This window comes from Melospiza georgiana, chromosome 1, assembly GCF_028018845.1.
Source record: "Melospiza georgiana isolate bMelGeo1 chromosome 1, bMelGeo1.pri, whole genome shotgun sequence".
NCBI lineage: Eukaryota > Metazoa > Chordata > Aves > Passeriformes > Passerellidae > Melospiza > Melospiza georgiana.
In genome coordinates this window covers 4031244-4175422 of record NC_080430.1, presented here as the reverse complement: position 1 = coordinate 4175422, position 144179 = coordinate 4031244, and the positions used below count along the sequence as shown (strand labels likewise).

Genomic DNA, 144179 nt, shown 5'->3' with positions numbered 1-144179 from the left:
ACAATAATAATTATCTGATTGCTGCTCCTGTGTTTGCTGCTTTAGAATGTGCTCTGGACATTGTTTAACAACAGGTGAATGTTTGATTGGTTGCATGTGAATTGTTCTTAATTAATGACCAATCACCATCAGCTGTGTCTGACTCTGAGGAGTCAATCAGGAGTTTTTATTATTCATTCTTGTGAAGCCTTCTGATGTATCCTTTCTCTATCTTTAGTGTAGTTTTAGTATAGATATAATGTAATATAATATAATATAACATAACGTAACATAACATAACATAACATAACATAACATAACATAACATAACATAACATAACATAACATAACATGTATTGTAATATAATATAATATCAGCCTTCTGAGAACATGGAGTAAAATTCTCATCTCTTCCCTCATCCTGGGGACCCTCACAAGCACCACATTCACATCTCAGGATTTGACAGGTACAGGGACAGCAAATGATGCTCAGGTAAAATGCTGCCTGCTTTGGGAAGGCTGTGCAAAGTTATTCCTTTTCACGTGGCACACAGCTTCTGGAACATTCCTCCTGCACGAAGAAGATATTGAGAAATTTGAGTGAAGGACATGAAAGTGGTTTGGGGTTTACCAGCCTGAGGGATGTGATGGATGAGGAGAGCCTGGAAGATTTTTTTCAGCTTGGAGAAGGCCAAGGGGGATGTAAATGACTTCCTTTAGCTCTCACATTGGAGAAAATAGAGATGAGGAGCCAGACTGCTGAGCAGGGCACAGCAGATGGACACAAAACAGCAGCTACAGGGTGAAGGGAGGCAAACTCCCAGCTGAAAAATGAAAACTGGTTTTGCCATGACAGTGGTGGAGCACGGGAACAGAGCCTCTGAGAGGCTGTGAAACCCCACAGAATCATGGATTGGCTGGGATCAGCAAGGATTTCTCAAGACCTTCTAGCCCAACCCCTTTTTTTTTAACAGGTTGCCCAGGACCATGTCCAAATGAGTTTTGAATATTTCCAAAGAAAGGGGCTCCACAATCTCCTGAGCCAATGTATTCCAATGTTCAACCACAATGTGCAACCAGCAATCCATCACTGGAGACTTTCATGACTGCACTGAAACCTTGAGCAGCCTGGTCTCGGGTAGAAGCCAGCATTGCTCTGGGCAAGATTTTGGGAACAGACACTCTAAGGGTCACTTCCAACCCAAAGGGTTTCATGATTTTCCAAATGATGACCGCAGATGTGTCAAGGCTCCAGCTTTATCAACTGAGAAATCCATTAGATAAGACAGACTCCAGCTAAAATAAAATAAGGCTATTTTTATTGCGATGAAAAACCACAAAATGCAGAGTTAGGGGTTCCTCTACACTCATTCCTGGCAGCAACAGATCAAGAATTAGCTCAGTTTCCCAAATTTCACTCCAGCAACTTCCCCATCATCACCTTGATTCTCAAGTTTCCATCCCACTTTTAGTATCAGCTTAAGTTCATGAACTCCAACTTCCCATGTGCCGTTCAGCCATAAGTACACAGTATTATTTTTTTTAAAACCAGAAATGGATGAGAAACATGTGCAAAGTAAAAGAATAATGCAGAGCAGACAGCTGGAGTCCTGCATCTGACGCGTGTCCCACCGTGAGGAACCACCTGGAGGGGAACATGACCTTGAATTTGTGCATCTAACCAGGGTAAGGCTGGGTGAACATCTGGATTGGGACTCACCATGACCCAAAACCACTGTAAAATGGGATTGCTGGGAAAGATTGTTGCCACAGATATATTTTATGAAAAATCCTTTCGTTAGGATTTTTTCTCCTAAGAAGCTGAGAGGCCTCAGAGGAAAAGAAAAACAATGATTATCTGCTGCTGTGGAATGCAACAGGTGCATCTGGGATTGGTCTCATGTGGTTGTTTTTAATTAATGGCCAATCACAGTCAGCTGGCTTGGACTCTCTGGTTTTATTCCATTCCTTTCTACTCCTTTCAAGCCTTCTGATGAAATCCTTTCTTCTATTCTTTTAGTTAGCTTTAATATATAATTTTCTTTTAATATAATATATATCATAAAATAATAAATCAGCCTTCTGAAACATGGAGTCAAGATTCTCATCTCTTCCCTCGTCCTGGGACCCCTGTGAACACCACCACAGATTATGGTGAGTCTGAACCATGAAAAAGCTTAACTGCTACTTAAAAGCTGTTAATTTTGTCCCTGCTGCCAGCTGCTCTTGAAGAGTGGCTCAGGTGGCCCAGGGCTGTCTTGTTTGTGTCAGTACCAGGGCATTTCCCTGGAAACACTGACAGAGCCAGTCCTTGAGTTATTGACAGCTTCCCCCCAGAACAGTTTGGGTTGGAAGGTTAAAGACTCATTTGTTCCACCTCCTGCCATGGGCAGGGACACCTTCCACTGTCCCACGTTGCTCCAAGCCCCATCCAACCTGGACTTTGACACTTCCAGGGATCCAGGGGCAGCCACAGCTTCTCTGGGCACCTGTGCCAGGGTCCCACCACCTTCACACTGAGGAATTTCTTCCTAACACCTCATCTAAACCTCTCCCCTTAGTGTAAATCCATTCCCCCATCACTCCATGCCCTTGTCCCAAGTCCCTCTCCAGCTCTCCTGTAGCCCCTTGAGTCACTGAAAAGAGCTCCAAGGTCTCCCCGGACCCTTCTCTTCCTCAGGCTGAATCCCCCCAACTCTCTCAGCCTGTCCTTATAGAAAAGTGGAGCCAATATTCCATTTTCCTGAGTAATTTTAAAACAAGGACAAGAAATTAGACTGACCCCACACGTTGTTAGAGCCATGAAAGCACTCACTCCCCAAGAATAAGCAATTTTAAAAAGACATATTTAGGTTGCTACTTAGGAGAGGATAGAAGTGAAATTCAGAGAAGCTCATTATCACAAGTATATTGACACTAAGGCAGAATTATGCACATCTGCTGAAGACAAAGCCATTGCATTGATTCTTTTTCCATTTTCTAGGTATTTAGCAGCTATTTAACCTGCCTTGCTGAGAGGATGATACCTGGAATTTGCATCATTTCTTTGTCCTGTACAATTTGTGGTAGGACTGATTTTTCAGCACCAAAAGGTAACACTGGCCCTTCAATAAGTGCTTCAACAGCTGCTCTTAGAGCTACTTAGAAATTTCTGGGCAATAAATAGCACATTTTCCCTGAAAGCAAAAGCCTCATCTTTTCCATGCTCATTCAGCCTGAAGGTTTTCCACCCATGCTGGTCAGTTTTTCACCCAGCACTGCTGCCCTGAGTTACCTGGCAAAACCTCTTTTGAAGCAAAAAAAAGTTGGTAACAACTGAAATATTTAAAAATATACAAAAAAAATAACAACCACTGCTGGCTGAAGGCCCCTTCCAAAGTGTGCTGCAAAATTAAACACTTCCAGGGAAGGATGAAAATATCCATTAATTATCCATTAATTCTCCTAATTATGTCAGCATCAGGGGTCCTGCTGGGATGGGCTTTGCTGCTGGGGTTGCTGTAGCATCCTTTGGAGATGGTGCCAAAAGAAAAGAGTGAAGGAGAGAAAGACAGGGACACTTATTCTTGTTTTATACTGGGAGACTGAAGGGGCAAAATGATTAAAAGTCTTTAAAAAAAAATCTTTCAGGCTGAGAACAGTCCAGACATCTTTGGTCTCTTCAGAGCACAGCTACAGGCTGTTTGTCCTTGCCACCAACCCGATAAAGCATTTTTTACTCTATTTTTGCTCAAGTCAGACAGAAAATTCCCTCTTTTACAGCCTGAAGCCTCCCTGTAATAGGTGGAAGTGTCTGACAGCAGCCATAACACACAGACTCCTCCCCATCATCACCCCAGTGCTGCTTCCCACTCCAGCCACAGCCTCATCCCAAAGTCCTCTGCAGGAAAAATCAGCTTTGCACCCACCCTGTGGCCCTCTGAGTTTTTAAGAGCCCTGGAATAGCAGAGGAAGGGTTTGTAACTGATTTGGTGCTATTCCCACCCTTAAATGGGAGCTGCAATTGAATTAGTGCTGGTGATTTCCTCTCCTCTTTGCAGTCATTGTTCTCCACAGAGCCTGGAATTTGATCTTCCAAATTCAATCAGAAATTGGCCACCAATTCATACTTGCAAAAACTACTGGGTTCCCCCTTCCTCCTTTTTTTCTTTTTTTTTTTCTTTTAATGCAACCTGAGAGCTATCTCATCTCACAGCAGCAAAATTGTATGCTGAAATTTGAGTTATAACAACCAATTTCCTCAGAACTGTACTAAAAATCTGATTATTTCTCCCTCATCAGAATGGTTTGAGCACCTATATTCAGAAAAATACCTCAATGCAAACCCAGGCATTAATTTTCTATATCTACTCAAAAGTGACACAGCAGCCCTAGAGCAGAATGAGGGCTCATGTGGCATCAAGAAAACCCTGTTTGGCCAAATTAACATCTCACTTGACCACATCCCACCATAAACAGGATTGCTTTAAAGTGATACCACAAGTAGTTCCTATTTATTATGTGGCCATGATAATACTCAAACCAAGATATAAAATATTCAGGAAACACACCTTGCTCAAACAGAAATGTCAGACTTGGGGATGAAACAGTTGAAGGAATTGAAGAAATGAGATATGTTAAGGAGCCTGTGAAAAATGCCAATCACTTGTTTTAAAATTTTAAAAGTGTAACAGTAATGAAATAGTTATAAAAATAGGAATGAAAAATAGAGCAATAAGAATTTGGACAATCAGAGTTAGGATAATAAAGGACAATAAAAGCAAAGAATTAAAGACGTCTGGGTGCTGGACATCCTGCCACAGAAACACATTTTGCTAACGAAGGGTTAACCCTTAAAAGCAGTAGCCTGTTGCATATTCATATATCTCATACATTATGCAAATATTCCTTCCAAACTAGGGATTTTTCTGTTTATTGTCAACTTTCCCCTCATATCTTGTAAATCAACCAACCCACAAAATCTGTGTTTACCCGATAAGAATTATTTTCCCAATAATTCTTCTCTTGAAATCTTGGTGTCTTGTTGCTGTTATCTCTATGTGAAGAATTTCTTGATTTTCTTATCCATTCCTTAATCTAGTTACAAAAGGTATCTTACATCACATAGTTTCTATTTTAATGTTATGCTATAGCCTAAAAACTGTATTTACCACACTACTTAAAAGAGTTTAATACAGCATAATTTTCCAACATAACACATATGGCATTCATTTTAATATTTGTGAAGAGCCAATCATGTAATATGCATTTTTTACAGAGCCTAACACCAAAAAATCCTCAATTTCTTTTTTTAAAAAGTCATTCCTCCCTCTCAAAACAATGTTGAGCATAAATAGCATTGAAAGAAAAACCTATGGCCTAAAAACTATATTCACCACACCACTTAAAAGAGATTAATACAGCATAACTTTCTAACATAACATATATCGTGTTTATTTTAATATTTGTGAAGAGCCAATCATATAATATGCATTTTTCACAGAACCTAACCCCAAAAACCCTCAGTTTTTAAAAAAATAATTCCTCCCTCTCAAAATGCTGAGCATAAATAGCATTGAAAGAAAAACCTATGGCCTAAAAACTATATTCGCCACACTACTTAAAAGAGATTAATACAGCATAACTTTCTAACATAACATATATTGTATTTATTTTAATATTTGTGAAGATCCAATCATATAATATGCATTTTTCACAGAGCTAACCCCAAAAAAGCCCTCAATTTTTAAAAAAAAGTAATTCCTCCCTCTCAAACAATGTTGGGCATAAAAAGCATTGAAAGGAAAACATCGCAGCCAAAGAAAATTGCAGCAAGGGTGATGAAGCCTGATGTTTCAAAACATAAAAAAATCATGATTTCCCTAATTCCTGAGTTCCCAGGTACAAGCTTTTTACGTTGATGACAAAACTGATGGCAGTCATGCCTCACACAAAAGAAATAATCGAGAGGATGGAATGGTTCCACTCCAAGTGGCTGCTGCCAGTGCAGTGCTTGAAAACAAAACGAGATCCATCGAGACAAAGCAGCAAAATTATTGCACAGTGATGGGAGAGCATCCAAGGGGTTGTTTGCTGTTAAAAACTCCATTGCCAATAATGGAATGAAAACATGACATTCTGAGTGAGGCTTTCCACACTCCACAGCAGCATTCCCACTGCTTTCCCTGTGGGTGGGTTGAGGTGCTGCTGTGTGGGATCTTCGGGGTCCCCCGTGGCAGGAAGGAAATGATGAATCTGACTCCATGTTCTTAGAAGGCAAATTTATCATTATATTATAATTATATTATATTATATTATATTATATTATATTATATTATATTATATTATATTATATTATATTATATTATATTATATATTTTATATTTTATATTTTATATTTTATATTTTATATTTTATATTTTATATTTTATATTTTATATTCTATATTATATTTTGTATTATATTTTATATTTCATTATAGAATATATATTATATTATATTACATTACATTACATTACATTACATTACATTATTATGCTATACTAAAACTATACTAAAGAATACAGAAAGGATACTTACAGAAGGCTTAAAAAGATATTAATTAAAAACTTGTGACTTCTTCCAGAGCCTTGACACAGCTGGACTGTGATTGGTCATTAAGTAAAAACAATTCACATGATGGATAAGCAGCCTCCAAACCACATTCCAAAGCAGCAAAACACAAAAACCAAATGAGATAATATTGTTTTCATCTTTCTCTGAGGCTTCTCAGCTTCCCAGGAGATGAAATCCTGGTGAAGGGATTTTTCAGAAAATATGACAGTGACACTGCTGTTCTTTTTGTTGGGAGGCTGGGATGCACAATGGGTTTTTTTGCAGGGGGAACAGCGGGAGGGCACTACAGCTGATGCCTTAGGAATTTTTTGAGTTTTTAAATTTTTTTTTATTGTATTGTATTTTTGGGCTTTTTTTTTTGTATCTTTCAGGTCCTGTACTGCTTTAAGGTATAGCTCTAAAACTCCACAGCCTATCAGCTGCTCTTCTCTTGTTTTATTCAGATAAAACAATTCCTCTCTGGGCCTGAAACTCAAGGACTGTCTCAGGCCCTGAGAGATGTAAACGGCTGTGAATTGTGGAGAGAAAATTTGGAATAAATTATGATGATTTTTGAAATAGTTTTAAATGAATTAGAGACGGGACCTCTGAGTTGGTTTTGATAATGTGATTTATTTTTCCTATCTTCTACATAGACAGGAAGGGTGAATTTGGTCACATCTCTACCCCGTGGTTCAGAAGGGCACAAGACCCTTAGTTACAAGACCTTTAAAGGATTTATTCACCAATAAAACACTGCCAACAAAGATATTTGTGGTTTTGACCCAATCCTTAAAAATTTTGCCTTATGGACTTATGCTATGGTATAAGCTAATCATGTTATAACACACAAACTTACAGTATTGCATTCTAAACTCTTTGTTTACCTTTATAACTACTTTTATTTTTTTCTATATCCTAAACTCTAAAACTCTAAACTTTCCTCTACTTAGCTTAATGTGTCTGTGCTTTAAATGATAAATCCACATTCTCACTTCTAGCACCTGAGTTTGGAAGCCTTTTCCAAGGTCTCAGATCAAATCCTTAGTTCAATTCTAAGCTTTGGCTTACAGGCCCAAAATTCTGAGAGTTCTCTGCATTTCAGATTCCAACAGTAAATGACTTCATTACCTAAACCTGTAATTGGAGGATTAACCCTCCAATTATGTAAATGGACCAAACTTATAATTGTGTGAAAAATTTGTGACCATTTCCATCCTGGGTGTAGCCCCTCTTGGGACTGCCCAAGGTGAACTTATTGAAGGTTCACTTTTATTCACTTTTATTCTCGTAATCTCGTCTAGCCTCTGTTCCAGGTACCCCCTCCAAGGCATCACAGCCCCCCAAACACCTCTGCCAGGGCACTGTGGGGCACAACCACCCACCCCAGAGACCACCCACCCTCCCCAGGGGTGCAGCTCAGCCTTGGCACCACATCCAGCTTGTCACAGCCCGCCCAAGAATTCCCAAAGGACATAAACCACAGGGACAATTCCCTCCTGGCAGGAACATCCCAAAGGGCATAACCCACAGGGACAATTCCCTCATGGCACTGGAAGGTACATCCTAAAGGGCACAACCCAGAGGGACAATTCCCTCCTGGCAGGAACATCCCCAAGGGAATAACCCACAGGGACAATTCCCTCCTGACAGGCACAGCCCAGAGGGCATAACCCACAGGGACAATTCCCTCCTGGAAGATACATCCCAAAGGGCATAACCCAGAGGGACAATTCCCTCCTGGCAGGTATATACCAAAGGACATAACCCAGAGGGACAATTCCCTCCTGGCAGGAACATCCCAAAGGGAATAACCCACAGGAACAATTCCCTCATGGCACTGGCAGGTACATCCTAAAGGGCACAACCCAGAGGGACAATTCCCTCCTGGCAGGCACATCCCAAAGGAAATAACCCAGAGGGACAATTCCCTCCTGACAGGCACATCCCCAAAGAAATAACCCAGAGGGACAATTTCTCCAGGCCCCACAGCCACCAGTGACAAGGGCAGATGGAGATGGATTATTTTGAGCACACAGATGCCAGCTCAGGTGATTAATTCTTGTCCCACACCTGCACATGGGTGCATTCACACTCCTGTTAGTGTGAAAAACAACCTCATGCTGCCACTGGAGGGGATCAGCTCTTTTGTGAAGCCTGCCCAGGCTCCCAGAGACTGGAGAGTGCAGAAAACTGATGGGTTTGGGGAAATGGAGGCACCCACATTTCCCTTCCAAGGTGATGCCTGGATGAGAGCACGGCAGGGTGGAAGAGCTCAAAAATCCCCAAGCTAGGGCAGAATGGCAAACAGAGGGAGAAAGAGGCCAACAGGCTGTGCTGGGGTAGCCTGTGATGCCTGCAGCTCCTCAGCAGGGCTGATCCTCCTGCATCCTGCCCAGGCTCCAGGGAGTGAAATGGTGCAGTGTCCATTCCATTCTGCTCCAGCAAGCTGCAGAAACTTAATTTAATAGATTTCTCTTTCTGCACCTGCCTTTCCCTCTTTGCTCTCACTGAGAAGTTATCACAAGGGCAAGGGAGGGTTATCCACAGAATGGTGTTCTCATGCAGCCTTGAGAGCTGTTCCATCAGGGAACCCAAATCTCACAATTGCTAGTCCACTGTGCCATGCCACAGTTTGAGAGGGTGATAAAGAAGTGAAGATCTCAAGGACATATATTTTGTGTTTCAGTTAGTGCATCAGAGGCTAGTTTATCTTTATTTTTATTTTCAATTGACTCACTTTCCACCTCGTCCAGCTCCCCTTGTACTCTCTGTGCTCAGCTGCATGGGTCAGGCAATCCCAGTCTGGGCAGTTTTACCACCAAATAACCACACATCAAGAATGAGAACACAGTTCCTGAGACTCACACTGGTTTTTGTGTCAGGCAGCTCCTGCAGCTTCTCACCAGGGCACAGATTGGAAATTCTCCATTGTCCCAGTCCCAATTATTATAAAAAAGTAGTAGAGAGAAAGCAAATTCTGATAACAGTCAGGAGAGCAGAAAAATTAGCTGCTCTGAGCAATTCATCATCTCAGACCACTGATGTAATCCTTCCCAAATTCAATTACAGCTAATTAAAAACAATTCTCTCATCTGAGTTGATCACTTGTGGTTCCAAGTTCCAGTTAAATCCTGCTGGAACAGCGACCATCAAATCAAACACTGAAAGCTCTGCTCTGGCTGGAGCAAAGAAAGATGGAATTACAGTCCTGAGCATCGTTTTGCTCTCCCTGTGCCCCCAGCTGAGGTCAGATTGCCTGGGAGAAGCAGCACTCAGGAAACTGCTGCTGCACTTCACACACAACTGTGGTGTTGTGAGGTCCCTAGGATGAGGGGAGAGATGAGAATTTGACTCCATGTTTCTCAGAAGGCTTATATTATATTATATTATATTATATTATATTATATTATATTATATTATATTATATTATATTATATTATATTATATTATATTATATTATATTATATCATATCATATCATATCATATCATGTTATATCATATCATATCATGTTATATCATATCATATTATATCATATTATCTATACTAACGAAAGAGAAAGGATACATCAGAAGGCTAGACAAGAATGATAATAAAACCCATGACAGACCAGAGTTCTGACACAGCTGGCTGTGATTGATCATTAATTAGAAACAATTCACATGGAACCAATCAAAGAGGCACCTGTTGGCAAGCAACCTCCTGACCACATTCCAAAGCAATCAGATAATTATTGTTTGCATTTCTTTTCTGAGGCTTCTCATCTTCTCAGGAGAAAAATCCTGGGCAAAGAAGATTTTTCAGAAAATATCACAGTGACACACAACTTCACACGGAATCACATAATCTCATTTGTAAACGAGTTCTGCTCTGCAAAGGGCTTTAAAAGCCAAGAATTCCTCTCTCCTGCATTCAGTGGGATCATGTTGGAGCCCTGGCTGCTGAGAATTTCAGATTTCTGTGCTGCCAGGCACTGACCTCCAAGAAAACACTGCACTGACCTGAGGCTGTGGAGAAGCTTCCAAAATGGAATGATAGAACTGGGATTGTGGGTGTGGAGTTTGGATAGAAGTGTGTGATATCACAGGGTGGGAAACTCAGAGTTTAAGGGTTTAGAATATAGTAATATATAAAAAACAAGATAAAAGTTTTAGAGCAGAAGCTAGTCGTCCTTCTTCACCTTCTTCTTCATGAGTTTAAGTAGTATTGTGTAATTAAATTAAAAAATCCACATTACGAGTCATGAATAGTTAATTAAAAGAAAAAGTGATTTGTGTTATTTCTTAATTAGTTTATCCTTAAAATGTAAAGAAAGAAATACAACTCCATTTTAAATTTATTAGTGTGAAGTACTGTAGACTCACAGTTTGTGAGACTGTAATATAAAGAAAAACCAATAAACATCTAAATCCAAACAAGAAATACTGTCTCATGTGGCAATCATATATTCTGGAAAAATCCCTTCGCTAGGGATTTTGCTCCGGGGAAGCTGAGAAGCCTCAGAGAAAAAGGAAAACAATAATTATCTGATTTGCTTCTCCTGTGTTTTGCTCCTTTGGAATATTGTTGGATATTGTGTACCAACGGGTGGTTGTTTCATTGGTTTAATGTGAATTGTTTTAACTTAATGACCAGTCACTGTCAAGCTATGTCAGGACTCTAGAAGGAGTTACAAGTTTTCATTATTATCTTTTTAGCTTTCTGTCTGTATCCTTTCTGTATTCTTTAGTATAGTTTAGTATAGCATTCTTTAATACAATATAGTAGCATAAAATAATAAATTAACCTTCTAAGAACATGGAGTCAGATCCATCATTCCTTTCTTCATCTGGGAACCTCACAAATACAACAGTCTCACACATTTAATCCCAACCTTAACAAAAAAGAAATCCACAGGATCAGATCTCACCCAGGAATTAGACATCCATGTTCTGCACAGCAACTCAGGAAGCAGCTACAAGTTATAAAGCACCTTCCTCTGATTCCTGCCTGTGGCCATAAGTGTTTAACTCCTGGGAGTCTCTATTAGCAATTCTTTTATTGTGTTATGTGGGTAATAAACCAACTACTCACTGGCTTTTAGTGACAAGAGCAACTACAGGACTTGCAGCAGCAAAACAAAGCTGCTGTTGGCTTTCAAGCTGCCAAGATCAACACAAGGCAGTGACAGGAAATAAATCATGGAAGGGCACGGTTCAGGAGGGAAAACAAGATTGTGGTGTTTTCACCCGCAAGACAAGCAAGACCTGCTAATGACTGACCTTATTAAAATATTGGAAAATGGATGTTTCATCCCACAGGCTTCAGGACAAATGCCACTGATTGTTTTATGGGTGTATCAGGGCACAGAAATGCTTCCCAAAAATGTGATTTTCCCATTGTTCTCTGACATCCCTTCTTGAAGGGATCAGAATATGCTACTAAGAAGACAATCAGAGTGGATCTCCAATGCAAGGAAATAACACTTCACAGGGGGAATTTCCTCTGGCTCTTGCAGAGAACAATTAAGCCATGTTGCACATGATGTAATTATACACATTTTTACCACCTTTTGTGTCTTAATCACTATTACAGAATGCTTGGCAAGGCATCACTCAGCAGCTCACAATCACAGCCCTTGACTGCATTATTTCATTCATTAAATGATGAAAGCAGCCAAGGCAGGCTGCAAACACAGGCTCTGGTTTCTGGTTTCCAAGCACATCCAGCTGACTGGAGGAGCAGGACTCTTTACTCATTTTAAATGAATTGCCCTCAATTAGGCTGCACAGCATCTTTTTGGCACACTTCTACTACAGCTGAGAAAATGCAAGTATCAGCCCCTGGGTAGATGCTTTCTTCATTTTTATGGTGTGGGTTTTTTTGATGTTTTGAGATGAGAAGAGGAGGTTCCTGCCCACTCTCAACATGCTGTGTTGACTTCATCCGAAGGGAGAAACAGAAATAATTTTTGCAAGATTATTAAAAATTAAAAAAATAAATAAAAATACTCATTGTGATTTTTAAATCTTCCATCCATGTTGTCCTGAGAGGCTCAGCTTTGAGCCTCTTCAGCTCTGGCAGAGCTCTGCTGTCAGGGCCTTTGTGGATTCCTCTCAACATGTTGTGTTGACTTCATCCGAAAGGATAAACAGAAGTAGTTTACAAGGTTATTTAAAAAAAATAAATAAAAATATTGATTGTGATTTTTACACTTTTCATCCATGTTGCCCTGCTCCAAGCAAGGCTCAGCTCTCTCAGCCCTGGCAGAGCTCTGCTGTCAGGGCCTCTGTGGGTTCCTCTCCCACACAGGATCAATCTCCTGAGGCAGGAAATGGAGCTGGTCTTCTGCACCCACACTGGGGACAGAACTTCTCACAGATTTTCACAGAACCTGGAGGAATGCTAAAGATTTCAGGTCTCTTTCCTGCATCATCTTCCAAATCATGTCATTCTAATAAGGATACCATTGATTAACAGATAGGAAATGGAAAAAAAAGCCAACACCACAAAAAACATTAACAAGACAGATGGAGAAGGACTTTTAAAAACAGCATGGAAAAATGGCTTTAAACTGAAGTAGGCAGGTTTAGATTTTGAGAAGAAATTCTTCCCTGTCAGGGTGGGAAGGCCCTGGCACAGAGAAGCTGCGGCTGCCCAATCCCTGGAAGTGTCCAAGGCCAGGATGGAAGGGGCTTGGAGCACCCTGGGATAGTGGAAGGTCCCTGCTATGAGAGGGGGGGTGGAACTAGGTGAATTTAAGGTCTTTTCCAACCCAAGCCATTCTGGGATTAAGAAAACATTACCTTTCTCAAATTATATTAAAGATATTGTTGTATAAATTAGAGTAGAATAGAATAGAACAGAATAGAACAAAACAGAATAGAATAGAACAGAATAGAATAATTTCAGATGAAAGTGATTTACAATTATAATCTAATCCCACTGCCTGACCAAAAACCATGTTAAGGTCATTGGCCAAATGCTTCTTAAACCCTGACAGTCTTGGAGCACCAACAACCTCTCCAGGAAGCCTGATCCAGTGTTTGACAACCCTCTCAGTAAAGAAATTCTTCCTCCTGTTCCATCTAAGCCTCCCCTGGCACAGCTTTCCATGAGAAATTGTTACTTTTTCACTAAAGGAATCATAATTCTCTCAAGCACTTGACAGCCCCTGGCACACAAGGCCAGATCAGCTTTTCTCCTGGATTCAGACTCATTCCTCCATCTTCACTTTGCTGTCAATTTATTGTGGTGATGAAAAGAAGGCAATGGAAAGAAATTCAGTCGATGGCAGTGTGATACATAAAGCATCCTAAAAATTAGTCTGAGCCAGAAATATTTTATTTCTGCAGCACAGTGAAGGAGAAGGTGGCACCTGGCTGCATCTTGCCTACAAACAGGATACAGTCATCTTACCAAGAGCCCAGGCAGTGGTGAGGTTAGAGATACAACCAGAATTTGGCCACACTTGAAGATTCTATGGCTAAACATTTCACCAGCTTGGTGATATTACAAATATCAAAATGACATATTTTCATGTTTTAGGGAGCAACCCCAGCTGACACCTGATTTGTGACCTAGGAAATAGAAATTACAAAAGAGCCCACACATTCTGTAATAGCTTTTTACACCTCTCCACTATTTTGGCTGTTCAGCAGCTTCACCTTTCCCTCTTTTTGCATATTCATCCAGGCAAGTGCAGGCGCTCTTATTTTATATTTTACAGCTGCTTCTCCCACTTTTCACATACTCAAGTACAGCAAATGCTGGTCCACCGACGAGGGGAGAGAATGATGAATCTGACTCTGTGTTATCACAAGGCTAATTTATTACTTTATAATACTGTATTGTATTAAAGAATACTATGCTATACTAAAGAATACAGACAGGATACTTACTGAATGCTAAAAAGATAATAATGAAAACTCCTGACTCTTTCCAGAGTCCTGACACAGCTTGGCCCTGATTGGTCAAAGAGTGAAAACAACTCACAGCAGAATCCAATGGAACAATCACCTGTGGGTGAACAATCTCCAAACACATTCCACATGTGAGCACAGCACAGGAGAAGCAAATGAGATAAGAATTGTTTTCCTTTTCTCTGAGGCTTCTGAGCTTCCCAGGAGAAAAATCCTGAGTGAAGGAATTTTTTCAGAGAATGTGAATGCCATACTCAAGTCTTTATGGAAAGCTTCCTCTGCTCCTCCCAGAAGATATTTTCATAGCAGAAAATTGAGTCACAAAATTATTCCACTCCTGGTTCCAAAGCGTGCTTCAGTATGGTATAAATTCACTTCCCAGTAAACACTGAGGGCACCATCACTGATGTAAACTACAAATGTTTAGACTCAGTTTGATTCTGAGATTGATTGCCAAAACAGAGAGATGCTTGTAAATAAGGAAATTTAACAAATGCTTCTTAATAAATAGTTGGGGGAAAAATATCTGCAGTTACTGGTCTGTTAACACTCTACAAGTGATTGATTATGGACTTATGATAATGGTAGTTCATTTTAAGAGCCTCCACAGGGATGTAAATCAGTTTTAATTAAAATATGATATGAAAAATCACTTGTTGAAATATGAGTTTGTGAATAAAATTCAGTGATAAATTACATGACTGTTTAATTGGAAAGAAAGAGCTCTGCCACACTTAATTCAGCTCTCTTTATTTTCACATAAATGTATGCACTGAAAGCATCTTAAAGGTAACTCTGGTATGATTTAAGGAAGGAGAAGTCTCTGTCTGTGTCTCAGCAGTGGCACTCACACAATATGGGGTGATTTACAGGAAAAGTGGGGCTGGGGAAGGACAACTAACATACAGCAGCGTGTTCTGAAGGATTGTTACTTTAGCAATGGCACAGAATTTCCAAAAGGCAACTCTCTGTTTAAACATTTGGCCTTTAGGAAGTCTGAAAACACCAAGAGGTGTTTTTGGTGGGTTTTTATTGGATCTTTTCCCTTTAATCCTAATCCTCCTTCTGTGCTAAATGCAGGCACACCAGAGAGCAACCCCAGGCTCTCAGAGAAGCTCCTGGTGAATGGGCAGCTCAAAACCCTCTCAGTAGAGAAATGCTTCCTCCTGTTCCATCTAAACCTCCCCTGGCACAGCTTTCCACGAGAAATTGTTACTTTTCCACTAAAATAATCATAATTCTCTCAAGCACTTGACAGCCCTTGGCACATATGTCCAGAGTAGCTTTTCTCCTGGATTCATTCTGAGATGTAAATTGGAGGACACACGATACAGAGACCTGTCTCTAATGATCACAGAAATCCTGGAATGAACCAAACTCAGCCTTCATGCCCAAAGGAGCTGATTTTTGCCTCTGCTGGAGGGCCTGGGAGTTACCCAGCATGGTCAATAACAGATCAGAGAAAGCAGGGAGCCAAGCTGGTTAACAGGGCAGACTTGTCCTTCATTAGTGTGGCAGACTCTGGAGTGATTTTTTTTTTCCACGAAAAAAGTAAATAAGACCATCAGGGATTGAGAGGCCCTGTGGTAACAGGAAGGATTCTTGTTTTATGAAATATCTTCAATACCTATTTTCTGCAAGTCAATCCTCCTGGGATAAGCGGGCATCTAGGACCTGTCATTTTGCCATCCATATATTTCATACAAAACACAATTTTTCAGTTCGTTCTGTTCTGAGTCTGATACCCCAAAAATATTCCTGAGAAAGTATGCAGTCCAATAATGTGGGTAAATAAATCTTTACATGTTTGGGCAGCACTGTTTTTGTGCTTGATTTCTATTGCCATAGCAATTTGCAGTGGGATGGTTGGTACTGAAAAAAACTCTGGCTCAGCAGAGGACCCACCACATGAAATGGCAATAAAAGAGCTGCAATGTCAGTATCTAAAAGTAAAAAAAAAAAATAAAAATCAGCACCTTGTATCAAAGTGGGCACAGCCTGACAGAGTTCAAGGAGTGTTTGGGAAATGCTCTCAGGAACAGGCTGGGATTGTTGGGGTGTCTGTCAGGGACAGGAGTTGGACTCGACTGATCCCTTCCAATTCAGTTTATTTTGTGATCCTTACTTTTTCAACAGGCTTAGGGATTCCTCCTTTAGAGTCTCCAGAGAAGCTGTGGCTGCCCCTGGATCCCTGGAAGTGTCCAAGGCCAGGCTGGATGGGGCTTGGAGCACCTTGGGATAGTGGAAGGTGTCCCTGCCCATGGAAAGAGGTTGGAATCGTGATCTTTCCAATCCCTTGCAACTCAAACCATCCCAGGATTCTTTAATTCATTTTACTTACTGTGGAAATATTTGCATCTGGGCCTTTATGCTCAGAAAGCAGAAAAAGCCATTTGGAGTTCAACTTTTGGAGGTAAATCCATGATTTGGAGGGCCAAGAGGATAAAATCTTGATTTTTTTTTAGACTAGATCCATCCAGGTGTGGTCTAGTGGAAGGTGTCCCTCCCCATGGCAGAGGGAGGAAGGAGATGCTCTTCATGGTCCTTCCAACCCAAACCATTATGGGATTCCTTCACCTTTCACTGGAATATCCTCTATAGTTGTTTAATTATTTGATCTGACCAAAGATGGGTAAGAAAATTCAAATGTGAGCCATGAAGGTTCGATTTCATTGATTTTCACTCCTCTTGAGCAGGACAGTAAGCTCCAGCTGCTCACTTAGCACAGTCCATCTCATTGGATCCCAACTATTCTTCCAGGCTTCCATTTCCAGGAAATGGGGAGACTGGCACCTCCAGGTGGTGCCTCATCCCAAATTTTTGAGGTCCTACCCTGAAAGAGATGGCTCAAATCCCTCACCAGATCCCACCTTCCTCCTGCACTGGCAAGGCAACCTAGCTCAGCCACCCAGAAATTCAGCGCCTTGTTCCAAGGCAGATGATTCCTGCTGCAGGAAGAAACCCACCCAGCTCCCAAAGTCACCTGAGGAATTTTGTGATGCCCTCAACCCACTGGATTCACTTTGCAGGGAGAATGCAGCACTTGCATGTCACAGACGTGTTTTATGAAAATCCTTTCGCTAGGATTTTTCTCCTGAGGAGCTGAGAAGCCTCAGAAAGGAAATGCAAACAATAATTATCTGATGGTTTATAATTATCTAATGGTTTATAATTATCTGATGGTCTGGAGCTGGTTTACCAACAGGTGCATCTTTGATTGGCCTGTGGTTGTTTTTAATTAATGACCAATCACAGGTCCAGCTGTGTTGAGCCTGTGAGCAGTCACAAGATTTTATTATAATTTCTTTCTTTTCTAGTCTTCTGATGTTTCCTTTCTCTTTCTTTAGTATAGTTTTAACACATAATTTTATCTTAATATAATATATATAATAAAATAATAAATCAGCCTTCTGAAACATGGAGTCAAGATTCTCATCTCTCCCCTTGTCCTGGGGACCCACTACAAACCCCACCACACAGCACCAGTTCTTAGATCTTGCCTTCAGGGTCTCTTGGAATAAAAGCCCTCTTGATTTGGTTTTGGTACAGATCTTGTGGACATGCAGAAAATCCCATTATTAGTTCTCCCAGCATGCCCATGGAAAAGGGATTCTGAAGTGATTGAACACAATAAAATTATAGCTCTGATGAACCCACCTGGCTCTGGGATCCCTTTTGGTGTGTTCAAAGAAATACTAAAGACAGTGAGAAATTTAGTTGGGGGCTGATTTCATTGCAAGGGGAACAAAATGCTATGCGTAGGGAGTAACTGGGACCCCTCACTTGCACATCAGGATAGGACAGAGAAGCCAAAACCCTGCTGTTTGATTTACAGCAGCCATTTTGACATTTTACACTTGGGAGGAGAGTCAGAAAAATGCTTGAGCAGAATGTAACAATGGCAAGCAACAATTTCCTATAATTTTGTGTTTTACTATTTTGTTTTCCAATAAATGCACTTATTCTAGAGTGACCTACTGTTTATAGAGCCCAAAAATGCTGCCAGTCAAAATGAAAGAGGACAGAGTGGATCAAATTCAACCCAGGGTTGATACTGCTGGAAGAAGAAGTTGTTTTGAATGACTGGAAGTGGAGAGAAAAATAGAAAAACAACCCAAGAAGTTGATGGGAAATTGAACTCAGCTTGCTGATAAAGGGCTCATCAAGGTCTTTAAATCATTATTGTGGATCTCCTTACTTGTGTCCTCCCACTTGCCCTACACTTCTCTGTATCCTGAGGGGTTTTATGTTCCAAGCATCTCCAGTTCCCTGTGCTGCTTCCCTGGAGCTGGCCTGGCCAGAATCTGAACTGATTCTTCCCCAGTGCCCATCTGAACTTCAGGGAACTGTAGTTCAGCTAAACTGTATTTTTCAGACATTATTCAAACACTTCCAGCAAGACTTTCCTTTTCAAGACCTGATTTAAATCAAGAAATCTTTGGTTTTGGTAGTGTTGCATCATAAAATCAGGCAATTAATCTTGTAAATCTGTCAGGGCTCTAAGTAATTATCTAATTTAGAGCAGTTAAAATAAAAAAGGCAGGAAAATTCTGCTCTCTGGGGTGTGTTGCTTAGAGGAATTAACCTGAGGGACAGGGATGGGCTGATGAAATCTGTTCCATGGGGTGAGTTGGGTCAGCAGGGAAATATCCATGAATATGTGGCCAACTTGAAATGAGTGATCCTTTGGCTGCAGTCACCCTCCTTTCCTGTCCCAATTGCACCAAATTAGAAAGATTATTGCAAGGAATCAAATTCCTGCCTTCAGCTGTCTAGACAAAGGTTGTGGGGAAGACAAAACCAGACTGAAGGACAAGAGGCAGTGGACACAAACTGCACCAAGGGGAATTTGGGGAGGAATAAGCAGCAGCTTTTCTCAATGTGAGGCTGGGGCAGCACAGGGACAGGTGCCTGGAATGGCTGTGGAATCCCTGTCCTTGAGGATTTTCAGTGCTCAGCTAATAAAATCATCAGGCCACATGATCTGACTGGGAAGTGTATCCTGCTGGAAGTCAAGGCTGGACCAGGGAGCTCCAGAGATCCCTTCCAGCCTAAAAGGTTTTGTCATTCTAACAAGTAGAGACACAGCTCTGCAATTCCGTAATTCTGTAATTAATTCTGCAATTCTGTAATTCTGAACTTCTTACAGCCTCGTGAAGCAGAGGCAAGGTTGATCCAAGCAAGACCCTTCGCCGTGTCAAGCTGAAACCACAGGAAGAGGAACTCTCGTGCTGGCACTGTGGAAATCCTTCAGCATCTGAAGTTGACATTGAACCAGAATTTATCAAAGCCATAGGCAGAGCAGATCTTCAGTGACATTTTCAGAGAATCACAGAATGGTTTGGGTTGGAAGGGACTTGAGAGATGATCTTGTTCCATCCCCTGCAATTGGCAGGGACACCTCCCACTATCCCAGGTGCTCCAACCTGCTCTTGGACACGTCCAGGGACGGGGCAGCCACAGCTTCTCTGGGCAACCCATGCCAGGGCTTCACCACCCTGACAGGGAAGAATTTCTTCCTAATAGTTATTCCTAATATCTCTTCCTAATATCTTCCTAATATCTCTTCATAATATCCTCATCTAACCTGCACTCCTTCAGCTTAAAGCCATTCCCCCTTGTACTGTCCCTACATGCCCCTGTGAGATTTTAGGCTTTAGTACCATGCTTTAAAATAACTGGAAAATAAGGAAAAATAGCTACAAACATTTTAGAGCAACTTGCACATGCAATCACCCTTCTCCTTATTCCTCCCCCAACAACTCCTGGGCTCAAATCTTGCTGCGAAACCAGCACCTGACATCACTGAGAGCTTGTCTTTGACAGCAAAGCTGCTGCTGCTGCAGGAATCTGCCTTTTCACCCATCCATCAGGGCAGCACCAGCCCTACAGCTCCACACTGGCAGCCACACGTATTCCAAAGCATCCCTATTTTTCACAAAGCAGATGCACAGATTTCCAGCCAGCTCTACTTGAGAGAGTCCCTATACCTCCCTCCATCTGCTCCCCAAGCCCACACAGGCAACAAACTGTGCAGCCTTGTATGAGGAGCTTGGCCTTCTGCCTCCACCAAAAAAAAAAAAAAAGGAAAAAATAAGAAAAAAAAGGAAAAAACCTCCTCCACTTCAGCTAGTTCGAGTATCTATAATTAGCTTCCCTCAAAAAAAAAACCATGAACATAAGACTGTAGATATTTTTGATAAAGCTTGAGTGATGATCCTAAAGACAGCACAGGAATATCGTAGAGCCACAAATGTTTCGAAGCTTCTTTCTGGACGTTTGTAATTTAGAGCAGGCTCCTAATATGGAAGGCATGCCTTCATTAGGAAGGGAAACAGGATGAGAAATGTTTGCTAGGGCTGCTGGGAAGACAGGACACAATTTCCATTGGAATTTTACCTTTCCATTCCCCCCAGTGAAAAATTTTAATGTTTCTCCAGAAGAGCAAATTCCAATACCTTTGATGGCTGGGCAGACCTTAAGGTCTCCATTCAAATGAGATGAACATGTGAAGTAAGGAACAGCCCTCAGGCACAATACATTTTAAATCCAAATTTTAAATACCTCTGAATTTTGAGAGAGATTCAAAGTCCAGGGACAGTCTGTTACAGAGGGGAAGAACAAAACTGACATTGGAGACAACACAAGTTTGATATCATAAAGGATTAATGCTCTAATCAGCCAATTAACATTTTAATTGTAGGTTAACTGTAGGGGAAACATTTGGCCTTGCTTCTTCTCCAGAATCTCCATTAAAAATAATTTTTACTTTCCCCTGCAATTTCACTGTATCAATTTCAATTGAATGTTCCTGTTGCAATCAAGCCCTGCTCCATTTCCCAACCCAAAACCACTCCCCTGAATGTTTTCACTGAACAATCCTGTACCACAAACGAAACCTCCCCACACATCTGGAAGGGGGAAGCAGAGGCTCTAACAATTAGACATTATCATTAAACAACATCACACTAATGAGAGCAGTTGTTCAAAAAAAAGGAAGAGCATTGTTAGAGGGAAATAAACACCCCGGGAAACAGAGCAATCAAAACAAGTGACACTCATGCTAGCAACAACTGTGACCTTACAGTCATGCTGGAGTAAATAGAAATTTGCTCATGCATAAACATTAGGAGGGAAACGTGCCTCAATAAAGGAATAATCTTTGAGAACACCCACAAACAATAGGAGAAGACAAAGAGGCCACTGGCACCTCTTTGGAAGCTCATGAGCAGCATTGTTCTCCAGCTCCTGGGAAGGCTCTGTCACTGAGAACTTCAGCTCAATGAGGATTTGTCCCACTTAAAATGTGGGGAAAGTGACTGGTGACATGGTAACATCCAAACCAGGTGCCTCTTCTTGAGGCTCACCTGTGCAGCAAAACCTGCCTGACCCAGGCTGGTGCAGGAGAGATGGGGATGAGATGTAAATTCTACTCCAGCTCAAATAATGTGTCCTTCATGGGTCTCATTAAACTAATTTCTTACTAAAATTCTCTGAGTCTTTGTTTTTAAGGCATGGATGGAGGTCCTCACCACCAGAACTGTTGTTAAGAAGAGAGCATCCAATGGAAATGAGGAGTTTTGGGTGCCATTAAAATTTCAGAAGCAATATTTAGCCAGACATGTGCACTGCAGATTTTCCTGCTCCTTCTTTTGAAATATCCAGTACCATAGAAACACAGAATCACAGAATGGTTTAGGTTGGGAGGGACATTAAAAATTACCTAGTTCCAATTCCATTGTCCAGAGCAGGGACACCCACTAGACCAGACCTGGGTAGATCTAGTCTAAACCCCAAGATTTTACCCTCTTGGTACTCCAAAACATGGATTTAAGTCCAAAAGTTGAACTTCAAACCTGCAGTAAGGTCTGGGTCAGTTAATATAATTCTGAGTCAAACACATTTTAGAAGACCCTGTGGGAACTTGCCATTCTCCAGGGTTGGGGTGCAAATATAGAGTAAAATTGCCTTGTTTTTGATGGTAGCAATGCTGAGGGCTGAAAAAATGGCCAGGAAAACAACCACAAAAAGTTTTTCTTAAAAACATCTACGTACACATGATCACATACACAAGGCCTGCACATTTATGTCTGACGTCAGCCTTATTTCTCAATCCAAACATTAACCATCATCAATTATTTTGTAGTTCTGCAGCTCTCAATAAACTGAAATCACACAGCCTGGGTACCAAACCCAGACAAGTTTGTAAATTTGTTTGTAAGCTGCTGGGCTGGAAATCATTCAAATTACTGTGTAACAAAAGGCTGGGATTCCTGCAGGAGCCTGGGACAGAGAGACTTTAGCTTGGCTCTCAGCAAACATCCAGGCATTCCTTTTTTTAGCAGAAGCACTCATAAGAAATTAGTTTGGAGTTCTCAGGGGTGCATATTTGAGGCTCCAGAGAGGATCTGTACACACACAAGAATGTGGTTCATGCCAGAGCTGCTCATCCAATCAAGGAACGGAAATGCTGCTACTGCTTGTGGTTCATTTACCCAAATGCTCCCAAATACCACAAAGGAAATTTAGAATAGTTGGGACCACTGCGACAGAGAAGATATTCCAAAAATGCATGATCAAAATTCTAATATTGCAGTAAAACTCCTATGCTGTCTTCAGAGTGAAATAAAACAAAAAAGTTGTGTTAAGTGGGTTCCCAACACCTGCAACTGTTACTGGTAAGAAAAAAAATAATCGGATAAGCAGCAGATGATCTGTGAAGATCGTAAAATCAGCATTTTGTTAATTCACCAGAAAATTGTTTAATTATTGTATTAAATTACATTTCAACTTTAACTAACCACAAATTTGTTGTGATATGGACTAAAAGGCAATATTCTGTTGAAAGTTTCTCTTTTATTTACAGTTAGGAGAACATGAGGAGTCTCAGCTCTCCAAAAAAGCCTCTGGAAAATGAAACCATGAATCAGGAGCTCTCCCTAGTGTCTTAATATCAGACTGCAGTGAGGAGCTACAAAATCCTTCATATTTTACTTGGTGATTTCATAAGTCATTTTAGCTGTGCACCTTGTCTGTATAAAAGCCAAAAAATTCCTTGCCTAAGCTCTGATTTCTTTCCATTAGTATTTAACAAAAGCTTCCTCATCTGGCTCTCCTATTTTACTAAAAAATGGACATACTGCAGTGTTTTGATGCACATTTTGGTGTCAATTAATTAATATCAAATCAGTGAATTATGGTTTATTTTGTAGGCTCCAAGGACAGCAGTATTTACCGTGGACAATCCTTAGCAAATTGACAGTGAGGATTTTACTCTAAGACACAACACAGAAGAAAGGAGAGGGGGGAAAAGCAACAGCTAAAAATCTGAAGCATTTCATGTGGAATTTATACAAAATTCTCAATTAATTCATGACCTGGTTTTTAGAAATGAGTCCATTTACATAAATACAGCCTACATGCAGCTGTCTTTCTAATTTTTCTTCCTCTCTGTGCCTTTTAAATTTTAATTCCTAATAAAATAGCATATTTTAGGCCGACAGGTCAATGCCAGGGCACGTAGGGAGAAAGTCAATCTCCTTAAAAAGGGGGAATGACTTTAAGCTGAAGGAGGGCAGGGTTAAATGAGATATTAGGGAGAAATTGTTCCCTGTGAGGGCGGGCAGGCCCTGGCACAAGGTGCCCAGAGAAGCTGTGGCTGTCCCTGGATCCCTGGGAGTGTCCAAGGCTGGGTTGGACAGGGCTTGGAGCAGCCTGGGACGGTGGAAGGTGTCCCTGCCATGGCAGGGGTGGGACTGGATGATCTTTAAAGTTTCTTCCAAGCCAAGCCAAGCCAACTGATCCCAACCCAACCCAGCTCATCCCCAACCCAATCACACCCAACTCATCCCAACCCAACCCAACTGAATCCAACCCAACCAACCCAACTCAACCCAATCCAACCCAACCCAACCCAACTCATCCCAACCCAACCAACCCAACTCAACCCAATCCAACCCAACCCAACCCAACTCATCCCAACCCAACCAACCCAACTCAATCCAATCTGACCCAACCCAATTCAACCCAATTGAACTTAACCCAACCTAACCTGACCCAATCCAACCCAACCCAACTTAACCCAACCTAACCCAACCTAACCCAACCCAACCCAACTCATCCCAACCCAATCACACCCAACCCAACCCCATTCAACTAATCCCAGCCCAACCCCAACCCCACCCAACCCACCCAGCCCAATCTGACCCAACCCAACCCAACCCAATCCAAACTAACTCATCCCAACCCAGCCCATTCTGTCATTCTGGGACTCCATGATCACACAGACCAGCCTAGAGGGGAAAAAATTAAAATAAAAAATAAACCCATGGTTTTTACACAGCCTGTCCCCTGTGAACTGGCAAAGTGACATTCTTCAGGGAGAGGACAGAAAGTACCAGGAGAAGTGGGACAGCAAGCACTTCAATTCCAACAGAAGTTTGCACTGGGCTGCAAATTTGGAGAGAAAAGGAAAAGATGGAAGGTCAAGAACTTGAAAACTACAGCTTTTTAGGGGCAGATGTAAAATCTTCTGCAGTTTGCTCATTGCTGAGAGAAAAAAAAAAGGCAATTCACCACAGCAGGTGAATTCCTTAATGGTCAGAAAGTGGTTGGACTATTTTAGGGGAAGAAAAGAATTCTTGCAGCATGCAGAGCACTGAACAGCCACCCTGCAGGGATGGTGGGGGAACATTGGCATTTACCTGAGACAAAACTGCTCCAAAGATGCAGGAAATTTGTTCTTTCCCTTAGAAAAGGGACAACAGGATGGTACCAGGAAGAAAAACACTCAGTGTGCCAACGCCTCGGCGTTACTGTGTACAAACCAAACTGAACAACTTGGCATAATGATAATAATTCCTACCTGAATTCAAAACCCACAGGAGGAGGAAAAGCTTGAGATGGACTCAGAAATTTGAGGGCAAAACTTTGAGAAGTAAAGGTTTTTGGTTCATTCTTAACAGTGCTTTGATGTACATTTTGGTGTCAATTAATTAATATCAAATCAGTAAATTACTGTTTGTTTTGCAGGTTCTGAGGACAGCAGCATTTATCATGGACAATCTTCAGCAAATTTTTAATGAGGATTTTACTCTGTAGCTTAAGACACAAGAGAGAAGAAAGGAAGGGGAAGAAAAGCAACAGCTAAAAGTCTGAAGGATTTATAAGAAAGTCTCAATTCATGCATGACCCGTGACTAAGGTAGGTGGTTGTTTCATCTAAATTTCTTCTTAGAAACCCCTTTGAAAGGCAAAAAAAAAAAAAAAAAAAAAAAAAAGGAATCTAAATCTCAGATCAAAATCTCTTATTTTTATCTCAGTCAGAACAACTGAACCTGTAAGAAGAATAAAGATTTACAGAGGAGATGTAAGAGCAAGGCTAGTCAAAAGTGGGGGCTTGGCAGATCCCATCAAAGCCAACAAAAGCACGATGGGGACAAGGAAACATCTTATTCTGCTGACAATGATAAGCACAGAAAAAGAAAACATCTCCTGTATTCTTCTGATTCACAGTCTTGTATTAAACATATCTTGTATCTTGAGGGAAAAAACCTTAAAAGAGAAAAAGGACATTTGAAATCTGACTTGACAGCCAGAGCGGGTGTTCTGTCCCTCTAATTTATTCTGCATTTTGTTTATTTCTCAGTCTATGTGCCAAAAGATGTTATTGTTCAATGCTGGATTGGAGTTAATTATTTTCCTGACAACAGCACCAGTTCCTTTTTAAATACCAAAATACATTCTTGATTTTCCATGCAGCCACGTTGGCTGGTACTGGGGATAATTCAGGAGCAGTGAAATCTTCCCACAAAGTTTCTGTGGGTCTTTGTGGGGCAGAATGTTATAAAAGAAGAAAATTATGTGAGCCACCAAACTCAGAGTGCTTCTGCTGAGGTCTGTAAGAAGCTGGGGCACTGGGATGAGGTTTAACCAGATGAACAGACCATGAAAAACTATTGGACACAACATTAGAAACTGCTGAATAAAAATAACAGTGGAAAAGTGGATAAATAGCTCTGTGAGGGATGGCTGGATTTCCATGAGTGTCACAGACATCTTTGATGAAAAATCTTTTTTTTAGGATTTTTCTTCTTGGCAAGTTGAGAGGCTTCAAGAACAAAATGTAAACATTGATTATCTGCTGCTGTGGAATGCAACAGGTGGATCTGTGATTGGCTCATGTTAGTTGTTTTTAATTAATGGCCAATCACAGTCAGCTGGCTTGGACAGAGAGTCCAAGCCAGCTGCTTTTGTTATCATTCTTTCCTATTCTATTCTTAGCTAGATTTCTGATGAAATTTTTTCTTCTATTCTTTTAGTATAGCTTTAATGTAATATACATCATAAAATAATAAATTAAGCTTTCTAAAACATTGATTCAAATCCTTGTCTCTTCCCTCAGCCTGAGACCCCTGTGAACACCGTCACACATGAGACCCTCAGCAGACATCAGGACAGTCACCCATAAGATAGGATAGAGTAAAAACAGGGAGAATACAAGAAAATCAGGCTGTCAGCTACCATGGAAGGCTTGCACAAAGAAACAGCAGCAAATCCTGCTGCTAGCAGATGCTGTGGGAATGCTCCAAGCACAGCCCCACTGTGCAGCTGCGTTGATTCCTCATTTCCAACAGAATTGTGGCCAACATTTGTTCATAGCTATTTTCCAGGCATTAAGGTGAGACAATGATCTCTGCTTCCTGCTCTCTAACACCTTGTATTAGCAAATAGTCCCAGAGATTTTGACCAAATTAGCTTTTAACTATTTAAAATGCAATATTCATGGGGATATGACAACCTGGTATTAGGAAACTAATAACAGCATTGTACCCAAAAGACACACTTGTCATTACACACATGCTACATTTAACAATGATTCAGGATTCCAGCAGTTCCTTAACAACAGGGCTCAGGAAGAACAAGGCATCCATCATATTCCTACCTGGAATACTACAACAATATTATAAATTACACAGCTGCTTCCTCTCAAGGCCTTGGATGCAATTATAAAACTCAGTGGTGGGCAAGTACATATTGTTGGCTTTCATTTCTTCTAAGAAATTTAATTTTTAGATGTGTTTCATAACTTTTCTGTAATAGAAAGCTGAAATTTCCATTAAACCAGTCCTCCTTCACCAGAGGAGTGAGACAAAAAGATGGATGAAGTTTCAGATTGAAACAGTGCTACAGCTCACAGTTTATGAGTTATACAAAGGATGGGGATGCTGTGTTTCAAACTGTGGTTGGCACTTCTATGATTACTTGTTTGCTGTTTGTTATTTTGAAATACTCAGAACTGCACAAAGATGCAGCCAAGGCTAGCAGTGTAAAAGTGAAGGGTTTTGAAGGCCTTTGTTCCCAATCCTCCTTAACTGCTGGGGAGGGAAGAATGGTGGGGAAAATAAAAAGCCTGATGCCATGTCTTTTCTTTTTTTACAGAATGAAACAGCTTTTAAATCCAGCATCAAAAAGTTCTTAAGGAAGTATTAGCCAAAGCACACTGGAGGAATCCAAACCAACATGGCAGTTATCAAAACAGGTCTTTTGATTTGTTTTAATAATTGGGTCTAAAATATCAGGGCCATTAACAATAATAAAAATAATAATAAAACATAATAATAATGGCTTGAAACTAAAGTGACTGGGAGAAGGGAACCTCAGTCCATCACATCCAAGAGAAGATGCTCAGTGTCTGGAGACAATTACAGTCAGCAGGGCAATGGAATTCCAGCCACTCCAGACAGTGAGGCTTCATCAGGGGTCCTGTTTTGTTGGGAATGCCCCTGCATCCCTGGAAGTGTCCAAGGCCAGGTTGGACAGGGTTTGGAGCAGCCTGGGACAGTGGAAGGTGTCCCCATGGCAGGGGTGGCACTGGATGGGCTTTAAGGTCCCTTCTACCCAATCCATTCCATGATTCAACACTGACTAAACAATACACAACAAGATAAACTAAATCCATGTCAAACATTTCAAATCCTGCTGGTTTCAGTCAGCACAGCAGCAGCAAATTACCTTGATATTGAAGTGTTCAGAGAGTGGCAGGTATTTTAGTGTTTTTTTGTTTTTTTTTTTTTTTTCCTTAAGAGTGCATTCTTCACATCTCATTGTGGCAGGTTAATTTTTGCAGCACTGATTCACAGCAGCAGTCCTGAGCAGGGAAGCAGTGTAACAGCTTTCAAGCATCTCATCCTTGGAAAGATTTATGAAGTTTTTTGCCATTGTTGTTTTACTCCTCCAGTCATTTCTACCTTTGATTTCCAACGCTTAAATGAAGGTAGCTCTGATAAACACAGGCAACAAGATGACTCTTGGAAAATTTTGGAAATTAAATGACAAATTCTCTGGAGGGAGGTGCCAGAGCAGGCTCCCAGGGCTGGGGCTGCAGCAGCCTCAAACAGGCAAATTGTGCTCTGCTTGAATTCCTGGAGAATTATATATGTTTGCATGAAAATATTACGGGAAAAGTGTGGAAGAACCCTTGAGGCAAGGAATCCCATAATCTAATTTCAGTTTAACACTGGAACTGGATCCCCACTGTCAATGACAGTGATCAGGAAATGCTGAGCACAGAAAAGGCAAAGTTTGGAATGAGAGCAGTTAAATCACCTAAACCCAAATTGGGTCAGCAGCTCTTCAGGATGAGATGCAAACCCAAAACTTCTCAAAGAAACTATACAGGAATCCACAGGAAAGATGCTGCTTTGGATTTAGAACTCAAGTGGTGCTTGGAAAGCAGTTCAAGTGGAATCACTGGAAAAGCAGTTTTCTAGTGGCGCTCACAACAAAATTGGGTTGCTGTAGAAAAGAGCTGGAAAAAAGCACAAGATAAAAAATGTGAAGAAATGTAACAATGTAGAAAGAGGCCTATTAGACAGGAAAATAATGAGAAGAACAGCTCCTGAAGCAGGAACTGTCACACCTACAAACAGGCTAAAGACTACACAGAATACTGGGTTAGAAGGCCAGATAAAACACAGACCAAAGGGGAAAAAAAGAAGAAAGAAAATCCAATTAATTTTTGCTTGGCTCAACAGGGAGTTCAGGAGGCTGAAGGAAAAGGTCAGAATTTAAAGAAGTTTAAAACTTACCCACATGCAGAGAGCAGAAAAACATAAAATATGGCAGGTCAAAGCTAAGCAAGAAATTAAGAGGATGGAAATTAATTTGAACAGCATTTTAAGTGGAGACTCAACTGCATGGTGAGACGTTCTTGAAAAGCATTAAAGCAGGAGGTCAGCTAAGGAATCACCAGGAATGCTTGATGAAGAAATGTATCCAAAACATCCTTTACTGGGCTTTTATGACACAGACTTTGAGGAGATTCCCACATCTCTGACATACTTTAACTAAACATAAATCAAATTAAATTAAAAATATTGGAAAAAATTAAAAATTTGAATTAAATTAAAACTATTGGAGCGAACCAAAGGTGTCAATAAACCCCCAGAACTGATTCTCCTTCTCTGCAATGTGAACCAGACAAGCTGCTGCCAAGGGCAGGTCACCCCCCCTACCCCCAAAAACACCTTCCCTCTTTTAATTCTTTTTTTTTTTTTTCACTGTATCAGCAGCATTCTCTGTATCCCTGCTCACAACCTACTGTACATTTTTAAATAAAATTGCAAAACTGAAATGGAATTTTTTTCCAATCAATACCAGCACTAATGAGCCAAGTTCAAGCTAAATGCATCATTTTGCTCAAACCCAAATTCTATAAAGTGAAGGGGGTGTCACAGCCTTCAGGAGCTTAAGTGCCACTTTAAAAGACTCTGTCAATTATTGAACAAAGATTCTTCACTAGTAAAATGTTGCCAATCTATGTCTCACATCCAAGGTTAATTAAATGCTTGAAATGGAGCATTTCAGGTACTGTTGCATTAAATAATAAAGAACAAGGAGAAAATTCTTCATGGGAATAAAGAACATGAATCACAGAGGAGAGAAATTTGTATCTATAAATGCAAACATGCAAAGATCAATCCTGTATATGAGGTGATATAAAGGAAGGAAATTTAAATTGAGGGTGAAACTATAGCTACATATAGTAATTTATTTTTTTTTTTAAGCAGCAAAGAGTCTGGTTCACCACAGATTCTGGTCCAGTCAGTCAAGGTGCTTCCAAGCCATCCAGAAAACCTCTGTAAATCCAGTCAGGAGTATCTTTACTGTCAATACACTGAGAATCACAGAATCCCTGAGCTGCAGGGTACCCACAAAGGCTATGGAAGCCCAGCTCCCAATTCTTCCTTCCAAAGACCTCAAATGACCAAGAACACACACAAAGAGCACTCACAAGCTCACAAACACTTCCAGGTTCCACAGGAGAACCCACCTCTGTGACAATTAGACAGAGGAAGGTCAGTCCCAATTCCAGAGACCACAGGCATTATAGAATCATGGAATGGTTTGGGTTGGAAGGGACCTTTAAAACTCAGGAGAAAATTCTTCATGTGAATAAAGAACATGAATCATAGAGGAAAGAAAATTGTATCTATAAAATGCAGACATGCAAAGATCAGTCCTGTATAGGAGGTGACACAAAGGAAGGAAATTTAAATGGAGGGTGAAATTATAGCTACATACAGTAATTTTTTTTAAGAAGCAAAGAATCTGGTTCACCACAGATTCTGGTCCAATCAGTCAAGGTGCACCATGAGAACATCAACACAAGAGGCCTGAATGACTGGAGCTCCATGACAGATTGCAGGGTGCAATGGAGGAATTTAGAAACGCTGCCAAGGCAGGTGGAGATGGTGTCAGACAAGCCAGAGAACCCACAGCTCATGTTTGTAGAAGATTTTAAGGGCTCAGAGAAGTGCTGCTTCTCTCACACCCATGACTGGGGTCATGGCAAGGCTGCTGTCCAGTTGTGGGCATCCAAGGAAGTCCTCAGCCACTGATAAAAGATAAATGTTTCAGCTGCTTCAAAAAGAGGCCAAAAGTTCTATCCAGGACCCCACAAAGTGCACAGCTTCCCTTCAGTTTGTGAGGAAATGATGAAATGAGTCCTGCCAGAACAGATTTCTGCATGAAGGAAATGGTGGTGACTGGGAATAGTCTGTGAGAAAGGATGTGGAGGTCTTAGCAGTCAGCAAGTGATGGGTCCTGGCAGCATCCAAAAGGAGCATGGCCTGTGAATGGAGGAGAAATGCTGAGGGGAATCATTCACCCCCTTGGCTCTGAGGGGTTTAGATCACATCAGGTCATATCTCCATGGTCTGTGATGGGGAGATGTCACATTTCTGGTACCCTGCTACAAGGAAAAGAGAAAGGTCAGGAGTTAGAAGGGGCTGGCTCTGTGCAGCCAGGGCTGTTTGTCTTTGTGCCCCAGGTCAGTGCTGTCTGTTCTGTGCTTTATAAAGCTTTATTTCCAACTACTGTCCCAGGTAAATTACTCTCTATTCTGTGCCCCTGTGTATATTCAGAGGTCTGACCCATCTGCTTCTTTCTCATGCCTTTAACTCCTTTCCCCCCCAACTCCTCTGAGCAAGCTAAGGGGTGAAAAAAAGAGACAGGTAATACAAAAAGAAACAAGTGGACAAAAAAAAAAAAAAAGTTTTGGCAACAAGGTTACACAAAAATACCACCCAAACCAATGAAGAAGAAGGTGAAGAAGGACCAGCCTCCACCCCAAAACCTCCATCTTGCTTTATATCTATTACTATAATCTAAACCCTTAAACTCTGAGTTTCCCACCCTGTGATCTCACACACTTCTATCCAAACTCCACACCCACAATCCCAGTTCTGTCATTCCATTTTGGAAGCTTCTCCACGGCCTCAGGTCAGTGCAGTGTTCTCTTGGGGGTCAGTGCCTGGCAGCACAGAAATCTGAAATTCTCAGCAGCCAGGGTTCCAACACAGGATGATCAATTTTCTTGTTCATCACCACAAATACCAGCCAATTTCTTTCCTGTACAAATCAGCCACTCTCCAACCCCACTGTTTACAAAAATGCCTTTTGTTCACAAAAAGTTGCTGGGTTTGACATTTAAATTTCTTCTAATGCATTTCACTTTCTGCTGTTACATACAATGAAATGTTCTGCATTTCAACAAAAACCCACAGGAACATTAACTAGGCAAATAAAGATCACCTTAAACAGAGCATAAAACATCAAGCTTAAGTGCAATTATATTCTCCAAAGCACAGAGCAGAGAACAAAGGAGTGAACAAACTGCAGCACGCATCTAGCTGTGTACAATTACACAAGCTATACATAATTACTTTTGTTCTAATTACTTTGCATTAGTATCAGGCTTTATTGTATTCTAAATTCTCTACCAAAATGTTTTCAGCCAACTACAGGTGCACCTTAAAAGTCAGAGCCATTACACTCATTGAGTGTTACCCATTCTGGAAAATAATGGTATTTACAGATACCACAATGCTCGAAGAAAACTTTAAGGAGTCATTCCAGACCTCCCATTTGCTGGATTGCTGGAACTGTCAAATTTCTGGAAGCACCTCCCTTAGCCCCTAACCAGAAGAATGTTTTAGACTTGTTCCAGATTGCAAGGCAAGATGTTTTCAATTACCATCTCTATGGCAGTTGTCTTTTGTCAAGTGGGCAGTTTGCCTTATCTCTCTCTCTGAGTGATCACAATCACTCCTCCCTCAGGAGGGGACATCTGCTGATAACAGCTATTGAATGTCCCTGCATGGCTGATGAGAACTACAGCATCCCATTGGGAGATGTGAGCCCAGGGGGAGGAGCCAAGCATTCCTACCCAGATATAATCCAGAGGTTTTTGAGACACCAGCACGGCTTCTCCACTGGATTCCCCAGAGGAACAGCAGCTGCCTCTCCTTCCACTGGATCTTCAGAGGAAGAATCCATCCTTCTCTACAGGATCCCTGCTCCAGCAGAACCACCCCTGACACTGCAGGAGGGCTGAGCCACAATTCCAATGGGACTGCCACCAACACCCTCACCCACAGGGTGTCAGGTTGGGTTCTGACTCTGTCAGTGTTGTTCTAGTGTACTGCATTGATTATTTTATCCTTTATTTTTTTTCCCTATTAAAGAACTGTTATTTCCTGCTCCCATATTTTTTGCCTGAGAGCCCCTTAATTGAAAATTTATAGCATTTTGGAGGGGTGGGGAGGGTTTACATTCTCCATTTCAGGGGAGGCTCCTGCCTTCCTTAGCAGACTCCTGTCTTTCCAAACCAAGACAAAACTCATATGATCAGCAGCTGGTGATGCTGAAGCAACTAGATTGTCCTGCAGCTGCAGCTGGTGAGTGATAGGAGGTGCCTGCCATAATGACAGCCACAGGCCAATAATGACTGCCACCACCTTGGAGCAGGGACAGGGACGCTTGTGACCTCCAGGACTGGTTAATACCAGAAACCCACAAGGCAGCCCCAGTTCCTGTTGATTATCAGACCTGCACAGACAGCAGTGCCACGTCCCCAGCGTGTGGCTGCTCAGCCCTTTGCTCAGCCAGAGATCAAGGAAATGTGGGAAATGCCTCAGGAATCCCTCTGCAGCACCTGGGAAAGTGGAGCAGGTGGGATGCAGCTGCTGAGTTAAGAAAAAAAAGATTTTTTTCTCAGTGGAACCATTGTAAGCTGGTTTCTTGTCTGTGAATTACTGAGCTGTAGCCATGATATTTTCTAAAAAATCCTTTCCTTAGGACTTTTTCTCCTGAGAAGCTGAGAGGCCTCAGGAGCAAAATGTAAACAATGATTATCTGGTGCTGTGGGATGCAAAAGGTGCATCTGTGATTGGTCTCATGTGGATCTTTGTAATTACTGGCCAATCACAGCCCAGCTGGCTCGGACTCTCTGTCTGAGACAGAAGCCTTTGTTATCATTCTTTCTTATTCTATTCTTAGCCAGCCTTCTGATTAAATCCTTTCTTCTATTCTTTTAGTATAGTTTTAATATAATATATATAAAATAAAATAATAAATCAAACATTCTGAAACATGGAGTCAGATCCTCATCTCTTCCCTCATCCAAAAACCCCTGTGAACAGCATCACACAGAGCATTGTACTCCCAAATTTGTCTTGCTGTCCCTGACATGGAGGAGAATAATCAAATCTTAGCACCACAGGGATGAGGTGGGCAGGCACCTCTGTGCCTCAAGAGCATCACACCTCGGCAGATGCTGCTACCCAATGCATCCAAAAATCATTCTGAAGGCCTTGGAGGAAAGGGAATGTCAGAGAATGTGAATCTCATCTCCAAAAGGTCATGCAGGTGGTTAACACCAAGCCTATAATCCACCACAGCAGCCCTGCAGAAAACTGAACACCTCAGGCTCAGCTTAATTGGCAGCAGACTAAGTTTTGATGAAACTCTGCACAATTTGGCCTCCAGGAGGTCCTTTCCAGGGCAGGGATGCAGCCTGCAGGGCTGGAGGCTGTAGGAAGTGGGCCACAGCCCTGAGATAAATGAAACAACACTGGGAACACTTACTATATTCCAAAATAGTAACTAAGAAAAGGAATTGAGCTTAACAACACAACTGGAATTATTTGGGGAGCTCTGAAGGGACACAGCAAGCCAGATCAGGTACACTGCAGTGAGAACCTGAGCCTGACATGATGCTGGAGCAGCATCCACTATAAAACCTCAAACCCTGCCTGATCTCCTGTTCATCAAAGAGATTTGGATGGAGTCTGTGCATGATTCATTGAAAAAAAAAAAAGTGAAATAAAAGACTTGGGAAGGCCTTACAGGCTGTGTGCAACTACTGAATGTGGGGGAAGTAAAATCCAGAGTAAAACACTGACATTGGAGGGCTCAGTTCAAGGAGTGCAACAGAACAGCAGGAGCGACAGCAGGGGGAGTTTGGAACAGACAGGGAAAATGACCCACACAAGAGGGGTCAGATTTTGGAAGAGGGTGGCCAGGCTGTGGAACCTAAACCCCCAGGGGCACAGGGTACTTTAATCAGCTCCCCTGGCCCAAAAGTGGCACCACAATCTCAGCCCTGATCACATTATATCACTGCCTGATGCAGGTATAACCTATAAGGAAAGGCTCAGCTGATGAATCTCCCACCCCAGACAGTGCCAGTGTGAGAAATTCAGCTTTACTTAGCAGATGCAATTTTGTTTTTCTTTTCTTTCTCTTTTGTTTTATACAATTTTACTCATAGAGCACCACTTTACTAAAGGCACACACAGGTGTGTGTGCCTTTAGTAAAATGGTGCTCTATAAGTAAAATTGGTTTTACTCATAGAGCAAAGGTTAAAAGTTAACAGAAATGAAAACAGTATAACAAAGTTACTTTAACATTACACATATAAAATCTATTTTAGTATTTACAAAAAGCCAATAATTTAATATGTATCTATAATGAAAAGCAGTAATTACACATTATTATTTGTAATAATTTTTATAATTATATTATTATAATTATATTACAATATTTGCAAAAAGCCAATATTATAATATGTATCTATAATGCATACTTATATCAGCTACTTCAGTACTACGTCCAACTTTAATAAATAAGAGAAATAAAAACTATATCTTCATAAAAAAGTTACTTTAACACTACACATATGAGATCCATTTTAATATTTGCAAAAAAGCCAAAATTATAATATGTATATATAAGGCAAAGCAGTAATTACAAATTATTATTTGTAATAATTATATTATAATTATATTGTAATCATATTATAATATTTGCAAAAAAACATTATAATATATATCTATAACACAAACTTATATCAGCTATTTACCTATGTCTAACTTTAATAAACAAGAGAAATAAAAACTGTATGTTTATAGCAAAGTTACTTTAACACTACACATATGAAATCCATTTTAATATTTGCAAAAAAGCTGATATTATAATATGTAACTATAATGAAAAGCAGTAATTGCAAGTTATTATTTGTAATAATTATTATAAGTATATTATTATAATTATATTATATAATTATAATATATGTTTTTTATATAAATATATATTTCTAGCATTTTATATTTTCTTTTATATTATTTCTATTTATAATAATAATTTAATATAATTTAATAAACTAATATAAAATATTATTATTATTATTATTATTATTATTATTATTATTATTATTATTATTATTATTATTATTATTATTATTATTAGCAGAGGGAGTCTGCCATAAAAAATTCCAATAATAATAATAATAATTTTAATAATGATAACGATTATTATTATTATTGTTGTTGTTGTTGTTGTTAAACTTTTGAAACCCTAAGCAGTGAATTGTTTTCCACAATTAAACCTTGCAGAACAAAAATTACTACATAAAGATGAAAACAAATAACGATATTTGTCATTTACAACATAATTTATCATTTAATTATTTTATTTCAAATTTAAGCTTTGTTTGTTTTTTTGTTGGTTCAGAGGGGGTTTTTGGTATTTTTGATGGGGTTTATTGGAGGTTTTCTCGTGGGTTTTTTTCTGGATGGTTTTTTTGAGGTTTTTTGTTGGGTTTTTGGGGGTTTTTGTGAGTTTTTTATACGCTTTTTGTGTGGATTTCTTTTATTTTCTTTGCTTATTTTCGTTTCTTTTTGCTTTGTTTTGATTTTTGGGTTTGTTTTTGGGGTTTTTTGGTGGTTTTTTTTGGTGTGTTTTTGGGATTTTTTTGTGTTTTGTTTTCGGGGGTTTTGGGGTTTTTTGCGTTTTTGTGGGGGTTTTGTGTGGGTTTTTTGTTTGTTTTATTTGGTTGGATTTTTGTTTTGTTTTTGGGGGGTTTTTGTGCATTTTTTCGTGTGGTTTTTGGTTGGTTTTGTTTTGGTTTTGGGGTGGGTTTTTTTTGGGGAGATTTTTTTGTGTTCTTTTTTTGGGGGGGTGGTGGTGTGTTTATTTTTGTGTCTTTTTGCTTTGTTTTGATTTTTGGCTTTGTTTGTGGGGTTTTTTAGGTGTTTTTTTTTTTGGTGTGCTTTTGGGATTTTTTTGTGGTTTTTTGGGGGGTTTTGGGTTTTTTTGTGTTTTTCTGGGGGTTTTGCGTGGGTTTTTTGTTTGTTTGTTTGGTTGGATTTTTGTTTTGTTTTTGGGCGTTTTTGTGCGTTTTTTTCGTGTGGTTTTTGGTTGGTTTTGTTTTGGTTTTGGGGTGGTTTTTTTTGTGTTTTTTTTTTTGGGGAGATTTTTTGTGGTTTTTTTTGGGGGGGGGTTGGTGGTGTGTTTATTTTTGTTTCTTTTTGCTTTGTTTTGATTTTTGGGTTTGTTTTTGGGGTTTTTTGGTGGTTTTTTTTGTTTGTTTTTTGGCGTGTTTTGGGGATTTTTTTGTGGTTTTTTGGGGGGGTTTTGGGTTTTTTTGTGTTTTTGTGGGGGTTTTGTGTGGATTTTTTCTTTGTTTGTTTGGTTGGATTTTTGTTTAGTTTTGGGGGGGTTTTGTGCGTTTTTTCGTGTGGTTTTTGGTTGCCTTTGTTTTGGTTTTGGGGTGTTTTTTTTGTGTTTTTTTTTGGGGAGATTTTTTTGTGTTCTTTTTTGGGGGGGGTTGGTGGTGTGTTTATTTTTGTTTCTTTTTGCTTTGTTTTGATTTTTGGGTTTGTTTCTGGGGTTTTTTTGGTTTTTTTTTGTGTGTGTTTTTGGGATTTTTTTGTGGGTTTTTTGGGGCGGTTTTGGGTTTTTTGTGTTTTTGGTGGGGTTTTGCGTGGGTTTCTTGTTTGTTTGGTTGGTTGGATTTTTGTTTTGTTTTTGGGGGGTTTTTGTGCGTTCTTTCGTTCTTTTGTGTGGTTTTTGGTTGGTTTTATTTTGGTTTTGGGGTGGTTTTTTTGGGGGGAGCTTTTTTTGGGGGGGTGTTGCTGGTGTGTTTTTTTTTTTTTTGGTGGGTTTTTTTTGTGTGAGTTTCTTTGTTGTTGTCGTTGTTTGTTTGTTTTTTTGGTTTTGTTTTTTTTGTTTTGTTTTTTTGTTTTTTTTTTTTTTTTTTTTTGTTTTGTTTTGGTGGGTTTTTGGCTTGGTTCGGTTTGGGTTTTTTTCCCCCCGTTCTCCCCAACTTCCCCGCATCCCCAATTCCCCCGCCTCCATCCCTCCCCGTGTGCCGTGGGAGGAGCGCTCCGTGTCTCCCATGCCGCGCTCCCCAGCGCCGCCTCCCCGCGGGCTCCGTCCCGCACCCAAAATCCGCCTTTTCCGCCTCAAAACATGGACAACGCCCTGGTGCAAGAAGTGGCCGCATCACTGGTGAGAGAGTTTCTCAGTAGAAAGGTAAACTCGTGTGCTTTTCCTGCCCGCTGAGCCCCGCTGGGGATGGATAAAGGGGAGAAGGAGGATCCGGTGATGCTCCGGGAAAAGGGGGATTCAGGGATGCTCCGGGAAAAGGAGAATTCAGGGATGCTCGGGGGTTTATCCGGACCGAAATCAGCTGGGTGGGAAGGGGGAGGCTCCGGGGTGAGCGGCTGGACTACATCTCCCACAGTGCCCTTTTGTTGCCGGGGATGGAGCTGCTTCCTCCTGCTCGGGGGAAGCCCAGCCTTACCCACGCGCGCCTGCGAGACTGGGAATTAAATCGAGAAACGCACTTTCAGTTTGGTTTTTCGTGTTGTTTGCAGGTTTTTGGGTTTTAAAAAAAAAATTAAATTTTATTTTCTTTTCTTCCTTCATTAATTGACTGTTTTGCTGTTGTCCTTGGGTTTGCAAGAGGCATACAAAGCCTAATTTAAAAAAAATATTTAAAATTATTTTTATATAATTTTATTTAAAAATATAAAATATTTAATACAATTATTAATATAATATGGTATAATATAATATGGTATAAGTATAGAATATATTTTATATAAATAAATAGAATATTTATATTATATTATATTATATTATATTATATTATATTATATTATATTATATTATATTATATTATATTATATTATACCATATTATATTATATTATATTATATTATATTATATTATATTATATTATATTATATTATATTATATTATATTATATTATATTATACCATATTATATTAATTATAATTATTTTGTATAATATATCTATATGTAAATAGATCATATGTATCTATTATAGCCATCATATAAGAATACACATATATTTATAATATATAAATATATATATATTTATAATATAGGAATGTATATATTTATATATATAAAAATAATAATATATTATTTATACATATTTATATATTTATATTTTATATAGTCTTAATAATATTTTATATAAAATATATTTAATATATAAATAATATAAAATCATATTTATATTTTTATATAAATATATATTTATATTTTACATAATCTTACTCGTATTTTAATTTGTTTTTTTAAAGGCAAAAGATCACAGTTTTAGGGAAACTGCTAACATGCATTCCCCCCCAGCCCAGTTTTCAGTAATAACTCAGCAGAAACCCCATTTTTTGGTGGTTGGGAAAGGAATTGAGATAAGGGGAGGGAAGAAGCCATTGTACCTGTCACAGATGTAATACTGTAAAGCAAATTTTGGACTACACAGGCATGTGGGGAGTGTGGGATTGAGCAGACTGGAAACCACCTTCACATTTCCATGTAGCAGCACCTATTACTTTTTATTTATGTTCAATCCTTAGGAAATATTGCTGATGTTGGACCCCCTGTGTCAGGAATGAGTTATATCAGAAATTAAGCAGCCGCTGTCCCATTAAGTGTTACACAAACCTCAGTCTCACGTTTTGCATCCTGTGTCCAAATTCACATTTTCAAAACAAGGGGCACTGATAATCCTTTGTGCTTCTGCTCCCTCCAGATCTTTCATGCACATCAGAGCCTACAGGGATGATGATCCTTTATTTACCACAACTTGCCCTCAATTTCATAAATCCGAGCCAGACGCTCTGTCAGCAGAAAAAGAAATCCTTTGTTGTGACAATAACCCTCCACAGAAGGAATCAGGGCTTTCTTTCTCAAAATAGTAGCCTGGTGTTGTACCACCTAAATTATTTTGGGATCTGACTCACAATAAATCAGTGTCTCTCCCCAGAAAGTGAGATGCCCATGGGTTTTATCTTTGAGGTGCCCATGGGTGCTGACCACAGAGTGAAAGTTGAAGATCCCAAACCAGCTGATGCCATGGAGATCTGACTGATTTCCTCTCGGGATCTTTTGGTCACTGTGACCCCAAGAATGTTAAGTCTCTTTTCCCAGCCCAGCACTTGAAGGAGTCAGAGCTCTTCATTTCTCGGTCTCAAGGTTGTTTATTGTTTCTTATCTATAAAATTCTTTCTCCTGCCCTGCCCAGGTCCATCCAGCAGGACAGTTCCAGGCACTCTGCCTGCCCCAGGGGCAGTGTTATGTCTTTATACTAAAAACTACATATACAATATTTACCATAACTTTCCAATTCCTATCACCTATGTTAGACAGTGAGCTCCTACTCTAAACCAATCTAAAAGTGCCAACATCACAGCAGAAGATGGAGGCCAAGAAGAAGAAGGAGAAAGGCTGGACACACCCAGATTCCTCCATCTTGCCTCCTGAAGCCCCATACCAAAACCCCCAAAATCTACTTTTCCACCCTGTGATAACTTCACTATTATTCTACCTAAACTGTTGTGGCTTGCAGATCTTCATCTAAGGTTGGTAATTTTCTCCATGGGTCATAATCAAACCCACAGGTGTTTTGGGCTCCGTGCCAGGGTCTCTGAGCCCCCTGGCAGGGGTCTTGGCCATTCTGGACAGCCAGAGGGATGTTCTGTGTTCCCACAATTTCCAGCCTGAGGCTGGCTGGAATAACTTCAGCTCAGGGCATTTCATACAGACCATCAGTCTTAGGAGGCTGTTTAGCAGCTGAAGTCACCTGCATAGAGGTTTTTGTTTTTCTCTGTTCAGCAGTTTCCATCTCATGTAGCCACCTCAATTATTCTCACACCCATGGGCTGCTATAATTCAGTTGTGTACCATTACAGCACAGGTTCTGAGGATTTCCTGATTGCTGCCATCCACAAGTTTCATGTCACACCCACCAAAAACCCAGAGCAAAAGCTTTGGCCTCTGACACTTTTCCTCCTCAGGGTTTGAAGAAAACCATCAGCACCATGGACCGGGAGCTTCCCCGCTCTGCACTCAGCATCAACAACAGGAATGAGCTCAAGAATGTCCTGCACCTGCACTCCCTGTACAAACAGAACAAGGTGAGGGAACACCTGGCACCACGTGCAAGTGTCCTTGCATGCCCATTTCCATCTGCATTTCCATTTATATGTGGCACAGCAGATGGAAATTACACTTCTGGTATTTATTATCCTTGGAAATGCAATATGAATACTTCACTCATAACTTGAGGCATCACAGTGCTTTTGGTATCTTCATATAAAGTCTATAAATGCCACTTCAAAAAACCCTCTCCCAGTGTAGAAAAGTTGCATTCTGGCACAGTTTCCACATTTTGGAATATTTAGCTAAAATGAGGGTAAGAAATCACCGTGACAGGTTGTTTTTTTGTGTCCTTCTTCCTTCACTTAACACAGCAGCACCTTTGAGCTCTTGACATTCTCTAGGTGCCATCTTCCATTTCCCTGGATTGTTTGTGCAGTCCCTCCTGGAATGCACCCTCAGGTAACTCTGGGAAACAATTAAAATGTTCAGTAGCTTTACATTGTAAAAGTCAGGCCCTGCAGCCAGACTAACACAGCATTTCAGTAGCCACCAAGAACTTTATTGTTGGATTATTCCCTTTTCCGACCCAGAGCTGGGGCAACTGAGAGATGTTTTAAAAAATTTTATTCCATTTTCAGTCTCATGTGAAGGGTGAGACAATACAGATGTTATCATTTGCACCATCACAATCAGAAGCTAATTATTTCCTAATTGCAATACATTATAAAGTGTTTCTTGGCCTATCAGCTTTAGCCACACCATGCTGAAAATGCCTTAAAGCCAATCATTTAAAATTACCCCTCGTGGGTCTCACTACAATGCATCTTTCATAGCTCATTTCTCTAAAGTATCCAGTCTTATTTGAAGCTTGTTTCTCGTTCCATTTCTCTCTCAGCAATGTCTGTCCATTCCATGGCATTTCCCAGTCAGCATTTCTCCTCTCAAGGTTTGCACACAGATGCACACACTGTGTGAGGCTTCTGTCAGGCCTGGAGAATTCCCTACAAATTAATTTCCCACATTTTATCTCTCTATTTGGCCAGGCAAAGGAGAACCCACTGAAGACACTGCTGGAAATTATTACCAATTATTTCCTGGAGCGCCGTGGCACTTCCAGGAGCTCTGGTTCCAGCTCTGCTCTGGCAGCTCCTCAGAGTAAGAGCTCAGCATCCCACCCCCCTGACCCCCTGGATGAGGACCATGGCAATGCCAATGCTCTGGATGAGGGCAAAACTCAGCCCTCCAGGTACTCTCTGATGTATTTCTCTTATCTCTGTGTATTCACTTGTTTTTTCTTAATGAAGGGAAAGAGTTTTAAATGTTTTATCATTTATATCTTGAGCTCAACTTTGTTTTGTTAGTTATCCTCATAACACAAACTTAATTTTCTAGATTATTAAAATTTCCTGTGCAAGCCACCCTTCAAAAATGATATTTTATGTTCCCTGCCAATTATGAAGACTGATAACCTCAATTGCAGCTCTCAGTCACTGAAGCACATTGAAGTAGGAAATTTCATGCCTTTCACATTGGAAATAGTCAAATTGAAGCAGGTTTGGAGGTAAAACAAACCACCTGTGCTCAAACTATGAATATATTCATGCCTTACATAAGCAAAAGCAAGTTTTAATGTTCTTAAATTCAGTGTTGTTAAAATAGTGCAGGTTCAGACCTTGCAGAATACCTGAAAATAGCATGTAACCAAGTTTTTCATTTATTGGTGCCTCAAAGAGGATTAACAGCCTTGTACTTCCATAGGAAGCTTGTAAAATGGGCACAGAAATGTAATTCGTCTTCCCAGCCTCCACCCTCAGGGAATTAATCAGGTTTTGCTCTTCTTCCTAAATGCAGCATGCTCCAAGCAGCCAAGTCTGAGCATCAGTGCCTGAAAAAAACCCATGAAGTCATTTCTTATAGGGGAAGAAAGCCAAGATGTTTTAAGTTGAACTCAGAAGTAACACTTGAAAAGGACGCAGAGCAAAAGCTTTTTTCCCCTTTTCTTGTTTTTCTTCCTCTTTTTGTTTTTTTAATCCATTTTTCTTTCCTTTTCATGGATCTGTCCCACAGGGGAGTCCCTGACACTGCTCTGGGAGGACACAGCAGTGCTAAGTGGTGTTAATGTTGGAAGGGGCTTTCAAGATCATCTCATTCCATCCTATTCCTCTATCCCAGGCTGCTCCAAGCCCCTTCCAGCCTGGCCTTGGACACTTCAAGGATCCAGAGGCAGCCACAGCTGCTCTGGGACCCCTATGCCAGCCTCACCACCCTCACAATGAAGAATTTCTTCCCAGTGTCCCATCTAACCCTGCCTTCTGCCCTGAGGCTCATTCTCACCCTTGCCATTCCCTTTGGACAAGGGAAAACCAGAGATTGCCAAGGTCAGCCAGGCAGTGCCCGAAATCAATTTTAATTTCAACCACCTGTGTAACTTTTAACCATGCTGTCAGGGGTGGAAAGTTTAATCGGACATGACTCTGCATTGGTTCATTATTAATGAGTCTGATTTGCTTTTAACTTTGCTCTGGGAGGTTGCTGTGAGTGTCTGTAACTTAAAACAGCCTCTGAGCCAGCGCCCCTTGGCAGTGAGGGGTTATGTGGAGCTGGGTTGGGAGTAGCAGTCCTTGCTTTTCCTGATGATTCCAGAGGCACATCAGGCTCCCTTCAGTTTACATACATGATGCCTCAGGTTTTAGCTTTTATATTTTCAGATTCTGTGCTGCTTTTGTCTGTAGTTCTGTTGTTCTTCACATGAGGGCATGGTGAGCTCTGTGCACAGAGCAGGGAGACAAAACAATTCCTGCTCCAGCTGGGCACCAAGGACAAATGAGCCAAATCTCAGCCCCAGAGCACAAACACCGTGGGCTGGAGAGAGAAAAACAAGCAGGGTGGGACTGCCTGGGCTAAAGCTGGAATGGGACAATGAGCTGCAAGGTGCAAATGGAGCAGAACTGATCCCAGGGAGAGACCCCGGGAGCGCTCGTGCATTTTGGGGCCATTTTGGTTCATCTTGGGTGCAGCCCTGGCTGGGCTCTGGTGCTGCCCAAGGTGCAGCCATGGAGGCCTTTGAATAAATCCCTGCTTTATTCTTTAGCTCTGTCCAGCCTCTGCTCTAGGTCAGCCTTCTCAAGACATCATACACATCACACACAGTGTGTCCTCACCACACGAGACACACTTCTGGAAAAATGGGTTAAATAAAAGGAACATGTTTGTGGTACAAGATGTTTCAACTTATGGACTTGCTTTACAGTGAATTAGGATGGAGGAAAACATCCCAGAGGGAATAACAAATTCATGGACTTGTTTCCTTGTGTTAAGAAAGGCTAGTGGTTTTGAGTTACACAGAATTTATAAATTTTTAAATGGACACGGAACTGGGAACTACTCAGTAAAATAATTTCCATCACAAAAGTGTTTTTGTTTTTGGACTAAAGAAAGTGTTCTACAGCTGAACAAAGAGTGAGAAGGGTCAGTAGAGTCAGTCTAAGTTACAGGAGATCAGAGGATGTGAGCAAAAGTGTTACATTTTCAAACATGGAGAAGGAACAGGAACTGCTGAGTGTAGCTTAGGACCTGTCTGATATAACAAATAAGTTTTACTTTCTGCTATGATATACAATCACAGAATGGATTGGGCTGGAAGGGAGCTAAAAGCTCATCTCATTCCACCCCCTGGATGGGCAGGGACACCTCCCACTGTCCCAGGTTGCTCCAAGCCCTGTCCAACCTGGCCTTGGGCACTGCCAGGGATCCAGGGGCAGCCACAGCTGCTCTGGGCACCCTGTGCCAGGGCATCCCCACCCTCACAGGAAAGAACTTCTTCTCAATATCTAATGTAAATTTCCCTTCTCTCAGTTTGAACACTTTTTACAGCAAAATAAGTAATCATGGGATGCTGTTACCCATATTATAACCAATTGTGACACATAATAATGGTGACATAATGTCCTGGAGTCCTACTTCCAAATGTTTAGATGAAAAGTAACTGCGTTTGATTACCATTTCAAGGTAAAATGCAATTTAATTTGACAGCAGTGCTCTAGTTAGCTGGTTTTATTAATTTACTTGTGCATAACTTTGCTGTTTTAAGCTTTTTCCTCTTTCTCCTTCTAGGCATGATGCTGAGAATCCCCTGGATAAAATCCCTGCACCCAGAAAACATCAACACAGAAGTGAAAAATGCCACACGGGGACAACCCACAGCAGTAGCTCACCCTGTGCTTGGGACAAGAAGTTCAAAGACAGTCAAGAGGATTTAAAAGCAGCTGTGATTTCTGAGGAGCTGAAATCCACAGGGAAGGAGAAGTCCAGGCCCAGGGCTGGTCTCATTGCCAGAGGAATGATGGCTGGACCAGTGGCAAGTCCACCAGAGGTGATTCCCAACAATTTACAAAATGTTTGAGTTGCCCATGGATTTTATATCCAGCTTGCTGGGCTTAAAAAGTCACTTGCAAATAATGTTCAAATGGCTTTTGCATGTTAATGCATTATTAAATCTGCAGGCTGAAAAGAAGGGGTAAGTTAGGGAAGTTGTTGTGCTTCATTCAGAATTTCAGATAAAACCACTGCAGGCAATCACCCCCTGCATGTCTGTGATCTCAGGTCACTGAATTCCTCTATAATTCTTGCCCATTCTTGAAATCTCTTGACAGATTTGGTTTTCCATTTTTCCCATGAAAATTGCTTTGTTACCTTCACAGTATCTGTTTTACTCTGGTTTTTCCAAGACCCCACATTTATTCAGCAGCAGTTTGGAACTGAAGATCGCTTCCAGTTGAAAATATGTTTCTGAATTGATCACACCAGACCAAATTCCATTAAGAAGTGCTTTCAAAGCACAGTTAAAAATTTCTTGCCTATTTTTTTTTCTTTATGCTTCTTTTATACAATTACAGGGACTTTTCCAGTGTAAAATTAAGCTTGTGATAATGAGAAATTTAAATATTTAGCTATGACATTTAGGTAGTACTGAAGAGGATGTGGAAATTGAATGAATTAGTTGGATATTTGTAAATATTTTTGATTTAGAAGTAAAGACTAGATACCTATAGGCTAGGTACCAGTAAAATATCCTTTATGTGTTGATTTTCTGAGCTAGATACAATCCTAAAATTAGCTCTTAGGAGATAATTTATTGTTGTTCCTGGTAAAAATATGGAAACATGTTTCAATGGTAGGCAGCATCTTTAATACTGGTCAAATTGTAAGTGAAAGTGTTTGTCTTTATTTTATTACTGATTTTTTTAAAAAATCTGATTTACTCTCTAAGCTGCCTCATAAAAATGAATGAATAGGTCAGGTCAGAAATCAGTGCTAGAGCTTTCCTTTGCTTTTTTGTGTTTATTTAAAGATAAAGGTAAAATTTAAAGATAAAGGTGAAATTTTAATCTGTGGTTTTCATGGCCCTTTCTTCCAGGATCCCCAGAAAAGGAGGATTTCCAAAAGATCCACGAGCACCAGCAGCACAGCCCAGCCCAGGGGCGAGGAGCACGAAGAGCACGACCTGAGGGTCCCAAGCCCTGATCTGCAGGAGAGCAAAGCATCTCCAACAAAATCCCACCTGGAATTTGCATCCAGGACCGTGCTAAGCTCACACACCAGCTCTGCCTCTGAAAAACCAAGGAACAGCCCCAGAGATGCAGAGGACTTTTTGTCCAAGCTGCTGTCTGAGAGAGAGAAGGAAAGGAAATCTCTTGCAAGCTCTGGTGCAGACAGCAGTGAGAAAAGCCTTAAAGTGAGCGTCCCTCACAGGCATTCAGGGGCTGGGAGAGAAAAGAAGGAAAGATCCCTCAGGAAAGCTGAGAGTCGATTGTCAGGCCACAGGTGAGAGTGTTTCTGGGGATATTATGCTAAAACTGAGTTTTTATTATTTTTTCTGTATTATTTCATAGTATAAAAATTTTAGAAATGTCTCCCTCAGAGAACTCCAACTATATATTTTTGGCTTTTCTCTATCTTATGTTCTTAATTTATATTTTTAATTTTTTTTTTCTGGATAAAATGTAAGAGTGGGAGGCGTAGCATTTCTTAAATTTTAACACTAACACTAATTTCTTTAAATTAATTTTGCTACTTTATTTTCTAGTTTAATTGTTTATTGAGATACTGTTATGTGGAGACCCTATGGAGAAGGAAGCAGTTATACATTAGGTATAAGTGCATTTATAAGTTAAGGTTGTAGGAATTATAAAACTGGGGGTATGCTGGAGCTGCAGATGGGCCAGGAGTGGCACTTGCTTCCTGTTTGGAACCAAAAATTTGCTGAAGAGAGCATTCCACAGGGCCAGCATTCCACATTCATTTAGTTTGTAAAAGATTAATGTGTAATAGGCCAAAGTGCCGCAGTCAAAGTCTTAAAACTCTGGTTTCATACAGCTTGGCTGGTCCTATAAGGTAGTGCTGGTCCTATAAGGTAGTGCTGACCCTATAAGGTAGTGCTGCCCCATCCCTTCATCCTTTCCACTCTCAGGATGAATTTTTCCTCACACTCAGCATTGATTGAGGTAGAGAAGAGAATTCAGTGGCCTTTGGCAGCTCCAAAGCTGAGAATATTGAGTGTATTATTCCTGATACTGGCTAATCAATGAATGGACAGTTCATTATGGATGAGGCTCAGAGATGTGGTGGAATTCTCTGTGTGGAATTCCCTGGAAAGACTTGCTGAAAATCAGTGAAAAGTCTGATACAAACCTCCCTTGTTGGCAGCTGGGTCCTACAACGGGGTCACAACAATCCCAGCCAGCACCACAGCTTTGGGAAGAGTGGCTGGAAAAGTTGGAAAAGTGGGAAGGGACCTGGGGGTGCTGGTGACAGTGGCTGAACTGGAGTGCCCAGGTGGCCAAGAAGGCCAAGGGCACCTGGCCTGGGCCAGGGCAGGGATTGTCCCCTCTGCTCAGCACTGCTGAGGCCACACCTCACATCCTGCAGGCACTTTTGGGCCCCTTGTGACAAGAAAGGCTTTGAGGGGCTGGAGTGAGTCCAGAGAAGGGAACAGAGCTGGGGAAGGGTCTGGAGCACCAGGAGGGGCTGAGGGAGCTGGGAAGGGGCTCAGCATGGAGAAAAGGGGGATCAGAGGGGACCTTTAGGATCTGCACAGCTCCTGACAGGAGGGGACAGCTGGGGGGATCAGGCCTTCTCCAAGGGAACAGGGACAGGAGGAGAGGGAATGGGCTCAAGTTGTGTCAGGGGAGTTTTAGTTTGGATATTAGGGAAGATTTCTTCCCTGAAAGGCTGGTCAGGCATTGGAACAGGCTGCCAAGGGCAGTGATGGAATCACCACGTCTGGAAGTGCTCCAGAGCTGTGTGGATGTGGCACTTGGGGACAGGGTTTGGTGGTGGACAGGGCAATGCTGGTTGGACTTGATGATCTTGAAGGTCTTTTCCAACGTAAACAGCTCTGTGGTTCAGTGGCTCACTCTGATGTGTTTGGACACTGGCACTTCCCAACCTTTGGAGAAGCTGGGCTGGAAGGGGGGTGACCCACAGGATGTGCTGCCGTCCTGTCTGTGCTCCATCCCTGCAGGCAGGGAGGGATTGGGAACAATTCCCTCCCTCACAGAGCTGCTTTGGTCTCAGCAGGAGCAGGAGAGGGAGCCCTTTCCTAAGCAGAGCCCTTTATTCCTACCGGGCAGTGGGAGCTGCAGCCAGCAGAGTGTCACTGTGATGTTTTCTGAAAAATCCCTTTGCCAGGATTTCTCCTCCTGGGAAGATGAGAAGCCTCAGCTTCTCCATGTTTTCCTCCTCTGGGATGTGATTTGGAGAACTGTTTATCCAAACATGTGAATTGCTTTTAATTAATGACCAATCACCATCAGCTGTGTCTGACTCTGAGGAGTCAGTCACGAGCTTTCATTATCATTCTTGATTTAGACTTCTGCTGTATCATTTTTCTTTCTTTAGTATAGTTTTAGTAATATAATGTAATATAATGTATTGTAATATAATATAATGTAATGTATTGTAATGTAATATAATATAATATAATATAAATATTATTATATATGTAATAATACATTATATAAAATAATATATAATTACATATTATATATAATATATAATCTACAATATATAATAAATATTTATATTATATTATATTATATTATATTATATAATATAATATTATATTATATTATATTATATTACAATACATTACGTTACATTACATTACATTATATTACATTATATTACATTAAATTATATTAAATTGCATTACATATGATATATAATATATTGTATAATTAAATATTATTGCGTAATATGATATTATAATTATATGTTATAATATATTATATTATAATTATTTATATATTATTCTGAGAACTTGGAGTCAAATTCTCATCTCTCACCTCATCCTGGGGACCCTCACAACACTACAGCAGAGCATTTGGTCCCTGCTGAGCTCTGAGCTCCTGGAAGCACCCACAGAACCCAGCAGGGCTGCTGGGACTCCAGGAGGTCAGAGGGAGAAATACAGACTCCAAAAACCTCCCATAATATCAGGCCTGGCTCTTGCAAAACTTTTATTTCCCTTCAGCCAAATCCTCCTGGTTTTGGGGGATTGAGCATTTTAAAGAATGAAAAATTGCAGTGGTAATACCGTGTATTACAGTGGTAATAACCACTGGATTACAGTGGTAATACAGTGAAAAATTGCAGTGTAAATACAGCAGGTATTTTTCTGGACCCTCTTGCATTCCCTGTTACTAAATCCCAATCTAACTATTTAGATGAGCAGCTGAAAACCTCTGTAGGATTAACCACAGCTGGCTCATTCACAGCATCTGCGGTTCTGTTTTTGTTTCCCATAGAAAACTAAAGACAAATCTTATTTTTCCTTCCATTTGCTTTACTTTTTGATTCTCTTTTCTCCCATGACAAAAGTGCTGTAACGGCATGTAAGCTGAAGGCACCCTGTGCAAACATATGAGAAAAAATTGGAAGTAAAACAATTGCCAACCTTTAAAAGAATACCTGGCCATAAAATATCCTAGGGAAATGCAGATGCACAGAATTTTGAACTCACACCCTTTAATGAAAGATATTACAGGGGTCAATGATGGCTCTTCATTGCCATGTTTATATTTTTTGCAAAGTCATGAAGGATTATTTCATAAAAAAAATATGTTATGCTGTAGAGTTTGCATACCTACCCAGATTCTACAGGTGGGTTTTATTTTAGGATTTTTGTTTTTCATTAATCTATGAGAAAAGCAACATATAGGTGGCAGCAAATCCTCATTTATCCTCAGCTGTAAGCAGCCAGCAGCCAGTTGAATTTCTCAATTCACAGAATCCCACAGCACCAGGTTGAAAGGGACCTCAAGGATCACCTGGTCCAACCTTCCTTGGCAAAGGCACAGTCTAGACAAGGTGACCCAGCACCCTTTGTGCCAAATCTTAAAAGTGCCCAGGGTCTGGGAATTCAAAACTTTTCCCTGGGGGATGGTTCCAATGGCTGATTGTTCTCTTGAAAAATTTTCCTCTTGGGTCCAATTGGAATGTCCCCAGGAGTGATTTGTACCCATGGCCTCTTGTCTTTTCCGTGTGATTCCTTGGAAAAAAGGGAGTTTCCATCTTATTTGGAGCCAGGCTTTAATGTGGTGATGTTGTGCAAGCAGTGCACTCACATTTATACAGGAATATGTCAGTAATTCCTCCATGCTCCTTCTCAGCAGTTTTATTTAACTTAACAAATTAAAAATGACATTTATGTCTCAGTGCCACCTCAGTGGAGAATTTGAAACCCTCTTCAGGTTATTTTAATACTGCTGTTTATTGTTCATCTTCAAAGGAGCATTCCCCTTTTTTGTCTAGTCTCTGCTCCTCTTATTTGTGTGCAAGGCCAAATAAAACGTGAATTATTCGCTACCTTTTTTTTTTTTTTTAAGATATTTTGAAGGGAATAAAAACCTAAATTTAAAAGTACCCAGTTCAAGATTCCACCTAAAAATTGCTGTGTCTGTGGTTTCTTAACATTTGTAAGGACTTGGGAGAGATGATGTTGAGGGAACATAACTCAGGTCACAGGGAGCAAATTAATGAAGACTTTCCCGAGTCTTTTATCCTGGGTAGAGCCTGGAATGGCAGCAAGGAAAGGTTCTCTGCTCCCTTTAATATCTTGAGATGACCTCTAAATCATCCTGTGATTCTCCTTGGTGCTGAATCCCCTACTGGAGGGGAATATTTATCATTAACCTCAGCAGACAGAATAAAGAATGAGGGGAATGGAATTCATGATCTTTAGAAATTGTAAAGAAATAGATGGGTGTTGAAGTTGATGACTGTCCTTGCATTAAAGTCTTTCTATTGCTTTTCCAGAAATAAAGCCACGATGAATAATGACTTTTTTGGGAAGGTTACATGGGGTTAGAAGGTCAAGATTTCCCCATTTCACAGCTTGAGCAAACAAAATTGGGGAAAGGCAAGAAAAACCCACTTCAGAACTGTTGAGAAACACTTCTTTTGTGGTGACTACAGAGGCATGCTGCAGCTGTTGCTCCTGCAGCCCCTGAAGTGTTTTCCTAATTTTCCATTAAGTCTATCAGTGCAAAGTGGGGTGGTTCTGTGGAAACCCTCTAGTTGTCAGCTGAATAATTTTTGGATGAGTAAATCTGAGCTGGCAGTTCTGCAGTGGGGTGCAACCACCTTTTGCTGAGTTAGAGGGGCAGGTTTGGTCTGTAGAGCTCCATTTCTCTTCTGGTAGTTACAAAGAAGAACATGTGATGCTTGAAATTCTGGTTTTCACATAAAGCCAACCAACTTCCCCAGTTCCAGGAAAAACAGCATGAAATTAAAATCAGAGCACTGAAATCAGAAAAAAAGGGTAAAACTGGGCCAAGGGAACAAAAGGACCTGAAGTTAAGGATATTTCCTAGGAACTCCACGGGAATGGCTCAGAATCAGAGAGGCGCAAAGAACTGGGAGTATTGTGACGTCAAAATGAAAATTTCCTTTTGCCATTAGTGAGCAGAGGGATGCAGCAGTGAATCCCATTGTCCAGAGGCAGGGATGTGTGCAGCTCCAGGAGCAGGGAGGATAATTGATTCTGCACTCATCCTTCCATTGTGAGCAATCCCCTGGATTCAATTACCTGATTGTGCCTGGCCACCAGTGCTGGCTGCAGCCTGGCTGTGCTGCTGCTCTGCTGCAGCATTCTGCCAGGGCAGAGGGGGATTCCAGGCACTGCTTTATGGCTCTGCAAGTTGGATTCAGGTGCCTTTTCTGAGCTTTTATATTTTCAGATTCTGTGCTGCTTTAGTGTGTGGGTCTGAGCTCCATATCAGGGCATGGTGAGCTCTGTGCACAGAGCAGGGAGACAAAACAATTCCTGCTCCAGCTGGGCACCAAGGACAAATGAGCCAAATCTCAGCCCCAGAGCACAAACCCCGTGGGCTGGAGAGAGAAAAACAAGCAGGGTGGGACTGCCTGGGCTAAAGCTGGAATGGGACAATGAACTGCAAGGTGCAAATGGAGCAGAGCTGATCCCAGGGAGAGACCCCGGGAGCGCTCGTGCATTTTGGGGCCATTTTGGTTCATCTTGGGTGCAGCCCTGGCTGGGCTCTGGTGCTGCCCAAGGTGCATCCATGGAGGAGATCCTTTGAATAAATCCCTGCTTTATTCTTTAGCTCTGTCCAGCCTCTGTTCTAGGGCAGCCCTCTCAAGGCATCAATTCCAACCCAAAGCTGAGCCTCTCCCGTGCATTGTGGCTCCAGGGAAGTGTCAGCGAGCTCAGAGCCAGGGTTTCTCCTCCTGCCAGGGCCTCTCTGCTGAGTTCACCACAGCTGGGCACTGTTCAGTGCTTCCCATTCCCAAAATATCCCTCCTTGTTTGGTAAGAAGCCTTTTTCTGGCACTGCCCTGTGTTCTGGCACGGATAGGGTTGGGTTGGGGAATTGCCACAGACACCAAGTGGAACATCACTCATATTTCATAGAGTCTTAGAAATTATGGGTGGAAAAGAACTTTTAGGGTCATTTCTTTCTAAGGCAGATCAATCACTGCTGTGTATATTTATATTTGCTGAAATACTTTTTCCAGGTTTTGTCTGCTCCAGTCTTAAGTGACTCAGGTGACACCTCTCCCCTGGTAATACATTCACTTTCTAGCAGTTCTTATTAAAAGCAATTTTTTTTGTTGTATTAACCTTCCATTTGCTGTGTTTTGCCCTGTTATCCATAGCTGAAGTTGATTTTTGGACTGCTGTTTCTTTTCCTTGCTACATATTCACCTCTGTTAAAATACTCTAAATATTTTTCATGTTCCTTTAGGCATTTTTGGTCTGAAGCTTGTACTGTCTGCTAAATATTTTTACCTTTACTGCTCTGAATTTTTGCTGTTGTTTTTTCTTAGGTTTTACTGATTTGTTTTATATCTCCCCCACGTATTTAGGGGTGTCTTTGGCATTGTCACTCTGTGACTCTCAGATAACGGCAAGAACTGCCACCTTCTGCTCCTGGCCTGGTCCTCAGCATTATAAAATCACAGTACAGGTGAACCCATTGTGTTAGTGAGAATTCTGCTTTTTCTCTTTCATGTATTCCACAAAAAAAGACCCTGAAAACTTATTTATAGAAATACGAAATCCCTAGAGGAAAAAAATTACAGATCTTTAAACAAATTCCTTAAATCCTTTAAAAATATATTCAGGGTTGTTTAGCTGTTTTGGTTTTTTATTCTTTTAGATATCTGACACTTTCAAAATATTATTGTATAAATATTACAAGGACCATAATGCTTTCAAAATATTATTTTGAAAGTGTTATGGTTCTTAGAGGATTGATATTCATGCTCTTTGTTATTAACAGGAATAAAAAAGCTTATTTTCCATGTGAGGACTGAGCCAATACCTGTCAATTATGGATGGTTGAGTGCCTAAAACTGTAAATATCCTCTCCTATCTTTTTATCCTGCATCATCCCCAGCCACAATCTGGGCTGATCTGCATTAGGAGATTGGCAGAGAACATTGGCCATGAGTTTCTGAGCAAGTCCTGAGCAGGATTTGGTGTTCCCTCAGTCAGTGTAAGCAAAAAAAGCAGAGCAAAAGCAACCCAGGAGGTTTCTGCACTGCGCTGGTAATTTCTTGACTCAGTGAAACAGAAAAATTCAATGCCTGTTGAAGGTTAATATGTGAATGTCTCATTTCATAAAGAATACTAATTAACATTCCAGCTTTAATGCTATTTTTAAAAAATAAAATTGAATTTCCAACTGAAAGGAAAAATAGTTCCAGAAGAGTTATGTATATTGTTTATATAATGTATATTATTTACCCAGCATATTTGCTTGCCTTCAGTCTTTCCTACTGTGCATTTTGGTGTAAAAGTAGGTTTTCTAGGAATATTTTCTATTTGCCTGGTGGGCTGCAATATTTCAGTGTTACTCACAAAATCGGTGTGTGGGATGGGCTGGCACTGTCTAAAGTAATACCTGGCAATTTGGTGACTAATGAAATTTTGATCCTGGGAGTTGTTGAGCAGTTCCTAAAAGTCCTCACCACCTGGATAACCAGTTCTGTGGAATGAGGATGAGCTCCCACAGCCAGGTCATTTTGGATGTGATCTCATTTAAAACCAGCCTGAAAGCCCCAGGTTATTCCAGGATTCTCAGTGTATGTGTGAGCAATGCCTGAGGAATCAATTCAGTTTTTCCTACTATCAGAGGCAGAGGATGCAATAGGCTGGGGTGGCGTTTCTAGAAACTGGAGTTGAGTCATAGTCTGGCTGGAGCAGCCCAGGAGTAAATTACGTTGGTGCATTTCCTTCCACCTTTGTTTGGGGTCTCTGTGTTATCCTTTAGCCATACTTTGCATCATCTCCAGTGCTTTGGAATGGTTTTGGAGGCAGGAAACACGGTGAGAACAGTGCTGGAGCAGCCCAGGAGTATTGTGTTTGCTGGGAATGCTTCAACGATGGCAGGAATGATGAATCTGACTCCATGTTCTCAGAAGGCCAATTTATTACTTTATGATACTATATTATATTAAAGAATACTATACTAAACTATACTAAAGAATACAGGAAGGATACTTACAGAATGCTAAAAAGATGATAATGAAAACTTGTGACTCTTGTTCCAGCGTCCTGACACACCTTGGCCCTGATTGGCCAAAGAGTGAAAACAACTCACAGCAGAATCCAATGGAACAATCACCTGTGGGTAAACAATCTCCAAACACATTCCACATGTGAGCATAACACAGGAGAAGCAAATGGGATAGGAATTGTTTTCCTTTTCTCTGAGGCTCCTCAGCTTCCCAGGAGAAAAATCCTGGGTGAAGGGATTTTTTCAGAGAATGTGAATGCCACACAGGAGTAAATTAGGGTGTCACATTTCCTTCCACCTTTGTCTGGGGTCTTCAGCCCCACTTTGCATCATCTCCAGTGTTTTGAGTGGTTTTGGAGGCAGGAAACACAGTGAGAACAGCCCAGGAGTAAATTAGTGTGGCACATTTCCTTCCACCTTTATCTGGGGTCTCTGCATTGTCCTTCAGCCCAACTTTGCCTCATCTTCAGTAGTTTGGAGTGGATTTGGAGGCAGGAAATATGGTGAGAGCAGTGCTCGAGCAGCCTAGGAGTAAATTACATTGGCACATTTCCTTTTGCCTTTGTCTGGGGTCTCTGCATTGTCCTTCAGCCACACTTTACATCATCTCCAGTGCTTTGGAATGGTTTTAGAGGCAGAAAACGTGGTGAGAACACTGCTGGAGCAGCCCAGGAGTAAATTACGTTGGTGCATTTCCTTCCACCTTTGTTTGGGGTCTGTGTGTTATCCTTTAGCCATACTTTGCATCATCTCCAGTGCTTTGGAGTGGGTTTTGGAGGCAGGAAACAATGAGAACAGTAGTGGAGCAGCCCAGGAGTAAATTATGATGTCACAGTACCTTCTACCTTTGTCTGGGGTCTCTTGTATTGTTCTTCAGCCCCACTTTGCATCATCTCCAGTGCTCTGGGGTGGGTTTGGAGGCAGGAAACACGGTGAGAACAGCCCAGGAGTAAATTAGTGTGGCACATTTCCTTCCACCTTTATCTGGGGTCTCTGCATTGTCCTTCAGCCCCACTTTGCATCATCTCCAGTGCTTTGGAGTGGATTTGGAGGCAGGAAATATGGTGAGAACAGTGCAGCCACACCTTCCTGGAGAGAGGAACCAAACCCTCCTGGAGGGGCTCTGATCCCTTGCTCCAGGGCTCAGCCTGGATTTGACTCATCCAACTGGCAGCACAGGAATGTCTGTCACACAGAACTGGCTCATCCATGGGGAATATGGATTTAACTCACCCGTGGATGAACAGAGAGGTTGTGGTTGCCAAATCAGGAGTGAAAACCTTCAAGAGCCCGGAGTTGTGTAACGCCTTTTATAACATAATGCTTGGACCGGAAAAAAGGGCCTAAAATAAATTTATAAACTATTGTGTCTTTTGTGTGGTGCCAATGGATTTATGGCAGCAAAACCCACGGTGTAACATCTGTGGGGCTGCCATTTGCCCTTTTAGTATTTTTCCAGCACTCCATAGGAAGAGGCACTTTGCAATTACTGGAAATGACAAATGGCTGCTGTATCATTTCTTTATTTTTGGAAAGGAGGTAAATCTGGAGAGGTCCAGCCTATTGCCTGAAATGCAGTCAGTCAGTTGAGAATTTGCGTTAGAGGATCATGGAGGTGTGTTCCAATTCAAATTATTCCATGACTCTGTGGAATTATTTGCTCCTTAAAAAAAATCATTTGTGTGCAGGTAGCACAAGGAAGTTTTTTTACCCCTTTTTACCCCTAAGATTACTTTACCAGGAGGTAAAATCTCTGTGGGCTCACCAGTAACCTGTTTTTTGAATTCACCTTATTTTATAATAAGATAAGAGAATACCCCATCCTCTGTGTAAGCTCCCAGTTTAACAGTTGGAATTAGTTTTCAGGAAGGTAATTTATAATGTTACAATGGTTTGGACTGTTAAAAATCTGAGGTTTCTGACAGGAAATGGAGGACCACAAATATTCTGCATCATTAAAAATTAAATGGCCTAAGAGTTGAAGGCCCAAAGCAGACAGGGTGGGCACTTTATGGATGGTGAACAGAGCAGAGGTTTGGATTCATCTCCAGTGATGTGAATTGGTTGAGTGCCAAAACCTGGGAACCATTTTCTGTGCTTTATGTAGTGTCTTGTGGGTGCTGTGCATTTTTATTTAGGGGAATTTTATCTCCTTTTTTAAAAAAAATTACTGATTCTTGTTAATTTTGCTGACAGCAGTTTAGAGCTGCTGAACGTAATGGTGAGTTCACACTGAGCTCCTTGGAAATTCCAGTGGGAATTTCACACTCCATAATCTCTGGTGGAGAACAGTAGGAACAAAGCAGCTCCATTTTTATTATAATTCTGATTTTGTAGCTGGAGATAAATATTTATTCATAGCCTATGGATGAGCTTTGTGTTCAGGGGAGCTCAGCTTCTCAGGCACTTCAAACCACCTTGTAACTCAAACTGTGATTGTAGTAATTATTTTTTTATATACAAACTTTCTGTACAAAGATTTCACATTGTCACATCTAGTAAAATTCAGCAGGACAAATGCAGATTCATGTGTGAGGGAATCTATTTCTATCAGTGTGGCCACTTCTATTAGAAATTACCCTTTCAATGCCAAGTTTCTCATTTACCTGCTTTGTGTCTGTCAGTGTTCACAAATCTATCTGTCATCTATTCACCAGTCAATTTTTCATATTGCAAATGTTCAAATCAAATCAGATGCAGGTCTTCATTGAAAAGGAAATTAGAGGAAATTAGGTGCATGAGCCTCTGTTACCTTTGTCAATCAGCCTTGCCAACATGATAGAATTTATATTAAATTCTCATGACAGGACCTTTTTCCTGTAGAAGAATATTGCCTGGCATTGATTGTGATCACGTTGTTTGCAACTTTACAATTTCTTTTAATAATTCTGATTTTATAATTGTGTCCCAAAGCAGTGACAAGCTGCACCACACAGAATGGCCTTTTTTACCCTTTTGCAAACAACAATAGAAGTTATTTTTTAATTATCTAGTCTGCACATTTTACTCACTATTCCAAGAATATCAGATATGTCTGCCTATTCTACGTCCAGTAGAAAGGCTGTTGTAATCTGGCAATGAAAATGGGTTTTACCACCACCTTAAAGCCACCAGTGTTTAGTTTTTAGGCCTCTTTGTTTATTTAACCTCTTGTGAGTGTTGGTGTAAATAGGAAATGGTGGAATGTACATCCATTATTGTGCCAAGGAGCTCCCTCTCTGCGAGTTCACTCTTCTCTGTAAATCCATTTTCCTACAATGCTTGGAGGCCAGAGAGGAATGTTCAAATATTTAGAGAAAGTTCTGTATAGTATGTTTAGAATGAAACATATTTTCTTCCTGTCCCATTTTCCTGCCATGATGGATGACTTCCCCCTTCCCTAAGTGTTCCAACCAATTGGTTTTACACCTACAATAAATCTTCCTGGAACAGCAGCCCTGTGCTGAAATGGAAATTGCAATAAATGTCCTGGCTGTTTTGAGAAACACAAGTTCCCCTCAAGGAGGGGAACCTCCACCTGCAAAAATACCCTACTTAAGCAGAAAACACGCAGCATTAATCTTGGATGTCAGTGCTTTCCTCAGCTTGATGGGAATGCTCAGCCTTGAGAATTCCGAGCACTTTGCATCCCAGGCTTGGTTCTTCCAGGAATGGGTGTAGAACCAACATCTTTTAGACTTTCCAGAGAGAATTAACACTACAAAAACTGGTGCCAGGAGAGCTACATGTGAATTGTACCATGGGGGGCTGGATTTTCATTTATAAATGGAAACTGTAGTGCTGCATTGTCAGAATCGCAGAATCGCAGAATCACAAAATCACAGAATTGCAGAATCACAAAATCACAGAATCGCAGAACCACAAAATCAGAGAATCACAGAATTAGAGAATTACAGAATCACAAAATCACAGAATCACAGAATCGCAGAATCACAGAATCAGAGAATTACAAAATCACAGAATCGCAAAATGACAGAATAACAAAATCACAGAATTGCAGAATCACAGAATTACAGAATCACAGAATTGAAAAATCACAGAATAACAAAATCACAGAATTGCGGAATCACAGAATTGCAAAATCACAGAATCACAAAATCACAGAATCACAAAATCGCAGAATCACAGAATCAGAGAATTATAGAATCACAAAATCACAGAATCAGAGAATCACAAAATCACAGAATAACAAAATCACAGAATTGCAGAATCACAGAATTGCAAAATTACAGAATCGCAAAATCACAGAATCACAAAATCACAGAATCACAGAATCAGAGAATCAGAGAATCACATAATCGCAAAATCACTGAATCACAGAATCTCAGAGAATCGCAGAATCACAGAATCACAAAATCAGAGAATCAGAGAATCACAGAATCACAGAATGGTTTTGTTGGAAAGGACCTTAAAGATCTTCCTACCTTAAAGACCGTCCTCTTCCCACTAGACCAGCTTGCTGCAAGCCCTGTCCAACCTGGCCTTGGAAGGTGCTAAAAAACTCTTGCAAAATTAGATAGAAATTGATTGACTGGGAAGAAGCACTAGAAAATAAGACAGAATAGTTTGCAATCTCTGGCAAAACAAAAATCTGGCTTTTGGTTATGCCTGAGTGACATGACTTGGCTGAAAAGTATTTCATTGCTGAATTTATTGTCATTAAGACCCTTTCCTTGAGCAGGAGAGAGGAAAGTAGTAGCAAGCAGTTATGGGAAGGGAATCTCAGCTGAAATTCATGTCAGGAAACACCAAGGGGAGATCTGGCTGTGGTGTAAAATATACCACAATCAACTCTATTTAATTCTGTATCACATAAAAATACAGTAATGCTCGGTGGGAGCTCAGGGCTGCTCTTGCCACTACACAAATTTGCTCTCAGTCCTCGTATTTTTATTGACCTGCTGGGCCTCCCATTTATTTTTACCTGAAATTCCTAGAATGTGGGTGATTCATTTCCATTCTGTCTGGCCTGAATCGGGGCCACCCACGTTTCATTGCCTCCGTCCTTTAACTTATTTATAGCTAAAAAAGAGAAGTGTTTTTGTTCTTATAGTATCAAATACTATCTGTGAGAAAGCTGCCAAAATGCCTTTAAACTGGGCAAATCCTGAGTGTGATATGTCTGTATTCTGGTTTTATTATTTCATTCTCTGTAAAGGAAATTAAGCTCATGGAAAGTATGTGACATGACAGCAGTTGTTGCTGTAATATCGTGCCTACAAAGAATGTTGCTGAGGAAACTATTCCATTCTATTTTTGAAAGGATTGTCAGTGCAATTCCTTTTTTTCCAAAACAAAAGCCAGTGATACAGTATTGCTTTTTTGGGAAAAAAAGGAAAAAAAGGGTCAATTTTTGCCATTTTTAGAAATGGTTATTCAAAAGTTTTCCTTGATTCTGAATTCGTTTTGGTGTGATTTCAACAGGAAGAATAAAACCCATTTCATTTCCAAAAACCAAATGTTTTATTTCAGCTCTGACTTCACAGCCAAGTTTAAATACTTAGTCCTTTTAGCAGTTATTCATAAGAATTTTAAGCTATTAATTGTGTAATATACAATAAATCACAAGAGGAGTTGAACAACTGATCCCTCTTAATGGATTAAAAATATACCCTTGTAAAGGAGCCAGCTTAAGACCTATTCCCACTTTTATTATTTGGATATCTCTAGTAGTTTAAAGACTAATTTGAATCTCACCCTGATCCCTGTCAGGGATTTAAATTTCATTTTATGATCTAAAATTTATGATTTAAATTTCATTTTATGTCATATCACACAGATGAAATGAGATTGATGCTGGAACAGGACTGAAATCCCAAATCAAGCACAGGGTATTGCTCTGTGCTGGCTGCTTTTCCTGATAAACTCCTGGAGTGCAGCTTTCTTCCACTGAAAAAGGCTTTTCTCTAAGACCTTTTATTTCTTAGACCATATATTTGTTTTTACAGAAAATAAAATATAGATGTATTATATATATATAAAGATGGATATATTTGTATTTATATATGTATATAATAAAGTTAGATATATTTATATATTTTATATATATATATGCACACACACATGTATAAGTTATCTATCTCCTTGTGTGAGAATGCACCCTATTTCTTATTGTTTATTCAAACACCTTTTCTCATTTAAAATGAACATTTTGTCATTAATTTCTTGATTAATTTTCATGTAGGAGGTCTCCAACATCCACTGGCTGTAAAGAAGACCAGATTAAAGAAGCCCTGGAATTGGGTAAGTTATGTCAAGTTTCAGTTTGGCTTTTGCCATCTTTTGTATTGTTCAGAGCAGCTGTGGCCAAATAAACACATAGGAGTGGCTTCTTTTGTAACTCTTAATTGATTTAGAGCAATTTAATTTGCTATAAACTTCTAAATAGACAAAGAAATGATTAGGAAATAATCAGACAATGGCTGGCTCACGATTTTTTATCTGCCTATTCTGGCTAAAACTATTTTTCTTTTTATAAAGACAATAAAAGTTGATTTTCATGTTGATGAGCCCCTAGCACTGAGTGTGCTGGGGAAAACAATTCTTTTCATCCAACACTTGATTTTTTTTTTCCTTTCAGTTGATGTTGAGGATGAAGAGACAACTGGAGAAGTCAATAAGTCCCCAGATCTTTCAACACTCTATATGCTTCAAATAGTATCAAAGGCAATTGATATTTCTCTTGCAAAAGTAAGAGTAATTATGGTAAATATAAAAAGGTTTGTGAGGTTGTTTGTGTTTCCTTAGCTGAAGTTGCAGTGAGTTGCTCTGAGTTGCACTTTTGAACATGGGCTGTAATCCTGAGTCTATTCCTTGTCCAGGTGACAGAGTAATTTAGGGATGCCTAAATTCAGAAAAATACCCTCATGCAATCAGCCCATTTGAAGCACAGATAGTAGCTTTAATTAATTAAGCTTGTATTATTTCTTCAATGCCCCATGTCAGTTATTCATGTGGTTATTCTCCAGTCCTTTCACTGACAGTGGTTTATTATTCCCCTCTCACTGTTTCTGCCTTTCTTATCTCCCCTATTTTGAGCAGAAATGAAATTATTAAATACTTTTCCTTCCCATTCAGACAGAGGAAAAAAAAAACCCAGACCAAAAAACGAGGGTGACTTCCAATTTAATTTCTAGATCAATGAGCTTGGAGTAACGAGTAACTCTACCAGCCCTGAGTAATTTTTTTTATTTCCTGAGCTCTGCTTTAGCATGAATGCAACTTATTCATTGTGGCTATTGCTGGCCCTGGTCTGCAGTTGTTCAGGGCCAAGCTCTGGATTTGTGCCACCTGAAATACAGAAATCAACCATTTAATTGACATTTATCTTGTACAGGGTCCTTTTCTCTCTCATGTCACCATTGGTTGCTCTTCCAGCTGTTGAATTTCAGGCAATGTACTGGGATGCTTTCATGGGAAACTGTGCCCCAGACATTACACATAAATATTTTCCAGTGCTGAGCAGCTCCCAGCGTTATGAGTGGAAGGAATATGGCAGGAAAAGGAAAATATTGCTCCTTTTCGTTGGGGCGTTGCTATTTACAGTATGGATAAAACAGGAGAGGATGGTTGAACAGTTAATCATTACCCTTCCACACTCCTCCTTTCTGTTCTACAAATTACAGTGTTTTGGGCTTGTTTTTAAAATGAGAAAATTTTTTTCTTTCTTTTATAGGAATTAAAAAATCTTCTGTTTGGCTCCAGTCTTTGTTGCTTCAGTGAAGAATGGAAAATCCAGAGTTTTACATTTAGCAATATCCCTCAGCTAAAATATGGCATTGTGCAGAAAAAGGTACTATAAATTCCTTCCTAACACTGATCTTTGCTTTTTACACTGACTTGACAAAGGCTTTGTGTTTCAGCAGTGAAAAAAAATTAGTTTTCTAAAGACTTTTCTCTTTCTTTAAACTCTGGCTGCCAGTGGATGCTGTCACCTTGTCAAGTCATGATGGGAGACTTGAGATGGGTGGAGGAAAATGTGAAAAAGCTGCAAAAAGTGTGCAAATGTTTGTGTGTGTGATGGGGAATTATTCACAGGGAGGAGGAGCCACTGCAGCTGAAAGCTAGTGGTGGTAAAAGAGCATAAGTCAAGGCTGGAGTGTAAGAGAAAAATGATATGTGGGGCCAAACAAATTAAAGATGCAGCTTGATCTGACTCAAAATGAGATGTAGCAAGAGTTACCTGGAAAATCACATGGAGATTTTTTGCTTCCTGAAGATACTGGGGTCAGGTGATGAGGCTCATTCCTGAAATAAAAGGGACAAACACCTTGCAGGCACCCTGGGACACTGGCACTGCTGGTGGGCTCCCCTCTCCTGCAGCCACAAGATCCCTGCAAGGAGGTTTTCATCAATTCCCTGGCAGCAACATCCAGCAGGGGGACGCATCTGGAATGTCCAGCAGGTGGACACATCTGGAATGTCCAGCACAGGGACACATCTGGAATGTCCAGCATAGGGACACATCTGGAATGTCCAGCTGGTCCCCATGGTGACCACAGCTGGTAAAACCACCCAGCCATGATTTGGGGCCAGCACGTGCCCAGTTGTGCTTGTTTTGCATCGCAGAGCATTAACAAGAAAGACTCCTCTCCCTAAGTGAACTAAAGAAAGACTATTCTGGAGGTGGCAAACTGACTGAAAAATTTAAGTTTTGTCTCTTTACACTGTCAGTAGGAAAGAAGAAGTTGTAGGTAGAGGAGAAGTGTCCTAAAGTTTTGTTTTGATTCTTATTACTCTTAGTTGCTGTTCATAAATTTTTCTTTATACTCTTTTAAAGTTTTGAGCCTGCTTTGCCTTTCTCCTAATGCTACCTCACAGCAGGATATAAGCACATTCTAGCACATTAAAGTGAGTGCTTGGCCAGCACTGAACCTACCACACTCATTGGTGCATTGGCCAGGAAATCTCAAATCGGTGAACCAAAACCACTACAGCAATCCAGAGAGATTTTTGGTGCTCTCTGATCCAGTGACTCCTCTGAGCTCTCCCTTTCAGCCCTGCCTGAGCACCAGGCTCCCAGACAGTGCTTCACCCCTCTCAGCTCTGTGTTCCTCATTAGGCTTAGCCCAGGGACCACCCTTGTGCCACAGGGTCGTGGAGCTGCCCCCAAAATCTGTCCTAGATGAGATGGTCATGGCTGAGATGGAGACAATACAAAACAACCCTTCATTTTCAGAAGGCTTCAAACCCTTTTTATTATTGCATGTGTGCTCCTTATACATTCTCCAAAAAACTCATAAGTTAACACTTTACTCATTGGTCAGAAGAGACAAACCAAGTGCTCATTGCAGGGTTCTCTTATTTATCCTTGTCTCTTTCCTGGTTTCCATGTCAGTGACCCTGGCAGGAAACTCTTTCAGTGGTGAACATGGATCCTCCCATCCAACTTCTCCCTGGCTCACAGAAGCTGCTGCAAAACCTCTTCCACAAAAATCCACCAGATCCCTTGGAGGAATGGATCCTCCCCAGCTTTGTGAAGCCTTTGTGCCAGCCCTGGGGCTGTGCATCTGCTCCTGAGATGTGCACACAAGGTCTCTCCCCTCAGGAGCAGGGATCAGTAAATACTTGCAGGCTCCTCTTTCCAAAACACTCATTAAAGCCTCTGTGCTGATGCAGAGAATCTTTATCTGGCCTGAGAGAATTAGGACATTGTGGCATTCACATGGTCTGAAAAAATCCCATCGCCCAGGATTTTTCTCCTGGGAAGCTGAGGAGCCTCAGAGAAAAAGGAAAACAGTAATTATCTCATTTGCTTCTCCTGTGTTGTGCTCATTTGCAAATTCTTATTTGCTGCTCCTGTGTTTGGCTCATGTGGAATGTGTTTGGAGATTGTTTACCCACAGGTGATTGTTCCATTGGATTCTGCTGTGAGTTGTTTTCACTCATTGGCCAATCAGGGCCAAGCTGTGTCAGGACTCTGGAGAGAGTCAGGAGTTTCCATTATTATCTTTTTAGCCTTCTGTCTGTATCCTTTATGTATTCTTTAGTATAGTATAGTATTCTTTAATATAATATAGTATTATAAAATAATAAATTAGCCTTCTGATAAGATGGAGTGAGATTCATCATTCCTTCCTTCATCTGAGGGGAACACAAACACAATAAACCATTTTACAGAAATGAGAGGAAGAGAGGCTTTGAGGCAAGGACAATGGGTAATAAACATGTCATTAAGATGTTTAATTAACTTACCTCGTCTAGTTAAACATTTCATTAGGCTGGTGATCTCAGAAGAAAGCTGCTTTATCTCACAAAGCCTACCAGAAAAAAGAAGATATTAAATCTTCATTTATGCTCCAAAATGAGCTGTGGCAGTGGTGGTCACTGGCCCGCAGTAAATGTTACTTTGGTGTTTCCAGCCTGCAGAAAGGATATCTCATCACTTCCAGCAACTCATTGGCCATTAAATTCCCCACCATGAATTCGGTGCAGGAATGGTGTTTTGCTTAGATTGTGCCTGTTTCAGCATGTTAATATATTTCCTTTTCACTTTCAAAATTCAATTCAGCTGAACAACTGTTCAGTTCTTTCTTATGTTAAGCTTTTGTGGTGCTGTAAGAAGATATTTAGAATGAATAATTTCTTTTTTGACCGGGAGGCTCTCCCTGATAGACTGACACAAACCTTGCTGTTTTCCTTGATATATTTCAGATTATTCACTCATCAGTTATTTAAATATACCTAGAGAGGCAGAGTATGTATCATACAAATGAGATATGAGAAGGTGTCAATATTTAAACTATTCTAATTTCCATACTGCATTTACATGCAGGTTACCTTCTCTGGGTGCTGCACTTAGGACAATCAGAGAATTAAACTGATCTTTTAATCAGATTGCTGTGTGAAAACAGCAGGGCTGGCTGCCCTTTCCCTTCTTCCCCCTTTCTCTCTTTCTTCTGCAGGGTTTGAGAGGAGTTTGATGGGTGGCATTGTGGTGTCTGTGATGTCAGCCTTGTGTCCTGCATGTAGCCCAAAACCAGCTATAAATCCATAAAATTTAAAGTTAATACGGCATTTCTTGGTATTGTGATTTATTTCCTCTGAAACTGATAATTTAAAAGATTCGAACTTTCTTGGTTTTCTTTCTCTTCCCCAGTGAGAGGGAGAGAGGGAGGATCTGAGGTGCAGAGGGCTTTACTGAAACCTGAAATTTTGTGTAGTGATGCAGGTGGGAACTCGAGGTTGCTGAGGGGTGGTACAAGAACAAGGCTTGTTTTAAATCCTTGGAAAACACTTAGATTTGATTCCTCTCTGAAAATCAAACTGCAGCTCAGTGGGGATCAGGAGGTTTTTATTTCATATATCCCAGATTCCAATAAAACCCCACATTTCTTTTGCCATTATAGATGTCTTGGTCTTTTCATGAAAAATAGTCAGGAACCACAAAAACACTTCAAAACTCTGATTTTCCTTGTCTTGCACAAGACCCCAGAGCCACAGAGAGCACTGTAAAGTCCTGACTGGAGAGAGAGGGATGAAAGGATGGCTTTGGGCTGGGTGGGAGCTCCCAGGATGGTTTTTTCCCCAGCATCCAGCAGTTTTTTGCTCATGGAATGTCCCATTTTCCCCCAGGGTGGCCCATGTGGGGTTCTGGCTGCTGTCCAAGCCTGTGTCCTGCAGCAGCTGATTTTTGCAGACACCAACAGGAACAAAGACACCCGGTAAGGCACTGAAACTTCAGGAATTTTGCTTGCAGAAGTAAAAAAAAAAATAAATTACATATATTATATGTATATATATATATATACACACACATATACATGCATACATACATATATATATACACACACACATATATGTATATAAAATGTATATATATAATATATTATGTGTAATAATATATATTATATAATAAATATATAATATATAATAAATGTATAATATATAATACTTTTATACATATATATAATAATAATTTTTTATTATTAATTTTATTTCTCTGCTGCAGCCACCCAGGAGCCTTTTGAGTTTGAACTTACTGAACTTATTTTTGTTTCAGGGAGAGAGAGAGAGAAAGAAAGCAGCATCTGATTTAGTTGTGTTTGCTTCCAGTGGAACTGTAGGAATGTACAAGTTGGTGTCTTATTTGTGTAATTGCTTGTGATTAACCCAAGAACCTCTACAAAAACCAAACAGGTTGAATTGAGGCCAATGAAAATTATTTAGCCTCGAGGTCCTCATGGAAATTGGATTTCAAGCAAAAAAGTAATCAAGGTTTGAAAGACTATGAAGTTCATCCAGTGTTCGACACGAAGAACTTCAACAGGGTTGAAAAATTAAAGTTATAATGATTTTTTTTTCTTGTAACTGCTTTTGATTATTCCTGTTTAAACTCCTTAATGGAATTTGAATTTATATTCTGTGTATTTTCTACTTGCTTTAGAGGAATTTTGTTAGGTGTTGCTGCTGACAGGGAAATTACTTGGACTGCTATAATAATGATGTGCTTGTCACGTTGCTAAAGGGAATTGAGTTACTGAATTAAATTCTGGGAAATAATGCCTCAAAAATTACTCTTATTACCAGTTTTCATGTATTTGCCTCTTGTTTTCAATAAGACTTTCAGTCCTTTACAAAAGACAAATTCCACAAAGCCTCCCTGTGCCTTAAAGGAACAAAATGTTTAAGAGGGAAAATTATTTTACTGGTTTATGCTGCCACCAGCTTCTTTTATTTGTGACCTCCATTAGTCTGAGTTGGATTTAGTCTGAAGAGAAGCTTTCATGCTGAGATCCTTCATTACCTTACAATATAAAAATGTTCCTCTTGTATTAAATTTTGGCCTTAAATACCCATTTTTCTGCTTGGAACTGTGTAGGAAAATGCTGTGGTCTGTGTTGATATTCATTAGTGCTGTCTGGTTTACCCTTAATGTAAATTCATTATTTAGGCTGTTTTTCATCAATTTTTGAAAGAAACAGGTCCCTGTAGAGCATCATTATTTGTTTTCAGCATCCAGGATGGGAATAGACAAAAATTATCCTGAAAAACTTCAAGATTCTAATTCAGATTTTTCAAGGTTCCTGTCTACAAAAAAGAAAAACATCAGAAACTTTCTTGCAGGAAACTCAGCGCATACTTAGGTTTTATGACCAGGAATCTCCACAGAAGAATTATTTCTGGCTGTGAAAAGCAAGAATTTCTTTCAGCTCTGAGGACATCCTTTGATCAGCTGCTCCTTGGTCCCTTTGTGTGTCAGGTCATCCTTAGTGAAAACAGAGATGATAATTTCCCTCTTGCAGCATGGTTCAGAGATCATACATGAAATAAAATTATGTGGCACCCAAATAAGTGGATGGAGGCCGAGTTCTTTAAACTGAGTGTCCCAACTCGTGCCTTCTCCAACAAATTCTGTTTATTTGGCAGAATTTGCCTCTCCTGCTTTCCCCCTCTTATTATCCACATGGTTTTAAAATTTTTTGGGTTTTATTCATGAGATAAACATACTTTTCTTACGCTGTTTTTGCTATGGGCTGAAACTTTCAGCAAGCAGAAGGAAAGGGAAACCTCAGAGCTTCAAATGGGAGGATAAATATTCCTTTCTAACTCTAACCTGGATTTTCAAATTATCAACCACTTAACAGGAAGTGTTTGATTTCAGGCTTCTTCAACATCCAAAAAATAATTATCATGTCTCCTTCTTCCTCTGCTGCTTCTCTCAGACACAGAAATTACTTGTGATTCCCATGAATTTCTGGGTGTCTGTATTAGAACACAGGCAGAGATAAGAGAAAGTTGTGATTATAATTATTTTTTTGCACTTGAAAACTCTCACCAATTATTTCCCATATCTCACATCCTTCAGAGAGGGAAACATTCTCTAAATTAACATTATTTTCAAGGCAGACATTGAACTTGAAAGTCTGTTTAATTTTTTTGATGTTTGGTGTTTCTTGTTTAGTCTTTTGAATTATTAGATCTTTTACTCAAACAGTGGGAACAGGTTTTGTCCTCATCTCCCATGCTGGTAACACTCTAAAACTGATAAAATCTGAATTTCAAAGGCTGCCATTCTTGGAGCCACTAGAGAAAACTCCAGTTATGTTCTTCCCAAGGGCATGGGATTTTTGGCCACTTCTTCAGTCTCATGGATATTGGATTTATTCTCAAATCTGCCACTTTGGGACTTTCAGTCTCCTGATCCTAAAATGCTTTAGGTCCTGATTTTGGGGCACACCTTATTTTAAAAAAATCTAAGCAGCATTTATTGCAGATTGTACTTTGGAGAAAGTTTAGTAGTGGTTAAAAACATTATGGTGTAGATTTGTTTAAAAGGGTTAAGAAGGAAAAAATTCAGAAAGAAATTAAGCATGAATGGCTTCAGAAACTAAAAATCATGTTTAAAACATAAAACAATCCTGTTGGAGAATATTGAAAGCTTTATTACAGATTTAAAGATGAAATAGCTTCTCTTGTCCATTATTTGCCAATATATTTTTGTTCCTTGAAGCATTTATCTGCTTTTTTGTCCAAGCAATTAAAAATGTGTTCTGTGGAAGAGGAACTCTTACTTTTAGAAGGTCAGGGTGTGATAACAGATCTGTGCTTAACCAGTTCCTGTTGTTGATCATACCTTATTTACTCTTCTCCTGATTTTCATCCATTGCTTTTAATGACAAAACCAGTTTTATTTTAATCATTCCTTATAAATCAGACACCACCTTAAGTAATGATCTCCTGGAAGTGAAGACTGTGAATTTCATCACTTAAATTCACCTGTGTGACAGGAGCAGTGTCACACAACACAGAGACATGGCAAGTTTGCAATTATTCATAACCCTCATCAGGAGCAATATAAACTCATAGAGATCCCCCAAAAAGCAGCACAGAGCTGTTAACACTGGACTTTGGGGGATTAATGTTCTTAAATGTCCATGAATGCGTTTTCCTTCTGACTTGAGAAGAAACCCACCCAGTGTGCCCAGTTTGTTCTGCAGCAATCCAAAGAGAATTTTTTCTCCTTACAGCTCCCTTCACTGGGTCTGATGATCTTCAATGTCCAAAGCACCTTCTTAAATGCCTGAAATGAGGTTTCTCCTCAGAGAATGGTTCCAAAAAGCCCGTGGTGACATCAGTGTCCTCTCCCCGTGCAGGTGCTGAGCAGTCTCAGCACAGGGTGTGCCGTGGGTGCTCTCATGGTCCCTCATTCCCAGAGAAAAGTGGGGTTCAGCTCCACCTTTACCCCTGGAATATCTCCTCAGTGGCAATACCAGCTGCCTCTCCAGCTCACAGCATTTTTGGCCATCCAGGTTGTGTCCTTCTCAGCTGTAGAAGAACTGAAGTACCTAAATAATGATTGTCTGACCGGAGCCTTGTTATTAATCGTTATAAAACTCTCTCTAAAGATGCTTTTGTTCTTTTAAGGTCAAACCTGCCCTGAATCTGTTTTCCCTCACATTTTGCTGCTTTCTCTCTCCTTTATTTCCTGGCCTGCAGTTGTCTCCAGCCCTCAGAAGCTCACAGGACCAAGTGCCTCTCCCTGGCTCTCGCTGACATTCTGTGGCGTGCGGGGGGCCACGAGAAAGCCCTGGTGGCACTGTGAGTAGAAAAACCCCTTTTAGTCAGTGTTCACTGCCCTTGCACCTCCATCTGTCCTAAATCTGCATAATTTACACTAGAAATGTGTCACTGTCTTATTTTCTGAAAAATCCCTTCGCCAGAATTTCTTCTCCTGGGAAGCTGAGAAGGCTCAGAGAAAAATGAAAACATTATCTCATTTTCTTCTCCTGTGTTTTGCTGCTTTAGAATGTGGTTGGAGATTGTTCATCCCGCAGGTGGTTGTTTGATTGGTTTCATGTGAATTGTTTTAACTTAATTACCAATCACTGTCCAGCTGTGTCAGGACTCGAAGCAGTCACGAGATTTTATTGTCATTCTTGGTAACCTTCTGTCTGTATCCTTTCTGTATTCTTTAGTATAGTTTAGTATAGCATTCTTTTATATAATATAATATCATAAAATAATAAATTAGCCTTCTGAGGACGTGGAGCCAGATTGTCAATTCCTCCTTCATCCTGGGGATCCCGAAAATACCACAGAAATGCTTTGTGAGCTGAATTTATGCCACCTAAAGAAGCCTAAGGAGCAATGCAAAGTGTAATTTCTGCTGCCCCAGTAGCTGGGACAGCAAAATAGACAAAACACTTTAAAGTTGCTGTGAAAGATCCTGGATCTTTATTAAATTGATGGATTAGATTTAATTGATTGTAGGGATCCTCTGAAATCTTCATATTAAGAGTTATTTTTCCAGATGCAGCATTCTGCTCCTGTATTGCAGGATATTCCATTATGGCAGGAATTAAGCTACTTTTGCTTTATTTATGCAATGCAATGAGGCTGCTTGTACACAAAACATCCAACTTTTAGATCCCTAGCTTTGGCTGCTCTGGAACCTAAAGGACATTTTTAAGTGAGTCAGGTTTTATGGCCATAATTAATTTTCTTTATTAGATCAACTAAAATTATTGTATTTGCAGGGACCTCTGTGGCAGGAAGGGATGATGAATCTGACTCCATGTTCTCAGAAGGCTAATTTATTATTTTATAATAATATATTATATTAAAGTATACTATACTAAACTATACTAAAGAATATAGAAAGGATACTTACAGAAGGCTAAAAAGATAATAATGAAAACTTGTGACCCTCTCCAGAGTCCCAACACAGCTTGGCCCTGATTGACCAAAGAGTGAAAACAACTCCCAGCAGAATCCAATGGAACAATCACCTGTGGTTAAACAATCTCCAAACACATTCCACATGAGCACAACACAGGAGAAGCAAATGAGATAAGAATTGTTTTCCTTTTCTCTGAGGCTTCTCAGCTTCCCAGGAGAAAAATCCTGGGTGAAGGGATTTTTTCAGAAAATGTGAATGTGACATAAAATAGCTGCAAAATAACAGAGAGGCTTTGGGACACAGAAATCCTTCATAAACCTGAAATAGAAGCAGCAAATTCAAAGACATTTCAAATTATATTTCACATATTTTACATCTTAAACCTGCTTCCTCTGTGATATTTTACATATTTTCTTCTGCTTGTTTGAATGTCATTGCTCTGAAAATATTTTTAATATCAACATCTTAAACCTATATTTATCCTCTTTCTGTATGGAGAAACTTGTAATTCATGTTAGACTGAGAGAGCACAGCACAAATATAGTGTTTGTTTCACTGATAGAAGTTTGGTTTGTGATATAAACTTATTTACAGGAAATCTTTTTTTAAAAAGTCATTAAAAATAATAATGTGAATCTTTGACACATTGTTCAGCTCATACAACATGTTGATTTCTATTGACTGCCATTTTCTTCCTTTTAACATGAGTTTTGTCTGCATATCCCCTTCAGGCCATCAGGAAGACAGCAGTTCACTCCCACAGGGAAATACAAGGCCGATGGAATCCTGGAAACTGTAAGGCTCTGTGTGATTCCCATGCTCCACATCCTCTTTCTTGCTTTCCCTATTTCTGTTCAATGAATCTGATTTCTGTTGCTCTCCTAACATTTTAAAATCAGATTAGTTATGACCCAACATCCAATAAGAGCTAAAATCCCACAGCCTGCCTGGCTCTGAGTTGTCTCAGTGGCTGTGGGAACTTGGGCTCTCTGAAATCCGTATTTTTTTTTTTTAATATTTACCTTCCAAACCTAAAAACTCTGCCTGTTTTTAATGACACGCAGTAAAAATCAACGTGGGCCTCTCCAATTGACCATGAGCATGACAAGGCTCTATTTTCTTCTTGTCTTACAGAGAATTCTTTGCCTTTTTTCCCCCCCTCCAGAAGCTCCAAATGGCAGAACACTTTCCAGTTATGCCTTGTTTCCATCTGAGGCTCTCTGATGGCTTTGCAAGCAGTGCTGCCTTCAGCCAGGCTTTAGTGGTTGCAGGAAATGTTTCTGGCCTCCTAAATGAGGGAATGGGTGTCTCAAAAAAATCTGGAGATGGAAAAACAGGCAAAGAATATTGAAGTGAGGGCCTGGATCTGCTGGATTTCATGTTAAATAGGAATACTCATATGTTGTCTGAGTGTGGTAAATGCCTCACCACATAGGTACAAACCCCTGAGCATGGGGATTTCATGTTAAATAGGAATTTAACATGGATTTCATGTTAAATAGGAATATTCATATTCTCTGAGTGTAGTAAATGCCTCACCATAGAGATGCAAACCCCTGAGCATGGGGATTTTATGTTAAATAGGAATTTAACATGGATTTAATCTTAAATACAAATACTCATATTCTCTGAGTGTGGTAAATGCCTCACCATAGAGATGCAAACCCCTGAGCATGGGGATTTTATGTTAAATAGGAATTTAACATGGATTTAATCTTAAATACAAATACTCATGTATTCTCTGAGTGTGGTAAATGCCTCACCATATAGGTACAAACCCCTGAGCATGGGGATTTCATGTTAAATAGGAATTGAACATGGATTTCATGTTAAATAGGAATATTCATATTCTCTGAGTGTGGTAAATGCCTCACCACATAAGTACAAACCCCTGAGCCTCTTGCCCATCCTGCAGAATTCCTCTGTCCTAGGCGTTGTTTTTCATTGCATAGACAATGCTTGCAATGGAATCAAAATGTCTGTTCAAGAAACTTAAAAATCATCAATTGAAACGGAGAAACTTCAATATATGTTGAAATTTGAAATTGAAAAATTCAGAATAAATCAGGTTTTGAGGTGTAATTCTATGCCAAATGACAACAGTAAGAGGTAAATTTCATTAGATCTTTATTTCTTTGTGTTAGTTCAGATCTTTCCAGGCCGTTTGAAAGTTTTGGCTACTTCATTTCAGCTTTCAGGTTACAAAATTGAGTTGCTGCTTTTTAAGTCATCTTTTTTCCTTCTTGTATTTCTTCCCAGCTAATACTTCACAGTGCCACAAGATATGAGGACCTGATTGTACTTCTACAGCAGAATATTCACCAGGTATTGTGTTTAATTATATACTAATTAATCAAATTATGGTTCAGCTGCCAGCCTTTTTGTCTAATAGTTTCACACTCTGAACACTGTTTCTGCCACTCTATGGACATGTTTTCCATTTTAACAAACACAGCAACAAATTCAGCTTTAGCATAAATCGCAGCAATTCCTTCAGTTCCATTTGCATTTCTGGAGAATTGGGCGAAAAAATTTATACACAAAAAAAAAGGCACCAAAATTCTAGGCAAACAACAGAATAACACCAAAATAACACCTTTTCTTTTTCAGTTTGAAATTGGTCCCTATGGCTGCATCCTCCTGACTGTGTCTGTCATCTTATCAAGATCCATCAACCTGTGAGTGCCTCTCTGGCCTTGTTTTATAAACCGCAAAATTAGCTGTGAAAATTAGAAAAATCCATGTTGTGCCTCAATCTCTGGCCTTTTCAATCTGTCCTGGTGTCTGCTCTGATAAATATGGGCGAGTTGTGCAGATTTACCCACCTAATCCTGGCTTTTCTTGTTGTATACACACACTTCTGTGTGTGTAATTATAATTATATCATATATATAATTTTATTGTAATATAACATGTTAATATGTATAATTGTATGCATAATGTATAATTAAATATATAATAATATATAATAATATATAATAATATATAATAATATAATATAATATAATATAATATAATATAATATAATATAATATAATATAATATATATTGTGTATATAATATTATAATATATTATAATATAATGTATTATAATATATATTATATATAATTATATATATAATATAATTATAATTATATATATAATATATATATAATATATATGTTAGAGATATATATGCATATATATACACATAGATAGGTAGATAGATAGAAAGATAGATATAATATATAATTATATATATCTCTATATATATCTATTGTAGTGGTCACTCCACCACATCTGCTCCATCTGAACATTAGGTGTCATGTCTGAGGTTGTTTTTTGTTCTCTCTATCTTGACAGTTCAAGCAAGACTCGTTTAAAAGGTTATTTATTTTACATACTTGAGGTATCTTAGGTAGGGGGGGAATAACCTGTCATGACTTTCCAGTCTCTCTGTCAGTGATAATGAAAAGGAAAATCCAGAATAAAATGGGGGAGGCAGCTCATTTTTAGGTAGCTGTAAGGAATGCATGACAAATCTGGTTATTGCTGTCATGAATATTGTGACTCTAACTCATGGGAAGTCACCATAACCTCTTTAAAAACTCCCTGAGGCTTGCCCAGGCACAGTGGCATTTAATTTTTATATACAGTGGCATTTAACTGAGCTTTTACGCAGACTGAAGGTGTTTCTGTGGTGCTGTGAGTGTCAGTGGGTCAGAATATAAAGTGAAATTTTCACTGCTGTGCAAAGCCCCAGGAGCAGGGGGAAGCTGCTCCCTGCCAGTTTGCCATAAACAATTGCCAGCTGCACTTGAAAGCAGCACGAGGCTGGTTTATGGAAGTTTTATTTCTCAGAGGAGGCTGATTTATGGAAGTTTTTATTTCTGACCGCTCTCCATTGTCTCGACAAAAAAACAGCAACTTAATCCAAATTTGAGATCCACAATCAGTTGCTCACCTGCTGGGATCCCAGCAAGGGTTTGCAGATTGAGTTTTTTTGGTTTTATTGTAATTTCTTCCTTTCTTTTGCTTATAGTAACACTACAGCCCTTGGCTCGACTCCACTTTTGTACTCTAACACAAATTATTTGATAATTTCAGGGCACATGCCATTTATTCTCACTTTTGTGAGCTGGTTACAACAGAGAGGTTCAGATGAGTAAAGTCACTTGTGCAAGTAATGATCTGTAGGTTCATAATTGCTGCTGCCGGCACTGCTTTGCTTGCTGTAAAGTGATAAATATTCTTTAATCATTTGAGCAAGGATATATTCTCCCTCATCACCTCCCAGTTCCTACCAGATGGATTATGACAAGGCCAATCAATCATCTGTGTTTTTATTTGGGGGAGCTGTGTCTAAAGTGAACATGACAATTCCTTTTGGTGCCTGTTTGCATTTTAAACCGTCTAAATATTTTTACAGATCTGATCCAGAATGTCAGAGCAGTTCATGAAGTGCAGTTCTGTTTTGAGGAATTGCCATGATTTTTTCACAAGACTTCATTTTAAAGTGCTGTTTCTCCTCTAGCTTGTACTGTGTAAGACACTGCATTGGTACTTTTTTTTTTTTTTTTACAATAAATGAGAATTTTTCTGGTTTTAAATACAATGGAAAGTGTTTCTAGACCTTTGCAGTTTAGACCTTTGCACAATTTTTTTAAAATGAAAACTGAATTTTGTTGATGTAATCTTCAGCAATCGATTTAGCTGCCTGTGTCACCTTGCTCCTCTCAGGATATTAAAAAATACAAGACAAATAACTCAGTGCTGATATCCTCAAGAAATATGTACCATTCAGAGAGTGTTACCAGCATGGTAAGCAATTATTTACATAACTGGCATAGTTCTGGATGAAGAGCTGAAGACAAACAAGAGTTGCTTTAGATAATGGAATTTTCAGCCAGTAATACATCTCCCTGGGATTGTTCTGCCCCAGTTTTTGGGATTTTTTTTTTTGTTTGTTTGTTTTTGTCTTTTTTTTACAGAAAAATCAGCAGATTTTTACTGCAGAAAACTCCATGGAAGTTTCAGTTGTCTGGATTTTTGTGTGCACATTGCACTGAAAAGAAAAAAAAGATTATTTAATTTTAGTTGAGGAGTTGACAGCAGTTAGATTTTTCCTGATTTGAGTGTAATTATATATATCTTAATGGTCTTTATTACCCAGAGAGGTTGTGGATTCCCCATCCCTGGAAGTGTCCAAGGCCAGGCTGGAGCATCCTGGGACAGTGGAAGGTGTCCCTGCCATGGCAGGGCTGGCACTGAATGGGCTTTAAGGTCCCTCCCAGCCCAAACCATTCCAGGATTCAATGATTTATTTACTTTCTATGTAAATATTTGCATTTAGGCCTTTAAATTTAAAAAAGAGAAAAAAACCCATGATTAATTTGATTTATTTTCAATATCTGTCTTAGAATGACATCAATAATCTCCTGAAGTGCTTGGTTATCTCCCCTATAAAGTGATAAAATCTAAATAACCAACTCATAAAGAAATTTTTCACTGCAAATATTAAGTCATGAAATGAAATCTGCTTTTTAGTGGCAGGTCAGTGAAAAATGGGAGATTAAATGTTAATAATGCAGAGCATTATACATGACAAAAACACTCTTACAACTGTACTCACCTAGTGGTGGGCTTTAAATAGGCTGCTATTAAAAAAAAAGGAGAGAAATTCTGGCACTACCACAAGAAATTTAATTATCTGAACATATCAGTTCAGTTTTCTGTGATAGACAAGAGATAAATCATGGTTTGAGAGTTCAGAACAGAATAAAAGCACATTAATGGCTTCATAAAAATATATGATCTTCCATATTTTATCTTGCACGTAGTCCTGTCTCCCCAGGCCAGTAAAGTCACATTAGTACTGGAATAAAGTGGAAGACAAAAACAACAAAAACAAAGTTTCCTTTTAATTTAAACAGATTTTAAAAAATCTTTTTTCTTCACCAACAAAGAGGAATAACTTGGAAATAATAAAAATTCAGGCACTCATGGCAAGGATTAATATATTATTCCTCAAAATCCAAAATCCTGGGTGCTCTCAGGGTAGCACTCAGGCTTTGATGTTAAAACAAGCATAATTCTAATTTTTTTCCACACCATAAACAACTTTCAGTGCTGGGAGATCAGGAGGCCAAGAGATTGAAGTAAATTGAGAGCAATTAATGGAAGGTGCAAGCTCCAGCATCCCTAAACCCCCTGGCCTTGATGTTATCCCCATGTCCCCCCATTTTTGTGTTGTTTCCTGCTGCTTTTGCTGTTTTTTTGGTGTCCAGCTCCATAATTTTTGCATTGTTACAGATCTTGCCCTGCAAATGGAAATTCCAGCTCTCAGCCAGGTCTGCTGGGCAGTTCTTCTAAGATCCCTGGCAAATCTGAAGCATTTTTATTTCAGGGGGGACGCATGCCAGGAAATGCAGGAGTTTGTGCTGCTTTGTAGATTTTGGGTAATGAGTTTTTCATGCTCCAGGCACTAATGGTCATCACTGCCTGAGCTGATAACAAATGGCCAGAGAGGAGTGAGAATTCCTGAGGAAGTTGCTGAGAACGCGTTGTTGCTTCTGGTACAGGAAGGAATTCTGGTTCCTAACAATTGTTACCTGTTTTTTTTATATTTTAATTTTTTTTTTTTAAACCAGCAAAAAAAATGTTCAAAAAAAGCCATATTATAGCAGCTCAAGGGATTAATCTTTCTGAGTGTGCAAGATGTGTGCTGGCATCTTCACGTTGATGAGAGCTACGGGATATTTTCCTTGCATGGCAGAGAGAAAATGAGCTCAAAATTTGGGCTGCAAGCCCCCACTGAGCTTCACCACTGAGTGCAGGAAATTTGTGGATTCCCCATCCCTGGAAGTGTCCAAGGCCAGGCTGGAACACCCTGGGACAGTGGGAGGTGTCCCTGCCATGGCAGGGCTGGCACTGGATGGGCTTTAAGGTCCCTCCCAGCCCAAACCGTTCCAGGATTCTATGATTTGTTTACTTTCTGTGTAAATATGAATATTCAGGGGTGGTTTTAGTGACAACTCAGATGATCTCCACAGTCTGACTGTGTGGGTTTTTGAGCACAAAATGGCTATCTCTTGTTATAAGGTCTTTTAAGACTTAACTATCTAATTAAGAAATGACAGAATATTTTCTTTTTTCACTCAATAACTGATCCCTCAAAGCCTGCAAAGTGGACTTTTCTGTCCAATTACAAAACATTGCTGAAACCTATGAAGAAGAAAGAAGAAGAAGGAAAAGAAGCACAATTTGCCTCTGCCTTAAAACTTCTATCTTGCTTCGTATTTATTTCTATATTCTAAAACCCTAAACTCTTAAGTTTTCCACCCTGTGATATCACATGCTTCTAACCAACTACACACCTGTAATCCTAGTGCTGTTAATCAAATATTGAAGCCTTGTCCACAGCCTCGGGTCAATGCAGTGTTCTCTTGTGGGTCTGTGCCTTTAAGCACAGAAAGTTTAAAATTCTCAGCATCCAGGTTCCAACATGACTGAATTTCCACCCAGCTTTTCCTGCTGGCTGCTGCCTCATCCTCCCCAACCCCTGGTCCCTTCCTTGCTGTGCTCCCTCGTGCAAAGCCATTCCTGCAGTGGGATGTGGCTCCTTTGGATGCACCCACTGGATCCTCAGCTTTCCCTAAATTCCAGCTCCTCGCCAACCCTGTTCTGTGATTTTTCCTTGTTGCAGACAACTTTCATGAAAAATCTTTTCTTTAGGATTTTTCCTCCTGAGAAGCTGAGAGGCCTCAGGCACAAAATGCAAACATTGATTATCTGCTGCTGTGGAATGCAACAGGTGCATCTGGGATTGGTCTCATGTGGTTGTTTCTAATTAATGGCCAATCACAGTCAGCTGGCTTGGACAGAGAGCCCGAGCCACAAACCTTTGTTATAATTTTTTCTTATTTTATTCTTAGCCAGCTTTTTGATGAAACTTTTTCTTCTATTCTTTTAGAATAGTTTTAATGTAATATAGATCACAAAATAATAAATTAAGCTTTTTGAAGCATGGGGTCAGATCCTCATCTCTTCCCTCATCCAAGAACCCCTGTGAACACCACCACATTTCCTAATCACTGCAATAACTTGTTTTTATTGTTAAGACAATACAAAGCAACACCCTCCATTTTCAGAAGGCTTCAAACTGGTTTTATTCTAGCATGCATGCTTTTTATGCATTCTTACCAAACTCATAAGTTTATACTTTATTCTTTGGTCATGAAAGACAAAGTGCTCATTGGAACAGGCAGTTGCAGGTTTCCCTTATTTATCCTTCTTTCTTTCTTGGTTTCTGTGTCAGCAACCTTGGTAGAAAATTCTTTCAGAGGTTTGCATGGATCCTCTTATCCAGCTTGTTTCTGGCTCACTGAAGTCACTCTAAAACTGTGACAGTGTTCACAGGGGTTCTTGGATGAGGGAAGAGACGAGGATCTGACTCCATGTTTCAGAAGGTTTGATTTATTATTTCATTATATATATTATATTAAAAGTATGCTAAAAGAATAGAAGAAAGGATTTTGTCAGAAGGCTAGCTAAGAATAGAATAGGAAAGAATGATAACAAGGGTTTGTGGCCAGGACTCACTGTGATTGGCCATTAATTAGAAACAACCAACCTGGGCCAATCAAAAATCTACGTGTTGCATCCCACAGCAGCAAAGCAATGTTTACATTTTGTTCTTGAAGCTTCTCAGCTTCTCAAGAGGAAAAATCTTAAAAAAAAGATTTTTCTTAAATGATGTCTGTGACGTAAAACCTCTTCCACAATAACTTACTACCTATAATCATCATTGCCAGAACCCAGGAGAGCAAAGAACATGTGGAACAAGAAAATTCCTCAGGTGGGAAACCAAGGTATTGCCATTTTCAGGCAATGGAGACAATGCAGAGAGCCTGATCTGAAACACAGGCTCATTGTGCTGCTCACAAATCAAAATTCCTCTGTTTGCATCACTTTTGTGACCTGGGGATATTTTATCAGTTGCTGGTAGCAGTCATGTGTCACTCTCCAGTCAGGATTGGCCACTGGGGGTGTCTTTTCCCTGCTTGCTCTGAGGTGTTGCTGTGAGAATCACTAAAACAATGGCTTTAGCTGTGGGAAAAATAAAAAAGGAGACTGATTTTGCAAGTCAGGAGGAGGCTGTGGACTTCATTAAGGTTGGCTGCTCATAAACCTTGGAAAAAACATGTCAACATCTTCTTCCTTGCTGTGATCCCACAGCTCTATTAACTGCATTTCTGTAGCCCTTACTGCTCCAGAGAAGGGTTCAGACCTGTGTCAAAGTTATCTGTGCTGTTCCCATTTTGCTATTGTGGAATTTTGGTTGTTAACTGCATTTCTGTAGTTCTTATTGCTCCAGAGAAGGGTGTTCAGACCTGTTTCAAAGTTATCTGTGCTGTTCCCATTTTGGTGTTGTGGAATTTTGGTTGTTTGGAGATGCATTTCTTTATTTAATTTATTTATTTCAAAAGCCAGTTGGTATTAAATCAAATAAATCACATTATGGCTCCTTACCAGTTTAGGATTTCTCACACCCAATAATTCTGTCCTTGGTTATTACCAATTCACCTCTTTCTCTGAAATCTGTGAATGAACAGTTTTTCACTTGAGGGAATCAAATTATTAAAATTATGTTATTCTGTGCACTTACTCTTCATTCCTGTGGTACTATTTTACCTAACTGGAGAAGTTAAATCTCCTTAATTTGCCATTCTAATCCATCTTTGAAATTAAAACATGCAGAAGCACCAAATCATGTTAAATGCTGCCCATTATTATGTCCTTTACCATGGTGAAATATATCTGTCTATCATCTTCTGAAATCATTTATCTAGTTGCAAGCAATCCTACAAGAATCTTCCTCTTCTGGTCCGTTGGCAAACTATTTTTACTTTTTTCTTTTTTTGTAATTTTAACAGTTCTCTCTGCCTTTACTCATCAAGAGAAGTTTTATTCTATTAGTTTTTTTATTCTATTTCTAGCCTATTTATTATTTTTAGTAGCAGGAAATGATCATTACTGCGTTAATAATTTTTTTCCTATATCCTTTCTGTATCATTTACTGTAAAATAACCCCAATTCTGACACATTACTGGACATTAAATCTCTCTCAGTCGTGCAGAATTTGAAAAGGAAAGTGATGCTCTGCTGGCTCATGAGCTGTGGGTGGAACAAAGGGTCCCCCACCCTCAATCCACTCTCCTTTGCTGACACCTTTTCCTGTGCCAGAGCCAATCTCTAATTTGGAGTTCCCCTGAAATTCACCTTCTCCCCTGATGCTGAAGAAAGTTTTTTTTTTTTTGTGAAATATCCTTTTGGCTGGGCCAGGGAGAAAATTCCAATTCTGGCTGCTCATGGAGGTTCCCATCACTTGGGGCACTCTGAGCTCTTGGTGGAAGTAGATTTTCCTGTGAGCCGGTTTTCTGGGAAAACCTTTTTAAAGGTAAACTTGAGAGTGCCTGGGAGGGCAGCAGCAGGGGGAGGTTGTGTCTGGGAGCACTTTGCACTCTGGGCTTGCAGTTATGTGATATAAATAGATGTCATCGTGGCTTTTTACAGCTTTTGGTGTTTGGGAAACACAGGGGAGCTGCTGGGTTTGAGGGGGAAACAGCTGTCAATTATGTTACAGTGCTAAAAAACAAGGAGCTGAACACAACTGAAAAAAAAAAATATATATATATATATATATTTGAGAATCTCAGAGCTCTCCAAGAGCCATTTGTGATTTTGCAACATGAGGAAAGCAGGTTGGATTTACCAGGAACAATTAGAAGAGATTTTGTGGGATCCAGGCCTTGGTGGGGAAGAATTGAGCCCATTTTTGTTGGGGTGAAGTGAACTTCTGTGCCTCCTGCTCGATGGGTTGTGTGCAATTCCTAATTTTCAGTATCTTCCCTGGCATTGTGGGGATTGGGAAGAGGCCCTTGTAGCCAAAATGTTCACTGGGCAAGAGCTGCTTGCAACATCGATCAATTAATAAATGCAGGATAATGAATGCAGCTGCTAAAGGGTAATAAAGAAGGGAGTTTGCTTGAAAGAATTTAATTTTTTTCCTTCAAAAAAAAAAGCAAGAATACAGAGATAATCAGTGACAGCCTTAGCAATATTTGTGGGAGGATGTGAGACCAAGATTTGAAGCTTTGTGCTTTCAAAAGAGGGGTGGATTGATGTGTGAAATGTCACTTTCTAATCCTTGGGAGAGAGGGTCCCAGGAACAAAAGGGGGTTTGGAAGACAAAATAGAGGAAAGGAGAGTAGGGTCTCACTCTAGAGAAATGTGTAGGATTTGCCAAATAAAATGTGAATATAAGGAAGCTGTTTAATTTTGTAAATAAAAAATGTGACCCAAGTGGAAATGTGACCACCAAGGCAAAGAAGAGGAAATGTTGGATTGGGTTTGAGGTGTTTGCTGCATTGGAGGACAAGAAACAAAGGCTAGTGGTAAAGAAAAATGAGTAAATGAGACTCAACTAAGGAAAAAAAGGGCAGAATCAAGGAGACAAAGATGTTTTTATGCTGGTTCTGTTTGTTATCTTGATAGGTGAAGGACTGGGGAACTGGGAAACAATGCCAAAAATAATAAAAGGGGGAAATTGTGGAGTTTGCCCATTGATTGAGACATGTGACTCTTGTCCCCTGGTGAGGAAATTCAGGAATTTCAGCTGGGTTCACAGAAGTGGAGGACTGGAGGCTGAGGGACAGCAGATTTGGTGGGGATGTGCAGCAGGAAGGTCACGTGTGGGAATAAAAGCAGATTGCTCCCCTGACACATCCAGCTCCCCGTGGAACTGATCGGGATAAATCAAAAAAGCAGCGGAACTGAAGGAAGGGAAGGTTATTGTCTCATTCTCTGGGGAGTTTTCTGACTTCTTAAAATAGTGCAGAGGAATGAAAAAAGTGTGGTGAGCAACAATCTTTGTCATCAGTGGTCTGAGAGTCCTGGTGTTGGAAATTGGAGAAAAAAATTGGTTCAGATGAGGTCGCACGTGAGGAAACGAAACAACAAGTGATTTCCTTATCACATTGATAGCAAGATATCAGGAAAAGATGTGAGGTTTCTCTGTGGAGTGGAGGTGGCTGATATCAGGAATAATGTAGAGAATGCTCCAAGTCTAAATGAATATTCTGCCTTTCAGTAAGGAGAGCAACACGGTGCAAAGCCAGCATGGCTGGTTGGAGTTCATGGATAATAACTGCATCAAATCTGTGGCAGGTGGAATTTAACCTGGAAAAGTGATGATGGCTCCACAATGGGAAGGAAAAAATAAACCAAGGATCTTTGTACCTACACCTCATTGCTAAATTTATTCAGCACTTTCAAGCTTTTCTCTTGCTTTGCCAGACTTTATGAATGGATCTGATCCTAAAGCTTCCCTTTGTCCTGCCTTATTTAAATATTGAGTAACTTGACTTGCAGTTGTAGGAGCAAATGAAGAATTGGTGGTTAAACTAAAAAAAAAAAAATAAAATTATTTAATTGGGACTTAGTAAGAGATTTTTATTTGATATGTCAAATGAAAAATCATTTACTAATGTGAAAATAGCACATCTTTTAAGGATTCTAAAGTGATGAAGAAAGGACTCAGAAAGTGTTGTTAGCATGGGCAAGGTGGCTGATGGAATTTGTTAATGATCAGTCTGGGATTAAAACTGTTTTATTCCCTATGATAATATCAGTGATGAGGAGGGACATGGGGACTGTGATGGTCAAAGAATCTGATTTTATTGTGGACTACAAATGCTTATATACCTTTCTAGGAAGGGTAGTGATGTTTAACTGCAATGATTGGGTTAATGATCCACATAAGCAAACTTACACATTTTAAACATCTCTTGCTTACAAAAGTCCGATGTAATTTTCTTTTTTCAGGTAAATCCATCAGATTTGATTTCTTGCAATCTTGATTTAATCCTCAAAGTTCTGTTTGCTCTTGCCAAAGCATCCTGTTACCAAATCTCTCATGCTAATAAGGTCCAAAGCACTCTCTGCTTTGTGTACCCCAACATCTCCCCCTTTTCCTTTCCACCAAAACCACTCTTTTAATGGCCATATTAATTAATCTCTGCAGACATTGAAAGGTATCATGATTAATAGAATTATTACATACCTATCTTAAAAAGAATCTTTTAGTTAAAAAACTCCAGCCATTAAAAGGCTCAGGCTTGATCTTTATAAATTAAAAATATTCCTTATGGCAGATTCAGGAGGGAGGCATTACTGGATTTAGAAAGGCTGCCAGAAGTAAAATTGCATCAAAAGGTTTGATTCTTATACACAGGGGTGATAGGAAGAAAATTCTTAAAAATTTTAGACTGATTCCTTCCTGTGTATTTAAAAAAAAAAATCCAATTTCACAGAACCCAGGAGCTCTAATTCTTGGGGTTCCAAGGGTGTTTCAGGAAGGTAAGGGGCCAAATGTGATTTGATTTGATTCCAAAATCAAATTAAATCACTTTTAGTGTAAATATAAGTGCAAATTTTAGTGTAAATATTAGTGCAAAGTTCTGGAGGAGCTATATTCCCCCCTAATTTTATGATTTCTTTTTTTTTTTAAATAACATGTGGGACGCTGAGATGGAAAAAGGGAGTGGTGTGCTGATGGAGTGACCTGATGACTGAAAAGCTGAAAGGCTCTGTCAATAGAGAGAACAAATTGTGCTGTAAAAAAGGAGTTGGCCCGGCCTCCTGATGAGGGCAATAAAAAAGGAATTTATTTTCACTACAGAAAGTGCAAGGTCTTGCAAGCAGAGCCTGCTCACTCCTGTGCTAGGGGTCCACCAGCTGTAAATGGCAGCGTGAGGAGCAGCAGAGCACGCAGGGACTCTGAGCCAGCATTGAAAAATAGCCTGGGATCTGCTCTGAGGGTGTGTCAGAATGGCTTTAGGAGGTGAGGAAATGTTAATGGATTGTGCAAGGCACTGATGCGTCCTTGGAGAAACACCATGGCAGGCCGGGCTCGCACGTTGAATCTGGGGGAAGTGTAGGAAAAGCGCAGAGCAGGGGAAGCAGGAATCTGTTTTGTCAGAAAAGAATTCTAAAAGAACGAAAATTTTTATGTTTTCTGGCCTTAAAAAAAGCAAATTTTGAGGTGGGACGTAAGGGTTTCCTTAAAACTGGGATGGTGATGGTTGTAAATAAACAAGAAAGGCAGAGAAAAGGATTTAATTTAAAGATCAGAGATAGTACAGAGAGAAAATGCATCAGTAAACCTCATCAGAGTGTGAGCAGACTGCAGGCTCCTGAGCTACCTCTGAGAAAAGTATGGAAAGCTGAGAAAACAACCAAGAAATGTGAATTTCTGTGAAAAAGAGTAACTGGAATGGCTGGGTTGTACCTGCCAGATGCAGAGAGCATCATCTTCTCTTCTCCCTCTCCACAATTCTGCTTTATCCCAGTGTGGGTGTGGCTGTAATCCACAGCAGGGCTGATGTAAACGTGGAATATTCTTCTGGGGACAACCTGAGTGTGTGGGTGTTCACAGGGGTCCCAGGAGGAGGGAAGAGATGAGAATCTTGACTCCATGTTTCAGAAGGATGATTTATTATTTGATGATATATATTATATTATGAGAAAATGATATATTAAAATTATACTAAAAGGATAGAAGAAAGGATTTCATCAGAAGGCAGGAAAGGAAAGGAAAGGAAAGGAAAGGAAAGGAAAGGAAAGGAAAGGAAAGGAAAGGAAAGGAAAGGAAAGGAAAGGAAAGGAAAGGAAAGGAAAGGAAAGGAAAGGAAAGGAAAGGAAAGGAAAGGAAAGGAAAGGAAAGGAAAGGAAAGGAAAGGAAAGGAAAGGAAAGGAAAGGAAAGGAAAATCCTGTGACTGCTCACAGCCTCAACATAGGTGGCTGTCATTGGTCATCAAGTAAAAACAGTTTCACATGCTGGGTAAACAGTTCTCCAGATCACATTCCAAAGCAGCAAAACATGGAGAACCAGAAGTTTCTCAGCTTCTCAGGAGAAAAGTCCTAGCAAAAGTATTTCTCATAAAATATGTCTGTGACACCTGAGATTTGTGGGTTTAGCTGCTCCTTGTTTCTATAGGACTGCCCCTGCAGGAACAAGGGGAGGTTCTGCAAGCCTGTCAGCCTGTGTTTGATAGGGAAAAGATGGGAAATTCACCAAGAAATGCAGCGAAGGATCATTCTGCTGGAATATTCTCCGTGTTTCCAGCAGTAATCCCAGGATTTCCCAAGCTGCCAGTGGTGCCCAGGTCACTGAGTTTATCAGCCCTCGATGAAACCAGTCCTCCATCAATTTCTCTGATCCCTTCAATCCCGTTGGCCCCCACAACCCCTGTGGCAATGAGCTCCCCACGTTTAAGTGTTGTTCTAATTTTTTAAGATTTTCTAAACTTTCTGATGTTTATGTTCTTGTAACCAACTTTCTCACACACTTTCTGTAAATAATTATTGTTTTGCATTCTCTTATGGAAGAAGAAAAATTTGATTGGCTGTTGGTTTGTCCCGTGTCATTGAAGAGGTGGCACTGTCACCCTCCAATCCACTGTCACTTCTGGAAATCTTTAAATGTCGGAGTCAGAAATTAAAAAGTCTCTTTTTACCTTAAAAAGAACAATGTATCTGGATTGTATTATTTCACGTCCTATAGTGAAATTTAAGAAGTTATGTGGAATTCATGTTTTGAAAAGTAGTGAGGAAATGTTCCTTAATCATCTCCTTATCTTGGAGTCCACCAGTTGTGTCCTGGTCTCTGCAGCCTCTTCCCACAGGAAAACTGCTCCTGGTTTTAACCCTCTTTCCTTCTGACCATCAGAAATTCCTCTGACTCTGCAATATCTAAATGTTCAGATTCTAAGCATTAGTTGAGCTAAAACCTGTAGTAAGTGAACTTAAAGAAATTCAGCTTTTAATTGGTTAAAAGAAATTAAACTTTCAATTGGTTTGTCCAGTTGAGGAGTCCTCTTCAAAGAATGGCTACAGGGTGTTTTTATTCCTGGATCAACCTTATTTCTGACTTCTCAGGTTTTAATCTATAAAAATGAAAAAAATAAGCTTAGTCTGTCTTCAGTGCCAGAATATTTGTGATTTATCCCTCCAGTCCTTGGTATTTAGAAATTTGATGGCCATGGCCGGGTTGTGGCTTTTATGTGTGTTCATCAGATGGAGAAAAGGAATTTTCATGAAGTTTCTTCCTCTACTCTGCAAATTACCTTGGCAAGGTCACCTAAATTTCCTTCAGGATGTATAATTTTCTCTCCATGTACACTAATTTAAAGAATTCAGAGGGATTGTCTGTTTATATGTTCATCTTTAGATATAAAAATCAGTTACATGAACCCTGCCCTGCAGTGATTAATCAGCTTTTTCATCTTTCCAATCTTGTTTTTTCCCTTTTTCCTGTCCTCTAGCAAATCAAAGCATTTCAGAAATTAATTCTTTTGATTTTAGGAAAAATAAAGGATATTGATTAAAAGACTGCAGAGGTGTGGAAGAATAAGTGTGGTTCTGCTACAAAATGCAGCAGTAACAAATAAATTGTCAGATTTTGGCCAAATTTCAGCGGGTTACTTTCACACATTCAGATTATTCACCTGTTTGCTGAAGGATCAATGTGGTGAGATAAATACAGATTTAACATCTTTGCTTGTTCTGTTGCACTCAGGAGGACATTGCATTTAGTCAGAAAGATAATTTCTTTAAAAAAATTAAGTAGTGGGTTGAACATGGCAATAGATTAGTAATTTTCCCGTCAGGTCTATCCCTGTGAAATTAAATACTTCCCATAATTTGTCAGCACTGTGGAGCAGCAGAGCTGATGAATTAACCTGCCTGGGTACCTCAGATCATTTTAAGAACTTTGTGAAATTAGCAGGTATGTGGCAAAAGTGATAAATAAAGAATGAAGCCACTTCCCCTGGTCTGAATCCCAAACAATATTTTACATTTTTTTAGAGAGGCTCTTTCCTTCTTCTTTGAACATTCATTTGAAACCTTTGCCATGTGCCAGTATTAAAAGAAAAAGAAATATTCTGGAACATTTACACAATGAGGCAGTCACCCATCCTGTCATTTTCCATATCCCCACTGTAATTATTTGAAATCCTTATGCTTGAAGATGAGTTTTTTCTCCCGGCCAGCCCCAAATCTATTTTGGGAGTAGACTTGTAATTGTGTGGTTGTTAATGTGACTGTCTGTTGCCATGAACAAAGTGAGGTCACCAATTTTCTGTGGCAGCTTTGCGTCAGAGTTCAGGACTGTAAACCAGCCAGCACTTACTGAAATGTACTCTTTTTTCTTTTATATTATTTTGGTATTTTATATTTTATTTATTTTATTATTTTTAATTTAATTTTTATTTATTTTATATTTATATTTATTTTATATTTATATTATTTATATTATTTTAAATTTTTATATTATTTTTATAATATTTATATTATTTATATATAATATTTTATATTATATATTTATATTTTTCTTTTCTATTATTTTATTTTTTTCTGTTATCAAGCCAAGTCATACCTATGGCATGAACTGACTCACATTGTGATAGCCTGGGATTATTCCTGTTACAGTTTGTATGGGACTTTTGTATTCAATATTTAATTATTCTCCATTGAAGACTTGTCAAGAACTTTCTTGGAAGTAAATTGAGAGTAAATGTATGTGAAGCTTGTGAAAAAATTTATTTCACTTAGTTCTTGCTAAGGAAAAGTTAATCTGATTGCAGGTTACGTTGTACTGGAGATTCCAATGCTCAAAAAATTTATATTTTGGATTTGTATTTATGTACTTTTAAAACTTTGTTGAGTCCATGCAGATCACTGAAGTGTATTTTATCAATGCACCATCAGTGCTAAGGTTTTTAAAGACATTACAGTTTCTTCTATCAAATGGTGGGTTTTGTCCATATGTCTTTAGCTTTTAGATTCTTTAGTTTTTTGCTGTTTTTATATCCCAGAATGGATTGATTTCTAGGCAGATTTCTAATAACTGCCTGGAAGTCAGCAAATGGTGTCAGTGTGGCTGTGACAATTCAGAGAATTTAAAGGTTTGGCTCAGAACATCTGCCCACCTTCAGTACTTAACACCCTTTGTAAACACATTATTTATAACTTGAAACCAACAATTACAACCAGGCTGAAGATAAACACAGATTCACCAACAGGAGCATGGAGAGGAAATTAATTTATAATATATAAAGATATATTCTGGAAAGACTTTCAGGCATCCCTGCCTTAAACCCAGCAGCATTAAAAACCATGAATATATAGGTATAATTCACACCAGCTGTATTTTGGTGATTTCTGTCATGAGGAGATTTCTCCAGTTGCTATAAATTAAGTTTTTACTCTGAAGCCACCTTACACATCTTTTGGTTTTCACCACATAATGATGTTCATTTTGTGTGCTAATAATGTGAGAAAAAAAATGTTTGCGTGCATGAGGACTGAAAGGACAGTTAAACCTCAGGATAACAGCTCACAATTACTCTTTTCTTTTGGGAAAAAAAAGGCTTTAATACAAATATTTTTTAAAAAACAGCTCGGAGTGAATAAACCATGTGGATCTGAATTTTGCTGTGTTATTTAAATTCTGTGAGCATATTAAAACACATCCACATTCTGTACATATTTTAGAATCCAAACTCTGTCTTCCCTGGTTTCAGGCAGGCATAAAGCACATCACACACCTTACAAGTAAAACTGGGAGATCTTACAAGTGACCTGAAATTTAGCAAAGTCTCATTGTCAACTTTTGGATTCGTATCAGCACAGGGAATGACTTCTGCTGAAAACTACCCATGGATCACATACTTGATTTAAAATCTTTATTCGGGAGATTTTAAAAATCATTATCTTGCTTTCTGCCTGGATAATTAATTTTTTAACAGATTTTATAGTATTACCAGGAGAGGCAAACCCCACTGTTCTGCTCTAGCAGCCAGCATTCTCCTATCCCACTCTCCAGCTGGGATATGAACTAGCACAACACTGGAAAATAGTGATAATACAGCACAAGAAAGGAATATTTAACATTAACACTGTTGATTTTTAGTGTCTTTTTACTGATCTGTGATTCTGTTGCAGCAGCACGTGTTGTGTTGGACTGTAAATTAAAAAGGGATTCAGGGAGTCAAGCCTTAAATAGTTGTCTGATGATCATTGGGATTATTAAAAGGCTCCTGGCTTCAAATTAATGGGTTTTCTTTCTGTTCTAAAGTGATTTAAAAATTATAAATTGAAATTTCCATGCTGGGGGAGTCATATTGATGATAATGATTTATAGATTATGTCTGCATTGACATCTGACAGCCAGGACAGCAGAACAAACAAACTCTTCAGATTTGCCTGTCCCCCGTGAACATCTCCACGCCCTGGCCAAAACCACCCACAGAATCGTGACCATCTGATATTTCTACAAAGCACGAGGTGCACTTGCACCCGAAGCACCCCAAGCACACCTGCAGAGAGGCTGGGCAGCCTTTGGCAGGTGGGGAGAGGAGCCCTGCGCGCGTTGAGCGAGGTGTAAATCCCGCGGCCGCGCGCCTGACGTCGGCTTCCTCAGCAGCGGGGCTGATTGCAAAGGCAGATGTTGTTCCTCCTTCTGCAGGAGCCGAGATCCACCTCCAGACCCCCAGGTTGTTTGTGCCTTCAGATGGAATTAGAGCTTCCTGCCATTGTGTGTGCCGTATGTCCCCTCGTCCCCGACTGACGCATGTTGGACGCTCTGCCCGCGGCGCTGGCGAGATGGGGCCGTTGCTAAAACTGAAAAATGGCCAAAATCCAGAGATTTTTATCATCCCATCCATGCCTTGCAGTGGTGCGCGAGGGAGTTTTCCGTGTCACGGGCACACTTTCCCCAGCCTTTCCTTTGATTTCACACGGGCAAGAGACGTCAGTGGCACTTTGTTATGTCTGACGCTGACTTGTGAATTGTCTTTAAAATAAGTGTTTTTGAAAGGGGTGAAATACGTTTTTATAAAAGGGATAAAATGCGTTTTTCAAAATGGGAATTGTGATTCCGTGACTATGACATTTTTCATAATTATTTTAAATACTTTTAGGGCTGTAAACCTTGAAAATACATGTTACATTCAAAGAAATCTTATGAGAAGATAATTACCTGAAGTTTGGCAATTGTGATTCCACGACTTCTACTTTCTTCAAATTACTTTAAATACTTTTAGGGCTGTAAACCTCGAAATTATTATATGTTGCATTCTGATTTTGGCATCCAAAGAAATCCTGTGAGAAAATAATTACCTAGCATTTGGGAATTGTAATTCCACAGTTTTGCCTTTCTTTCAGTTATTTTAAATACTTTTAGGGCTATAAACCTCGAAATTATATATTACATTCTGATTTTGGCATCCAAAGAAATCCTGTGAGAAAATAACTATCTAGAGTTTTGGAATTGTGATTCCCTGACTGTGATTTTTTAAAAATTATTTTAAATACTTTAAGGGCTGTAAACCTTGAAATTATATGTTACATTTTGATTTTGGCATTCAAAGAAAACCTATGAAAAATAATTATCTAAAGTTTGGGATGAAGGCAGGAAACGTCCTGGCTTTTTACTTAATAAATACATTTTTAATGGAACATATGCATCAATGTTAAGGGGAAATTTCCAGCTAGCTGTACCCTGACCACATCAATTCAACTCCTGCTTTGTCAGAAACAAAATATTTTCATTTTAAAACAAAATAATTGTGCCAGTTGTCAGGAAACATGGATATTTGTATGCATGGATTTGCCAAATCAAATGGGAATGAGGATGTGTATAGAATAACTAAGTTTTAATTGATCATTATTCAAGTATTCTCTCTACCTCAGTAGCAATATCAAAATAAGGATGGAGTCAAAACAATTGAGATCAGCATATTTTATACTGAAGGAAAATAGCTTTTTTATGACCCATAGAATTAATCAGGGGGTTTTATTGGCACAGCTCCCCCACAACTTAGTACATTGATTTTCCTCAAACCTAGATTAAACATTTATTCGTGTGTAAAATAATGCTTGAAATTCCATTTTATCTGCAGGATAAAAAATGATCACAGTTACAACCTTTATTGTTTAGGCCATCAACCAATCACTGATGCAGTAATTCCAGGAGTTATGGTAGTGAACTTAGGTTGGGGACACATTACTCCTTAATTATGGGCCATGCAGTTTCACTGACTTTTCTCTTTGATGTCACAACATATAATTAGGGGCCACACAGCACCATTATAAATGTGTACACCTAGAGGGTTTTTTTTTTTTAATTTCTTTTTTTCATGCACAATGTAGTGTATAGATCGTGTGGATATATTACAAGTATTTATGATAGGAATAGCAAATAGCAAATCTTACCTGAGTACTGGAATGTGTTGCCCAGGTACTTGGTGAAGTCTGTCTTCTTAGAGAGATTCAGAAACCACCCAGGTGTGGACCTGGGAAATTTGCTTCAGGTATCAGAGGTGGGGGGGACAAAGGGACCTCCAGAGGTCCCTTCCAACCTCACCCATTCTGTGATTCTGTCACACAAACAGCGCTGTAATTCTAATTTCTAAAATTCTGACTAGTGGTGACAATATCTTGTTTTCTCCTCTACAGTTGTTTCCTTCAACAAACCAAACTTCTGCTTCCCACAGGCTTAGTTCAGATTTTAATTTTTTTTTTTTTTTGCCATGTTAAAATCGTCTTGAAAGAACTCAGAAAATACAGGGCTATATTTATGGTTGAGAAAGAGTTTTCAGTAAGATTTAGAGATGAAAAGAAGCAATTGTATTGAAATTTGATTGGTTTTAAATTTGTGTTTCCTCTGCAGGGTGCGCAATGACTTTGATGTGCTCACAAACCGCCTGATTGGCAGCCACGGCTACTGCACCCAGGTGAGCTAAAGGTCCAGTTTTGGGGATGTCCTGTGCCTCTGCTGAGAACTGACCTCTGCAAGAGATGGATTTCTTATTTTTGAGTCATAGAGTCATGGAATCACAGAATGGTTTGGGTTGGAAGGGACCCTAAATCTCATCTTGTTCCAGCCCTTCCAACCTTCCACTGTCCCAGCTTGCTCCAAGACCCATCCATCCCATTCTTAAACATCTCCAGGGATGGGAATCCACATCCTCTCACGACAACCTGTGCTAGGGCCTCACCACCCTCACAGTAAAGAATTTCTTCTTAATATCAGCTAAACCTTCAGCTGAAGGCCATTCCCCCCTGTCCCATCACTCCATGCCCTTGTCAAAAGTCCCTCTCCAGCTCTTTTGCAGCCCCTTCAGGCATGGAAAAAAAATGATTTATGAAAATAAATTGGTGGAGATTTATGCTATAAAATCTCCACCAATTCCCTTTTTTTTTTCCCCCTTATTCCCATATCCTCAAGCACCTTCATCCTTTATTGCTTTTCCTCGTGTTTTGGCACATTGTTGTCCTTGCTTTCGGAGGTTCTGCTTTGCAGGCTGGTTTTTTGGCTTGAATGTGCCTATAGCTGTGTGTCCATGTCCTCACACTCCTCTCATCTTCCTCTTTGGGACTCCTTGGTTGATTTCAGTGCTGAGATACTGCTGTGTTCCCTCCATTCCCTCTCAGAAACATGCCTGAGGTTCCATGTCTGACCCTACAGCTCCTCAGGGATTCCAGGATGCCATCCATTGCCCTTCTGGCTGCCACAAAATTCATGTTGCTCTCTTGTTTCTAGAGGACTTTTGTACTGTGACCACACAATGGTTCCTCAAGAATGTGGTAGAACATCAATGATGGTGAATAAAAGTGCTAAAAATATCCGTAAAAGCCTCTAAAATCTGGGGAATCCTTCAGGAGAAACACAGAGCTGTAATTGTGTGCAGTATTTTTAAAACCATTTCCAAACTGGCCATACCAGAGTTATTCATGTCTTTGGGCATGGTAATTTGCAGTATTTTTTCTGGAAACTTTCTCTTTGTTATTTCCCCTCCTGGTTTTAGCCATATGTTATTTATTATTAGTGAGCTGGTTCACTGCTGCAGCAAAGTCTGCTGTTAGCTCTGCTTCCATGCACCCCAGCTGGCCCTGGTGGGATGTTAGCTGAGAAAAATATCCCAAATCTCCGTTCTTGAACTTCAGGCACACTCACATGTGTAAATCCCACCCACCCTCTCACAGGTATTTAGCTTCTGACATCCCCCTGCTTCAACTGGAGGGGAAATAATCAGCAATCATCTCTAGGAAATATCAAGATCTTGGTGATCAGAGTCCATATGTAAATGTTTTACTGAAGGAGATCTAATGTCATCCAGAAATAATCAGTGAGAAAGAATCATAATGTAACAAATCTTGTCCAACATAAAAAATACATCACTAAGCACATACAGAAATGTCATGTAGTACTGACAGGCTTTGAGTTTATACCATTCATGCTGTACTTTTCATTGTACAGAAGAGGGGACACCAAAATGTTTTCGTTTAAAAAAAAAACCCAAAACAACACTTAGATGAGATGTTTGAGTGTTGGATGTCAGAGAACATAAATTATCAGCAGTTTGCCTCCAGAAGGGTGAAAATTGAAAACTCCTCTAATATTTGGACTTCAGCAAAGCTTTCAATACTGTTTGTCAAAGAATCCTGATGCGTTGTGCAGGCTGACCTAGAACAGAGGCTGGACAGAGCTAAAGAATAAAGCAGGGATTTATTCAAAGGCCTCCATGGATGCACCTTGGGCAGCACCAGAGCCCAGCCAGGGCTGCACCCAAGATGAACCAAAATGGCCCCAAAATGCACGAGCGCTCCCGGGGTCTCTCCCTGGGATCAGCTCTGCTCCATTTGCACCTTGCAGTTCATTGTCCCATTCCAGCTTTAGCCCAGGCAGTCCCACCCTGCTTGTTTTTCTCTCTCCAGCCCACGGTGTTTGTGCTCTGGGGCTGAGATTTGGGTCATTTGTCCTTGGTGCCCAGCTGGAGCAGGAATTGTTTTGTCTCCCTGCTCTGTGCACAGAGCTCACCATGCCCTGATGTGAAGCCCAGACCCACACACTAAAGCAGCACAGAATCTGAAAATATAAAAGCTAAACCTGTGTTATCAATCTTTCTGGATAAAAAAGTCCAACTCACAGCTGGAAAAGGATTTTTTCCCCAGAGGGTGCTGGGCACTGCCCAGGCTCCCCAGGGAATGATCACAGCCCCAAGGCTGCCAGAGCTCCAGGAGGATTTAGACAAAGCTCTCAGGAACAGGGTGGGATTGTTGGGGTGTCTGTGCAGGGCCAGGAGCTGGACTGGATGATCCTTGTGGGTCCCTTCCAACACAGAATATTCTGTGATTTTATAATTTCCTCATTTTACTTTGGGGGACTTTGACAAAAATATCTGGAATCTTTTTATAATCAATTTTGAACAATAAACCTAAAGCAAATCCATAAATTTGGGTCATGTACATACGTAACTTCACATCAATCCTGAATCAGTCTTATGCTGATCAATCTCTGTTTGATTTTTGTTTTCTTTTTTTTTTTTCCTTTATTTCAAACATGTCCCAAACAGGAATTGGTGAATTTGCTTTTGACTGGCAGAGCTGTGTCCAATGTTTTCAACAACGTGATCGAGCTGGACTCTGGGAATGGCAATATCACCATTTTGAAAGGCATAACGAGTCGCAGTGATATTGGTTTGCTGTCCCTGTTTGAGCACTATGATGTCTGTCAGGTATGCTTTCCAATAAAAATTTCATTAAAAAGAAAATAGTTTCTTTTAAAATCAGCTTTGTGTAGGTAAAGCAGCAAAAAAATTACTGGCTTGGTTCAGTTTATCTTTTCTGTGCTGTAGTGGTGGTTCTTTCACCAGTAAAAAAATTTAAGACAAATAAAATGGCTGTTAATGCAATGGGATTGTTCCATTTAATTGCTTTTGATAGTCATATTTTAATTGTAGTCATCATGAAAATTAGAAGATTGATAAAACCTTTCAAAGGAGTGAAGGTATTAATTTACCTCAGGAAAAGCTTGGGTAATGATTTCTCTAGTTCTCTATCAACAGGAGATGCAGGATGGCAAGATGGACATCTTTCCTAAGACAAGTTCTGTCCTAAGCAGCCAATCTTGTGTTTGATCCAGCAATATTATTTGAAATTCTCTTGCTTTTGTTGGATACTTTTAGCAGTCCCACCTGCATTTGCAGCAGCAGCATCCCTATAGAAGTTTGAAAGTGACTACCAAAGGATGTGTTTTTACTGATCTGATATAAATGTGTGACAAAACAAAGCTTGATTTTAACTCCTTCCCATGTGGCTGAAATCAGCTGCATCCTCCTGCTACTGGCAAACTACAAGCTTTGTTATTTTTAATTAACACAATCATTTACATTATTCACAGGATTACAAAAGGCTTGAATTCAGTCAAGGCATCTTATCAGTGTGCCCAAATCAGATTAATTCAGAACAGAGTAGACTAAAAATAAATAAGCTTCTGTGTCTAGTTCACGCTTCTTTTTCTTTCTATAAACAATGTGACATTTAAACCCTCAAAAAATGGTTATGCATCTCTCCAGCATTTTTTCCATTCTCCAGTGAGGAAAATGACTCTGGAGGAGCAAAATGGTAAATGAGGTCAGGGCAGGTAAGAGCTATTTCTTACCCACCTGCCTCTAAAAATAAAATAAGTTACCCAGAGATTCCAACACCATTTTCCACTTATTCTGCAAATTATATGGTAGAGGGGATCTCTTTCCACTGCTGGGCTCTTGCATGGGAGCTGGACGCATGAGCAGGGATCTGTTTTTCCAAGCCAGTGACTTAATCAGTTACAGAAACTCCAGTAGACATAGTTTCCTTTTTTTTATTTTTAAGAGTCTACACTAGTTGGGCATCTGCTGCAAATTGTCCTGGTTTTTATTAAGAACATCTGGGTGTTCTCTGCATTTCAGTTCAGAGGCGATGTCTGCTTAGGACTGGGACAAAAGTCAGATTCTGGTGGATTTTGGCCCGAAACTGGGGAGTCTCCACTGTGGCTTCTGCGTGAGGGGCCAGATTCTGCTTCCTGTTGTAAACTTTAGAGCAGTTCAGGAAAAAGAAATGTCAGTGGCAGTTTGCAGGGGTGGAACTGAGAATAGAATTTGTCTTTCAAAGTGACTCTCTTATTCCTCTCAGCATCCAATTACAGTGTGGCTCTGGGGCTGGTAACTGAAGCCAGCCATGGAAAAGGACTGTCAGTTTTGGTTGGGTTTATTTTTTGTTTCCACGAGTAAGAAAATCCTGAGCGTGCTATATGGTGAATCATAGACACTTGGAGTCAGAAAACTCCCTTTAGGTCACATCCAGCCAATCTCTCAGGGGATAACTCAGGATATTTTTTTGTCCTGTTACGTAGCAGGGTTTGTTTAAAAATCTTCATCCATAAAGTTCCTGCCTTTTTGTTCAGATGGCCATTTTTTCATTAATTTTAGCGCATATAACTGTGATCTTACAGTTCTTCTCATCCATCTCTAAAACATGAATAAATGCAAATAAAGATTTGCAAGTCCTTGTGAATTTGGAGATTTTCAGTGTTTGGAGTGTTTGGAAATACTATTAATAAATCAGACTCTTCATTTACTTAGTTTCCTCTAATTATAATTTCACTCATAATCCAAGCTGCCCCCTGAACAATTCATCCCCATCCGCTGGGCATTTGCAGCTGATGTAAGAGTGCCTCCCTTTTTTATCAGCACATCCTGTCCAAGGCTTGTTTGTATTCCCCTGCTCTAGACTTGTTCCAACTTACCAACACATTTAGGATATTCAAGACTCCAGGCTAGATGCAGTGAATCCACGTGGAAGAAGACTTTTCAACTATTTTATCTATTTTTTCTAATATTTGGAGCATTTGTGTGTAATCCACGGCTCCCTTGGCGTGGCTTCTGACTTGCAGATATTGTGAGGGCGCTTGAATTAATCCTCAAACTCCAACACTGGCAAATCCAAAGAAAATAATCCATCCCTTTTTTTCCAGCCTGGAGAATCCCTCTGTTCCCCATCCATTCACCTCCTCCAGTGGATCCTGTGTTATCTTTGATGATGAGAAAAACGTGTGGCCCGAGTAATTTGTCTGCAATTGTTCATGTTCAGTCATCACTCTCAGTCCTGACATATCACCAAACTCTGTGGAGTTTCTGCAGTGTAATTACTTGCTGCAAATTGTTTCACAGTGACAGATGGATCCATTCCATCTGTTCCATGTGCAAATGTTTAGTTTCACAGTGAGATTCTGGATTCTAACGGGGGAGAAAAAAAGCTAAAAGTGCAGTTCTGCTGCTTTTCAGTAGGCAAGTTGCGCATCTTGGGGTTTCTTTTCTTTGTGCTAAGCAATATCAATTCCACATTATCTTACACATTTAACTTAGAAAATTGAGATTTTTTTTTTTTTTAGGTTTCCTGGGATTTATTTAGAGCATGTCAAGCAATAGGAACTTTTCCACATGAAATTGCTGAGGGTTTGCTCTGACTGCTGAGCTGCAGCAGTTCAGTCTCAGGGAAGCTGAGTGGTTTCTCAGCAGGGAGAAGACCTTGGAGTAGGGGATGAGGCACAGGAGCAATTTTAGCACTCCTGGGTGAGAAAATCCCTGTGTTTGAGTCAGAGCCTTTGGCCTAAATGCCACATTAAAATCGAAGGTGAAAAGACTTAGAATGATGAAATTCTTCCTTTCAAAATGTTTTAAGATGTTAAAAGTAGGAAGAGATGGAAGAAGAGGCTCCTTGTGTTGATGCCAGGTCATTAAATAACAGGGAAAATGTAAAAATAATTTGCATTCTCAGGTAATAAATTTAAACAGATTATTATCATTATTTTAATTCATAACTTGCTAATTCTTTAATAATATTAACAACCAATTAACAAACACCACAGTGCTAATTAACATGAATAATGATAATAATAACAATAATAAATAGCATTTATATGCCATTTCCTATTAGCACATCTGTGCTTTGCAAGAGTGGCAAGTGTCATTTCCACTTTACACAGAGGGGTAATGGGTGAATCAAAGTCAAAGTAAGCTCCTGGCTGAACTGGGATGAGTACAGGTCTGAATCTCTCATTTTAAAGGCAGTGTGGTGCTGGCTGATGAATTTCACCATCCTTCTGAAATGACTTTTGAAACTGCTTTAGGTATGTGCTGTTGTATGTGAAGAAATTGAAATATTCCAAGTTATTTATCACTTTTGAGCCTTCTCTTTGATTTATATTTGTTTTCACCAATTCTCTCCTGTTTTAAGCTGTCCAGTCCTGTCAGTTAAATCTCCTGTTGTCTGACCTCCCAAATTCACCCATTCTGATTCCTGGCTGTGCCAGCACTTTTGGGGCCCAGTGCTTTTTAGTTTTTGCTTCTCTGAAAACGGGGAGGGCATAGACAAAAAAGCTGCACACATTTTCCCTATTTCTTTTCTAAAATACAGAGCAAAGCAACAGAAAGAAACAGAATTTATTCATTAAAATTCCACAGATGGGAAATATTATCTTTGGTCCTTTTGAAGAAACCACTCTGTGCTGTGACGAGGCCCGAATGATGAAATTCAGCACACATGCTCTGTCTCCTGGCACCTCACCTGTGTTTTTGCCCTCCTATAACCTCCTTCCCAGGGAAATGTGTCCCCTAAAAAATCCCTTTTCCCCATCAGATGGGCTGGATCCAAGCCAGGCCATTGGTGGGGTTGTGGAGGGGAAAGTTTGGAAAGAGGGTTTTAACCACCTCCCCTGAGAAACCAACCACAAAAACACACAAGTGCAAAATGGAAACTGATGGTTGGCTCCAATTTTCCAGTTATTTGTCAGGAATAGGGGTAAATGTTGTGCCCTGTAGGTGCAGCAGAGGAAGCTGCTATTTCTGTAATAAGACTTTAGTGAGCATCACTGTGGGCAAAAACATGGAGTACATTCAAATTTGACTGAAACAAGGCTGAAAAAGTCTTTGAGAAAATCTGTTCTTCATTCCTTGTTTTTTACATCTCCCTTTCTAGCCTGGAACTGAAATTTTCTTTAATGAAGCCCTATTGTCCTCTGAGTTGTGGCCAGTTATTTTCCCAGAGGCCAGTCACTGTTGTTGCTGGGGTATTGGCATTGCTTCCCTGCCAACATCCTTCCAAATGAAACAGAATCACAGAGGTTTTATTTGACAATAAGGATAACAAAGCCCACATGTTCAGAAGAGCTCTGTGTGCTTTGCAAACAGGTAAAGCAGATAATGGTAAGCCAGATATTTTCCACATGTCTCTCTAGATTATAAACACCTGCATTTGGATCTGGATTTATCCCATCACATTTTAGGTGCTTTTTAGGGTGAAAATTCTTCAGGTAGGAGTTCAGCCAATTCCCTGCACCACTGATGAATGGGAGGGTCTGAATTTCTGACAATACCCATCTCTTGCTGATTTGATTTTACAGCCAAAGCCCAAGGGCTAACTTGCATTAAAAAGCCTAGAAATAAATGCAGAAGTGTTCTGTGGGCTGAATCCTGCCCTGTCCTTGTCATTGCAGTGATGTAACTCCCTGAAGTGGGTTACAGACTTTGTGTGTAGTGAGGAAATGGCAAAATGCTGAAATCTGAGGGAGGGTCTGAATCTCCCTCAAAAATTTCTTCATTTTTTGAGGCATTGCAGAAGAGTAGCTGAGTGGGACAGGGATAAAGAAAAGATCTTGAATCTGCCTGGCACTCTGAGGTCTCTTTTCCTTTTTACATCTGCTGCTTTTTACACCGTGGCAGCATAAAGGAAATTTAATCAGAAGCCAGTGCTTCTTCAGACATGTCCTTTTTTTTCCCCTCTGGTTCATTATCAGAAAGATTTCCTTTTCTACAAAAAAAAAAAAAAAAAAAAAAAAAAAAAAAAAAGGATCCAAAGCTGCAGAGAAATTATCCAGTGTAGCAGTAGTGTTTGCTATTATTTTATATGGCTAAAAACTCTTCAATTTCTGTCTCACCTGGCATAATGCATACCCTGTCAGATCTCATAAGCGTTAATTTTATTTTTCTCAGTCTGATTGAAATCAAGTATTTGGCAATGGCAATAACTTCACCCTCACAGTGTCCCTTAATTGTCTGCATTTATGTGGCTGAGCTGGTGTTTCAGGGGTGCCCTGCACCAATGGGGTCACTGCTCCCCCAAGGGCTGCTGAAAAGGTGTTTGATTTTAGATTTTACACCCCTGACGCTTCACTCTGAACGCCCTGGAACATTGTTCAATATTCATTCAGAAAAGGTCACTGCAGCTGTGGGGAATAAAACCCTGACAGAACAAACAATGGGCTGTTGCCTGTAACTCTGAAAGCTTGGTGTAATTATCTTCTTGCCTGTCAATCCTACCAGAAATTCCTCAGTTTGAACGAACCCAGCCCTCTGTGGAACCATGACACGCTGTGATTACTTCTCAAATAAACATCTCTAGCAGCTGTATTCAGGGAAAGAAACATAAAGCAAGGAATGACTGATTATACTGGAAAATGAACAGTAAAGTCCCACAAGCAAGGTGTGGAAATTATATTAAGTGATAAAACTCCTGGAGAAAAATTTGCCATATCCAGTTATCCTGCTTGGTTTGAGTATCACATTTGCTTGTTTGTTTTGTTGTTTTTTTGGGATTTTTTTTTTTGGAATAAGCATGGCAAAAGTTGGCCTTGTTCAAGGGACAAATTAGGGCAGAATGTTGAGGTAACATCCACTCACTCTGGCTGATCTGTTTGGATAATTCTCCAGCAATAAATACTTGTCTGTAGGTTGAATTTCACCATTGTGTGAATACCCAGAGATATCAGATGGAGAATGAGCCCTTTCAAGCTGCTTGCTTTTGAAAAGTTGATGCTTCCCAAAGATCAGAAGGGTGTTCCTGAAATTTATGAGCATTCTTGAGGGCTTTGTAAAGTAGAAGATCAGAATTGAAGAAATGCAGCACGAAAGTCATTCAAACACCTCAGTCATTCCCCTTTTATTTTCCTTTTGCCTGAAAATGAGTAATGAGGCTGCTGGAAAACCAATACTTGAATAGTGATAAAAACACAGCCATTGAACTCTTATTAAAAGAAAATAATAAAAAGGATGCAAGTCACATATGCCTTATTTGCCTTTGGAATTCAGCCCTACATATGTAGGGAAGACTCTGGAAAGAAGGGATCTCAATCAGCTCTGTTCTCTGCCAGGCCCTTGTTGGATGGCACAGACACTGCTGAGTTTGAGGGGTTTTTGAGGAGTCAGAACCCTGGGTGTTCTTCCCTGTCCTGTTTCCAGGTTTTATTCCAGGTTTTATTCCAGGTTTTATCCAGTGTTACTGCCAGCAAGCAGGCTGGTCATGCAGCTGAGGAAGCACTCAGGCCTCACCGGCTGGAGCAGTGAAATGAGGCCATAATTCTGTGTATGGGAAGGGTCTAGAGAGTCAGCTGAGGGAGCTGGGGATGGTGAGCCTGGCGAAAAGGAGGCTCAGGGATGACCTTATTGCTATCCAAACCCCTTGGTTTGGATAGGAGGTGTGGGGAGGTGAGGGTCAGCCTCTTCTCCCAGGCAACAAGTGGGACAAGGACAAGAGGAAACAGCCTCAGGCTGCACCAGGGGAGGGTGAGGCAGGACATCAGCAGGAATTCCTTCACTGGAAGTGTGGTCAGATGTCGGGATGGGCTGCCCAGGGAGGTGGTGGAGTCCTCATTCCTTGGAGTATTGAAGAAACCACTGGATGTGGCTCTCAGTGCTTTGCTCTGGTTGTTGAGGTGATGTTCAGTCTGAGGCTGGGCTTGATGCTCCTGGAGGTCTTTTCCAACCCAAATGACTCAGTGATTGTGTTCCACACCACACCTGATGCTTGAAGAAGCAGCCAAGGGAATCCTCACAGTGAGGGTTGTCCTCACCTTGTCATCAGCACGGTTCCACATTGTATTTTGTACAAAATATGTTCTGCAATCTTGGTGTCAAAGGCAGCAGCTAATCCTAGCTGGTTAAATTGATGTGACCAAAACAAAGACTTCTGCCTTCTTCTGGGAGAGGAGGATTTGAGCTACAAATATTTTTAGACTCTCAAAGTTCATGCCCTCGCTGCTTTCTGCAAAGATTGTAATTGAAAACTGTACATTTTTGGAGAATGTTCCTGCAGCCCTCAATCATCTGAACAGTTTGTCCTGGCTTCAGGGGGATGGTTCATGTGAGTGAGAGCTGGAGTGGATGTGGCTTTGAAAGTTCTGCATCTCTCTAATCTTTGTCAAATGTTGTTTGATGAAGCTGGGAAGTTGCTTTTGCAGACAAACGTAGGAAGAACACATTTTTAGGAGGAGACTGGCTGTTCTTTTTGGCTTTGACTTATCTGCATATTAAAATATGCATGTTTGTGAGACTGAATCTTTTCATCTGTGTCCCTCTAATTTGCCATCTTTTGTTGAAACTGCGTATTTTCTTTTATGATAACTCCTGTTACGAGTGTTATTGGAAGCTTGTAAAAAATTCTTTACTTCTAAGCCAAGAATTCACATAAAAAGCAAAACTGTTGTATAAAAGGCTGTTTTAAATAGATATTAGCAAAGTAATGAGTCAGGGAACAGTTACTTAATTAGCTGGAGACTTGTTATCTAACATCAGAAGAAATTCTCGTTGTGGAAGGCAGCTGAATTTGCACTTGTAACACTTCAGATATAAATTCTAAATGCCCATCAAGATGAAAACACAAACTGCTCATCACTCAGTTTTTATTACAACAGAAATAATGTTGGCTTCTGTCTTTTGGCTTTTTGCATTTTGCCCCTGTGCCCAGGGTGAAGAATTGAGGGCTGCACTGTAGGAGCTGCATCCACAAATCTATATTTAGAAATCATGTATGAGATTTTTTTCCTGTCAAATTTCCTCAGTTTCCACTAGGGCTTTTTCAGTGAAAAGCAAAATGACTGAAAACAAAACGATCTCACTGAAAGCAAAATGTTTAATTTCAGATTTCAGTTTCCCTAAGCAATTTCTCAAAGGTACAAAACCCAGCTGCAGTGCTGGTGGTATCCCCTTCCTCCATCCCTTATAGATTAAATCTCTTGAGTATTCTAGTTTAAAACATCTGTGTATAGATATGAAAGTTTTTATGCACTTTCTTAGAGAATATTCAGATTATTTATAAATAGACTTTTAAAAGAAGGATAAAGGCTTAGAAAAGGCTATGGTTAAAGTTTTATTTTCCCATGAGCATATTTCATTTTTAAGAATAACGAAGCAAAACAAATGCTTCTGTTATTGCTTTCTTCTGTGGCTGAAAATACATGTTTTGTATTTTGTATTACCTCCTATGAACTAGGAGGTGATAAAGTGAATACATTGCTTTCTTTGCTCAACACAAGATTTTGGGCTCAGTTGAGTTGCCCAGGCAGGGATGTCTCGGGGCACTTGAGATGCTGTGAGTCTCTTACCTGGTTTCCAGTCAGTGCTGAATGACAGCACAGCCTCCCATTGATCCCATGTTGTATTCCTGTAGTTTTACAGCTGTTGCAAATGACATATTTCCTGTTGGTTCAGCTCTTCTTGGATCTGATCTTGGAGCTGTAAGAGCACTACAACTGCATTTCATTACCTGCCACAACTCCAGGCCTAATATTTCCTTTATATGCTCTATGATTTACCAGAGCTGTACTAATCTGCTTCATCAACAGTTTCCAATGAGCCATCATTGGTGTTTGTAGCCTAGAATAAATAAATGATCTCCCAAATTTTATGTTTTCCACAATGAATTGTTTCTCCCCCCAGCCCCAGTGACGTTCTGCTATTTTGTATTTTCCTTCTAGGTCGGCTGTTACTTGAAGACCCCCAAGTACCCAATTTGGCTGGTCTGCAGTGAAAGCCACTTCAGTGTGCTTTTCTGTTTGGAGAAGGACTTGCTCAGTGACTGGAAAACGGGACGGAGGTTTGACCTCTATTACTACGATGGCTTGGCCAACCAGGACGAAGAGATTCGCCTGACAGTGGGTATGAGCAGCTCCCTGAATCTGCATTTCACCTCTAGGGGGGCAGAAAGGAGGATCCAATAATACAAACAGTGATGGGTGCAGGCAGTGAACGTGAATTTGTGTGCTGTTGCCTAATTTCCATAATTAGTTTTGGTGATTAATTGCATTTCACAAGGAAGTTTTGAGGATAAGCTCTTGGAGGGGTTAACACTGAGCATGTGTCACTTTATACACACTGGCAAAAATTCCAGTGGCAATGATTCCCAAGGAACAGGTTGTGATCTCTGGCTTTTCATACTCCCAGGACTACAAAATATATTTCTCAACTCCCATTCTCCTTCACATCATCTCACTGTAGCAGAAAGTGCAGGTGTCCAGTTCCTCACCCTAAATGCCTGTAGGAAAATGAGCAGAGAGGAGGAAACATGAAATCCTTGCCTCCAGGGCAAGAAGATGCCAGTACTCTGCTAAAAACGTTTAGTCTCTTACCTGCCTGGAAGTGCAAGCCTGCAAAAGATCTTCCAACTTGTTACACTCCTTCTTTCAGGAAGCCATGCCAAATTACACAGCTGCTTTTACAGTAAGTACTTCTTCAACTGGAAGGCATTTGGATGAGTATTCTGATCCTTAGAAAGCACCTACTTCAATACATTCCCCACCACTGTTTGCTAATAATATCCTGCTCACCTTTTGTTTTCTTTCCTTTGGTACATTTATACAATCTTGCCCGTGATTCTTTGATAACCAAATTCCTTCTCAATCTTAAGGAGCCACTCTACTGCAGTCTGCTCTTTAGAAATAAGTTGTCTCTGTTCCTTATTTGCACCAACATCCACATTTTGCATAGGCTGGACGTTGTATGTTCTGCTTGAGTCCATGTGGCAAAGTTGTTTTTGTGCTGTGAGTGCTGGGAGTTTGAGCCCCTCACAAGATTTGCTAGTGAGTTCAATCATCTTTCTGCCTGTTATTTATCCTCTTACTTTAAAGAAAATCCCTGTAATTCTATTGCAGGGGTCACATGATATATTAGCTCCAAAAATTATCAATTTTCACAGGACTGTGGTTGCCAGCTGGTTCCCACATCCCAGACAAAAGTGACATGGATGACACAGCTCAGCACAGGACTAGAGACATTTTTTCTATTGTGTTGTACCACATAACATCTGGTCCAAAACAGGTACCCTAATGTGTCTTTCCATCACCAGGAATGTTCTCAAAATCAAGAGATGCCAAAGATCCCTGGATGAGAAATTCCCCAGAGCTCATATAAATTTTTCCCTTTGCTGTCCAGCCTGTCATGGCATTCCTTTGTGTTTCTCCTCAAAGCCAAAATGTGCATGGAGTTGTAGATATCTCTTTGTTGTGTCCCAGTAAATCCTTTGTTATCTATGAAATTCTGCAAAAGGCAGTAAAAATGCAAATACTTTCATCATTCCACAAAAACGCTGCCCTGGTTCTGGCTGTGCAGTAATCCCTTGCTAGGTCTGGAGAAAACTGTAATTACTTTACATTCAAAAAGGTAACACTGGCCAAATATCTAAACCCAGCACACAGGAGCAGATGGAAATATCAGAATGCTAAATATTGCTGGTATTTCCCTTGTGGAAATCCCAGCAAGAGGTGATGTTCAGGAAGCATCACCTGGAGATGCAGCATGAGGAGCTGGGTGCTGCCCCAGCCACACCTGCCTGCTGCTGGCTAGCAAAGTTGTTTGCTTTATTTGAACAAAAAAGCTGAATTCCTAAAGTGGGAATCTTGATTATAATTAGGTAAAATTACCATCAAAGCCACATTTCAGGAAATATTAAAGATATTGCACTGGGCAAGAAAGGCAAAAAAGAGAGAAGAGTAGAATTATATTTTGGGAGTACCAGCAGTTGCTACTTTATATTGAGAATTTGCTCTGTTTCTCATATTTAGCCATTTGCCAAAATGTAGACAAGAAACATAAAGTTCCTTCATAAAATCAGGTTAATGACATCAACATACGATTATAAAGAGACGAAAATAATAATAATAGTAATAGTAATAGTAATAGTAATAGTAATAGTAATAGTAATAGTAATAGTAATAATAATAATAATAATAATAATAATAATAATAATAATAATAATAATAATTCCTTCCATTGGAGTAGAAATTTTGGATAGGCAAGGAAGAGCTGTAACAGTGCTGGCACCCACTTTCTCACTAATTAAGGGTAGAATGGATATATTCCTTTTCTTTGACTCTTAGGTACACCTTTATACTTATTTTCCTGTTTCTTTGGATGGAAACACTCCATTCAAACCGTTTGATTGGAAGAATTCAATTCTAAAAATGACAAAATTGCATCAGAGTTGGCCATGAGTGGGAAAAGCAGCCACACCAAGTGCCTGTCCTGCTATCAGGGCTATGGTCAGGACAGTGGCTTAGGTTGCACCTGGAGAGATTTAGAGAAAATTTCTTCACAGAAGGGGTTGTCAAGCACTGGAACAGGTTGCCCAGGGGAGTGGTGGAGTCACCATTCCTGGAAGTGCTCAAAAACCTGTAGTCGTGGCACTTGAGGACTTGGTTTAATAGTGAACGTGGTGGTGGTGCTGGATGTATGGTTAGTTTTGATGATCTTAGAGGCTTCAGCTTCTATTATTCTAAAATTCCGTGTTACAGACTCTTCAAAATTATGATAAAAAAGGCTCTTTTAAACTTAAAAGATCCCTGTGTGCCTCTAAGTTCCTGAAGATCTAAAGGAAAACCACCAGTACTTCATGTACTTTTAAATATTGTCCGTCTCCCTCCAGAGTTTTCTGCATGTGTTTGTACCCATCAGATCAACACACAAGGCAGAGCCAGGTCCTGTCTGTGACACGAGAGAGCCAGCTAGATCTGAGACTGGCAGCTGTGAATGGTCAGGACAATCCCCTCCCATCCTGTCTCCATCAGTCTCACTGAAGCAGACCCAAATCCTGCACCCTGCCTTGGCATCGTGCTCCATTGGCTGGGTGACAGAGAGAAAAGGAGAAAGAGAGAAAAAAAACACCAAACCCCTTGGTCTGCTGCAGTTTAAATGTCTGATTCCAAAACAGGAAACAGCTGAACAGACTGACATCCAAGCTGGTGGCAGGATGTTTTGTCCCTGGGAAGTTCAGCTCTACTTTCACTGTTGACAGATGCCGTGGCTCAGACAGTGACCTCTCTGTTTTCCCCAGAGCACTGTGATGGCCTCTCCTTCCCCAGGGAATGCTCCCAGCCTGGGGAGGCTCCCTGGGGTTCTGTAGGAGCCACGGGGGGTTAGGATGGTGGGGATGGATGGAGATGAGAGATCTCTGAAGCCAGGGCTTGGAATTTAGGGTTTATTGCCAAGGGCCTGGGTGCAGGCCCTGCTGGGAGCTGCCAGGCACAGCTCAGAGCAGGCCCAAGAGAAGTAAAGAGAGTGGTAAAGAGAGAGAAGGCAAGAGTGTGGTAAAGAGGATGAGAGAGTAAAAGAGAGGATAAGAGAGAGAGGATAAGAGGATAAGAGGGCTAGGTTCCTGTTACAATACCATAAATCTTCTTCTGTGCTGAATATCCTGATTCTCACTAACCAATCTAGTACAAGATACAAATCCTATAGCATTTACATACAGCCTATAAGAATCATTACATTACCATACTGTGTTACATTTTAAACCCTAAAATCTCCCCTTTGGGCCCCTTCTGCCAAGCTGTAGGGTCTGCTCTGACCCTTGGGCCTGTCTGCAAGCAGAGGGTGTTGTTCCATCAAAAGGGGATCACCTTCAGCTGGCCACACCATTGTTTTCCAGTTGTTCAGTAACTGAGGTATCTCAAAGCTTGCTTTCATCTCAATCTCACTTATAGTTTCTATATTCTCAAAATCTTTTGCCAGGCAATGATATTTATAGGGCTTTCCTGTTTCATCTTCCCAGCAGTGTTCCACACAGCATCTTTTTCTTTCTGTGCACTGCTTGATGAGCAGTAAAGGTAAAATCTTCTTTTCCAGGGTGGAATGGTCCTAACCCAGTCCTAACTGGACTCTGGGTTTCCTGTTCAAGTGTAGCGCCACCACTGTCACTTTTGAGTAACAAAATCACTCAGTAATTACAACATCAATTGCAAAATAAAGGCCTCGTGACAGCCCTGCAGCACATGATTTCATTTTCTGATCTGTGTTTTTTTTTTAAACCATCTTTGTATGAGCAATCTAACCTGGCTCAGTGGTCAGTGGTGGATTGGCAGTGGTTGGACTCAAACTATGGTGTTCTGTAGGAAGAAAAGGTTCCCCAGGCACTAACAATGTCTTTTTTATCTCTGCAGATACAACTCAGGTGTGCCCTGAAAATAAAGAAAATGATCTTACTCCTCCACTTGAACACTGTATTAGGACAAAGTAAGTGAAATTCCATTTTTTCATACAGATGTGTTCTGTGGTTGACACAAGTAAAATGTGTGAGGAATCTCAAAAAAAAATTCAGCAAGTAAAGCTGAAAAATTAATGCTTAAAAATCAGAATGGGCCAGGCTGTATTAATATATTTTACACATTTAATTGTGTGCTATTGTAATTAACACTGAACTGTCCAAGGTGTTCATTCTTAGAGGAACCTTCACTTCCATCACCAAGAACTGACTGAGCCAAATTCTGTCTGAGAGCACAGCTTGGTTGCAACTAAATCTAAATCTAAATCTAAATCTAAATCTAAATCTAAATCTAAATCTAAATCTAAATCTAAATCTAAGTCTCAGTCTAAATCTAAATCTAAAGAGTCTAAGTCTAAATCTAAATCTAAATCTAAAATTAAATCTAAATCTAAAGAGTTTAAGTCTAAATCTAAATCTAAACCTAAATCTAAATCTAGAGTCTAAGTCTAAATCTAAATCTAAATCTAAGAAGTCAAAGTCTAAATCTAAATCTAAAAAGTCTAAATCTAATCTAAGTCTAATCTAAATCTAAATCTAAAGAGTCTAAATCTAATCTAAATTTAAATCTAAACCTAATTCCTAAAAGTGCTTGATTGCAGAGGTATAATTTGGGTATAATAAGTTTAATAATAAATTTATTCCATTTTCGTCCGTCTTTTCTAAAGAACAAAAGGGAGGACCTGGGTGTTATTTTCAATGCATGAAAGCCCCTTGAAGAGTCTCAGTTTTCTGTGGAGAGCACAGAGTTTGTCAGGTTTTGTGCAGTCATTCCTGACAGCCCTTAGCTCCTGTTCTCTCCTTACAGACAAGGCTAATTCCTCTCATGTTGGGATTTTCATGGCCATTTTGAGGCCTATATAAGCAATTCATCCAAATCATACTGAAGTTAATGGGAACATTTTCAGCTCAGTGAGACATGAAAGAAGCCAAATGGAGAAATTTAACTGGGCAGAAAATTCAGCTTTATATCAATTCCAGCAAGGCTTTGGAAGTTACTATCTGAATATCTCTGGAGCAAGAAGTAAAAGCCTCATTGTCAGAGACCATAACATTTGTTAAATTAGCCAGCCAGGCAGCTTCAGGTTTCTCTTGCAGTTTCCCTCCTGTCCTTGCTACAATTTGCTCTGCAAAAAAAACCCCCAAAAACCAAAAAAAAACCCCAGCAGAAAATAAATAAATAAGGACAGTGGCTGCCAGTGTGTTGATCAGAAAATCACTGAAAGGTAGAAGAGGCATCCTGCAAGGTGACAGCAGTGACATCAGTCCAGCCTTCCTGCACATACAGATTTTATTGATTCCTCATTTCCAGTGACACATCAGCATGACTGCAAGCTAAAGTAAATTATGTATAACCTCAGAAAGCCCCACAGGGAGAATAATGCATGCAACTACTTAAAGTCTTAGAATATCTTCCATTCCTGGCATTGTGTCAGAGTTATACAGTGGTGGTGCTGCTGCTGTTTGTTTATTTTAAGTTCCCTGCTTTCATCTGCTTGAGAGGTAAATTACCAGCAAATTCCAGTGTCAATTTATTTTGTTTGTAGCATTCTCAGTCTGATTTACCCTGGGCAGGCTGGCTCCTTGTTTTCAGTGTTTTCCCTTTGCTTTGAGGGTATTTATTTAAGCGTGGCCTTGCTGCAAGAGGTTTTTCATGTTAAATTTTTTCCTTTTTGTTTAAAGAACTTTTTCTTCCTACTACAGAACACCATATAAAGAAAAGTAAGAACCAACCCAAATAACCAAATTTTTAGCAATTTATGCCATAAATAATGAATGTTTTTTTATGATACAAATGTTTAAAATTCCCCTAAACTAATTTTTAATAAAGCAAAAAGCTGTTATTTATTTTTGATGAAGAATTCATGATGAAGACTTCTCTCTTCAAAAAATGCAGGATCATTTCTCAGGCAGAGTGGAGAATTCCACAGTCTGGACAATCAGAGCTGAGACAATAAACTATCCTTAATTGGTTTTATTGTTAATTGAGAGTTTTGCTTCCGTTCACATGCCTCAGTTTGGGTTCAATCCATACAATGGATTAAATTAAATTGATTAATTAAATATATTAAATTAAGCCCATTGCTTACCCCAGTACCTGAGCATTACATCTGCCTGCTCTTTGTTCTCTTACCCTCTCCTAAAGGGAAAACTCCACTGGTAATAGACAGGTTTGGCTTTTAGTTAATAATAATAATAATACTTCAATTCTGAGTTTAGAGCAGGGAACCCTTCAGCTGCCTCTGAAATGACAGTCACCACCAGGTACCAGTGTAACCTGCAGGTCTCCAAAAAAAGGACAAGTAAAAGTGGTTTTTTGTGGCATTTAGATAACAGTGACAACAACAACAACAACAACAACAACAACAACTATTATTATTATTATTATTATTATTATTATTATTATTATTATTATTATTATTATTATTCATTTAGTTATAATAATGATACTCATCATCATTATTATTAATAACTACTATTATTATTATTATTATTATCAGAAGAGAAGAGTAACTTTGCCTTTGCAGCAGGAGGAGCAAGCTCCTGTTTTCAGTCCCTGTTGTATAAAAAATCAGAAGAATTCGGTTCTGAGTTTAGAGCAGGGAACTCTTCAGCTGGCTCTGGAATAACCAGTCACCACCAGGTACCAGTGTAACCTGGTGGTCCCCAAAAAAAGGACAAGTAAAAGCGCTTTGCTTGTGGCATTTAGTTTTTGATTATAATAACATTTAGTTTTTAATAATAATAATACTTTTGCTAATAATAATAATAATAATAATAATAATAATAATAATAATAATAATAATAATAATGATATTGTCAGAGAAGGGTTGTTTTGCTTCTACAGAAGGAGGTCCTTGTTTTAAATCCCTGTTGTATAAAACACCAGAAGAGTTCAGTTCTGAGTTTAGAGCAGGGAACCCTTCAGCTGCCTCTGGCATGACCAGTCACCACCAGGTACCAGTGCAACCTGCAGGCCCCCAGAAAAAAGACAAGTAAAAGTGCTTTTCTTGTGGCTCTGAGCCCCAGACATCTGTGGCAGCAGAGGATTCTGCCCAGGGATGTCTGGAATGTGCATCCCTGGCTTGTTTTGGAGATGCCGTGCAGACAACTCATCCCGTTATTCCCTGAGGAATATTCTTATATCACAGTGCTGATCCTCAGCACTGGAGGAAATAACATCTGTTAGCTCAGCCTGAGGGGAACCAAACTCTCATCTGCTTTTAGAACCTGAATTTAGCAGGATTTTTTTGTTAACCCTCTGTGGTGGTGGGGCTGTGGGATCTGTGAGTTCACCTGTGAAACACCCAAATGGTGTTTGGTGTTTTGGTGGGTGAGAGAAGAGGAGAGCCTGGGCATTTCAGCCTGAATTATTGATGTGCTCCAGAACAATACCAAACTGTCAGCCCAGGAGATGCTCACTGAGTGCTATTCCAGACTGAGCATTGTTCAGGGCATGACCTGTTCCTCTCCAGTTCCCGTTAACTGCATGACCTTGGGTGAGGTTGTGCTTGAGGCAGGTGGGTCAAATGTAGTTTTCCTTTTGCTGATCTGATAAATTGTAATTGAATCAGCAGCTAGAAGAGGCCTCACATTGCAATTACACTGTGGCAGGATAGTTTGGGGAAGTGATCAGCTGCATTGTCCAGGAAGTTTTGTATCTGTTTGTAAATATAATACTATTTCAGCATCTGTGAGTGAGATTTCTCACTCTTTGATACCTTTTCTTGTGCAGATGCAAGAGGGGGAAAAATGTTTTAGACCTGTCTCATGGAAGCAAACAGCCAAAAGCTTCTTTTTGGTCTAAAAAATGGTTTGGAAATAAACCCAGGAGATAAGGCTTGTTCTGAAAATAACTTTCAGTCCTACTTCAGAAATTATGCTCTGTTTAAGCTCTTTATGGAAAGCCAGTTTTAATAAAAGCCAGGTTATCACTGCACAGTGATTAACAACTTTACCAACAGCAGAAGTGGTGTCAGCAAGGTGAGCAATCCCACAGGGCACAGTGCAGACTCATTTTTTGGGCTCTGTGGATCCCTCTCAAAGCTGTAATCACCCTGGTGAAACAGAAAGTTGCACTTTGGGAAGATTGTCCTCAAAGATAAGGGATGATTTGATGGCATAACCTGACAAACCCAATGGGGACAGAAGGTGGCAGTTGTTTTTTTCCATTTGGTGGTTTAAGGGTGACATTCTGAACTGTCTGACAGGGACAGCTCTCACCTCTGGCAAATGCCAGATTTAGGTTGAATAACCCCAGATGAAACAAATTCTGCTTTTAATTTAAGATGTGGAACATCTCTGCTCTGTATTCCTGGGATGGAGACAATCTTTCTGCAATTCTCAATTACAATTTTCTCAGCAAAGTAAAAAAACAGAAGGAAAAAATTTCACGACAGCCCTCAGATGGTCACTTCCTTTGAGACATTGCCCTGAAGACTGCAAGAATTCAGCTTTTGGTTTTGTTTTACACTTAATTGGCTTGCTCAGCTCAAGGACTGAGCTGCCATACCCTCGCTGACACATCCTGTCCTCAGTGACAGAAGGAATGTGGCACTGGCAGCTCCCTGCTCCCTCCACCCCCTCACCAGTGCCTTACTACTCTGAGACAGATTTTCAGAACAGATATAAATACTCAGCACTGAGAATGCAACAGTTTAGTTCCTAGAAAAAGTGGAGCATGACCTTGCAGATGAGAAAAGCCACGGCCAAGGGTGGATCCGTGCCATGAGGGGTGAACTGGCTCACTTCAGGGAGGTGACCATCCTGCTTTCACCAGGTTTTGGGGCAGATCTCTGTCTTTTGCCATGGTTTGCAGACACATTTTGTGGCAGATTCAGGACTGATGCCTCATTTGCGTTCATCACAATGCTGAGGTGGGCAGCTGAGCTGTGGCAGCCAGTGCAGAGCCAGGAATGAGAAACCTGGAAGGTTCCAGAATCATTCTGTTCTCAGTGTGCATATTCAGGGTCATGCTGAAGGAGGAAAAAGGGCAGAGAAAAGCAGAACCTCAGCACAGGAAAAGCAAAACATCACCATTAAAGTGAGCCATGGAGTGCTTGGAGGAGCCAAGGTCAGGAGCAAAGAAAGGAGCTCAGTGAAGGCATCCAGCCACAGGATCTCAGTCACAGAGTTCCTAATCAGAGCTAAACAAAAAATAACAAAATAAGCAAATTGCCTACTGACAGCTGAGAGTGAGAATTTTGGGTTAATATTTATTTAGGGTTAATTCTTGTACCCACCTTGGGCATTCCCTAATTATTGTGTCCAACATGAAGGTCTTTGTTGTGAATCAGCTGCTGCTCTGTTTCCCAGAGAGGCTGGAGGAAGAGTCAGGACAGAGATCTCCAACCTTGGCTCCTAAAATTGGGGTACAATTCCCTCACTTCTGCTCCATTCCCTTTGGGATGGGATTTGTTACTTAATTATTCTGTCCAACATGAAAGTCTCTGTTGTGAATCTGCTCTGTTGCCCAGAGAGGCTGAAGAAAGAGTCAAGACAGAGAACTCCAACCTTGGCACCTAAAATCAGGATACAATTCCTTAATTTCTGCTCCATTCCCTTTGGGATAGGATCAGTCACCCCAAACAAGCCCATCACAGTCTGAGCTTCCCTGGGTGGTTCAGGGCTGTGGGTTTGCCTTTCAGGTGATGAACTGATGGATGTAAATGATTTCATTTCTAGGTGGCAAGGAGCTGTCATCGACTGGAACGGCACAGAACCCATCTTGTGACTGATCTGAGCTGCACTTGATTTGGGAAGACCAAAAGGAAATGACTGAATGAGCATATTCCTATTCCCACCAATGCAGGAAATAGGGCAGTTGGAGATGAGGAAGAATGACAAGGTTTGCAGGCTGGCAGAGTTTCACCTCAGTCACCTCGTGCTTCAGATATTTTGCTTTTAATATAAACAACACTGACGTAAATTCCTTGTCTCTGCCCTCAGCATTAAGCTCCTGAGGGCAGGCTGGGTTCCCACCACCAAATCAAGGTTACAGATGAAGCTCTGAAGTCATCAACGTCCCCTTGAGGTCTCCTGCTGGATCCACTCTGTATCCTGCAATTGTTTGGAAGCATCTGATGGGGGATGCTGAACCCAGATTTCTCTGACTTTACAGCCTTCTCTGTCCTGCCTTGCTCTTCCTTGAAAAAGCTGCAGTGCCACTAGAAAACATCATCCAAGGAACATATATTCAGCTAGTTACCTGGTGTTAGCAAGCCTAAATAGGCTGGTGACCCTCTGGGCTTTTTTTGGGGAAAGCCTGGCCTATACCAAGTTCTTGTTGTGTCATAAATTTGCAGTAAGGATTGTGGTTGTGTGTTACCAAAATAATCCCATTGATAGTTTGTAGGTGCAGCTGGTGTGTAACAGTGCCTCATGCTGATATAGCTCATTTTTCTTTCTGCTAAGAGGCAGCTGTATCAGTGTCTTTACCTTGATGCCCTTATTTCTACATGAGGGTTTATTCACACCCAGGTGACAGATCAGAGCTGGGATTTGCTTCTTCATAAGTACAAGAAAACAGAAGATTTGTTAGTTTTGAAATTCAAATGGTGCCTATCTGTGATAGGTACCAGTTTCCATGGTTAAATAAAATGCATGTGCTGGAATGAGGGGCTGTGGAGATGGATACTGAGGTACTCAAGCCACAGTGTGTAATCTGACTAATTCTGCTTTAGCAACACTTTACCAAAATTGGGGCAAGTTACTGTACAGCAGGTTGGAAAAAATGCCTCAGGGAAAAAGGCAGATAAATGGTGTTTCTGGAGGTATTCCTCTCCTGAGAGTGAATATTTCATGAAAGTTCAATAAAGGACTTTTACTTCCTGATGTTTATTGTAGCACCTTCTTCCTAGTCAGTGTGGAAACTCCTCTGGGTCCTGAAAAATGGGTGGAAAATCAATTTCCAGCAAAAATTCATTGTTGTTCTGGGTGTAGGTGCAAACTGACTGTGAAAATGGAGATCTCGGGGAATTAGCACTGGAGTTAGATTTGAAAATCAACCTGAATATAAGGAAAAGGAAAGGTTGAGATGGCCTTTGGATGAAGACCTGCCTCTCCCTTTGCGTCCCATTCACATCAAACTGTCCCAGAATGGTTTGGGTGGGAAAGGAAATTAGAAATCATCTTGTTCCACCCCCCTACCATGGCAGGGACACCTTCCACTATCCCAGGTTGCTCCAAGCTCTGCCCAGCCTGGCCTTGGGCACTGCCAGGGATCCAGGGGCAGCCACAGCTTCTCTGGGAACCTGTGCCAGGGAAGAATTTTTTCCTAATATCCAACCTAAACCTGCCCTCTTTCAGTTTAAAGCCATTATATGCAGTAAAGCATCTCAGGGTTGCAGTTATTTTAATTTTATTTATTTCAGTCTAATAAAATCTGTTTGGTTTATATCAGACAGATATAAACTTAAAACTTTGAGAGATCCAGATCTCCCAAAGAGACTCAGCCTCTGAGACATCATCAGCACCAGATCCATGCTCATTCCTGGCTGCTGCCCCTGCCATCCCTGTGTACTTAGGGATGTTTGTGCTGTCAGCTGGAGCTGGATTCAATAATGCCTTTAAGATACCTCAGCTTGAGCTTCAGTGTTTCTGGCAAGTCCCAAACAGCCAAAGATCCCAGATGTAAAACCTTTTTCCCTTCTTGGAAATTTCTATGTTCTATAATCCACACTTTGCTTCATGAAACACATAGAGTTTGATTTTCCCACCTGCCTAACAGGACGTCCATAATATAAAATTTTGAGGGGTGCATTTGGACAGAAGATACTGTGGAGATGCCAAATGTTGGGAGATTTTTGGAACCAAAAAAATTCCTTTCTGGTTTTTCCAGCCTAGTAAACCCACACCATTTATTTCAAAGCTTTAAACTGTGTCAGGTTGGAGATAAGGCAGAGATAAGGGCTGGTCTGGGACAGGAGGAGCTGCTGTGGGACAGGCAGATCTGATCTGACTGAAATCTGCATGTCTGCAGTGCAGAGGTGTTCAGGGCATCTGTTCTCTGTCCAGAGGAGGGGAGATACCAGGGTGTGGTGGAGCTTTGTTTTAGGATGAGAGAGTTGTTCCTACACAGGGATCCCAAAAGGATTGTCTCCAGTGCATCACACCCGTGAAGATGTAAAGATTTTTAAGGTATGAGAAAGAGGATAGACTGTTTGGAAAATGTGGTTTTTGTGTTCTTGTGGAGGGAAAACAAAGATGAGGAGAGGCCCTGAACTCTGTCCCTCTGTCTAAAGCAGACTCCAAAGAGCTTTGAGCCTCCTTCATCCCTGGTTATGGAGAATATTTTTTGTTAAAACAGATTTTTCTTACCTGTTATCTGTCGTTGTACCCTTGTATATTTGTTTGCAAAGTCCACTGCCCACCTGACAGTGAATTAACTCCAGATTCACCCAGGCCCTCACTCACAAATGAGAAAAAATGAACCTGAGCCACGTCCCCAAGCCCCAGCTGGGCAGGGCACCTCAGTGTCCTTACCAGGCAAAGAGGAATGGCTCCTTGGAAGGAATCTGCAACCAGAACAGTTCAGGGCCTCTCTTCATCTTTGTTTACCCTCCACAAGAACACAAAAACCACATTTTCCAAACACATTTTCTTTCTCATACCCTGAACATCTTTACATCTTCATGGGTGTGATGCACTGGAGACAATCCTCTTGGGATCCCTGTGTAGGAACAATTCTCTCATCCTAAAACAAAGCTCCACCACACCCTGGAATCTCCCCTCCTCTGGACAGAGAACAGATGCCCTGAACACCTCTGCACTGCAGACATGCAGATTTCAGTCAGATCAGATCTGCCTGTCCCACAGCAGCTCCTCCTGACCCAGACCAGCCCTTATCTCTGCCTTATCTCCAACCTGACACCTTTTAAAGCTTTGAAATAAATGGTGTGGGTTTACTAGGCTGGAAAAACCAGAAAGGAATTTTTTTGGTTCCAAAAATCGTCCAACATTTTTCATCTCCACCATGAGAGGTCCAAATGCGCCCCTCAAAATTTTATATTATGGATGTCCTGTTAGGCAAGTGGGAAAATCAAACTACTTTTTTCATTAAACAAAGTGTGCATTATAGAATAAAGAAATTTCAAAGAGGGGAAAGTGGTTTTACATCTGGACCTTTGGCTGTTTGAGACTTGCCAGAAACACTGAAGCTCAAGCTGAGGTGCCAGAGCATTGCCTGGTTGCTGCCTGCATCAAGACTTGCATGTTTTTATTCAATGTAAAGCATCAGAAATTATTTCCCTAATTCGTTACTTTTGGGGCTTTTTGTGTCAATCACATGAGGCAATGCAAAGTGTTGTGTGGCAGTGCAAAAACATTTGCACAGATCTGTATAAAAACACATCCTGTGCACAACATGCATCCATTTTTTAAAATTATATTTTCCTCTTCCTTGTTTCTCTCTTTTTTCTTTTTTTTTTCATTTCCCAAATAATGTGACTTCCTGAGCTGAACAAAGCAGCGATCATTTGATAATTGAGCTTTAAAAGGCACCAAGTGGTGTTGGCACTTAGGTCTGCATGGTGTCTTCATGTCATTCCCTTTTCTTCTGTGGAATAAAAAAGTTCACCCTGTGCTGAAAATCGACCCCTTAACTAATAACAAACATGGATTATGGAGATGAATATGGAAGCAGAGTTACTATTTTGGCAGAGTGTCACATCTACCACCTTTTTACAAAATGTTTATTAAGCTTTGTCTTGTACAGAGTGTCTCCCACAAATAAAACATTTAAAGCAATGGTCGGGCTAAAGCCCAGATTTCCTCCTCATTTTTTAATAATTGATTTGCTAGTGGAAATTAATCTGGGACATTGAGTTGTGAATGTTTCATGGGCCTCATCAGCTCAGTGGAAAAATAATGGCAAAGGCAAAAAGTGATGGTTATAGGTAAAAAATTCACAATTTTATAGAGCTTCTGATGTTTGTTTTTTACATGCCTGTCCTTATTCTGGTTAAATCTGGGAGAAGTTTAAGAAATGATGGCTGATCCCATGAATGAATCCCTGCAGTCACTGTGGGTTTGGCTCCCAGGTAAAGTAAAAATGACAATTTGAGTCTCTTGCTTTCAAGTTTTCACTTCCCTGGGGCAGATTTGGATTTGTTTGTGTCTGCAGTGTATCTAATGGGCTAATTTGAAATGGCAGGAAATGGTCACTTCAGTAATCAAGGAAAGCTGAAGAGCTGGAAGAATGACACCACCATAAGCCAAGTTTTCCATTAGGGAAAAGTGATTTAGGGACTCTGAGGATTCGGTTGCTGAAAGTGAAGTACTGGGAGAAGACAGGATTTTTTCTGGTGCTGGATGGGAGCTGCATTAAAAAACCAAAGACATCAGACCACTGTTTTTTTCCTGAAAATACTTGCACCAATCTTTTGAAGCCATAAAATAGTAATTTTTCAGAAGGCCTTAATGATTTGGGGTATGATTGCAATAACATAATTCACTAAAAAATATGAATTTCAGTTCTTTTGGTAACTCTGCTTTATTTTCCTGTCCCTTTACTATGAAGGGAACTGCCCTGAATTTCACATTGTCAATTTGTGGGGTATGCACAATTATGTTTTAGATGACAAAAACTTAACCCTCACCAAACTTTGTCCTGTGATAATTTATCTCTTCAGTTTGTGTTTTCAGAAATGACAAAATTAAGAATCAAGCATCAACGCCTTAATGTGCATAGTTTTATTTTATTTTTTCATCAAAAAGATCATGTTGGAAACAGAGATTTTTTTTTATGGAATGGTTGCTCCTGCATCTCTGCATGATCCCATCTGCTGCACCTCCTGAGGAAAAGTCACTCCATGAAGGACACTTTGTGTACACTCACACTCTTCATTGATTTGTTTTCTTTGGCTATCAAATAATAAATTCAACACCAGCTCTGAAATAAGGAAGCAGTTCCTCCTTAGCAGCCTTGTTTATAAAACTAGAAAAGGAAAAAGGGCTTAATCAGGTATTTGTCATTTCAGACAGGATGGGGAGGGATTGTTGGTACAATGGAAAACAACCAGATTCTGTGACATCCCCCACTAACAGTTGCTGACTATATCAGCAAGGAATCAAGCACAGATTTTACAAGGAGAAAGTTGGTTTTTTTTTTCCCAAGATAAATCATTCAACATTTTTTTGTTTCATCTGCTGTGAATTTTTTTTTCTCAAATTTCTTTTTTTTTTTTTTTCTGAAGGAATTATGGGTAGTTCCACTTTAAAGGCACAACTCAAATATTCATACAATGATAGCCCCGAGACTCTTCCAAACCTTCAGATTAAAACACTTTCTCTGATCTCTGCCTCTTGGCCCCACAGTGAGTTTCAGGTGGTGTTTCTGTGTTTTCCACGGCACTGTGCACCTCCCATGCATTCTACATCTTTGGCTCAACACTGATTAAAAATGTCCTATAGCAACCCCTAGATCTGGGTCCCTCGATTTTCAAGGGAATTTGTGAAAAAATAGAGCACAAAGAGTTGGCTGTGGACAGCCTGAGCTGAGATGGAGTCTTGCAGAGATACTCAGAGGTGATAAATCTGCAGGGTGACTTTAATATGGCTCTGAAACTGATTCCAGCTGAGCAGGAGTGAGTCCAGAGCAGGTCCATGAGGATGGTTAGAGGAATAAAACACTTCTCCTTTGAGGAAAAAGCTGAAAGATTTGGGGTTGTTCAGCCTGGAGAAGAGAAGGGGAGACCTCAAAGCCCCTTCCAGTGCCTTAAGGGGCTCCAAGAGAGCTGGAGAGGGACTTGGGACAAGGCATGGAATGACAAGACACAGGGAATGGCTTCCCACTGCCAGAGGGCAGGGATGGATGGGATACTGGGAAGAAATTCTTCCCTGTGAGAGTGCTGAGGCCCTGGCACAGGTTATCCAGAGAAGCTGTGGCTGTCCCATCCCTGGAAATGTCATCATCATCATCAAAATATCTCCTCACAGGTGTTTACAGGGTGGATATCTCCATCTACACCAGTGACCCAGGAATATCTTGAAAGCCACTGGTGAGAAACAGGCACTGGTGGAGTTCAGCCACCTGGTCAGGTTTAGGTGCTACAGAAGGAATCACATTTTTCTCTTCCCTGCATGCTGCTCTCTGGATCTCCACAGGTTATACTGATTATTAGAGGAGTCCAGGATGACTGATTCAAGTGAATCCCACTGTGTGTGAATGATAAAGCCTGAAAAGAAGGAAGTTGTGTTTATGGAGCTTGGCAGAAAAAGGGAAGGAGCTGATGGGTCAGAGACTCCTCCTGCACCTCTGGCTTCCACCTCACAGCTTTCACCTGTGACAAAGAATTACCTCTGTGGAAGAAAGCACAGGGCTGAGCAGCAGGATTTGGCAGCTTTTGGAAAAGGAGTTGCTGATAAATCAGGTTACCCACATGGGCACACAGGAGCCGTGTCAGAGGCGGGACCTGGAAGGTGTCCTGGACGTGAGAATTTGTAAGCACAGATTCTGTGTAGAACAGCACTGGGGCTGTGTCACAACCCTAAATCCTGATAAAACACCCAAGATAACTGTACCTTGTGTGGGTGTTCTGCTTGCTTCCTTATCATCATCTTATCTTTTGGCAAGGCCTTCTGAATTAATCCAAGAAATATTCTGGGCATTTGTGAAAATACTCCGTGCACTGGAATTCAGCAAATATTTATTAATTGACAGAACACCGGTGAAGAATGTGTAACCAAAAAAAGAATAAAAGTGTTCAGCTCCTCTCTGTAAAATACACAAAGAATAGGAGGTTAAAAGTTACATTCCACTCACATACCTTTTGCTGAGCTGTACTTGGTTTGGTGAGTGGTGTGGATGGCAGCCAAGCTCTCCAGACCCTGAGCTGAATCATTGCTGCAGGGAGAGTGGAAAAATGTCCCTTGTGGCTGGGGAAAGGGAGCAGTGCAGGGTCTCCACCTGTGCAGGGCTGTGGGGGCAGGTCCCCTGAGGATGGATGGGTTTCTGCAAGGCTGTTTCCCCAGAGATGTACAAATCCAAGCTGAATATCACAGGAAAAGAGCAGCCATAGGTTGTGGATGAGCTGTGAACATGTCATGGGTCACACTAGTGGAGTTTTGGTTGGTATTAAATCCCAAACATTATAAAAGTATTGTCATGGGGTGGAGGGTGGAAGGTGTAACAGTAAATTAATTTTAGTATCTCAAGTAAGAAATAAAAATCCACCTTAAACATTGAGCATGGAAGATGAAACAAATTGTTTTACTCTACAGGACATCACTAATCACTGACTTCCGTGTTACTCAGATTATTTTTCATTTGTGATGCAGTTTTAGGCCTGTGCTTTATTTGCCTTATTGACCATTAAAGTCAGGAGAAAAACCTACTGAGGACCAAGCTCATTCCAAGTGTGGATCTGGAGATATTCCAGAACTGCTGGGACACAATCCTGTGCTGCAGCAGGAGGCTGGATTCACTGTGCTCCCTTCCAATCTGACCCACTTCTGTTGAAATCAGCCAAATACTCTCTTCAGTGGTTTCCTGGGAAAACTCATGGCTAATTCTGCCTATTATCCTATTAAAGTCTGCAAATCATACACAAATTTTAAGTGTGAAAACAGAGAACTGGAGAAAAAAACTATTCAGCTCAGGGAAGTGATGATTAGCCAGGAGATTTTATCTGGATTTCAGTCAAAATCATAGCTTACCTATTTCTTGTAATCACTTCTATGTTCAAAACCAGGTGTCCCTTCCAGCTGAAGCAAAGTTGCATTTCGTTTGCTGCAGCATGGGTCTGCTTTCCATTTTACACCGAAAACAGGGCAAAATGAGGGGAAGAGCTTTACTTTCCATCCCCTCTGACAAGCATAAAGTTCTCTTGGGCTGTGAGGATGTGTTTGAAGAGCTGCTCTGACAATCTGTGTCAGGAGTCTGAGCACCTGAATTGACACCTGAATATCAGACACTGATTGGTACCTGAATATCAGACACTGATTGATACCTGAATATCAGAATTTTGTGAAATGCTGCTTTTCTTTTGAGTAAAACCTGTCCATTTTAGTCTTATCCTTGAGAGGTTTATTGGAGCTCATCACCAGACACAACTTTTAGGGCCAGATGAACGGATGGCCCATCCTCTTCAGTGGGCTCCACATTTTTCTCTGTCTGATGGAAGAAGATCACTCCCTTGCATGCTGTGACATCTTGGCTGAGGAAAACCTCCGTGGTCCATGCCTTTGTGTTGTATTGTCAGTGACACATGGCCGCATTCCTGTTTTGAAGTGGCTGCAGCACGCTGTTGATGCCATCTGAGACCTGCTGTCAAGCATTGTTTACATTTGGTCAATGGAAGCAAAAGGGGAAAACTATCACAATGGCAGATTGCAGCTGGTAAATGTCACTCCCAGGCAGGGTGACAAATGAGTAATGAGTGCTCTGCCATGGCGTGTGAAGAAAGTCGGTCTTTTACGAGCACTTCAATGCAGAGCACTTTTATTATGACTGACATCCTTCTCAGGGCTGAATTCCTATCACCATATCCTTCCTGAGTCTCCCTTGCTCAGGTCACTCCTGTGAAACAATCCAGAATTTCTCAGATTGTTATTCCAGTTTGTAAACCTGGCAAACACAGCATGAGCAGTAGAATCTGCTCTGGGTTCGTTGGGGTTGGTTCTCGGTCAGTAGCAGAAGTGAAAATCTGAAAATTAGGCTTTTGGAATTTTTTTTCACTATGAAATATAGCTCTGGATACCCAACTGTTGAGGCATCTGAGAGAGAAAGTAGGTTTTTAATAGATGCATTTGAGAAATGCATAAAATCACAGAATCACAGAATCACAGAATATCCTGAGCTAAAAGGGACCCACAAGGATCAAGTCCAGCTCCTGGCCCTGAACAGGACACCCCAAAAATCACACCACATGCCTGTGTGCATGAGTAGCAGGGGCCACAAAAAGAGGAATTAAAACTATAATTTTTATATATTATAAATTTTGAGTAGAATCTATAAAAGCATTCAATAAAGCAATGGTGCTTAGGCACCCACAAATTAATTTTTAACAGAATAGTGAGTGAAAACATAGGGAAATGTCATGGTGAGTGAGAGGCTATATTGAGAGCTATGAGGAAAGGCTAAAAGAATTGGGATTATTCAGCCTGGAGAAGTGACTTAATTGCAGCCTTCCAGTACCTGAAGGGAGCCTGCAAGAAAGATGGAGAGAGAGGATCTACAAAGGTGTAGAGTGACAGGACAAGGAAGAATGGTTTGACTCTGAAAGAGGGCAGGTTTCAACTGAATATTGGGAAGAAATTGTTCCCTGTGAGGGTGGTGAGGCCCTGGCACAGGGTGCCCAGAGAAGCTGTGGCTGCCCCTGGATCCCTGGAAGTGTCCAAGGCCAGGTTGGACAGGGCTTGGAGCAGCCTGGGACAGTGGAAGGTGTCCCTGCCCATGGCATGAATAATTTTGAAGGTCCTTTCAAACCCAAACCATTCCATGATTCTGTTAGAGCCTCCTCTAATACCACCAGCCTGGGTTTAAATTCTTATAACAACTGGTGCTCTCTAAATATACATTGCCCCTGTGCCTCCTCCTCTCAAGTTTTCTCAGCTGCTGAGAGTAAAGAAAGGCATTTTGTAACTTGAAGTTTAAAAACAGCATTAATTTTTACTCTGTCCTTGTTTTTTTCCACGTCACATATTCTATGTTTAATGTGTAACTGGAATAAGAAGCTTCTTTATTTTGTGGACAGCAAAATGTAAGCACAGTCTGCGAGGAGAAGGCTGATTTATGAGATTTCCAGGATGCAGGGAACAGGTGACTTTTGCTTAAAGGAAAAAAAAAATCATGTTCCTAGCTTAAAAAAATAATCAAGTAAAAGTAAAGCCATAGAGAGAATATATGTTATCTACAATCGTTCCAGAAAGCATTTCCTACAGAACAACAATTACAAGTCATTGTGAGTCCCTTGGGAACAGCAGTCAAAAACATCAGCAGTTAATTACTAGAACTTCCTAAATCAACCTTCTTTGGCATGACATGAAGTGAATGAGAGCAATAAAAGCAAGGAAGTGCATTGTGCTTTGTCCTGTCCAACTCCTGTTCGGACAGGCGTAGGTCACAAGCACAAATGTAACCAGGCATGAATTGTTGGGGTTTTTTTGTTGTTTTTTTTTGGTTTGTTTTAATATTTTAATTCTTGGCCTTGGGTTAAATTAAACCTTGGAAAGGCCAAGGTGAAATGCAGGGCCAGGTCTTGAGGCTGCGTAAATCCTCTGAGCTGTGCCATGGCCACACCTTCAGAGCGGAGTCCCTGATCCAGTTAAGCATCAAAGAGGATAGAAAAAATGTGTCCTGGAGTGGCTGGTGAAGTAAAGGAAAATAGAAAATCTGTTCTTATTGGGGTTCTCAAGGCTGCATTTTAGGGTGCTGCTAAATTTTCTGATATGCAGCTCAGGCAGGTGGAGCTTCTTTGCCTTCTGTGGTTCTGTGGCTGCTGGGGTGAGTCTGGAAGGGATACCCTTAGCTATGGAAAAGCAAAAATATTTCATGTGGACCCTGCTTCTAAATTGATTTGTTTGCTTTAAAACCAGTCTGAATGATCCAGAATATTTCTCTGATAAAGCAGTTGCTTCTGTTTTTCACCAATCTCCCCGTTCCTGCCCTTCTCTCTCACAGTGGGGTGGAGAAAACGTTTCACCAGCTGAGGTGAATTGTTGGTGAGCCTTCCCAGGAAAAGGAGCTTGGAGTAGGGATGTGAATGGGGCACAGCTTTGAGTAGGGATGTGAATGGGGCACAGCTGTCAGCATCACACATCTTTGGCTCATAGTGAATGAGAAGGAAACTCAGAAATAAAACTCGTGGCTTAATTGGAGGGAGGGAGCTGCAGGGAAAGGCACACACCAACAAATGGCACAGAAGCTGTTTATCAGGAAGAGGTTTATAGGATCTCAAATCTTCACAGATGTGGGCAAGGAGAAGCTGCTGATTGATATAGAGTGGCTGAAAGGAAGAGAGCACAAGATGTTCACCAGGCAGGGCTCCCCAGACCTTGGGAAATTTTTTTTTTCTTTTTTGATTAGCAGTTGTGCAAGTCATGCTTGGTGCCATTGAAGGGTTGGCCAGAAAGAGCAATAAACCAGGAAGAATATTTCCCTAAGCCATTAGCATTGGTGATTAGCAGCTAATCACCATAAACCCAAAGGCTCATCAAGGAGCTGAGGAACTACAATTAGGTGGAGGAAACCCCAATATTGTGATTGGTGCCAATGGGATTTTCTGTCTCAGTCACACTGGGGCTGGTGAGCAGCTGAGCCCCACTGAAGTGTCTTGGCTTGGGCAAAGAATGTCTTAGCTTGAGAGCTGTGGGGTTTACTGCCCTCACAGGAACAGGGATGCAAGGGAGGAGCATTTGAAGATTACATAAAACTCACAGTGAGATGATTTTACAGGAGCTGTGAGAGTGTGTGAAAGTTATTGTAGGATATTTAAAGAAGGACCAATCAATGTGGCTTGGGGAGGAGCAAGTGTGGGAAAACACAGAGATAAGGGGATAAAAGCTGTAGAACATGCAAAAAACCTGGGCTGGCCACACTCTGCTCTTGCTCAATCTGCCCTGTCTCCTTATTAAACTCCATTTCCAGGTATTTTCCTGGGCAAGGGGCCCCCACAGGTTTGTGTGGGGTCTCAGGGCCAGCAGCTGGAGAAGGGGCCGTGGCTCACAGGGCTGGTGTGACCCAGGAACTGGAGAGAGCAGGATGTGAGTGTTCCCAGAGTGTTGTGGAAGATGAAACAGGAAAGCTTTATAAATATGATTGTCTGGCAAAAGATTTTGAGAATATAGAAACTATAAGCGAGATTGAAATGGAAGCAAGCTTTGAGATACCTCAGTTACTGAACAACTGGAAAACAATGGTGTGGCCAGCTGAAGGTGATCCCCTTTTGATGAAACAACACCCTCTGCTCGCAGACAAACCCAAGGGTCAGAGCAGACCCTGCCAGCTTGGCAGAAGGGGCCCAAAGAGGAGTTTGTAGGGTTTAAAATGTAACACAGTATGGTAATGAAACGATTCTTACAGGCTGTATGTAAATGCTGTAGGATTTGTATCTTGTACTAGACTGGTTAGTGAGAATTAGAATATTCAGCACAGAAGAAGATTTATGGTATTGTAACGGGAACCTAGCCCTCTTATCCTCTTATCCTCTCTCTCTTATCCTCTCTTTTACTCTCTCATCCTCTTTACTACGCTCTTGCCTTCTCTCTCTTTACCACTCTCTTTGCTTCTCTTGGGCCTGTTCTAAGCTGCAGCTGGCATCTCCAAGCAGGGCCCTGCACCCAGGCCCTTGGAAATAAACCCCAAGTTCCACCACCCGAAGAAGATTTATTGTATCACAATGAGAACCTCGCTGTCTCATCGTCTTTACTGCACACTTTACCTCTCTCTCCCTCTCTCAGACCTGCTCTGAGCTGTGCCTGGCAGCTCCCAGCAGGGCCCTGCACCCAGGCCCTTTGCAATAAACCACAAGTTCCAAGCCCTGGCTGCAGAGATCTCTCATCTCTGTCCATCCCCACTGTCCTACCCCCTTCACTCCTACACCTGAAGAGCCGCTCTCCTGCACATGTGGATGTGCCTGGTTTGTTGAGAGAACTTCAGCCCAGCTGGGGACAAGGGGAGATCTCTGTGAGCCGAGCCTGGCAGAGATTATGGCCCTGGGACAGATACTGGAGGGGCCAGAGGGTGGCAAAGTGGCTGTTGGAGGGTCTGAAGGTCTCAGTCAGCTTCTGGGGATGCTTGCACAGCTGTGGGGAAACACACTGGGGCTCTCAGGAAGCAGGGCTGAGGGATGTGGAGCTGTGGCCATCTCACATCCACTGGGATCCCAAATGCCTCGGACATCCATCATCCTGACCCATGGTCCTCCCTCATCATCCCTTTGATCCTCACAGAGCCTTGGTGCTTGTGGTGATTTGCTTTCAGTCATGCTGTGAGCCCCAAGGGAGAGACCAAGCTTTTGGGTACCTATTTCAAACTTACTATTTTAAAAAAGGGAAATAAATTTCATGTTAATGCTTTTGTGAGGTTTTAACAGCACTAATGGACAGCTGCAATCCCCTGGGGGCTCCCTGTAGTCTGAATCTCTGGGACGAGAACCTGTTGCTCCATCAACAAACATTAATAAATATATAATAAATAAAATAAACAAAATAAATTAAAAATAAATAATAAATGAAATAATGAAGTACTGGAATGCTCTTCCCAGGTAGGTGGTAGAATCACCATCTCTGGATGTGTTTAAAAAAAGACTGGACATGGCACTGGGTGCTATGGTCTAGTTGAGGTGTTAGGGCACAGGTTGGACTTGATGATCTCAGAGGTCTCTTCCAACCTCATGATTCTCTGATTCTCTTCCTGAAAGGACTTGTAGGACATTGTGTGCTGACTTCAGCAACTCAGGGAAATCTCCTTTGCTCCTTATTTCTACTGCAGACACATATCAAAGTCACATCACTACCACTCTTGGTCTGGGCAAGCTTCAGATTTCCTCTTCCATGAGATCATCTCTGTCTTTTTGCTTGCCAAACAATTCAGATTATTTTTTTCTACCGTGTTTCTACAGATCTGGAAATGTTTCAGGCCAGGCTGGTCAGGGCTTGGACCAACCCGGTCTGGTGGAAGGTGTCCCTGCCATGGCAGAAGTTGGAACTGGATGGGCTTTAAGGTCCCTTCCAACCCAGCTGTTCTGGGATTATGTAATTCCACGGCCAGTGGGTTTCTGATTTAATATTTCCTCTTGTCTTTTCCATTATAATGGAGAACAGTTATGAAATGCCAAACCAGTGTGTTGTGCCTCACATCCAACCCAATCACATCACATCCAATCACAAATCCAAGATTAAATGCCAGGTGTCTGAACCAGAATTTTGTTACTGATTTTTAACTCCACGGTACCCCAGTGAAATCCTAACACCAGCTTCTGCTTTGCTGTGAGTTTTAATGGCAATTAGTGTAAAAATATTCTCATTATCAAAAAATATCCAACATCTAGACAGAAGCAAAGAGAATTTATATTATGGATAACTTTGATCTGTGATGAAAATCCAAAGGCAAACCACTGCCAGAGCCTTACAGAAAATCAGATCCACTCTCTTCTTCTGTTCTTTATCTTCAGAAATATTTTATGCTTAGATGTGCTTACCTGCTCTTCATGCATGACCTGTGGTTTGTGCTTTTCAGTTTATTGCTAAGGATTTAAAAAAAATAAAGGACTTTTTTTAATGAACAAGATGATTAACTTATCTCAATGAGGGTTTCCTGGGAAAACTCATGGCTAATTCTGCCTATTATCCTATTAAAGTCTGCAAATCATACACAAATTTTAAGTGTGAAAACAGAGAACTGGAGAAAAAAACTATTCAGCTCAGGGAAGTGATGATTAGCCAGGATATTTTATCTGGATTTCAGTCAAAATCATAGCTTACCTATTTCTTGTAATCACTTCTATGTTCAAAACCAGGTGTCCCTTCCAGCTGAAGCAAAGTTGCATTTCGTTTGCTGCAGCATGGGTCTGCTTTCCAATTTACACCAAAAACAGGGCAAAATGAGGGGAAGAGCTTTACTTTCCATCCCCTCTGACAAGCATAAAGTTCTCTTGGGCTGTGAGGATGTGTTTGAAGAGCTGCTCTGACAATCTGTGTCAGGAGTCTGAGCACCTGAATTGATACCTGAATATCAGGCACTGATTGGTACCTGAATATCAGACACTGATTGGTACCTGAATATCAGAATTTTGTGAAATGCTGCTTTTCTTTTGAGGCAAAACCTGTCCATTTTAGTTTTATCCTTGAGAGGTTTATTGGAGCTCATCACCAGACACAACTTTTAGGGCCAGATGAACGGATGGCCCATCCTGACCCAGCTTTTGGAGTTGCCTTGGGAATACACAAAAGCAGAGCCCAGCACACATGATGAATCATAACTTCAGAGGCATTTTCTGTGTGCTCTTTCTGAGTTTGCAGAGTCTTTCACTGCTTGGTTCAGCATCAGGGTCGGTGTCATTTACGCACGAGGAGCCCTTTATGAACTCAGGGCTCAGCATTCCCTTTTCCAGGGGGGATTTTTGAGCAATCCCAGTGCTGTGTGTAGGAAACGGCCTCTGGTGACATTTCTCTGCTTTTTGTGCCGGTGCCAACCTGTGCCAAGATGTTTGCTGCTATAACAAATAAACTCAGCCATGGTGAAGTTGCCCTTTGTGTAAATTAGGAGTGAGAAGGGTGAATGCTCCAACATCCTCCAGAGCTGGAGTGTAAAAGTGCTGCTTTATCCAAAATTAGCAGCATTTGGCAGCATCAACTTAGCCTGCACATTCTTCTGAAAGCACCCATGTTGTAAGTGACATCAAGTTATTATTAAATTAAAATTGACTACTTAAAATGTCCTCTCTTCTCTAATTTGAAATTGAAATGAAGACTATAATGACAACAGCAATACATGATTGCAGTAACAGGAAGGGAAATTGGGAGAAGAAAAAAATAACTTCAAATAAATTCAAATAAAGTGCCCTCATCCAGTTGTCTTTTGTTTACTTCTGTCCTAATATGCTTAAGGATATTCAGGGAAGTCTTTCTTGACTGAGTTTAACATCTGAATTACTTCAATTATTTTTATTTTTTAACATTTTGAGAATGAAACTGGCATCTTTGTACCCATTGCAAAATAATAAACAAAATTTCCCTGTGATTTTGAGTGGATGCTGTAAAATTAGAAATTAAACAATTCAAGGCCAGGCTGAGTGGGTCTTGAAGCAACCTGGGATAGTGGAAGGTGTCCCTGCCATGGCAGGGGATTGCAACTGCATGATCTTTGAGATCTCTCCCAACCCAAAACATTTTGGGATTCTCTCAGAATTAATCAGGGAACTTCTGTCTTGCCTTTAATACTTTTCAGTATCCATCAGTATCATGTCTAAAGGGCCTTCTGTCCCTACTGGCACAAGATGTTTAGAGTAATTCATAGCAGGCCCTTACAGGCCTAGACATTCACAGATTTCACAGAATCACAGAATCACCAGGTTGGAAGAGATCTTCAAGATCATGGAGTCCAGCCCAGCCCCAACAGCTCAACCAAACCCTGGCACCCAGTGCCACATCCAGGCTGTGTTAAACACACCCAGGGATGGGGACTGCACCACCTCCCCGGGCAGCCATTCCAGAACTTTATCACCCTTTCTGTGAGAAACTTTTTCCTGCTCTCCAGCCTGTATTTCCCTTGGTGCAGCTCGAGGCTGTGTGCTCTGGGTGTGTCAGTGCTGCTGCAGACAGAGCCCAGCCCCAGCTGAGCACAGGCACCTTTCAGGAGCTGCACAGAGTGATGGGGGCAGCCCTGAGTCTCCTTTTCTCCAGGCTGAGCACCCCCAGCTCCCTCAGGGGATCCTCACAGGGTTTGTGTTCCCAGCCCCTCTCCAGCCTCGTTGCCCTCCTAATTCCTAATTCCCAGCTAATGAGTCTGGCTGATCTCCACCCATCACTTCTTTGAGGAGAAAAGTTTTAGCATTGGATTTAAGGAAACTCAGTGTGAAAGATAATGCATCAGATTAAAAGAATTTAATAGTGAAACTCCACTCCTACTTAAATCAATATGATTTGATTTCAAAGTGAAGAGGATTTCACTAAAAATTGGCTTTGAGGTATCTGGAATCAAATAAAAATCCATAATTGAGAAAAAGTTCTTGGTTTGATAGCTCCCAAAGCACAAAATAAATAAATATAATAGTCTTAAACCAACTGACTGTGTGTTATTCCATTGGGCTGGCCTATTTCAACTGGAGTTTTGTGGCCATGGTGCACTTTCAGTGCTAAATCAGTGATGGATGGTTCCTCACAAAAGTAATCATATGACCTTTTTCAGATTAATTAACTGGGTGTGCAATTAGTCCCAGACAAAATGTAGCCTTGACTTAAACAGAAATATTCTGTTCACTTAATATAAAAAAAAAGAAGTACAACCATTTGGCTACACAAAGTCTTGTTTATTATCTGTTAATTTGGGTTCCCTATCAGGGAATAAATGTCTACACCCATGAAGTTTTTACCAAAGAAGGAAAAATGCAGAGTCTTTAGCCAGGTGAAGATAATCAGTCAGGACCTGACAACTGAAGGACTGTTTACCAAGGTTAGCAGCAAAAAAAAATAAAAATTAAGAAAACTTGGAACTGAAACAACCAAATCACTGATTCAACAAAAAGTGGGATGTGAAATAGAGCTGCTAGCAAGGCAAATGAGCTGAAAAACCAGCCTGGGTTAGGGGAAATGGGACCTTTCCCTGCCCAGGAGGATCATTAGTGCCTAATCACTCCCTCAACATTCCCTGGGAAGCACTTTTTACAGTGCATGCTCCTCGTCTCCTTTTTAGGGAAGCGGTGTGGAGTGGATGATCCCAGAGCCTTCTCTTGCCAAGGAGCCAAAAGAATAATTTCTCTGTATTTAATCAGCCTTCTTAGGTTTATTCTGTAAGAGAAAGGACTGAGAAGAGGCAGGAATTCATATTGCATGTGAAATACTTCAGTACTGGAACCTCCAAGACATCCCAGCTTCCTGCTTTTAAAAGATATTTCTGAAAACTTAATCCCATTTTTAATTGGTTTTCACAATTTCAGAGCTGTCAAGGTGAGGGGAGCTTTAGGGACTGTTGATATAATGGCAGAACTTCTTTGCTTTCTGACTTTGTGCTTGGAAACAGCAGAGCGGGTTGAACCCATTTCCATTTTAATCTCTATTTGAGATATCTCAGGTATGATACAGCTGCCTTAAGCTTTCCATAATGTCCAGAGCTATTTTATTTCCAAAAAACAATGCAGAATTCACATTCCCCTCTAATGACTGAATCATTCGGCTGAGCCAATCATACCCTGGGTATGATTCTCCCCTTTTGTCCCCTCAGGTGAGACCCCACCTGCAGAGCTGCTCCAGCCCTGGGACCAGCACAGGGAGGATGTGGAGGTGTTGGAAAGAGGCACCAAGATGATCAGAGGGATGGTGCAGCTCTCCTGGGAGGAAAGATTGGGAAAATTGGGATTGTTCAGCCGGAAAAAGAGAAGATGTGACCTCAGTGTGGCCTTGCAGTGCCTGAAGGGAGCTACAGGAAAGATGGAAAGAGCCTGCAGTGACAAAACAAGGGGAAATGGCTTCAAACTGACAGAGAGCAGGTTTAAATGAGATATTAGAAATAAATTCTTCCTTGTGAAGGTGATGAGGCCCTGGAATACATTACCCAGAGCAGCTGTGGCTGCCCCTGGATCCCTGGAAGGGTCCAAGGCCAGGTTGGATGGAGCTTGGAGCACCCTGGGACAGCGGAAGTTGTCCCTGCCCGTGGAAGGGGGATTGAAAGAAGTTCATCTTTCAGATTGCTTCTGACCCAAACTCTTCTGTGATTATGTAAAAACAGCGAGAGCTTGTTCACAGATAGCGGGGTCTGAGTGTTTGGCTTCCATGTTTTGAATCCCAATCTCCCAGATTTTTCTTTTCTAACAACTTAGTAGGGAGCTGGTAAATAATGTTGAAATTCATGCCAAATACAAAAAAAATGTTCTGGCAACTAAGGGTATAGCAAGCCCAGAAGAAGCCTTAAAATTCATTCTTTTCCATGTCTCTCTGCTGACTTTATGTCATAACCAAAACTCAGTAACCACAATCTAAACTATACCATGCTATCCAGCACAAATCATTCTTATCCCTTACTGGCTCCACAACAGTTTGGAAATGAAAAAAATATATTTCGCTTTCTCTTCCCATAAATCAATGGTAACTTCTCATTAGGTTTTATTTTACATGTCAGAATAAAACTTGAATGAGGCTCCAGAGTGCAGAGTCCCAGGCAACACTTTAGTTTTATTAAAATTATTTGCATCTGTTAAGATGCATATGAAGATTACTTGATTCTTTTTTTCTCTTTCCAAAATACTTGGCACTGAACCTAAGTGATGGAATTTAGAGTTCTGACCCTTAATACTCCTGTCAGCAAGCTGAGAATGCAATTTGCTTTGGGGTTATCATAGCTCTGAAAAGACTGAGCTAGATTTAACCTGGTATTTAAATCAGTTTGCAATCAAATAGAAAAACAAAATTAGAATATGGATCATATTTTTTAATGTAGGCATCTGAGAGTTTTGGGGTTTTTTTTCATCATATAGATCAGCACTGTTGGAACGGTGGAGGGCTTTATAGATTATTTAATTTTTCATTTACCCGACAGGTTTGGTCAGAGATTTTACTAGATACTTCTGGAAAGATATGGTTTGGTAGTTACAGAAGATATTACAGGGAGGCCTGAAGCTGAACAGAACTCTGTGTGCAGAGAAGCTCTCTCTGTTCCCAACAGGTACTACTTGTCAAGGACCTGCAGGTTCGGCTCAGGTGATCCCTCAGAAGTTGATTATTCAGGTTTGAAACTTAAATGTCCTGGAAATCAGCCCATAACTTGCATTTAAGGACAAAACAAAACAAATCAAAACTTTCTGGAAGTTACTTCTGAGGTGATTGCCGCGTTCTGTGAATTTAAAATAGAACAAAGCTGGCTTAATTGTGTTGACTGGGTCTGAAATACCACGAATCCTACGCCTTCCGCATAATCCTGGCAGGTTGGTGTTCTGTCCTCGCCAAATCTCAGTTGTACCAAAGAAGGAAAACATGTAAGAAAATGTTATTTCACGGAATTAGTCAATTTTTCACATGTCAGGAAAGCTACAGATGAAAACTGAAGTGGGTTTTCATTTGTTCAAAGGTAGATTATCATCAAAAGAACAGAGCAGAAAGAAAAGTCTGTTTTTCTCTAGAGCTGAATGTATAACTTGTGAATAAACCATTGACAACATTTCAGTTTATGTTGAGCTGGTTCAAATTATGTGCTCAAATTTTATGCAATATTTGGCTTCCAGAAAAAGAGAGAGCATAAAAGTGGGAGATAAATTGACAGACAAACCACAGACTCTGCCTAGAAGTGCAGAATGTGCCTTGTGATTTCTGTCAAAGGTGTTTATGAGACCGTGTTATGTGCAGGTAATTGCAAGAATCTGCCACTAAATTCACAAAATGACTAAATTAACAATTCTGAGCATTCCATCTGGGTTTGGGGAAAAATGCTCTTTTAGATAGAGTAGAAATAATACTTAAAGAAAAACGAAGCAGCAAAAGTAGAACAGATTGAAAATGAGAAATGTATCCCAACAGAACTGCAGCAAAGAATGCTACAAGCAAACCTTCAGCCAGACTGCCTCTGACAAAACGCTTTCCCAACTGCTCCCAGCTATGTGCTTCTCTGCCAAGGCACATGAAGCAGTTCATTAGGAAGAAATGCCTTTATCTATTGGCCCAGAGTTGGGAATGTAGGTGGGGTTACACCACTGTGTCCCACAGAAGGGGCCAAGTCCCACAAGAGGTGAGGTTTGTTGTGTGGTTGCCCCTTCTTGTTCCCTGTTTTCTTTCGTGGTCAAACCTTCCACCTTGGCCTCTGCTTGTCCTTTTCCCTTTGGAAGTCACCTTCAGCAATATCTCTGCTGCAACCCCATCTGCTTTCCTGGTTCCACTCCTCACACAACAGAACAACATTTCATCAAAACCCATTTCTAATTAATATGTGCTGGATTTGGTCCCGCCTCGGAGAGAAAGCCTAACTGATTTGGGTGGGAGGAGGATCAATCTTTGTTGTGTTTTTTTCTGTTAGGAATGTACCAAGATCCTGTGAAGCCTAATCAAATAAAGGGATTTGTCTCTGACAGCCTCTGTCTCTCCTGAGTCTTTAGGAGGCTGTTGAGTTCATTAAAGGCACCTTGGAAAATGTTGCTCTTGGACATGGCGAAAGGCGCAAACATGATTAGCTGCAGATGAGCAATTTCTTTTTAAAGATCAGGAAATTAGAATCCAGGCTTTGGAAATCTTTTCTGCTCTGTGGCACCAGCGGTTCCTTCTCGCTGCACTTGGGAAGGATTATCTGAGAGGTGATTCTTTCCTTGCTGTGTGTTTGGAAGTGCACCACAGCCAAGCCGAGCAACGCACACCAGCACTGCTCTGTCAAGAGAGTCACGCTCTTTAATGGCAATTCCACCTCATGAACTGCTGTAAAATATTCTGCTGGAAACACATATTTCCAGGGCTGGAAAACCAAGTAAAGAATGGCTGGCATGTGCTGGATTGTGTAGGGGCTGCCTTCGAGTTGGTATTTTCCTGCTGGGAGGTGCTCATGATCAGGGATTTGAGTTAACAGAAGCCAAACCAAAAAACAAAATTGGAAAAATCCTATTTTTTCTTTCTTTCTTTTCTAGTAATACCTACAGGTCCAAATCAACCTAATTGATTTGACAAGACAATCTTGTGTCTTTTTATCTTGGGCATTGTACACTTAAGCTGGGTTTATGCTGTTAAAGATGACCAGGGCTGGGCCTGCTCTCTTCCATAGTGATCTCCTCCCTGAAAAGTTTTCACTCCATGCCATTTTTCTCTTTCCCAGAAAATGCTCAGAGATGGTTCAAATATTACCATGGGTCAGAGTCTGTTCCCAGGAAGAGGTGTGGGTGAGGCCACTCTTTTTTTTTTCACATGGACAAAAATTTAGCCGTATGTCCATAAGATGAATCACAACACTTGCCTTCAGGGCCAAGGAACAGGTCCTGAACTGTTTGTCCTGCTTGTGTTGATGTATCCTTTTGTAATCAGATAAAGGGCTTGCCTTTTAATACTTGCAATCTCAACAGAAAAGAAAATCAAAAGGGAAAAATAAAAGAAATATTATTTTCCAGATGGTACAAAGAGATTAAAGACATGTTTGCCTTGTGCAATGGAGCATTGTGCAGATGTCCTCAAGCTAGTGCTGACCTGCGGTTGAGACATGCTCACCACAATGATGAATAGAATAACTTTGCTGGCCTGTCCAACTTCAGAAGTCGGCTCAAATTCTATATAAACCAAAGACCACTGAGAAGACAGTCAATAAAGTAGCAAAGACAGTTGAAAGGAGACACAAAAGGAAGAGACTTTATTGTAATCCTTGTATTTCATCTGTGGAGTGTGAATCCAGCATGTTTGGTTCCATGCAAAACCTCAACTGCTGAGCAGTTGCCAGTGTCGTTTTCTGGTGGCATTTCTCTGCCTCAGAGCTGCAAGTCCCTTCAGCTTTTCATGGAAGGATCATCAGACCACTGTAGTGCCTGTGATGTCCATTCAGCACCTTCCGTTTTTGTCTCCTGGAATTGTAAGTTTTTTCACCCTTTTAGAGTTCTGCAAGAGTCTGAATCCGGATAGAACAGCAACATGAACTCTTTAATGTGAAAATTGGGTATTTATGCTCATCATGGGCCATTCCACCCTTTTAACAGAAGGACACCTCTAATCAAAGCATACTGAAACATCCCAGCTCAGTTTCCCTTTGCTGTGGGTGGATGAACTGGGGGTTTTTTACCCCATCCTACAGTAGTTTTAATGCTGACCACATTTCCTTGATTTTTGCCCCTTTGCCTTAACCACTGGTAATTTTCCTTAAAAACTTTCTGGCTGAAGAGTTGTTCTGTATCTTGACCGTCCACCCAGTGAAATACTTGTGACTAAATTTATCTGCCTTTTAAGTTGTTTTTAAATTGCCCTTAGCGTGTGATGTTTCCTTATCTTGGACAAGAGAGAGGAAAAAGGAAGGAGGCTATTTCTGCCATCTCTTTCCTCCCTCAAGAAACCCTCCTCCCCCTTCCCTTCTCCCTGCCTTCCAAAGCTTTTGTTCATTTAAAATTAGCCCTTTGAGGTGTTCTTGGGAAAATCAGGCTGCGCACAGTGAGCAACTCCCTACGGGGAGGTTTGCTGCAGTAAACATGGGGCAGAACCTCAGTGAGTCACCTGGCTGACTGCAGGAGGGACAGGCCAGTAGGAAACCCATAAAGAAACATGCCACCACCACCAGGGATGCCTCAGTAAAGCCATTTCCCATCCCATCCGGGCATCCTACCAGCAATTCTCTGCGAGCGTCAGCGCGCGCGGTAATTAGCGGGCACTGGATGCCTGGCTCTGATCTCATTGCCATTGTTTGACCAAAGGAAGGATTCAAAACAAGGCTTGGGGCCAAAAGTAAGGTCTGGAATGCTTTTAAAATTCAGGTTATCTTGCCCCCATGCTTTTTTTTTTTTTTTCTTATTCCTAATTTCCCTTGCAGCTTAATTTTAGTGACACCCACTGGCCAAGGCTCAGCTGTAATGAATCCCTGGTAGCCCTGGTTGGCTTGGAGAGAAGGTGTTGTTGGCCTGCAGTGCAGCAAAGCAGTCTGATCTATCTGTCTGCCCACACCTGCTGCTCATTTCAGCCGCCCAGAAATGCTTAGGATCACTGTTGAACCCAAAAATGCCTCTGCTGCAGCTTTTCCCAATAAAGGCATTGCAGGAGGGATGCAGGAAAACAAATTATCCTTTGTCAGCCTTTGATGAAAAAAAAGAAAGCACGTGGGATGTTTTATTCAAACCACCTGTCAGGATCTTCCACAGAAGCTGCGTGAAACGGGAAGGAGAAGAAATACACAAAATGACCTTTTTTGGCATCTCCGTTATCTGTTTTGTTGCTCTGCAGTGGAACACATGGATGGAGGGTTTGTTTTGCAGGAGAGGGAGGATGACAAATGCTAAAAGCCTGCTTTGGGGGCTCTGCTGGGTGGAAGGTTTATAGCAGCTCCTGACAGCTTTGAGGACAGAGGGAGAGGGCTTTATTTGATATTTAAATGGTTCCTGGGCAGCTTGGATGATGAACTTCTTTCCCATTCTTTTGCTTTTCTCTACATGTAGGTCAAACCTCAGGTTCTGGAAATTCCAAACCTCACCTTTCTAACGCTGCAGTTCTGTAGATCTTCAGTGCTTGCCTTAAAACACTGATGACTTAAAGCTTCCTTATATTTAGAAAACCTTGTTTTCAATGAGTAAATGGGAATTTTCCCAAGTTTTTCCCTGCTGTGTAAATGAGACACATCTGGTATCATGGCATGAATTTTTCCCCTATTTTCAGCTGGTACCTTCAGCTAAGCCAGCTCTTGTTGTGGAGGTGCCCAGCTCTGCAGCCAGGGCAGCACAGGTCTCAGCGTGGAGGAATTGTTCTGCCAAGGGGCGTTTGGGTCTGGCCCATCAGACACTGACCCCACAGGGATGGCATTCACTGCTCACAGCAAACACAGGCTGGGAACAGGACACGGCTTTGAGAGGCCGCATAAATGGGGGGACTGTTCCGAAGCAAGTGTCCATCCCTGTGACACTGGAAATTTACAGCTCGTGGTGGAAATGGTTGTGTGTTTGCTGCCCCACCAAACAGAAAGCCTTTCTTCAGCTGGATGTTTTATTGATCTGTTAGGAGTTTGTGGTTTTACGGTGTGGACACGCTTATCACAGAGGAAAAAAACACAAACTCAATGGTAGGTCTGATATTTCATCCAGAATAGAGCAGTGCACAGAACCAGGACATATCATATTACATTTTCATCTTCTGTTTTAATAGACATCTTTTAAATTTACATTTTAAAATCATCTATAAATTCATTTTCAAAAAAATATCCTCAAAGACAAAACAAGCAAGTATCACCTGTCAGAACTATAAATGAATGGTGTTTTCAAATCAAAGATTTTATAAAAATGAATAAATATCAGAGCTAAGAAGTCATGCATATGTACACCACCAGGAAAATACTTCCTGATTTAATTTTTTTAATAATTCTTTCATTTATAAAGATTTTTTAAAATTAAAAATCAGTTTTGCGTATTTAGCATTTCAGAAGATGGATCAAATATGATAAAGATAAACAAATAGAAAGCCATGCCTGAGTGAAAGAATAATGAAGAAATAAAGGACAGCAAATTGTTGTCTTGATGTAAAACAAACAGGGGGATGAACATAAAAAAGAAAACCATAAAGAGTAAAGAAATGCAGAACTCAACTGTCTATGGCTAAATTCCACCAGATTTCCATTGTGGTGACTAATAGAAGGTGGACTTCTATCCAAAAGGAAATTTCATCTACCTTAAAAGAATTCTGCTTGTCCTTCCCATATCTGGTGGGAGGACAAGTCGTATATAAATGTTCCTTCTGCCTCAAAGATTTTACATAGGAGAGAGTGGCTCTTATTCTGATGATCTTGACATTGTGCATGGTAAATGTTAAGACTGTTTAAAGGAAAGTTTTCCCAGATTTTGAAACATTTTCCTTCCTGACCACTGAAATTTTCTGTAATTTGATTTTGCTGCTCAGAATTGTGCAGCCCTGTGTAAGGTAATGAAGAATTCTCTTCCTTTAATATTTGGAAACAAACAAAAAAGCAAAATGTAAGTTTTCCCTCTTCTCACACTTTGCTTAGAATACAGTTTCCATAACCTTTTCCTTTCAGGAACAGACCAACAGATAAAACTTTTTCCTTAATATCCCTAATATCCCTGATTTCCTGTTGAATTCTGGTCTCTCTTGAGTCATGGCCCTCTACTGACTAATTGAACAGGATGAACGTTGTGACATTGAGCTTCAAGACAACTCACAGACAGGTCCTGTTGTTATCCACATGGGAAAGATGAAGTTGAGGGCTGTCTTTGGATTCCCAATGGCATCACCAAACACTGGCATCATTCCTCGGAGGGATTGGAAGTTGCTGTTCATAGCTGGTCTCTGATGGGAGCTTGTTGACTTCAATGTGAGCTCCTCTCTCAGGTCACTCTCTTTTCTGGGCCCTGAGCATCTCCTCTGAGCTCTTTGATGCCTCCTTGCTCCATCCTGCCTCGCTGGTCTGTGTATCTTGGAAATATTTCCAGGCTAAGCAGTGGATGTGTGATAGTTCACTGAACTGTAAACCACCCACTTAGATCACCTTCTGCATGCCCTGAAATGAATTTAGCACTTGTCTTCAACAATTTCAGAGGGTTTTTTTTTCTGAGAAGAGTAAAGAATTTAACCAGGTTATAGAGGATGACACTTTATCCAGCAATGTCCAGAACAGACTTCGTTTTGAAGTTAAGTAAATACAGGTGCATTTGGAGCTGGTTGCAAAAATACATTATTTATAGAAATATAAAATATTCTGTGTTGGAAGGGACCCACCAGGATCATGGAATCCAGCTCCTGGCCTTGCACAGGACACCCAAAAAATTCTACCCTGGGGTTGAGAGTGTTTTCTAAATGCTTCCTGAAACCAGGCAGACTTGGAGCCGTGCCCCTTCCCTGGGGATCCCATTCAGTGCCCCAACACGCTCTGGGGAAAGAACTTTTTCCTGATATCAACCTAAACCAAAAATTCTATTTGTCTCCATCCAAAAAGGACACTCAGGCAAGAGGAACTCAATGTTTTAGGGGGAGGCCTGGGTCTGCCATCCCCATGCACATCTGGGATACTGGGAACACTCTCTTTGTTCAAGGGAAAAAGAAAGTGATGCCGCCATTCCCTCTGCAATGAATCCCCATGGCTCTTTGCTATACATGAAGGAAGGAGTGGGGGAAATAAAATAAAACATAAAAAAGTCCAGGAGCATCTTGAGGAATTTCAGGAAAAATCAGATGGGACATGAACTCAAGCTCTGTAGCTACAAGCAACACTTGATTTCTTTTTGGAAAATCGCTGCAGATGTTCAAGCAAATTGAAGAAAACTTAGTAAGAGCCTGTGAAATGAAATCATGTCTTCTGTTATGAAGCTTGTTTGCTTTCTTTTCTGAGCCCCAGAGAGGATTTTAAAATGCTTTAAATTGTTTGTTTTGACTTAAGTCAAGATTAATTAAGTTTTGCTTGGATATAGCTGGGCTTGTCCAGAAACAACTGGATGAGTATGAAACAAAAGTGTACATGGAAGGTAAGAACTCTAACTTTTCATATAATTTATAAATCCTGAGGCAGATGACTCTCAATTTCAATATTTAATTGAAAATTATTAAAGGAATGGGGAACCTTTTGTTCTCTTGATGCTTTTTAAGCCTTTCTTTGCAAATAATTTTCTGAAAAAAAAATAGTAGAAACTGATATTGTCCCATGAATTCCAGAGAAGTTAGCAAGTTCAATAGCTGCAAGGATAGGTGGATTTTAAAGCTAAATGAGATCATTTTAATTATGTGGCTTGAACACTTCCTAACCCGGGCCAGCATATCTAAGCCAGTAATTCCTGCGGTGAGTTTCATAACATCTGGTTGAGATAACCCAAGTGTTTCTTGACTGGGTTTCATAAGGCACCTCTTCATCTCAGCCCTCACCTCTTATCAGTCTATGCTGTTCTATGAAATATTCCTGTTTTATCAGTGGAATAATGGAAGGAATTTTCAGGGCTGTCTCAGAAAGTGATGCCCTTGCATTTCAGCTGACAGAGACTTGAGCAACATGAAGGACTTCAAGGCAGGTTTAAAAAGGGCATCTCCACAACCATGGGTGTGAGGAGGTGGATAATGAGGAAGATCTCCCCCTAAACCTTTCAAATCTGCCCAGAGTGCTCATTTCCCATCCCTTGAAAAACATGAAGAACATCCAGCAAAGCAGGAATGATTTTCTGAGCTGTTGAGCACTTTTCTCCCTCTGTTTTCTCCATGTTGTCAGCACACTGGCTTTGGTTTCAAACCCAAATTAATCACTTTGCAGGCAAACAGGCTGGCTCTAGAGGTTTGCAGTGTTTTCTTCAGAGGGTGGGTTTATTTTGGAGGTCAAGGGAAGAGTTGCCAAGCAGCTGCCAGAGCTGATGGATAGAAGGCAATTTCAGGAATGTCCAGAAATGTTTCATTGTTCTTTAGTTGTTTAAACAAATGGATGCAGGATGAACTCCAGGTTGTTCTGGGTGTGGGCATTGGCCAAAAGAGAGGTCTTTGCAAATGTATGTATAT

At 40.4% G+C, this 144179-nt stretch overlaps 1 protein-coding gene across 4 annotated transcripts; it reads left to right on the top strand.

Annotated features, from left to right (window-relative positions):
* Nucleotides 1-38486: 38486 nt before the first annotated feature.
* MINDY4 (MINDY lysine 48 deubiquitinase 4) lies at nt 38487-117245 on the top strand. Of its 4 annotated transcripts, none has more exons than XM_058026588.1 (18): nt 38487-38590; nt 41413-41532; nt 42541-42743; nt 45611-45869; nt 46914-47320; nt 61723-61781; nt 62119-62243; nt 63214-63330; nt 67113-67201; nt 70977-71078; nt 72891-72954; nt 74419-74484; nt 74770-74837; nt 93937-94000; nt 96623-96784; nt 105838-106018; nt 110293-110365; nt 116079-117245. In XM_058026588.1, the coding sequence occupies exons 1-18, from the start codon at nt 38552-38554 to the stop codon at nt 116125-116127; spliced, it is 2247 nt and encodes a 748-aa protein (XP_057882571.1). In that variant the 5' UTR covers nt 38487-38551; the 3' UTR covers nt 116128-117245. The 4 variants fall into 4 exon arrangements, with proteins under 4 accessions (XP_057882571.1, XP_057882559.1, XP_057882566.1 ...); XM_058026576.1 differs by having other exon boundaries at nt 38487-38614; XM_058026583.1 differs by having other exon boundaries at nt 38487-38614; nt 62119-62228; nt 116079-117244.
* The last annotated feature ends 26934 nt before the right edge of the window (nt 117246-144179 follow it).

What these genes read in the sequence shown, in the direction of transcription:
- MINDY4 (XM_058026576.1), top strand. Translation starts at nt 38,552, where the DNA reads ATGGACAACGCCCTGGTGCAAGAAGTGGCCGCATCACTGGTGAGAGAG. An exon ending in GAGAGTTTCTCAGTAGAAAG is followed by an intron (nt 38,615 to 41,412) that starts GTAAACTCGTGT and finishes TTTCCTCCTCAG; the next exon opens with GGTTTGAAGAAAACCATCAG. An exon ending in CAGTGGCAAGTCCACCAGAG is followed by an intron (nt 45,870 to 46,913) that starts GTGATTCCCAAC and finishes CCTTTCTTCCAG; the next exon opens with GATCCCCAGAAAAGGAGGAT.